The sequence below is a fragment of the Culicoides brevitarsis genome, chromosome 2, assembly GCF_036172545.1.
Source record: "Culicoides brevitarsis isolate CSIRO-B50_1 chromosome 2, AGI_CSIRO_Cbre_v1, whole genome shotgun sequence".
Classification (NCBI taxonomy): Eukaryota; Metazoa; Arthropoda; class Insecta; order Diptera; family Ceratopogonidae; genus Culicoides; species Culicoides brevitarsis.
Genome location: NC_087086.1, coordinates 28216326 through 28346006, shown reverse-complemented (window position 1 = coordinate 28346006; position 129681 = coordinate 28216326). Strand labels below are relative to the sequence as shown.

At 27.8% G+C, this 129681-nt stretch overlaps 13 protein-coding genes across 18 annotated transcripts; 5 read left to right on the top strand and 8 right to left on the bottom strand.

Moving 5' to 3' along the window:
- Positions 1–4968: 4968 nt before the first annotated feature.
- Positions 4969–5829, top strand: LOC134828888 (protein FAM133-like). Its single transcript, XM_063841878.1, has one exon. It carries the CDS (start codon positions 4969–4971, stop codon positions 5827–5829), a length of 861 nt encoding a protein of 286 aa, XP_063697948.1.
- Positions 5830–12801: 6972 nt separating this feature from the next.
- Positions 12802–24390, bottom strand: LOC134828886 (glutamate [NMDA] receptor subunit 1-like). Its single transcript, XM_063841877.1, has 10 exons — positions 24341–24390; positions 23754–23882; positions 23541–23694; positions 21789–22030; positions 17933–18475; positions 16347–16498; positions 13877–14032; positions 13613–13824; positions 13126–13521; positions 12802–13044 (listed from the first exon to the last, which is right to left on the bottom strand). The coding sequence occupies exons 1-10, from the start codon at positions 24388–24390 to the stop codon at positions 12919–12921; spliced, it is 2160 nt and encodes a 719-aa protein (XP_063697947.1). The 3' UTR covers positions 12802–12918.
- Positions 24335–25230, top strand: LOC134831468 (small ribosomal subunit protein eS17). The gene is made up of 3 exons (XM_063845200.1): positions 24335–24394; positions 24656–24807; positions 24871–25230. Exons 1-3 carry the CDS (start codon positions 24392–24394, stop codon positions 25118–25120), a joined length of 405 nt encoding a protein of 134 aa, XP_063701270.1. The 5' UTR covers positions 24335–24391; the 3' UTR covers positions 25121–25230.
- Positions 25231–25575: 345 nt separating this feature from the next.
- Positions 25576–41866, top strand: LOC134831465 (alpha-tubulin N-acetyltransferase). 3 transcript variants are annotated; one of them, XM_063845195.1, is made up of 9 exons: positions 25576–25728; positions 30430–30726; positions 32043–32075; positions 32705–32854; positions 37640–37884; positions 37981–38089; positions 38351–38543; positions 40143–40189; positions 40969–41866. In XM_063845195.1, exons 2-9 carry the CDS (start codon positions 30623–30625, stop codon positions 41555–41557), a joined length of 1470 nt encoding a protein of 489 aa, XP_063701265.1. In that variant the 5' UTR covers positions 25576–25728; positions 30430–30622; the 3' UTR covers positions 41558–41866. The 3 variants fall into 3 exon arrangements, with proteins under 3 accessions (XP_063701265.1, XP_063701266.1, XP_063701267.1); XM_063845196.1 differs by lacking the exon at positions 32043–32075; XM_063845197.1 differs by lacking the exons at positions 38351–38543; positions 40143–40189.
- LOC134831466 (uncharacterized) lies at positions 34484–36325 on the bottom strand. The gene is made up of 2 exons (XM_063845198.1): positions 36084–36325; positions 34484–35611 (listed from the first exon to the last, which is right to left on the bottom strand). The coding sequence occupies exons 1-2, from the start codon at positions 36277–36279 to the stop codon at positions 35328–35330; spliced, it is 480 nt and encodes a 159-aa protein (XP_063701268.1). The 5' UTR covers positions 36280–36325; the 3' UTR covers positions 34484–35327.
- Positions 41867–42515: 649 nt separating the features above from the next.
- On the bottom strand, positions 42516–43293 carry LOC134831968 (uncharacterized). Its single transcript, XM_063845822.1, has 3 exons — positions 42984–43293; positions 42834–42929; positions 42516–42769 (listed from the first exon to the last, which is right to left on the bottom strand). The coding sequence occupies exons 1-3, from the start codon at positions 43232–43234 to the stop codon at positions 42673–42675; spliced, it is 444 nt and encodes a 147-aa protein (XP_063701892.1). The 5' UTR covers positions 43235–43293; the 3' UTR covers positions 42516–42672.
- A 1066-nt stretch (positions 43294–44359) lies between these two features.
- Positions 44360–54721, bottom strand: LOC134831531 (transmembrane protein 53-like). Its single transcript, XM_063845276.1, has 3 exons — positions 54628–54721; positions 45023–45457; positions 44360–44966 (listed from the first exon to the last, which is right to left on the bottom strand). Exons 2-3 carry the CDS (start codon positions 45372–45374, stop codon positions 44524–44526), a joined length of 795 nt encoding a protein of 264 aa, XP_063701346.1. The 5' UTR covers positions 45375–45457; positions 54628–54721; the 3' UTR covers positions 44360–44523.
- LOC134829598 (uncharacterized) lies at positions 46706–47604 on the top strand. Its single transcript, XM_063842761.1, has 2 exons — positions 46706–46885; positions 46988–47604. The coding sequence occupies exons 1-2, from the start codon at positions 46729–46731 to the stop codon at positions 47602–47604; spliced, it is 774 nt and encodes a 257-aa protein (XP_063698831.1). The 5' UTR covers positions 46706–46728.
- LOC134829599 (COMM domain-containing protein 3) lies at positions 47619–48336 on the bottom strand. The gene is made up of 2 exons (XM_063842762.1): positions 48195–48336; positions 47619–48138 (listed from the first exon to the last, which is right to left on the bottom strand). Exons 1-2 carry the CDS (start codon positions 48316–48318, stop codon positions 47672–47674), a joined length of 591 nt encoding a protein of 196 aa, XP_063698832.1. The 5' UTR covers positions 48319–48336; the 3' UTR covers positions 47619–47671.
- On the bottom strand, positions 49957–52779 carry LOC134831354 (uncharacterized). 2 transcript variants are annotated; one of them, XM_063845071.1, is made up of 4 exons: positions 51931–52779; positions 50865–50949; positions 50390–50530; positions 49957–50298 (listed from the first exon to the last, which is right to left on the bottom strand). In XM_063845071.1, exons 1-4 carry the CDS (start codon positions 52000–52002, stop codon positions 50186–50188), a joined length of 411 nt encoding a protein of 136 aa, XP_063701141.1. In that variant the 5' UTR covers positions 52003–52779; the 3' UTR covers positions 49957–50185. The 2 variants fall into 2 exon arrangements, with proteins under 2 accessions (XP_063701141.1, XP_063701142.1); XM_063845072.1 differs by having other exon boundaries at positions 49957–50295; positions 51931–52740.
- Positions 54722–54845: 124 nt separating the features above from the next.
- On the top strand, positions 54846–56338 carry LOC134829531 (eukaryotic translation initiation factor 2 subunit 2). The gene is made up of 3 exons (XM_063842632.1): positions 54846–54970; positions 55118–55523; positions 55719–56338. The coding sequence occupies exons 1-3, from the start codon at positions 54956–54958 to the stop codon at positions 56240–56242; spliced, it is 945 nt and encodes a 314-aa protein (XP_063698702.1). The 5' UTR covers positions 54846–54955; the 3' UTR covers positions 56243–56338.
- LOC134829532 (inosine triphosphate pyrophosphatase) lies at positions 56313–56975 on the bottom strand. The gene is made up of 2 exons (XM_063842633.1): positions 56718–56975; positions 56313–56658 (listed from the first exon to the last, which is right to left on the bottom strand). The coding sequence occupies exons 1-2, from the start codon at positions 56956–56958 to the stop codon at positions 56336–56338; spliced, it is 564 nt and encodes a 187-aa protein (XP_063698703.1). The 5' UTR covers positions 56959–56975; the 3' UTR covers positions 56313–56335.
- A 2038-nt stretch (positions 56976–59013) lies between these two features.
- On the bottom strand, positions 59014–92710 carry LOC134829463 (spermatogenesis-associated protein 13-like). 3 transcript variants are annotated; one of them, XM_063842534.1, is made up of 8 exons: positions 92172–92710; positions 77628–77679; positions 64235–64373; positions 64019–64175; positions 62065–63045; positions 61839–62001; positions 60515–60621; positions 59014–60451 (listed from the first exon to the last, which is right to left on the bottom strand). In XM_063842534.1, the coding sequence occupies exons 1-8, from the start codon at positions 92384–92386 to the stop codon at positions 59254–59256; spliced, it is 3012 nt and encodes a 1003-aa protein (XP_063698604.1). In that variant the 5' UTR covers positions 92387–92710; the 3' UTR covers positions 59014–59253. The 3 variants fall into 3 exon arrangements, with proteins under 3 accessions (XP_063698604.1, XP_063698605.1, XP_063698606.1); XM_063842535.1 differs by lacking the exons at positions 77628–77679; positions 92172–92710 and adding an exon at positions 73518–73607; XM_063842536.1 differs by lacking the exons at positions 77628–77679; positions 92172–92710 and adding an exon at positions 64838–64910.
- Between the last annotated feature and the right edge of the window lie 36971 nt (positions 92711–129681).

Here is a 129681-nt window from a genome sequence, read left to right as displayed (position 1 = left end):
GTTTAAAGAATGAAAAAAAAAAACGGAAAAATTATATATATCTGTTTCTCACACAACCAATCGAGACGAAGAAAATTAAACCACGTATGACATCTTCTTCTTCTTTTCTCTTCTCTGTCTTTTTGTTTGAACTCAAGTTCCGTTCCCAATTTTCCTCTGCACGCTTTATTTGTTCATGTCCGTTCGCCACTTTCTTCTTTTTCGTTTCTTCAGATTAGAAAGAAAGAAAAAAATGTTGAATTTATTGTACCTGCAACTTAAATAACACAGCGAACTACTTCTTTCTTTGTACGTCGGGTCGGGAGCAATTCTCGAGATGGAAAGAACGTTGTTGTTGTTGCTGTATGCAAATTAAGTTGTGGATTTAACCTCAGGTGCCATGAAACTCTTATAAAGAACAATTAAACATCTAAATGTTTGTCTCTTGTTTTGCATTAGCCTCTTACAGCTTAAGAAAATGGAGAAAAAGAGAAAAGAAGAAAAAATTGAATCCCAAAGGAATATTTTATTTTCTATATTTTAAACAAACAAATTAAGTTGTATAAATAAATTGTAATAGTTGTAGTGTAGTAACAAATGCAAAGGGGGAAGGAGAAAAGTTACAGCAGCAACAAAAAAAGATAAATACAGTTAAATTTCTTTTTTTTTGTCTCAACTTGCCAAGACACGTCTGTTTGTTTGTTTTAAACGCGAAGAAGAAGAGAAAAAAAGTTAAGAAGATAATAATTGTAACTGAACTGAAGAACTTTGTTAACCAGGCTACCGGAGAGAAAAATGTCTTGGATGAGAATTGCATGTTAAAATGTCGCTTACTCAATTCGCGACGCAATCCAAACAGAAAATAGAAACGAAATGAAAACAAATTTTATTAATAACATAATATTAGCGTTTCTTCTGTGAATCTTTTTTTTTCTTATTTCTTAATCACTGAAACGTGAAATTTACTTTTCTACTCGCTTTATGCTTTTGTCCTTTTTGATAGAAAACTTTCTGCTTTTTTTCGTGCGTTCGTCATGAACAAGATTAAGCAATCAAAAAAATTGATAAAAGAAGATAAAACTTTTTCATTTTTCATACAAACAAAATTTTTCAAAGGAATTTCAGCCAAGTGTGATATTGAACAGAAATGGAGTGAGAAATTTTTTTTTGCTGTTAGCTGAATGGGTTTTTAGTTAAATTTTGTGAAAAGTTATGCTCATGTGAGAAAATTTTTTAAAGATCATTTTCAGTAGTTTTTCTGTTTTTTTTTATCAAAAATCTCTTATGGTATACAAATAAAAAAAATTAAAATACTTAAATATGAACAAAAATTATTTTAAAAAATTAATTTAAAATTTAAATCTTTTAAAAATCATTAATTATTTTTATTTATTAAATACATTTTTTTTATAGTAGATATAGCTACAATGAATTAAAATTAAATTAAAATTAAATTAAAATTAAATTAAAATTAAATTAAAATTAAATTAAAATTAAATTAAAATTAAATTAAAATTAAATTAAAATTAAATTAAAATTAAATTAAAATTAAATAAAAATTAAATTAAATTAAAAATTAAAAAATTAAATTAAATTAAGTTAGTTTAAATTAAATTAAAATTAAATTAAAATTAAATTAAAATTAAATTAAAATTAAATTAAAATTAAATAAATATTAAATAAAAATTTAAAAAAAATTAAATTAAAATTAAATTAAAATTAAATTAAAACTATATTAAAATTAAATTAAAATTAAATTAAAATTAAATTAAAATTAAATTAAATTAAATTAAAATTAAATTAAAATTTAAAATTAAAATTAAAATTTTAAAATTAAATTAAATTAAATTAAATTTAAATTAAAATTAAAATTAAAATTAAAATTAAATTAAAATTAAATTAAAATTAAATTAAAATTAAAATTAAAATTAAATTAAATTTAAAATTTTAAAATTTTAAAATTAAAAAATTAAATTATTATTTTAAAAATATTATTGATTTTTTACAAGAAAAATATAAATTTCTAGAACATTTTTTTGATTTTTAAAAAAATTCTATTTTTTCTTTTTTTATAAATTTTATTACTTTGACTTATTTTGTTATATTTTCCTTTTATTTCCATTTTCTATTAGTTTTTCTTTATGCAAAAAATTTCAATTAAATCATCCCTAATCCCAAACCGAAACCTAAGTCCTCATCATCAGTTGGAAAAATTATTTCATCTTTCTGTTCTTTATTCTTGATACGAAATATATCGATTAGATCCTCTTCAAGTCCCAAGCCTGAACCAGAAACTTCATATTCGCTTGGAAAGATTATTTCCTCTTTTTGTTCTGTATTTTCTTTTTCTTTGACTCGAAATATGTCAATTAATTCTCGTCCAATAACCAAACCTGAATCCAAGTCTTCAGATTTTCTTTCTTTATCTTGTTTACGTCTAGGATTGCAATGAACTGCATGAAGCGCAATTATGCAAGTTAACAAAAGTAATGCAATTTTTGCCATTTTTAAGTCAGTTTGCACTGAATTCAAGCTCACGATTTTAAGTTAACTGAATAAAAGTTGAGAGATGTTTGACTTTTATGTCCCATAATAAAATTGTTTTTATTTTATGAAAAATATTCTGTGCAAATATTTGAACAAACCGAAAATGTATATGGTTTAAAAAATTATTAAAAAAAAATATATTTTCAATATCACAATTTTGTTTTTGTCAATATCTGTCAATCAAAGTTGTCAATCATATATGTTCTACAAATGTTTTTTTTTTGTTTACAAATCTTTATTGCATCATATCTAAAATTCTATATTTGTATAAGGGAAAAATTTTAATTACTAAGCGTTAATTTAATTTATTTTTTGATTTATAGGATTTTTTAAAATTGAAAAAAAAATAATTAAATTATTTTATTTAAATTAAATTATTAAATTCAATTATTTAATTATTTTTTTATTAAATTAATTTAAATTAATTATTAATTAAATTAATTAATTTAATTTATTAATTTAAATCTATTAAATTTTTTTATTTTTTTTATTTATTTATTTTTTTAAATTTATTAATAATTAAAATTAATTAAATTTAAATTAATTATTTTTAATTATTTATTAATTATTTTATTTTATTTAATAAACATTTTAACAAATAATTTTTACCTTAAATGAAAGATGATCTAACAATATTAAATGTAATTTTTGATAATTAATTTTAATAATTGACCTTCACTACATTTTTTCTCATTGTACAAATTTTCTTGAAAAAAACTACATTTTTCCTGATAAATTTTAACAAAATTAAAACATAAATAAATAAATTACTCCCAGATTTCATCTTCTAAAAGAGAAAATATTGAAGAAAAATAATTACCTTCTTCCCGAAATGAACGAAAAAAAATATAAGAAAACTTTTTTCATGCGGGTAATATTATTTTAATGTTGCAATCTTCGTTATTTCACGAAGCAAAAAAAAAAGAACGGAAACTACGAAAAAATTAAGATACATGTTGCAGCATCTTGTTGCAAGTTTATTAAATCTGACTTAGAAAAATTGTATCTACGTGAAATCCTCATCAAGAACGAGAAAAAAAGAGGAAATTAAGTTCATTTAAAAATTTATATTTTGGGGATCTTCGTTGCTCCTCTCTCTCTCGAAATCAAATTAGAAAAAAACTCAGAAAAAAAACTATTTTGTGGCAAAAGAGAGAAAAAAAGGATAAAAAATAATAAAAGACACTTGATTGTGATTAATTACGTATTGCATTGTGGAACATCCGAAGATTTTTATTTTAAAATGAAAATAATTCCCAAAACCAGAAGCAAGACGAAGAATAAGGAAGGAAACTCACGATCGATATCTTATTTTACTAAAGTGCTCATTTATATTGCAATTCGTACATATGTTGTTGTTGTTGTTGTAGCAGAAGACGAGTGTTTGGTTATTATTGTTGTTCCATTTAACTTTTATTCTCGTTTTCGGTACAATTTCGAGAGAAAAGTATCCCAAAAGTAATGTTTGCTCCTTTTTTGTGTCTATCGCTGCAAATGCTGTTTATTTAAAACTTTTTTTTGTCTGCAAAGTTGAATTTACGATATTTGTGGTGATGGTCGTCGTCGTCGTGTGTTGCTGAGTAAAATTGCAACTTTTGTGGGTGAAAAATTGCATGCAAGTCAATTAACTTCCGATGGCTGTGTGTGAGGTTCAGTGATTCAAATTAGTCAAAATTTGTTTCGTTATTTTCAATAGCTTTTAAATTTTTAAGTTTTTTCTAAAAAAAAATAATAAAATGAGTTTTGAGTAAATTTCATGGTTTTTTGCTTCTAAAGTAGATTTTTTTTGAATAAATTTGTGAAATATTTAAAATAAATAAAATAATTTATTTAATTAATTAATAAATTTAAATTAAAAGGAATTTACTTTTATTTATCAAAATTAATATTGATTATTTTTTGATAGATTAAAATATTTTTTAAGTTTTTAATGTAATTTAAGCATTTTTGTATCATATTTATCAATCAAGTTATTCCTTGCTTTAAAAAAAAATAAGATAATTTATTTTAATTAAAAAAAAACAATTAAAAAAAAAAATTTAAAAAATTAAAAAAAATTTTAAATGGCATTATTTTTAGACATAATTTTTTTTTTTTTTTTTTTGATAATTAACTTAATTAAAAAATTTAAATTTTTATAATAAATTTAAATTTAAAAATTAAAAAAATAAAAAAAGAATTTAAATTAAAATTTTAAAATTTAATCAATTTGCTAAAAAATAAAATACCTAATATTTTGTTGACAAAAATTTTCGTCCTTGGAAATGTCTTTTTTATTAAAAAAAAAAAAAATAATATAACGTCATATAAAACACTTGTTAAAACAAAAATTTGCAAAAACATTAGATAAAAAAACATTTTTTTGCCAATATAAAAATCGCAAAATTTTTATTTAGTATTCAGTTTCTTTTAAGCCGCGAATCAGTGGCAACGGATTTAAAAATGGGCAAATTTGTACTAATTTTCTTAATTTGCTTCATTGCACTTCAAAAGGTTCAATGTGAGAATGATTCTGAAATTGAAGCTTCTAATAGTGTTGAAGTCGATAACAATCAAGACGATGAAGCAACTGATGACGAGGGAACTGGATATGAAACTACCGACGATGAAGGAACCGGAGATGAGGATGATGATGACGATGAAAGCGGAGATGGATCTGATGGTGGCTCCAATAATGGCTTTAATATGAACTTAGATGTGAACGTAGACTTGGACTTGGATCTTAATGATATGAAAGAAATGTTCAAACGCAAGAAAAAGCAAGAAGATTCAGATTCTTCAGAAACAGATCATCAAGACAAAAAGAAGCATAAAAAGTCGGATCACAAGAAAAAAGTGAATAAAGAAGACGAAGATTCTTCTGAAGAAGAACATCACGAACATAAAGACAAAGGAAAGAAAAAGAAGAATCATGAACACGATTCCGATAAAAAAGACTTAAAAAATAACAAGAAGAGAAAGACTGACCTCAAAGATGACAAAGACGACAAGGAAAGTCACAAAGAAGGTCACAAGAAGAAAAAGCTGAATTCGAAGGACCTTGATAACAAAGACAAAAAATCAGATTCTAACAAAAAAGACACCGAGAAAAAGAAAAATAGTTCAACTAACAAAGATTTAGGAAATAAAAAGAAAAGAACCGATTCTAAGGACAAGAACGACAAAAAAGACAAGGATAAGAAAAAGCATAGTTCAAAGCAAAAAGAGAGCAAAAAAGACAAAAATAAGTCGCTTAAGAGAAAAACTAAGCATAAGTCTACAAAAAAATGCAGCGGACTTCGAAAAATCATGAAAAGATGTTAATTGAAAAATTGTGACAGGAACAGAAAAAAATCTTAATTTTATCTTAATTTAAAAAATTAATTATTTGAAAAAAAAAATAAAATTAAGAATAAAATTATTAAAAAATTATTTTTAAACTAAAATTTAAAATTATTATTGATTTAATTTTAATTTTATTTAATTTAAAAATTTATTTATTTTAAAATTTTTTTATTTAATAGATTTTTATGAATTTTTTTAAAGATCTTAGTCTTAAATTATCTGAATTTTCATTAAAAAATTGTTCGAATTTTTTTTTTAAAGAATTTCAATGAATTACAATTTTTGAAAATGAAAAAGAGACAAAAAAAAACAAAGGCAACGCTTAATTTAAAAAAAAAATTACTTTAAAAATCATACATCACTGATTTTCAAAGTAATTTCCGTCAGTTCGAGTCCTTTCCGTCTCCCATCTCATTAACCTTTTCGCCAAAAGTTCAAGGCAACAAAAATTCTCCCTTTGGCACACTTTCTTCAACTTACGCACAAAACCCACATCGCCCCAAACAAACCATTTAACTTATAAACTTTCGTATAAATAGAAACAGATGTTTTCTATCAATTCACTTGTAATCTCATGAGATGCTAAATGCAATTTTGACTGCATAAATTTTAGATAACAAAACAAACACACAAATACCGAAGAGCATGAGGTGTGTGCATTCAATTGTTTGTTATTATTGCCCAAGCAATATGCAGCTTAACTCTTGATCGTAAATTTGTTGTAAGGAATAAGCCGGAGAAGGAGGAAGACAAACACTGACACACATTATTTTGAATACATAAACCAATTATTGCCGAAGATGGAGCAGAACACAAACACGCAGTAGTATTTGCTCTCAAATTTGTTTTCAAAATAAATTATTAAAAGCTTATGAGAGAAATTGTATTAAAAAGGTCAGTGGAGTTGAAATTTTAAGAGATTGCCATCACCTTTTAGGACATTGTTATATTTATTTTTTTACGTTTTTAAGAAAAAATTAGCATAAAAGCAAAATTTAATTTTTTTAATACAAATTAAATAAAAATTCAAAAATTAAAAAAAAATCAAAATTAAAAAAAGAAATTAAAAGTTGCAAAAAATTTTAAAATTTTAAATTGAGTTAAATAATATAAAATTTTTAATTTAAGCTTAATTTTTAAAAATTAAAATTTTAAAAATGTTAGTCAATAAATTTTAAACAATTAAAATTTCAAATTTTGGAAAACAATTATTTCTTAAATTTAGTTTTTTTTTTCAATTTTTTTGAATGACCTTCGCTTAAGTAAAAGTTCTAAAAAAAATTTTGAAATTTTTGTTTTAATTTAATTCATGAATTAAAATATTAATTTTAATTAATTAATTTAAAATTTAAAAATTATTTTTTTAATTAATTTTAATTTATTTAATTAAAATTTAATTTTATTTTATTTATTTTTTTTTATTTGTTAAAAAATTACTTGTCATTATATTTTTATTAAAAATTATAAAAAAATTAAATGGCAATTAGGAAAAAAATTAATTAATTTTTAAATAAACATTTGAAAAATTAATTTAAGAAGCCTTTAAGTCATATTTAAAAAGTAAAAAAAATAATTAAATTTATAAAAAAATTGACTTAAACTTTAAAATTAAAACTTAAATTTTCAAATTTCCCTAAATAACTGTTTTTCAAAAAAAGAAAAAATCGAAGAAAATTAATAATTAAACGAAAAAAAATTACTCAACAAGTCCAAAGCTAGACAATGAACAGTTATTGCGCTTCATGGAGGTCAAAGATCATTCGTTCAACTTGCGTGTTTGCGTCATTACAAAACTCTTTAGCGCCTCAAAAAGCAATAAAAGAAGCAACCACATGTTCGTTTGTAATTTAATTATTAATAATTTCCAAGTTTTCCCAGATACAACTTTATTAAATCGTTAAAATCGTTCGAAACACCGGATTAGGCAACCACAAGTCCGGTGTTGCGTCGCACATTGTCAGTGTATGCGAAAAACTAATCCAAGTGCAGTTAAAACCATTATTGTTATCATTATTGTGTAAAAAAGTAGGGAAAAGGGAACGTATAATGCGAGAAAATTAAATTGTTCGGTACTTTTGTGACGCAAAACGAACGAAATTCCATCAAAAAGCATTCAACATTGACGTCTTTCTTGTTCGAAGGGTAGCAAAGCACTAAAAAAACGTTTCTACACTCCTACGACGAAGCAACGTTACCCGAATGTGGAAAATGAAACAATCGGCATGAACTTTTCCGAACACGAAAAGTGGGGAAAATTCTTTTTCCGTTACGTTTTTTTGCATTTCTTCACAAGTGGCATAAATATTTTTCCAATTTCATGAATTAATTAATATTTTGAACCTAGAAGTCACATAAATAACCTTCGCTCGTGATATTTCCTTCCCGCTGGTCCTCGCCTGTTTTTCAATTAAAAATGCCAAACAAATCAAATCCATATTTATTACAGGTGGTGCGTCTCCGCCTCGGTGTCTTTCGTGTTACAGCATGCGAGTTTTATCTGCTAGTTGCAGCACACAATTTTACTAACGTCATGCATTTTGCGTATGCTTTGCCAGTAGGTACAGATGAAGAGAGACAAACACAGGAAGTTTGTACTTTTTTTTTCTACCCTTTCCTTGCTTTGCTTGCCTTGTACAAAACTTTTTCAATATATTACACCTAAAATCTCGTAGTTCTTTTGCACAAAATATATTTTATGCTTACCAAAGCAGCATTTAAAGGTATCTGAACCTAATATAGAGTGAGAGCTAAGTGAGTATGAAACGGGGATTGAAGTTGTTTGGTTATGAGGAAACTTTTTGAATTAGCATGAATGGAAATTTTTAAATTTAGGTGAAAATTTTATTTTTAATTTTTAAAAAAAATTCCAGAAATACTTTTCCAACTTTGTGACTGATTTTTAGAAAAAAAAATCTTTGCTTAAAAATAAATTAGTAGAAATTAATTAAAGTGCATTTTTACATTTTTTTTATATTTCTAAAAATTTTAAAAATTGCTTTAGTTTTTTTTTAATCAATTGCGGTGTATGATTTCCAAAATTTTAGCCAATTTATCATTTTCAGTAAATTTTTTTTTTAATAAATTTTAAGCCATTTTACGTAACATATTTTATTTTCTGAAAAAAAATTAACTTTTTAATATTTCTGATTTTTTTTATTGTAAAACGTTTAATTTTTTTTTAATCATTAAATTAATTTACAAAATTTGTATTCTGATGTTTTGACAGAAAAAAATAATCAAAAAATTTAAATTTTATAAAATTGTTCTAAAAAGTCTTCAAAAATTAAATTCTTTGATCTCTTAGGAAAACATTAAGCTCAAATTTTTCTTAGCTTTTCTTTAATTATTTTTCTTACTAATTAATAAAAATAAAAAAAACTTTAATTAATAAAAATAAATTGATAGAAATTAATTTCAAGTGCATTTTTACGTTTTTCTGATACAAAATTTTACATTTTATAATTTATTTTAGTCAATTTCGGTATAAAAAATTCAGCCGAATTTTTCATTTTCCGCCAATTTTTTTTTATTTTTTAAAAATAAATTTAAAGCTATTTTACGTAAAAAAGTTATTTTCTTCAAAAAAAAAAAATAAATTTTAAATTTTTTGGTTTTTTTCTTCGTAAAACGTTAAAATCTTAGAAAAGAAACCATTTTTGGCCTCCTTAAAATTTTTGAAAAAAAAAACTTTCAATTGTTCATACAAAAAACAAAAGTTTTAAGTTTCCTTTAAAAAGTGCAAAAAAAAAATTGACGTCAGAACAGAACAGAAACCGAAGAAGAAGCAACAAAATATTTTTCTAGGCATTATTGTGTCTCTTCGTACGTGAAAGTATTCGATTTACGGCCCACTTTTTATTATATTTTTCCACTTTTTTTCTATTCTCTTTGTCTGAAATCGAACTTCCTAGCCATACAAAACACTTTTCTGTGACAAAAAACAAAAAAAAAATCTTATATCCCTGGTTAATATGTCAGAAAATATTTAAAATTTTAAAATACAATAATCTTTATGGGATCAAGTCTTCAAGTGTCACATGCCATGTAGATTAAAGTGAATATGTGCGAGGCAAATAAAAACACTTTTATGGGGGATTTTCTATTGAATTTAGTTTTTTTTTCTCTCAGTTTAACGTTTTCGTCCTCTCGCGTCACTGTGACGTGCGAAATTAAGCGCAGGCACATCAAGTCATCAAGTTGAATTACGATCGTTCACCTGCCACACAGTTCGAACTCGCTCCTCGGAGCAAAGGTGTCTAAATTCCTTCTATCTATCATCCCGTCCTCGTATGACATGCAGCTAAATGATTGATTTAAAAGTGACGCTCGACGTATTTTTCATGTAAATAATGTTTTACGTCGTTTTTTTCGTCGTACTTTGAGAAACGTGATCAATCTTGTTTTGGACATTTTTATTACAAATATCATGTTTCAAATAAATATTTTTTTTTGTTGCTGTGTCATATACAAACTCTATCCAATCATGTTTTGTCACCTTGAATTGTCAATTGAATTTATCACACTTCATTTTTCGCAGTGCGTTTCTTTATCTCTCTGATCGCATGACAACGAAAGACGAAAAAGGGGAAGAAAGAGAGAGATACCTGTCTATTTAAATATCATCAATCAACTAATTGTTGCTTTATTTCGTGCGCTCGGTGTTTCGTTACATTTTCTATGTTTCATCGGCGGCAATGTGCGTTCCGAATCGAAAGTGAAGTGAAATGTTTAACACTCAATTGAATTTTCATCATGATGCGAGTTTCATGCGCTTGTTACCTCTTGTTTATCAGATTTAGATTGTAATGCCGAGCGATCCAGGTATATGCAGCCACCATAAATGCGTTCAATGAACTGAGAGAGCGAACGAGGATGTTTGTGACAGTAATGAGTAAATTAAATGTTGTGCTTAGAAAGGTGGATGGTAGGTGTTAAGTGTGTGAAAGAGGATTTTTGTCGAGTGACGGGGGTTTGGGAAGTGTGGAGAATTACATGTGAGAGGCGTTTCACGGGAAATTTGATAAAAGTTTGAGACTGTTGTGGGTTTTGTGAAGATCAATAAGTGGAGGAAAATGTTTCAAAGTTGCTGCTATTGACATTTTTCTGAATTTTGGTACTTTTGTACTCCTTGACTCACGTATCAAAGTTTGTCAACTTTAACTATCGTAGCTCTTTAATCGACACTCTGATGTTACTCTTTCATTTTTCAATTTCTGCTTATAGGATTTATTCGTCTCGAAGTTGCAGCGCGCTGAAGAATGATTCAGAGGAATTTACTACCATTAATTTATTTTATTCAACGCACAACAGGCGAAAGCCCTTCGCGAGGCTCATATACATAGTGTTTGGGGTACAAACCCCATCGATACAAGATCTCCGGCATATAAAACCCATCTTTTCAACTAAAATATTACATAAAATGATGAATTTTCAGCATCTCGATTGTCATTCTTCTTGGCCCAGATTGATGAGGTATTTTCCATTACAGTCGTCATGAGATAAAACATAAAAAGATACAAAAAAGAACAAAAATTCTCCAGAGTTTGGGCCAGTTATTAGCTGGAACAAGGGAAGAAGATCTCTTAGAAGTTAAAGCAACCCTTAAAGTAAATCTTTTGTGACAAATTAATCCCTCAAACATAATTTTAAAGGTTAATTTAACTCTTTAGAGATAAATCTGACTTCTAAGAGGTCCATATATATTTTTACAATCCATAGGAAACCTCTACTCTCTTACACAGATTCCTTCTTATATTTATTTATTTATTGCAACAACAGGTTTAAAACCCTTGGCTACATAAAAACTAATTTTCATTTGGGGCGAAAAAGCCATTGGAGAATCCGCCGGCAAAAAAAAACAATCTTTTCAAAAAACATTTATTCATAGTGTTTCGTCATCCTTCTCGGAGTAAAGGTCCTGCATCCTTCTTGCGACGGCCACCGGAAACATAAATACACAAAATTAACAAAGAGCAACATCAAGGCTTCGGCAAAACATATAAAACAAGATTCAGTTTTGACCTTGTCGACCAATGCCAGTTAATGTTGTCGTTGTTGTAGTTGTTGTCAGGTTCAGCTTTCGATGACTTGGACCAGGTATATTGCACTTTTAACATAATTCAAAGCGTTTCTTTTAAATTCTTCAACACTATCACAGTCTGTTTTATATTGTTTTGACATTTCATTAAACATTCTTACACCTCTGTACCACATTGATCCTTGTTCATTGTATGATATGTCTTGTCATAGTCTTAAATTTATTACAATACGTACCTAGTTCACATGAAAGATATCACCTATAATGGGTTTTATTAATTCCAATGATCCTTATACGGTGATTTGTCATCATATTGGAAAGCCTTAACTTTATCTTTCGTCTTCCTGAAAAAAAAAATTTTTATTATCAGTCGCATTTTAATATTACTTACCTGTCTCATTAAACTTCCGACAATTATTTGACTTGTAACTTCCTTTCATCACCTGATGCCTTACCTTGATGCAATTTGCCAGACAATTTTCCTGAAAAATTCATTGTGAAAGCTTTTCAACTTTTCATAATTAGACCACAATTAAAACTTTACGACCTCTTAAATGTACAACTTTTCCATGCAATTTTCAGTTACTTACAGTTGCAGTAAATGTAAAATGATGCGAAAAAGAGAAAGAAGAGTGTAATAAACTTTTGATAATAATTTGTTGAAACACAAATTAAAAAGTGTAATTTAAAACTCTTGAAATCTTTCGGAATAGTTTTCCGAAATCAAATTTATTTAACATAAGTTTTTGAATAATGTTCAATAATAACATCACTACAACATCATCATCATCGTCAATGTGTTTCTCTGTGTGTGTGTGTGTGACTCTTGTAGTGCTCTAAGTAGTGCTTTTAAAATTGATGCACTTTGATTTTAAATTCGTTTAGTCGTCGTCGTACCAAGCGACGTACCGACGACCAACTTCGAAATGTTGAACAAAATTTAAATTGCATCCTTTTGCCTCTTGAACAATGTTTAGTCATGTGTGTGTGTGCTGGAGTGAGGGAGACATAGCAGAGCAAGTACATTGGAATTACATGCGATGATGATTATTATTACAATATTTCACAAAATATATTTCCAGCAAAAGTATTGCACAACTTATAACGTAGCCAGCAGATAGAAATATGAGCACCGAGTAGATAAATTCCACACGAACCTACACGTGAAACGGAGAAAAAAAGAGAGACGAGACGATGCAAGAGTTTCTAAAATAATAATTAAAAGTTTGACAGATTACTTGAAAGTCTTCCTTGTGTATTTGCCGTACACATTTGGGCTTTGGCGATCTCCAAAATCTCCGTTCTCGTGCCATAATCCCGTGTTCCGTGATGCGACGATTACTGTAGGCCAAAATTTTGCGAAATGGCGAAACTTTTTGCACAATCATTTGCAACTTCTTGATATATTGTGGCATCAAATTTATCTCGATCAAGTCACAAATCTCCATTTCGGTGAATGTGTCCTTGATTACTTTGTATGCCTGGGCATCTTGTACGTGGAACGCTTTGCCTCGTCGTATCATGCGCATCCCTTCGTCGAAATCGACATAGTGAAATTCGTTTTGCATCGTGTTCTTATTAAAAACTACAACTTTTTTGTTGTACAATTCGATAGCCAGGGGATCTTTTGTATGCTGTCAGTTAAACAAAACAAAAAAAACGGAAAATAAATAAAATTGTCCTGCAAAAAACGAACAATTTCGATTATTTTATTGCCAAACAAACCTTGAAATGATTTTTCATATAGATGTTGTTATCAATGTACAGCTCTAACGGGCTATCAATCAAGTTACGGAGTGTTTTGATAGTTTTGGGTTTTTCCATTAATAATGCACTCACAATGCTGGCGGAGTAGAATTGATAAATGAGGAAACCAAAAACAAGCAAAAACAGGCCGAAACAACGACTTGCGCTTGATTTGACGGATTTTTCGAGACCTAAAAGATAAAATTATAAAAACTGTGTTTTTTTGTTTAAAAAGGGACGAACCTTGTTGACAAATTACTCCAGTGAGCAACAACAACGAATCGAACCAAAAATTTATCGCATGAGGTTTCGAGACATTTTCTGTTTTTCTAGCTTTTTGTTTTTTCTTTTGAGGACCTTTCACGAATTTTTTCAACCAGGCGTTTCCACTAGATGTAACTTCAAATAAAAAAGATAAAAATCCATTATTCATAATGAAAATAATAATAAAAATAAAATCATTTAAATATGAGAAGAAAAAAAGACACATTGAAGAAATTTCGCATCAATTCAATATATTTGAAAATATTTCTGTGATTCTCTCGTTTTTCATTTCTTTTCCTACAAAAGGCACAAATCCACCTATTATATATTTATTTTCTGCTCATGTATGCAAATATTAAAGGCAAAAGAACACTCAAACAGATGACGCTTATGAATATATTTTGAATATCAAATAAAACGATGTGTTATGAGACAATCGTAAAGGAGAGAATGCGGAGGAGAAAAGGTAAGCTTGATTGAATAAATATGTTTTGGAAAAAAGATTAAAAGAAGTGGTTTTTAATAGAAAATGATCTAGATATCGGTGATTTTGCATATTTTTTTAAAGATTTGTGATAAAAATAGGATTTTTTCGGGAAAAAAATTTCAATGAAAATAAAGTATTTAAAAGGAAGTTTAGCATTATTTAAAAATATTTTTTTTTTCTAAGAAATTTTTTTCGAGAAGAAATTTAAATTATAAAAATATAAAAATATTCTAATTTCACAATAAATAAAAAAATAATTAGAATAGCTTGTTCTTATAAGTTACAATAGAAAATATGTATTATAAAAAATATTTTTTTTTGTATAAATTTAAATTTTTGATTAATTCTTCAAAATTTTTTAATATTTTTTTTTGTTCAAAACAAAATTAAAAAAAAATATTTTAATTTAAAAAAATTTAAAAAATTTAAAATTATTAAAAAAAAAAAAAATTTTTAAAAAAAAATTTTTTTTAAATAAAAATAATTTATAAAAAAAATAATTTATAAGGAAAAATAGTTTATAATTGTTACAAAATTAAAAAAAAATTTTATTAAAAAAAATTTTAAATTTAAAAAATAATTTTTACAAAATTAAAAAATTTTAAAAATAAAAAAAAAATTAATTTTTTTAAAATTAAAAAAAAAATAATTTATAAGAAACCCTTAATTTGTTAAAAAATTAAAAAAAAATATTAAAAAAAATTGTATACCTATATTTTTTTTGAAATTATAAAAATAATTTGTTTATAAAAAAAAATTATTTAAATAAGAAAAAACCAAATTTAGAAAAAAATAATTTTAATTTAAAAAAATTTTAATTATTTTCTTGGTTTTTATCAGTTATTTTTTTTTTAAAAATAACACATTTTCTTGGTTTTTATCATATTTTAGTTCAACAAATAAAATAATTGCACGTCCAATTTTTGTTTTAAATAAAAATTATCAAATAAAATCATTTACAAAAGCCCAATCTCTGTAAAAAACCCTACATGACAAATTTTATAAAATTTTTTATTCAATTTTTTTTCGTTAAATATTTATCAATGGAATTCAACAGAAATTTTCTTTTGAACTCTAATCGAATATTTACAAAATACATTTGTTTAAAACTCACGCTGGACTAAATATCAGCGATTTGCATTCAAAATAGAGCTTTTAATGGCAGAAATGTGCTCTACAATTATTTCTGGATAAATGTAAAGCTTTATATTTAAAAAAAAATAAAATTTCCTTTGAAATTAATCCCTAATAAACCAATCTCTGTCAATTTTTCTTTAAATTATTATATAATTGATCATATCTCCAATAAATAATAAGACTTATATGATTGCAACACCGCATGAAAACCGTATTAATTCGAGGCATAATGATATATTTATCTACAAAAGACTGATGACGCTAATAACTGCATTGTTCTAAATATTAAAACAATCTTATTGTTTATTATGCTACGATTATTATTAAAGTAGACCTATATCGAACACACAGTTTTGGTCATTCAATTTGAGTTTGAGTTGCCGCCCGAGCCGAATGCCTTATATAACAACCTCCTAACTAATAATAATAAAACACACATGATAATATTATTATTAAGATTATGTTTGGTGGTGACATTGATTGTTTCAATTTGTGGACTCTCTCGAACGTCGACGTGTTCACATAATAATAATAATAAATATTTGCATTTATCGCAATATAATATAATGTAGAAGTGAACAATGTTCTTCTCGGAAAGTCCTGTCGTATTGTTATTTAATAATTATTAATTGGTACATAATTGTGTGTTTGCGATAATAAACTTCTGTTCATTGTTCGTTTTCGAAGCAGAGAGACTTAAGCTCGTATTGTTATGTAATAATGCGACAATCTTAATGGAAAATGGTTTCCATTGAAAAAAGTCTAATCTTCTATTTTGACAAAGACAAGTTGCAATCAGGAGACAGAAGCAGGACAACAACTCACCTTTGTGCTCGAAATCATAGAAGACGAACATGACGAAGATAAAGAGCACGCAGCACAATAGGATGCAAATCCAAACATTTGTGGAGAATGGCAGCAAGAAGATATTCCGTAATGCATTCGGATCGTATGGCTGCAGCAAGAAGAAACACGGCCTGATTATGTTTCATGATGAAAATGATGAGAAAAGAAATTGCAAAAAAAAAATTGAAAAGAAAGATTAAAAAGTATATTAAAAATTACACGGTTCGACAAAATATGCTGAATTATATTTCTTAAAAACTATTTTTTAGGTTTAACGAAATGATAGAGAGCCAAAAAAATATTTGACATTTTTTTCTGGTTGGTAAAGCTGATAACTAACTTTTTTAAAAAGGTTTTTCAATCTTATTCTAATTAATCCAATCCAAGCAAATAAAATTAACAAATTTAAAATTTTTGAAAGGCAATTTTTGAAAAGAATCTCGAATCCGCTACTGAATAAATATTAAAAAAAATAATATTTTTTAAAATTTTGAAATACATTTTTCATACAAAATGGCAAAATTTGAACAATTTTTGATATATTTTTAAAATTGTTCTGAGGATATCTCAAATTAAAATTTTAGAAAAAAATTTCACATCACATAGTGGGAATTTTGGCCTTTTTAGATCCTTAGGGGCTAAAATAAAAGCCTTTTAAAATTTTCTTACAGTTTACTAAAATTTTTTATTTTTTTCGAAAAAAAAATTTTTTAGAAAAAATAAAAATCGAGTAAATTTTATGATTTACAGTCAAAAATTTCTATATTTTCCATGGAAAAATATATTTATTGTAATAATTGTATGATTAATAGAATTTGGGCTCAAAAAAAATAATTTTTAAATAATTAACGAGTTAAATCGAACTAACTGATCGATAAAATATTCAATTTATTTAAATTTTCATTTTTGAAAAAAACTTTAAAATGCTTTTATATGTCCCCTGAGAGTCTAAAAAGGCTCAAATTTCTCACTGGGCATCGGATTTCATAAAAAAAAAAAAACAGAAAAAATGAGATTTTTTGATGGTTCTGAGTTAGTTAAACTTAAAGTAGTCAAAAAAACTTGAATTCAAAATTCTGTAATGAGCTTCGTTGTTTTTGTGCAATTTTAGTATGGTTGGGTATGCCAAAGAGGTACTTGAGTGCACTAAAAATGTCTAAAATATCAAAAGCTTATTCCAAGTTTCAAAATTTAGGCTTTTTCGATTACTTTAAGCATAACTAATTCAAAACCATCAAAAAATTTCATGTCATTTTTTATGTTTTTTTTTTTGGTGAAATGATGAAATCGGATGATGAGAAAATTTTTTCTAAAAGTTTAATTTGAGATATTTTTTATGAAATCAGGTCCAAAAAAAAAATAAAAAAAGGTCTTAATTTTATAAAAAGTAATTAAGAAAATTTATGTTGAAGGGGACTTCGAATTCAAAAATTACAAAAATTTTTAACTTTTTTTTTTAAATTTATTTTGTCCCATTGGACTTTCTACATGGGAATTTCATTAAAATTGCAGTAAAAGCCAGAAATTTGTCGCATCGTGATCAAATTTCAAAGAAAACTACTCACCGTTCAAGCGCTGTATAACCGACACCCGTAACTGCCTGCTGACGTGCTTTGTAGTAAAAAATGGGACTTCCCCCGAGATCTGCCTCATCTCGTAACAAACTTCCTACCATCCCGTCCCACGTATCGTTTACCGGATATCCCCAAGACTTGACGCGTCTCACGTGAAACGTCAAATTGTGCATCCACCGAAAATGCTCGAGAATTGCCATGTTCATGCGATGCATCGAATCGAGATGCAAGTTATAAGTGTGCTTCAAATAAAGCTCAAACGGCTCATGAATCCTTTGCTGAATCACAACCGTCACTCGCAACATTGTCCCTTCCATGTCACGACGCCGCTCGAGACGATTAGAAATTGCCGCGAATGGCGATGATTTTCTCTTCCTCTCGGCATTTCGTTCTTTTAGTGACATCGTCGTGACATCATTAAAATAAATTAAAGGTTTTTGCTTTGATGAGGTCGATGGTAATGATGGGAGAATTCCGTATCCGAGTAAATTGATATTTACTTTGCGTCGTGGATCATGACGATGACTTGGTTTCCTGCCAATGATTTATGAAGAAGGCACGCAAATGAGAAAATTGCGGGGAAATGTCAACGAGTGATCCACAAAAACAGCGTGACTCGATGGTGAGTTTTACATTTTGCAGGGTAATAAGTCAACATGTCGTCATGAAACTCGTTAGAGCAAACAAAAAATATTAATTGAGAGGACAAGCACATTACATTTACAGTTTTTTACGTGCGGTATTCATTTCACTTTTTAATGCAAGGAAAAAATTAATTAATGATGATGTTTGCAACATACAACTTTTTAACGTGCTTGGGTTGATTTTTTTGTTCTGAATTTACGGAAATTACTACATTCATTAAAGGCATGTGAAAAATTAGAAATTCTGACTAAAAATTGACTTCAAATAAGTCTAGCAATTACATTCTGTTTGGAAACATGAAGTTTTGTCTAAAAAATTCGTTTGAAAGGAAATTCATCCTAAAAAAAATTAAAATATATCAGAAAGTCATAGTTTGAAAACATATTTTAACATAAATTTGCTTTTGAGTCTGTCTGCAACTCATTTAAAACGTAAATTCTTGTTAAAAATGTTCCTTTCATAACATTTAGATATCTAAACTGTCTGGTTAGATATCAAATATGCCTTTGATAGTTCATGGAAGTTCAGTTTTGATATAAAACGTCGGTTAACATTGCTATTTAATATTAAAATTCTGGGTAGAAACTTGCATCTGATAGATTCTAGGAGAGCTAAAAATGGATCTTCTTGTTATTTTTAGTCAAGAATCCATTGAAAATATATTTTTAGATTATTTCTGTGAGTTTAATAAATCCAAATTTTCGGTAAAATGTCTTGTTTTTGATTTGCTAAGGTTTGTCTTGACAAATCTGACAAACGCTTCAAATCGCATTGTTTAGTTGCCACAGTTTGTTTCATATTGTACTGAAATTTCATTGAAAATTTGAACACGCTTTTACCACACAAATCAACCGATTTCGTCTTTTCATAGAAAAAAAAATGACATGACATTTTTTTATGGTTTTGTGTTATTTCAAGGCCTAAAGTAAAATTGTAAATTCTGGAATGAACATCAGTGTTTTTAGGTATTTTTAGTTTTCCAGTAGGACAAAATTACCTTTTTTTAAGGCCTGCTTGTATGATTTAAATCAAAGATTTGAAAATCAAATCTTGATCTGATTTTTTTTTCGAAAGGTAAATTTTGTAAAAATTAAAAAAAAATAAAAATTCGAATTGTAAAAATTTGTATTAGCAAATTTCAAAAATTTTTTGGAAAAAAAACATTTTGATTTGATTTTTTAAATCAGAATTAATTTTTTTCAAAAAAATTTAAAAATTTAAGGCGGAACTTTTCAATGAAATTTTTAAATTTTTTTTTTTTTTTTCAAAAAAATAAAAATTTCGGAATTTCTCCATGTAAAACTTTGAGAGCCTTATTTTCAAAACCCCACGGCCTTAAAAAAAGGTAATTTCGACCCACTGAAAATTGGTTGGGTATGTTAAAGAGATACTTGACAACCTCCAAATTAACTAGAAAATGTCTAAAATCTCAAAAGCTCATTCCAGGATTTTAAATTTAGGGTTTTTTCGAATACTTTAGGTCTAACTACCACAAAACCATCAAAAAATCTCATGCTATATTTTTTTCGATGAAATGATGAAGTTGTAGGATATCACAGATAATTTAGTCTCAATCTATTATTGCTTCTTAATTCATATGGTTGTAATTCTCCGAGTCTTTCGATGTTAATTGTCAAGTAGTTTGGAAACAGATTCATTGTTGCTTTGTAAATTATGACTAGAACGTTAAAACATATTCGTTGCCAGATACTGAGAGGTTCTGTTTTTCAAGATGTCACTTATCCTGTTGTATCTGTTGCCTTGTATTGCCTTTTTATCCAATTTTAACTGTAAAAAAATCTCAGAAATTTTATTTTTGAATAAATTCAGCGTTGTCTACAATCAAAATTTTACTTACCTTATTTTAAGGCTGGTATAGAAATAAAATTCTGGTTAAAATTTCTCACTGAGAGTTTTTAAATATCATAAATTTCCTCATAAAAGTGTCTAGCAAACGAGTTTCGACTAAAAAATTTCTTTATGAGTAAATGTTCCAGCTAAAAATCATCAACAATAGTGTCTGGAAACAAATTTCTGATGAAAACTCCATCTAAAAATATAAAATAATGCATTAAAATTTTAATTTTAAACCAAAAATTACCAAGCAGCTCATTCAGCAACTCCTTTCCTCTTTAAAATTCATTATGAACTCCAAACTTTTCCAATCGAAAACTTTTTGATTTCCTAAATTGATCAGAAAAGCGGCGGCGTTCCATTCACTCACATGGGAAATTAATTACTACGAGGAACCAAAAAAAAATATCTAACCAGTTATTTTACAATATTTTTCCTCTACTAATCCCGTCGCCGTCGTCATAAATTGTTAGATTTTTTTTTCGAAACGGAAAAATATTGTATTATCTTCGCATTTCAGTTGAACAGGGACACACACGCGTTGCCATATCTTATATGTTGGTCTGCTGCTTTTCACATCGCAATGCCAACAAAATATCAAAATATGAGTTGCACACAACTCACAACAGAGAAAAAAAGGAAAATAATACAATATAAAAGCATAAAACAGCAAATTTAATGCTATATGTATCATAAAAATTGAATAAAAACCACTTCACGTTCGTTTTTTTTTCGCTCGTTTGTGTGCCAGACATACACACAGATCTCTATTGTTTCCTCGTGGAATAAACATCAGAGTGGCATCAGAGTTTTTCACTAAATTTCCACATGCGGCACGGGAAAAAAATCTAAAATTGCTTCGGTATAACCTTTAAATGTAGCTTTGAGGAGATGCGAGTGAGTGGAGTTGAGTTAATTCGAAATGCATGCATGTGCCTTGTCCTTCATTCGTCGTCGCTTGCCATAAAACACTTATGATGTGAAACATTTTTATGTTGTGCAATATCCGCCGACTGAAATGATGCTCAAACGCGTACAGCTTGTTGCTTTCATTTTGTCCTCTTTTTCATTTTTTGATTTTTATTTCATTTTTGCCAACACTGCATTTTTATCTATTTGCCTCGAACACGACGACACACATAAAAAAAAACAATTTTTCAGACTAAATAAAATCGGGCAGTGTTATTTGAGATTCGCCAACACACACGAAAAAAAACGTTATAAAAAAATCATTATAAAAGCATCAAATTGTGTGTATTCGTGTGTGAATGAAATGAGCAAAAAAAAATAAAAATAAAAAAAATACAGAGAGACACATATCCTTTTTATAAAACAATAATAAACTTGCCATATATCATAGAGCGATACTTGTTGATGACCTTGTTTTGTTGTAGTTGTGCTGCTGTTGGTCGCCGTTTCGCGTGCATCGTTGTTGCTGCCGAGCAGGTTGACCACAGTTATTTTCGAATCAACGTGAATATTCAATTCATTGAACCAATTATTGATGGTGGCGACGACGAGTTGCTGTTGCGGAGAGGTGACGGTGAGGATCCAATGGAATGTCGCGTTGAAGAGATTTTTGGACGAAGCCTGAATGGATTAAAAAAGTAATAAGAATTTTAGATAAATTATTAAAAATTAAGATTTTTAAAAGTAGTAATTAATTAATTTTGTTTTTAATTTAAATTTAAAAAAAAAATAATAATAATAAATAAATTACTAGTCTTAATTTTTGATAAAACGAATTATTTAATTAACTTTTTATGAAAATTAAAATTTTTAGGAGTTTTATTTATATTTTTTTTTTATTTATTTTATACATAATTTATAAATAATTTATAAAAATTTTATAAATAAAACAATTTTATTTATTTTTAATATTTTTTTTTATCAAAACAGTTCAAAAAAATAACAAAATTTGATATTGAATTTACTAAAGAAAATTTTAGAATTTTTTTTTAAACTAGGCCGCTCCAAATGAAACTCAATAGTTTTGTCCGATGCCCCATTTTAAATTCGAAAATCCAATGGGGCAAAATAAAAAAAGTTAAAAATTTCATCAAAAATTACCTATTTTTGATGTATTTCCATAATTTTTCATAAAACTTTCAAGAAAATTTTTCAATTTTTAGTAATTTTGTATTCAAAATCATATTTCGTCAGAAAATTTTCTTTAAAAAAATAATTTTCATGAAAATTATTGAATGTTTTTTTTCAAAAAAAATTTTGACAGTTATTTTTACCATATTGATTTTTTTCAATTTTAATTAAAATATTCTTAAATCAATTTTTAATACACAAGTATCAATGTAAAAAAAAACTCAAAACAACAATAATATTGATTAACTATAAATTTTTTTTAAAAATTTAGCATTTTATATGAAAAAAAGTATTTCAAATTTCTTTATTTTTTTGCCACCCCCATTTTTATTTCAAAAATTTTGGACAAAACTATTGAGTTTTATTTGGAGCGGCCTTAAAGACTTAACACCAAAAAGTTAAAATTAATAGGTTTGAATATTTTTGACACAAATTAGTTAAAGGTTAAAATTCAAGTTTAAATTACATATTAAATAAATTTTTTTAGGAAAGTTAATAAAATATAAAATTTTTAATGAATAATGTGGAAAAATTCTAAATTTTATTATTTTTTTTTTTAATTACCTAAATTAAATTTTAAAAAAATTAAAATTTTAACTGAATTACGACATTTGCTAAAATTACTAAAAACTTTAAAAATTATAGCGAATGTTATAATTCAATAAAATTTTAGAAATTTTAACTCAATTTATGAATTTCGAAAAATAAAATGGCTAACATTAGTCTATAAATCGCTTAAAAATGTATATTTTTGAAAATTTTTGATTTTTTTATACTTTAAGTGATTTAATCATTTATTGATGGATATTTTGGTGAAAAATAATATTAAAAAAACGCAAAATTTTAAAAAATTAGAAATTTTTAAAAAAATATTTTTGATTAAAATAATTATTTTTTTTAAAAAAGAAATACTTTAAAAATTCTGAAAAAAATACATTAAAATCCATTAATCCAATGCTAAAAATTATGATTTTTACTTATTTTTTTGAAATTTCCTTACCATTTCAAGCACTTTAAAATTATCTTCGTAATCCATATCGACCAAAAACGCTTGAGGAGCTCCAAAATCATCAACGACAATTTCCTCAGAACCATCAGAAAATTTCAAATAAATCTTTTCCTCATAAAATGGCAAAGGATCAATATCTCCAAAGCTATTTCGAGAATATTTTAATGAGAAAAATACAAAGTTGGTCAGAAAATGTTGACTTACCTTTCAATTTGTTCCTCATCATGAGCAATAATCGTGCAAATACTCAGGTGAACTCGCTTTAAATATTCAATCACGAACTCATGCACCTGTTTCTTGCTGATTTGATGAGTTTCAGAAGCTTCTATTGATCTGAGAACCAGAAAAATTAAATAAAATTTTAAATTTATTGAGAAAATTAACATTTTGAGAACTTTTCTTCTCAAAAATTAAATGAAAAATGAATTAAATTATAAAAAAATGTTCGAATAAAGACATTATTTTCGTTAAATTGATGATTTTTGAGTGACAAGTTAATGATGATGTCACTAATTTTTCATTATTAAGCTTTCAACTCGTCAATTTTTAACAAATTTAATTCAAAATAGTCATTTCAAGGATTTTCGTCACAAAAAAATTATCAAAATAAAATTTTTAAATCATTTTTCATGAATTTTTTAAAGAAATTTCATCAAAAAATGACCGAGGAATACCAAATTTATCAAATAACGAACAAATTTTTAAATATTTTTCACTAAAATCAATTCCATACTCCTCAATTTTAGTTCCCACATCCGCCGCTGGTGCGCTTCCATCACATTTTGAGGTACCTTACCGCGAGCGCTGCATAAGTGCTTCCTTTTCTGTGTAAAGTTTTCATAATGGTGAGAGTTCGCTCCTGTTTTTTCCGGAATAAAACTGAAAAATGTGCATTTAGTGGCGAAATTTTTGCATAAATCCGCGTTCCAAGGGCTTTTCCACAGCCCGCTAATGGAGATTACCCGTGAAATGTGTTAAAAACTTGTGAATTTCACTAAAGTTTGGGTACACAATCCACGTGCACATTTGACAGCTAATTCTGTGTCTATAAATCCAACGAGCGGGTTAAAGAATTAATAAATTTTTAATTTTTCTCTATTTTGCAGGGTCGTGTCAGAACCAAGACAGTCAAAAAGGCCTCCAAGGTCATCATTGAGAAATACTACACCCGCCTTACGCTTGATTTCCACACAAACAAGCGTATTGTCGAGGAAGTCGCCATCATCCCGACCAAGCCACTCCGCAACAAGATTGCTGGGTAAGTCATTTTTTTTGCCTTAAAAAATAATTTTAAATTAATTTTTTCGAATTTTTTTCGCAGTTTCGTCACACATTTAATGAAGCGTCTCCGCCACTCACAGGTCCGCGGAATTTCCATCAAATTGCAAGAAGAGGAACGTGAACGTCGCGACAACTACGTGCCCGAAGTTTCCGCATTGGAGCAAGACATCATCGAAGTTGATCCCGAAACCAAGGAAATGTTGCGTATGCTTGACTTCACAAACATTACCGGACTCCAATTGACACAACCAACCACCGGTAACTTTGGCAACCGAGGAAACCGCAACTAAATTGTATCATTGAGTGCATCGGAGACCATCTGCCGACGGATAATTTTGTATCAATACAAAAAAATCAAGACTTCCTTGATGAAATAAATAATTTTGAAGACCATAAAAAATGCTTTTGAGCCAAAACTAACCTGATCAACCACCAGAAATGAGGTCCTTAATACCTCATTTGGGTTCATTTTGAATTCAGGAAGATTAAATTCTCGTTTACACTTCAATCTCCGAAGAAAATTTGGAAGATTGAGCACAAAACTTGAGACATTTGATGCCCAAAATGCGAATTTTTATGTTTTTCAGCCTTCTTTGAGCGAATTTTTCCCCTTTTTAGTCTTTTCAATGGAAGTCCCATATGACATAATCTTCCATTCCTCAACTTTCCACTTGTCATCGTAGCTACGGCTGCTGTTTATCCACTACAACTCTGTTGGGTGTGTGCAATAGTATCAAATATCTCAAAGAAACTTTTAAAAAAAATCTTAAAAAATTCCAAAAGTTGCCAAATTTTATGAATTAAGTGCTTGCCAATTTATTGAACCAATACTCAAACTACAGGATCAAGTTCTTGCCAATTACCATCAACTTTCAACACGAAAAACGAATTATTACAAGTAAGTCATTGCAATTCAGAGAGAAAATCAATATTACGGTACTTTTTCTGTGTCGGAAAATTTTTACCGGTTCATCGAGCAGAAATTATAAATTATTTAAATTAATTTTTGGTCTTGAAAAGTTTTTTTATAAGATTTTTATTCATGAAAATTCAAGTTTTGATTGAAACTTTTTAAAAAATCAGAACTTTCATATCAAAATATTTGATTCTAACGCCGTACAAGACGTATACACGGAACTTTTCATGTGTGAAAATCATCAGACGAGATTAAATTAAGGTCATAAGTGCCGTGAGCAATCATTGGAGATGAGTCTTTTTAAGAGGATGAGGGAGATTTTTGGAGGGGGAGACTGGAAAATGCTTGGAATGTTGGCTGGAATGTCAGATTTAAAATTTTTGAATGTTGTTAGCCGTTATTTTGGGGAGAATTATTTTTTGTGGGGTTTTTGTGAAAATTTTAAGTTTCGCGATTTGTAAAATATTTTTAAAAAAAAGTTTGGGAACAAAAATTAAATTAAGAATTTAAGTTTTTGGTGTTTTAGTTAATTAAAAATTCTTTAAAAATTAGAAAATTTGGTTAAAACTCGAAATTGATTTTTTTTAAAATTTTGTTTTTAAGCTGTAGAAAATTATTTTTTTCCTCATAAAACAATATTCGATACAAAATTTTGATTTTCATGGATTTTTTTTATTTAAATGTTGTTGAAAAGAGATTTTTATTCAATTTAAAATTATTTTTAATTTTTAAAAAAATATTTAATTGATTAAAAATTAATTAATTAAATTAAATGATGAATTTATTAATTAAATTAATTATAAAATAATTAAAAAATTTTTTTAAATTTAATTTTAAAATTTTTTTTAATTTTTTGCTTAGATATTTTTTTTTATATTTTGGTAATTTTTTTTTTATCCAAAATTATTTTCTGTTATTTTCTTTGTTTAAAAAAATTAAAAATCTTACATTTTTTGATCATTAAAAGTATTATTTAAAAAAAAAACCGACAACTAGCACTTAAAACCCCTCGCGAAACGTAAACTCCCCCCAAACTATACAAAATATGCGAAAAATCATGTTTGTTTGGAGTCGCAGCGGGCGTAGTTGAATGCTCATTTTGAGTTTAACTTTTGTCGTAACAACACGAAACAAGAATTTCGGTAATAATTTTTTTTATCGTGTTTATCAATCATCATTTTTATAAATAAACAATAAAAGTAGTGAATCAATTTGTGTAACAAAGAAAAACAAAAATAGAGACGTCATTAAAAAAATTAACGAAAAGGTGAAAAAAGTTTCATTATAAAATTATAAAGAAAAATTATTAAAAAAAAAAAAATGAAACGAATCACGTGAAATCTCGATTAAGACTTTGAAGGCGACACTTTTCTTTTTAAAACTGCATAAAATTGCGGCACATGCAATTTTCGCATGCAATCAAGATAAAAGTCTTAATTGTGCAATTAATTTTCCGTCGTCGACCACTTTTCCTTTTACTCCGTCGACCGCCTCCTTTCCACGTAACAATTTCCTCTTCTTTTTCCTCGATAAGCTCTAAACACGAAAAATGCTCATTTTCTTCGTTGCTGCTCCTTGCAATCAGAATGCAACAACATAATTGATTAATTTTTATGCAAAATGTTCGGCGAAACGAGCAATTAGGTCAGTAATGAAGAAAAAAAGGAGAGACCGGTCGTTGAATTCAATTCAAAACTGCGCGATTTTCATGCGAATGTCGAGCAAATATTGAAAGAAGCCTACGAAGCTAGCTTGGCAAAGAATGTGGGTGAACGACAAGTATGTTGTTTTAAAGTCGTGCTAAAAATACCTAATAATGTTATAAAATAACATGAGACAAGGGACTTGCTTGCAACGCGCGTAATGAAATGCAATGCAACCGTGTTTTTTTGTTAAATCAATAATAAAATGTGGAGTTTTTGTATTTTTTCGGAGGAGTATTCAAGTCAATTTTTTCGAGTTTGTATATTCCTCTGTGAATTCGGAATTAATTAACCTTGCATGCATGCAATTTTTAGTAGCAACGAGTTAGTCACTTCAGAAGTTGTGACAAAACGGAACGAAACGGAAGGTCAGAAATCCGCCAAAAAAGGAAAAACCAGTTGAGTGAGTCTGACAGATTAAATTTTGTAGTTGTAAAAGTTATGAATTTATCGATTATCAACAACATAAATTCACGTTAATTTTCTCTTGAAGCTCCCATAAAAGGGATAGTGAATGGAAAAATAAAGAGAAGGAAAATATTATTTAACTTCAAAGTTAAGAATATAAGTCAGTGGAAGGAGGAATTGGATAAGGACGACAACTCGTCACTTTTATGCTTCGTTAGTGATTTGAAAGGAGCGTAAATGAAGTAATTTTTATAAAATAATTGACATGAGTTGTAATATTTTAATATATGCTGTTTTAACATAGAATATTTACTTTCAATACAAATATTGTATATTTTTTGATAAATTTAAGAAAAAATCAATCCTCAGAATTCAAAAATATTTAAAATTGAATAAAATAAATAATATTTTGTATGAGAGGCAGTGGCGTTCCTATATAAGGGGAGCAAAAAAGTATTGCATAGATCGTATTTTGAGATAAAAAGAAATAATTAATGCTATTAAAATGACGATGATGTACGTATTTTTATATTATCCGCTGAAGTCGCATATAGGCGAAGACTTATGCCAATTCAGAAGATAATTTTTGGACCAATTTTAATTAATTATTGTGTATTTGTCTATTTTTGTAATTCAAAGAAGAAGATTTTGTCTTGTCAAATTTTCGGTTGTTGTTCTTTAATGTCCATTTTGTTCATTAATTTTCTCTTCTTGACAGGACGGGCAAAATTCTTCAAGATGCTTATACCACATATTAGCTTGTTTTCTAGATTTTGTTCGTTTGTAAGTTTCTGTACAAATCCTGACTTCTATTTAGCACGAACAAATTTTATGTAAGTTTTCGACCTTCCTATCCTTAAGATAAGACGGGCTCTTATTCTATTTTTTTCACAATTGAAAACATTTTTTTTTTAAACGAAGAGTTTGTATATTGTTTTTAACGGGTCATTCAAAAACCCATAGCTTGAATCCAGTTACATGAACATAATTTGTTCAGTTTTTATTTAAGCATCTGTAATTAAAGTTACAGTCAGTTTCATATTAAACTAATAATGATCAAATTTCTTGCTTTCTTCTAAATTAATCACTTATTTTGTACTAAATTACTCGTTTGACAATTTGGTTGTTGTAGCGACAGATTTACACTATTTCTGTTTCTAGGTCTAGGCCCAAGAAATTGGCTGCTTCTACGGGGTTTTTTTCATAAGTCCCTGGTCAGACAGTTCTGACAATTTGGTCAAATCAAACACATACTTGCCAGAATTGTTATCACCTCCTTTGCTGTTTTCAACTCAAGACATATAGGCTAGTTTCTGTTTAAAAGACTGACAAAAGTAAACTCTAAATGAACTTAAAAAACTTCAGCATTCAGTTTCAATTTAGTTAAAATTCGTTTAAAAAAAGTTAAAATAACATAACTTACTTGTGTTCCCCCAAAATTTTTTGTCCAACTACTCCACTGAAATAAAAAAAAATATTATACTAAACTAAACTAAACTATTATTCGTCTTTCAACTCAAAGCTCATTCTTAACAACTTTATCACTTACCACTTGACCCGTAATTCATTCATTGTAACGTAATTTCTTGCAAAAACTCCTCCACAGGTCATTTAACGTGCCTACTGCCTCTCATTAACTTACATTTTCTCTGCAACACTATAATTTTGAGGTCGTTGCCTTATTAACTTATCGACCTCCTATTTTCACACCTTTTTACCGCCTTTCACTGCATTTCCTGAGAAACTTCCAGAACTTACGTCACTTTAGTGCTTCATGTGTTAAAAATATATTATTCTCGCGACAAAAACAGCAACAAAACTTTCAAACCTTGAAAAATTTCTTATTATGTTACCGAAAATGGTCATGAACCGGCAAAAGCTACCCACGCGCCTCACTCGTTCGTTCGATTTATTTATGCTTATTTACCTCTCGGTTTATTGTCTAAATAAAAACAGAACTTGTAATTAAGCAACTGTTTCGTTGTCTGTTATTAGCTGTCTATTTAAGGCTTTCGTCCTACGAAAAAAATAAAAATTAGAAAAAAATAGTTTTTTTCCTTAAAAAAAATTAAATTTTTTGCTATAAAAAAGTCAACATGAGCTTAAGTCAATATCAATAACGAGTCACATATGTTAATTTTTTGTTGTTCAAACAGAACTGAAACTGAGACACTCCCGCGTGAGTGGTGAATGACTCGTTCTACTGCATGCCGTGCTATGTGAGTGAATGTATCAGATCTTCTTTTTCTGCTACATATTGAACGTTATTACCTCATCTAAATATTTGTTTGTGTGGCACGGCGGCGTTTAATTTGCTCTATGCATGACGACGAACCAGTCTTTATGTAACCTTATTCGCGGTCACACGTCGAACGTGAGTTTAGTTTTTATTATTAAATTTTTTGCTTGTCTAGTCTCTCGCGATTATTTAGTATTGTTTATTTTGTTAATTCACCACGATTGTCGTCCAAAAATAGCTAAAAATTAGTCATAATTTTAAGAAAATTGAAACAAGAAAAAAAACTTACCAACCATCTGTTCGTTTGTTTAATAATTTGTGTCTTTTTTCCAGATCGATTATCGAAAATTTATTTATTAACGTAATTCACGTGATTGTGTGAAAGAAGAAAAAATACCTAGAAAAAAAATTAGTGCTTGAAATTAATTACAAGGTCAATTGATTGCTCGCTCATTCGCTTGCAGCTCTCATCTATTCACACCTAAAACAACAAACAACATCATCAAGTACAACAAATCGCACTAGAATGGAGTTCCGATTCGATTTAAGTGACTTATTCCGACATCCAATTGTCAAAATCAACAATTCCATGCTCCCATCGGGCTTTGTTGGAGATCGCCGTACTGCGTTGTGAGTATTTTTTTGTTGTTTATTTTTTTAAGTAATTTGTTAATGACCGGGCAGATCCATTGAATTATTTGACAATATCATAAAAATAATTTATTGAATTTAAATGATTTTTAACATATTACAGATTAAAAGATTATTTAATATTTTTTTTTAAATAAAATAAATTTAATTTTTTTAAAAAAATTTTATTTTTGTTACAACTAAAATTTAATTTTTTTTTAACAATTTTAAATTTAAAAAAAAAAAAAATTATTTTTAAATTTTTATTAAAAATATTTTAAATTGTTTTCATGCAATATTTCAATAAAAATTGTAAAAAAAATAAATTACAATTTCTTTTATTTTTTTTTTAAATTAAATTTATTTTATTTTTTAAAAAAATTATAAAATAATCTTTTACTCTGTAATATGTTAAAATCATTTAAATTCAATAAATTTAAATTAAATTAAATTATTTTTAAAAAATTAAACCAAAATAAAATAATGTGTAATGTGTACTTAAAAATTTATTTTTTTTTTAATTTTAATGAAAAAATATTTTATTTTATTTAAAAAAAATAAATTAAAAATAATAATTTTTTAAATAAAATTCAGTTATTTTGGATTTAAAATAAAAAAAAAATTAAAAACGTTTAAAAAAATAATTTTCTATTAAAAAATTATTCTGTCCAATATTTTTTATTGTCAACATAATTTCAATGGACTTACCCGTTTTAAAAATTAATTTAAAATTAGTCGCTTCACGAGTTTTTTAGTTCAATAACTCCTAAAAAAAAATTGGTTATTGTCTTCATTTTTAACATATTTTTTCTTGAATAGTAAATAATTAATTTATTTTTTAAATTAGAAATTTATGGCAATCGTCTTTTGTTTGCCATTTTTGGTTTAATTTTCCTTTGTAGATAAAAAATTTAAATTTTTCATGATTTTTTTCGAAAGTTGAAGTGATAAACGATGCGCCACATAATCCAGTTCAATCCAAATTTAGACACGTTTCCGTAATTAATCCGAATTTTTATTCTTGATTTCTTAATAAATGTCAATTCAATGACAATTAACCTTGATTCTTGATTGTGGCTCGTATTTTATCACTCGTTAACTATCATGTCTTGTTGATTTTATGTTGAAACAAAAAAAATAATAAAAAAAAAATTTTAACTCACTAACTTTTTTTTATCTGTCTAACTCCCTTGTGTGTGTATCATCACCAACAATCTTTATAAATAAATAAAATCTCGCACAAAATCACCTTTTTGCCACTTTCTTGATGTTTTTCTGGTGTGTCCGTTTCTACGCTCGAACGAAAAAAAAAATAGCATCGACGAGGACGATAAAAAGCGATGGTATAAGTAAGATAACTTTTTGAATTGGATCAATGTTGTTAATGTTTTTTTTTCTTTTCAAATTTATTTTTATGACAAAATTTTTGTTTTTGATCATTTTTGTTCTTCTTCTTCTGTGTTACACTCAAAAAACACGAACTCGGGTGCAGATATTTAATACGACGGTAATTCTTTTTAAATAATTAATGGAAAATTTTGTGAATCGTCAAACTTTTTCCTTAGTTTAGAGTCCATTCCATGTCCATGATCACCTCAAATTTGATGAGGAAGGACTTTTTCGTAGCTTAAAACGGAAAATTCTGTAAATAAATAAAATTAGCTTACTCAGCATTGGCTGTAAATAAGCTAGAATCGAATTTTTAATCGGAAATTCAAGCCTTAAATGATAAAATTCACTAAAAATCACGAAAATTGGGAAAATGTCAAATAAAATACACAAAACACTCGATTAAATTGTAATTTATGTTCGATACTTACACTTGTATGAATTAAATTCACTCCAAAATTGCATTGTAATTACTCACATAACACACTTTTGTTCATAATTTTCAGTTTAAACTTTAGTTTAGTTACTTTTTGTCATAAATTATTCATTTTTTTCATGTTTACTAATAAATTTTTCAATAAATTTATAGAGAAGCCACTGCCAAAATTGCCGAAGTCGTCAACGACATTGGAGAGACGTCCGCCAAATCACAAGGCTTGAGTGTTCCCGTTACCAGTGGCGAAAAATTGCGTCGTTCGGATCACGTTATCTACTTGCTGAACGAGAAAAATGATAAAAAGTGAGTAAAATGATTATTTAATTCAAAAGTTAAATAATAGATTTCGTTGGAAATTGTAACACCCAAAAAATTTTCCGCTGAATGTTGCGTGATTCTAAGAAAAAAAAAACAAAAAAATTACATAGAGGCACATAATTAACATTTATAATGAAGCTCTTGTAAAAAAATGTTTGTGGAAAGACGGAATGTGGTCGTGTTGCTTTATTCAACAATTAAGTTTACGTCGTTGTTGTTCTTTTTGAAGGTTTTTATGTAAATTTTTGTGATTTTTTGTTGATTTTTTTCGTCTGTCTGGAGAATTTTTTTAATAGTCGACTGAAAAATAATTTTAAAAAATATTTTTTATTTAATTTTTGATTAATTTACCTTTTTTAAAAAATTAAACAAAAATTAAAAAAAAAATAAAAAAATAAAAAATCCAAAATGAAAATTTAAAATTAAATTTAAAAAATTTTAAAAAAAATTTAATTAAATTTTTTTTTTTTAAAAAAAAAATTTTTTTTATTTTTTAATTTTTAAATAAACTTTTTATTTTAATTAATTTCAAATTTTTAATTTAATTATTAATCTTAACGTAAATTTTTTAAATAAAATTAATTTAATGTTAAATTCACAAAAATTTACTCACAATTCAGTAAAAATCAAGAAGAAAATCGGAATTTAGGTCACAAAAAAATTTAACAAAAAAATATTTTATTTTAAAAAATTTTTATTTAAATTAATTAATTAAAAAAAAAATATTTAATTAAAATAAAATTTAATCTCAATTATTTAAGTTATCAAATTAAATTTAATTTTAATTAAAAAAAAAAATTAAAAAAAAATCAAAAATTTTTAAAAATTAAAAAAATTAAAATTTTGAAAATTTATAAAAATTTAATTTGAAAAAAAAATTTAATTTTTAATTAAAAATTTTGAAAATTAAAAAATTTTAAATATGTTTTAAATTTTTAATTAAAATTTAATTTTTTAAAAATTTTAAAAAATAAATTTAAAATAAAATTAAATAAATTTAGAATTAAATTAAATTCAAATGAAATTAATTAAAAATTAAATTACGAATAAAAAAAATTTTAAAATTAAAAAAAATTATTAAAAAAATATTTTTAAACTACAATTCATCGTTAAAAATCAAGAAAATTTTAGGTCACAAAAAATTTAAAAAATTTAAAAACTTTTATAAGCAAGAAGAAAAAGCTTTGGACACACTAATTAAAAAATATTTAATTTAAAATTATTAAAAAATTATTTTTTTAAATTTTTTCAAAAAAAATTAAGATTTTTTTGATAATGACTTTATTTGTCAAATAAATAAATAAATAATTTTTATAATTAACTTTCTCCAAAATAATTTAATTAAATTTTTAACAATTATTTTCATCTAACAATTTTTTTTTAAATTCTTCAAAAATTATTTTTTTTTAATTTCACCAAAAATGCGCTAATAGCTCTTATTTTTATTCACAATATTAACTTAGGTCGTCACACGTTTTTACAATTTCTTACAAAAATGTTTTTCCAAAAGGCGAAAATTGGCTAACAACACAAAAATAACAAAAGAAAAAAGTTGGGGAGCTAAAATGTGTGTAATTAGGTCGACTTATTATTTTATTTATACTTTAATGGCAACCACAGCTGTACAATCCAAAAGCACACTTACCCTAGACCAAACTAAAAATCATAACCAACCACTGACGATGACGCGCACAAATTTTTAATAACAACTTTTTGTTGTTGTTCCTGTTTTTCTTCTTCAAAAAAATTTTCCAGCCAAAACTTTATTATTATTATATTTTCGCTTCGTCCATTATAAAACGATTAAAAACATGAACTTGATTTCTATTTTGTGGCAAAGGTGATAAAAGAGCGTCTTGACACTGACTTTCGCATGTCCCTGAGACAATTTTTGGTTCAATGAACGAAGTTTTTTCTCTCAAAAATTAATTTTTCATTAAAAAATTCAACGAGAAACGGAAAATATCAAGTTGTTAATGACAATTCGTGGAAATTAACTGAATTTTTTCTCACATATGTCACTAAATAGCTTTGAATATTGAAAAAAATGACACAAAGGTGGTTTTGACATGCAATTCTCAGTACATTTCTAATAATATGTCATTAAAAATAGCCATTTAACATGTTAAATAATGAACTTTTATCAGTTTTTTCTGTAAATTTTTGATTAGATACGCACTTTTTTTATTTAACGATTACGAAACATCGTTTTTAATCACTTTTTATCTGATAACCCATCGTTTTTACGCTATTTTCTGTCAAATGTCGGAACGAAAATCCATTCTTCTCCAAATCGGCAAAAGTTACTTCCAGATATTCCGTGTATCCTGCTGTTTTTGCTGCTTTTTGTGATGAAAGGCATGTAAAAATTGTGCTTGTTGTCTTCAGACCAACAGCTTTCATGAGTTCTATTCGTGCTTCAAGCATTTTAGCAGCAATTCCGCGTCTTCGGTATTTTTTATTCACTGAAAGTCCGAAATCCTACAAGCACAAACTGATCTTTTGGCTCGAAATTTTCACTCAAGGACATGATGTGCTTGCCACAATTGAAAATTTCACTCAGGGGTGCGGTTTTTAACGGGAGTTGAAAATCCTGCTCGGATGTGTCAAGGGCAAAAAGGATGTTTAAGGCTACGATTTCGTCGGAACCTTCTTTGAAACAAACGATTGAGAGTTTTTCGTTTAGGAGAATTTGGTAGAGTTGAGAAAATTCTTCTACTGCTTCAGGATCTTCGAGGACGTCTGAAAAAAATTTAAAAAAAATAATTTAAATAATATTTTTTAGTTAAAAAAATGTTTTTTTAATTTTTTTAATAAAAAATTATTTTAAAAAAATAATTTTAATATTTTTTTAATTAAAATAATTTAATTTTTATAAAAATTTTTTTAATTTTTTAATATAAAATTTTAAAAAAAAAATTAAAAAAAATATTTTTTTTTATTTCAATTTAATTAAATTAAATTTATTTATTTTAATTTAAATTAAAAAAAAAATATTTTTTAAAATTTATTTTTAATTTAAAAAATATTTTTAAATTTTTTTTTTAAATAAAAAAATATTTTTATTTTTTTTTAAATAAAAAAAATTATTTTTATTTTTTTAATTCAAAAAAATTTTTTTTAATTTTTTTAAATTAAATTAATATTTTTTTAAACTAAAAAAAAAAAATATTTTTTTTAAAAAAAAAAAGTTAAAATTGATTTAAAAACGAACCTTTTCCCTTAGCGAACGTCTCTTCCCCCAAATACTGTTCATGCGTCATAAAAGCAATCGCATCCGCATATCTCTCCATCGGCAAATCCTGGATCCAGTACTCGACAAGATCCTCACTTTCCGAGTCCTTCGCTTGAAATCTCGCATAAACGCGCGGAAAAGAATCTTCCACATGTGGCCTCTTCCAACGAAACATTTTTTCTTAAATTTTTTTTTGTTCCAGTTCTCAAGCTATTGCAACGCTTGTCGTTCAATGACTGAGTTGTCTCAGTTTTTGTCTCGTAAGATAACGAGAGAGACCGAAATTCGTGCGTCAAGATAAGAAATGTTATCAAAAACAAATTTTTGTGCATGTAAATGTGACCTAAAGAACAACAACAAACGCCCGTTGATGTCCTAATTTCGTCGAATTACCACCTGAGCGCCCTACATTTTTAATGTTTTTCTTTTATTTCCTTCTAAATTTTCGCCGCATGCCATTGATGTCGAGCGATTTGTGACCGCAAACCCGGATTTTCTGTATTTACAGCGAAATGTAGTCGTTTTTATTAGAAAAGCAAAAAAAAAACAATAACATTCAAGTCAAAAGTCTGCATTGCTGCCTCTCCATATAATAATCGTTATTACTAGCATTTTCACTACGTTATTATTTTATGAAGTTAAAATTATTCTGTTATTGCGTGTTTACTCCATTTGAGGAATTTCTTTACTTTATTATTGCTACCCCTGTTGTTGACGTCTTGTCACAATCGATAAAAATCAACACTTTAAATTTTTTACCGCATTTCGAAGAAAAAATGCGGTTTTATCATGGGTTAATGGGAATATGTTAGGTCACGTGGTTGAAAATAATTAAACCACGTGGTTTAGAAAAATAATTAACCTATGTCATAGAATAAAATTGACCACGTGGTTAAAAAAATTCAATTAACCACGTGATTTTTTAAAAAATTGTCACGTGACTTTTTATTGAGGGTTAGAATAAATTTTTAACCACGTGGTTTCTGTAATTATTTTTACCCACGTGGTTTTATGAATTTTTTCAATAGGTTTGTTTAAAATTTTCTAAGCCACGTGCTTTAAAAAAATTAATTAACCACGTGGTTTAAAAAAAATTGTCACGTGACTTTTTTAAGGTTAGAATAAATTTTAAACCACGTGGTTTCTGTAATTATTTTTACCCACGTGGTTTCATGAAGTTTTTTACACTATAAGGTTTGTTTAAAATTTTCTAAACCACGTGGTTTAAAAAATTCAATGAGCCACGTGCCTTAAAAAATCAATGAACCACGTGGTTTAAAAAAATAATAAAACCATGTGGCTTAGAAAACTTTAAAATAACCTTATAATTTGAAAAAAATCATGTAACCACGTGGGTAAACATAATTACAGAAACCACGTGGTTAAAAAATTATTCAAATTTGTAAAAATGTCACGTGAATAAAAAACCACGTGGTTAAAATTGATCACGTGACTTAATTAAAATGCGATTTTATCGTCGAACTTTCTTCGAATGAAACTTTTTTAACAAATTTTTACTTTTTTAATTTTTTCAGAGGTTTAGTAACCGGCTTCTTAAAAATCGGCAAAAAGTCCCTTTACTTGTTCAACGAACAGGGTAAGACGGTTTACGTGAGTGCCATCTGTTTGCTTGACTTCTGGATCCACGAATCCCGTCAACGACAAGGCTGGGGCGGCAAACTCTTCCAATACATGTTGGAACAGGAAAATTTATTGCCGCAAGAGGTCGCTTACGATCGTCCATCGCCCAAATTGTTGAACTTCTTGAACAAATATTACGGTAAGTCTTGAACTGAGGTGTTACTTGTAATTAAATTCACTCGCCGGTCTACTAATTTTCTCTATTTTTATGTTAATCGTTGCTTTTTTGTTTTAGGTCTGTACACGAAAATCCAACAATTGAATAACTTTGTGATTTTCGATGGATTTTTCGATAATAAGGGTGATTTAGAAAACGTTGACCGTCGCATGCGCATCACCGCTAGGTAAGTTACCTGCTTTCTTGGCTTTAAAAAAGTCAACATTAACATAACTCTCACATGCGAACGAACCGGGGCACGATTTAAAAAAAATTACTTGAAGCGTGTCTCAGTTTTTCCTTAACCTTTGTGCCGTTCAGTCAAACAATTTTTCACTAACTCGTAACTTTTTTGTGCTTTCTGTCTTTTTTGTGTGCTTCAAACAAAATTTTTGTCACTAACAATTAACAAAAAAAAAAAATTAAAAATGTGGGTGTCGATTCAAAGTCCTAACTGTAATCTCTTTGGGCCGCAATTCGTCAAAGAGGATGAGGATCTAACACATCATCACGCTACTAACCAAAGACGCTCAAACTCACAAACGCGCGGTGCCGTCTCGAATCCGCTCTCGCCCTCGATGGTGCAACAACAACCGCTTGGCAGATATGCGGCACCGAAACCCATGTCGAGCATGAGTCAGGTAAATTTAAATTTTTTCGCGATTTGTTGAAAATTCTCAAAGCATGAAAAGATCAAGATAAAAAATTTTCAATTTTCTTTGAATAAAAAAAAAACTTGAACCGACCCCGTTTGACACAAACTATTCATAAATAATTGCCGGAAACATAATCGTAAATAAATCTCTTTTTATTGTGTAAAATTGCAGCGAGACATCGGAAAATGTTGGGAAAATTCAAGGTGTGTCGGCACAGACCAGAATGTCCCATTTTACTTAAATTTTGTAAATAAAAGTTTTGCTGCTGATTTAAAATTTTGATAACCGGTGAAAAAATTAAAGTTAAATTGAATTTATGGGGTTGAACAAGTAAATGAAGAATTTTTACGATGGAAATAATTTTATTAAAGAAAAATGTTTAAAAAAAATTTTTTATAAAAAAAAATGTAAAAATTAAAAGAAATAAAAATTTAATTTTTGTTCAATTTCTGGGTTTAAGTGCTCAAAGCTTTAAAAATTAATTAAAAAAGTTAATAAAAAATGTCTAAAAAATATTAAAAATAAATTTAAAAAAAAATTAAATATTTTAATAGAAAAATTAACAATTTAAAAAAATACGAATTTGACAAAAATGTCAAATAAGAAAATATTTTCTCAAAACTTAAAATATTAAGGATATTTTTATTTTTCTTTCGGAATTTTTTTATATTTTTGGTATCATTCTCAATTCTTAAAAATTTAATATTAAACAACAACATTATTTATTTTATTTTATTTAATTTATTGTTTAATTTTTGGCTATTTTGTTCTCAAGTTTTCAAAATTTCACAGTTTTTCATTTATTTTTAGCTAAAAATTTTATTCATTTTTTTTTAATTATTTATTTATTTTAATTTATTTTTTTATTTTTTTATTTTTGATAATTTTTAAGTTTTAAATTTAAAATTAAAAATTAATAATTTTTAATTTTTAATTTTTTTAATTATTTATTTTTTTTAATTTTTTTTTTTTTTATATTTAGAAAAAAATATATTTTTTTTTAAATAAAAAATGAGCTTAAATTAATTAAATAATTCATTAATACAAAAAAAAAATTAAAAAAAAATAAAAATAATATTTTTAATAATTTTTAATGAAACATTTTCGCTTAATTTCTTCAAAATAATATTAAACTTTAATTCAAACGTCGAAAAAAAATATAAAAACTCAATTAAAAAATTTTCGCTTATTTCCGACGAAAAATATCTAAATTCAGTTCAAATATTAAATTATTAAAAATCAACAAAAAAAAATCTGCTTGTTGATTCACCAAATAAACTCTGCGCCAAATTAAATTAAATGTCCAATAATTGCATGTCAACCATCAAAAAAAGCATGAAAAATCCATACAAATTAAATTATAACCGAAAATTATATTTTTTTTTTGTGTAAATTGAATGATCAAAGCACGATGTAACAAAAAATAATAATTAAATCTACTCAGACAAGTAAACCGCACGCTTTCACTAAATATTAAAAAAAAACGATTTAAAAAATTTTTTGATGCCAATTAACGTCAAAAAACGCTGATTAATCTAAAAAAAAAACAATTAATCAGAGAAAAAATCTTGACAATTTTTCCAGATAATTCATAATGCCCCGACAACCGTAACTTCTGAGTCACCGAATAGGTAAGCAGGTCGTAGATGATTTTTTTTTAGAGAGATTTTTTGAATGAAATTTCACACAAATCCACACAAAAAAAATATTCTTGCCAGCAATTTTGACTTGAAACATGAAAAAAGTAAGAATCAATTATGGAAAGGACAATGTTCCTTCTAAATTTAGACATGAAAACGAAGGAAATTGTCGTTTAATATTCAAGAAGGTCATCGAAGTTCACTAAAATTGTGTGGAAAAACAAACACATGTCCTTATTTATATTTAAAAGTGACGTTTTTTTAACTTGAATTTTGTTAAATATGGTCAAAATTGCATGACAAGTACACAAAAGTACACGAAACACAGTATTTTGAAATACAGCACACGATTTTTCTTGAGTTTGTTCAGTTTTTTGTTTGAGTTTTTTACATTTTTTTCTTATCATTGGTGTTTTTTCTCTATTATTTCTTTCATTTTTTCATTATTTTTACAGAACGTACTAATTATTTCAATCAGATCAAGACTTCCAACCTTCATCATCATCAATCCATGGGCTTCTCTAGCGTGTTTTCCTTTTGAATATTTTATTTTTTGTAACATTTTTTTTAAATATTTTTTATTTATACAAAAAAAAATCTATTTTATTTAACAAAAAAAAAATATTTATTTAATTATTTTTAAGATTTTATGAAAAAAAAATCCAGTATTAACAAATGAATTATGTTTTTATGCAATATGACTAATAATTTTTTGTAAATTTTGTGAATTGTAAAAAAAAAAAATTAATTTCCAATAAAAAACATTCCAGTACTAATGAACATTACTACCAAGAGTACAATTCTTTGCATTCGCCGTCGTCCCAAGCACCGGTCAATCACGAAGCCGCTGACGAAGACGACGACGACGAGCAACCCGAAGGCGACTACCAAAAAAGTGTCGAAGATCTCGTGGATGGCGTTGCGGAAATCGATTTCGCCGAACAGCAACGTCAAGCTTCGCGTCAATCGTCTCGTCCGCCAAGCGTTCCGCAATCCCCAATGCGTTCGCATGCGGTACCCGAATCGCCACGCAGCACCACAAATGGTCATCATACGCCCACAAAAACTGACGGCACCAACGGGTATCATCAGCAGTCGCCACGAAATCCCAAAATGCCCGTTTCCAAAATGCACACGGGCCAGAAAAATATTTCGTCGAATGTGTTTGCGGCCGTTTCGCCAGGACAAAAAATGGAATTTGATCAGGAAAAGAACGAGGGATTTGGCAGTGTGAAGATTAACAGGCCGATCCGGAATCCGAATGAGCGACATGAAACGGATAGTGTCATGTCGCACGATAGTCGGATGACGGAGCAAGGGCACTTTGACTTGAAATATTATCACAACCGGTTGTGGTAATTTTTTTTTTGGCGTGAATGAGAATTTTTTTTTGAAAGAAAATGAGGAGATGGATAGGAAAAAATAACTTTTTAATGTTAGAAGCGAGCTAAAATTACTAAAAAAAAACATTCCTTTGTGAAAAAATTTAATTTTTTTTTCATTTAAAATTTATTTTTTTTAATTTTTTCTTAATTTAAGATTTTTTTTTATTTTTTAAAAAGTCACGTTTTTGTAGACTTGTAGATCAATTTTTGCTAAAATTATTGATAAAAAGTACAAAAGACCTTCCTAGTCTTAAAATTTAATTATAAAATTAGTTTTTGTTAAAAAAAATCGCACCAGTTATCGTTTGAACCAAATTCGTTGCAAAATATAGTTCAAATTTTAATATCGTTAAGATTTCCTTTAAGGATTTTTTAAAATATAATTTTTGTTGTTTTAATTTTGATTGCAGCGCAGGATATAAGAAAGATTTCCAGGATTATATTATATAATGATCCAATATGAATATCTACGTTTTTGGGAATTTTGGAAAAAAAATATATTTAATAAAAAATACAACAGACAAAAAAAAATACTTTTAGATCTAGAAAACTTTCAAATTTTTAGCCTGCAGTAACTAACCAAACTAATTTTAACCAATAATATTTAATTAATTGATGATGAATAAAAATGAATATTTCAATGCAAAAGTTTTCGAGATTTTTTTTTTTTTTTTTTGATGAAATCGATTTTGAGGACTTTTAAGGTAAGTTTTTCTTTATTTTGAAATTTTTAAAAAATAATTTTCATGAAATTTTTCTCGAATTTGTGGAAGTATAAGAGAAATTTCAATATTTAAAGAGGAGTCTGTTAGAAAATTAATTTTTATAATTAAAAATTAAATTTTAAATTTTAATTAAATTATTAAAAATTAAATTAATTATTTTAATAAAAAAAAATTGTTTGCCAAAAAATATAAAAATATGGGCAAAAAATTTATGATTTAAAGTTTTTTTAAAACCAAAATATTTATACTAAATATATAACTCAGTAAAAAATTAATACACATATTTACTAAACTTATGAATTTCTTTTGAATTTTTTTTTTGTTTTATAATTTTGATGCTCATAAAATATAAAAACTAAGTTGGCTAATCTATAAAGATTACAGAAATTTGTAATACGAAATCAATCATTACGAAAGCAAGAATAAAACCAAGCATATACAAAATAGTGATTCTGGTTGTACTAAAAGAAAAAAAAATAGTTAAATCTATTTATTTTTTCCTTAAATTAAAAAAAAAACACTTACTTTAAAATTTCTTTTGCCACATATCCACAATTTTTGCATCTTCCTCGTTTAAATGCGCAATTTTGTAATACGTACGGTAGCCAAGAAATGATGCAACTAACAAAAAAATTATTATTTTTCAATTATTTTTTTTTTTTAAATAATTCATACCATGCAAAAAGCAAGCAAAAGAACCACGCATGTTGATTTGCGGAAGTCACTTCATCATATTCCAAAAAGGCAACTTGACACTTTGGACATCTATCAGCTTCATTAACGTAAATGTGAATAACAGTTGTAGGGGAAGTCCTCTCATTATTTGAGGTTGAAGGTTGACCCGAAATAACTGAATTATAAGGAGGAGGATCCGTTTCTGCAGTTTTTGCTTCTGTATCCATCAAAATTTCCTTTTCGTGACTCATTTTTAAAGTAACTTGTGGATTATTTCACAAACGAAAGTGAACTACGAGCTTATTTTAACTACAAGACTAATTTATTATCACTTATCTTTAATACTTATTTGATTTTTGATAAAATAGAGGAGAAATTTGTGTCTTTTTGCTAAAAAAAACAGCTTTGTAAACATTTGAAAGATAAAATATTCAAATTTCACGGAATTTATATTTTGTGCATTTTATATTTTTATAATCAAAAAAAAAATAAAAAAATATATAAAAAAAATATTAAAAAAATAAAAAAAAACATTTTTGAAGTTTTCAACTTCTAAAATCATTTTTATATTTTTCAAAAAAAAAAAAAAATAAATAAATAAAATAAAAAAATAAGAAAAAAACAAACTATAAAGTATGAAACAAGTCTGCCCCGAGGAGAACGGAAAAAAAATTTCATGCTTTATAGTTTGTTTTTTCCTTATTTTTTTTAATTTTTTTTATATTTTTTTTTGAAATATTTTTTTTTATATTTTTTTAAATTTTTTTTTAATATTTTTTTAATATTTTTTTTTATTTCATACTTTACAGTGTTAAAATTTATAGTTTTCCAATTACAGAACTTAACGATACTTTTCAAATATTTACTCCAAATACACTTTTATTTAAAGAAAGAGTTGAACCCAAGATTTTTATTAGTTAAAATTAAAATATTGATTAAACTAAAAAAGTTTCAGAGTGATAGGTATGGAAAGAAAAATTAATGTAATATTCCTGTGATTCGCAGGCGCCGATTTTTTCGCAAAATCAATATAAAAATGGTAATAAGAGGCTCTGAGTGAATTTTTTTTTTAAATTTCTTAAAATTTTTTTCGTGAACATTATGGGGGACGTCATAACTAACATTTTTCTCCTCGGAACATATGCTCTGAGACGTATATTTTTCTCAAACACCGATCGAATCCACATTTTTGAATGAAAATCAAATGAAAATACAGTATAAAAATGGTAATAAAAAAAATAATTTTAAATTTTAGAATGTTGTCTTATACAATTGAGTAAAAAAAGATCTTAATTTTTATTAAAAAAATTAATTTAATTAAAAATAATTCTTTAAAAAAATCATGTTAATAAAATTTCAAAATTTTAGATGCTAAAACGAATGAAAAATCATCTTGAACTGTGAAAATTGTCTTTTTATTTAATAAATAAATAAATTAATGTGAATGGATTTGATCCAATTTTGCTCGTTCACTTGAAAAATCAGCTTATGCCACAACCAAAGACTCTCAGAGTCCAACTTTAAACCACAAAATGTCAAATTAATTTTTCAAGCACTCTTCCATGAACTTGTCAATGCTATTTTTGTAAACTTCTGGATGTTTCATGAAGTGCCTCACATGCTCCGAGTCATCAAAACAGACTTTTGTCACTTTATTTCCCAACTTTTCACGGCAACTCGCGAAATGTTCAACATCTGGAGCCAATATTAAATTATCTTTCTTCGAATAGAACAACAAATGTGGGCAATTTATGGTCTTTTGTTCACATAAAGCTCTGAAAGGATCACTTCCTGGCGTGTAACCGACTAGAATTTCCTTCGTTTTGTAGTAAAACATTTGAAGAATGTACATACAAAATAGCAGGGAGAAGATAATAGCAGCTATCAAAGGTCCAATTGGAGTCATTTTTCCGAAAATTTCTTGCATGACATGAAATAAAGTTTTAACTCGCCGCTCACCGGGAGCAGAATCGTAAATTATTCCTACAAAAAAATTAAAATTTTAATTTTTTCTGTCAAAACCTTTTTAAAAAAAATACCTTTAAGAGTCATTCCTTCATTTTTCAGGCACATCGAAAGATGTTCGTTCAAAAAAGCTCCCCCATTGGAGAAAAGATGCAAAAATAACGGTCTCCCATCTAACCGCGAGTCATTTTTCAAATATTTGGCAATGTCACGTGCGGCTTTTACGAGTCCCGGCTTATCCCAGAAGACGTGTGACACAGGTCCACAATATCGAACGACGATAAGACCTTTGTCCTCGTAGATTTTTGAATATTTCTGCAAGTAACGATCTTGACAACCTGCCCAACCGAGCAGCAATACAACTGGAGTCGTCTTGGATACGTCAGACTCGGGGAAATGTAAATTAATTCCTAATGATTTTGTCATTTTGAGCGGAAAACACGACTTGAAATGATGCAAAAACTTAAAAAAGCCGATGATGGAAAATGAACGAGTTGATAGGGTTGCCACTTTAGAATATTTTATTGAATTGAAAAATGATAAATAAATTTTTAAAAAATATTTTCAATCAAATTTGACCAATATTTGTAGTTTTTTTAAAGATTTATTTAAATAAATTTTAATTTTAAAAAATTTTAATGATTTTTTTAAAACGAAATTTGTGAAACTTTTTTAAAAATAAGTAATTTTGAGCCAAGAAAAGTAAAAAAATGAATTTCCTTCCAAGTAAATAACTTATTCAAATTTTTTAAAGAGTAAATATTTCGGGAACAATATTAAAAATCGAATATTAAAAAAATGAATAAAAAATTAAAAAAAAAATAATTATTATTATAAACTTTTCAGAGCAACAATATTTAAAAATTATTTCAAATTGACTTTAAAAAACATTTCTTAATTTTTTCGGAAGTCAAATCAAAAATTTTTTAATTCAAAAATTTTTTGAAATTAAGAAAACTTTAGTTAAATTTAAGCCAAATCAAAAGGATCTTTGTAAGCCATCTATTCATTATTCATATTAAATAAATTAATTTCCATTGTTTTTAAACTAAAAAAATAATTTTTTTTTCTCTAAATTTTTGTTGTTTTGAGTTTTTTATATTGATACTTGTGTATTAAAAATTGATTTTAAAACATTTTAATTAAAATTGAAAAAATTAATTATATTAAAAATCGAAAGTCTTAAAAAATTTAATTTTTTAAATTTAAAAAAAAAAGCCATCTATTAATTATTCAAATTAAATAAATTAATTTCCAATTTGTTTTATTTTATAAAAAAAAAAATTATTTTCCTAAACTTAGTTGAAAATTCGACAAATATTATACTTTTGACTCATTTGAAAATTTTTTTGAAAAAATTAATTAATTTTAAATTCAATTAATGATCAATAGTGAAAAATGTTCAAATCTGAATAGAAAAATTAATAAATTTTTTGAAAAAATCTCCGATTCGTCAAATTTTTAGAACTTAAAAACATTTTTTTCTTTCCGAAGCTAAATTTTTGGTTTTGCGAATTTTGATTTTTTTTTTTTAAGATTTTACAGAACAAAATTTATTTAAAATTATTATTTTGGTAGAGATGCTAAAGTTTTAGCTTTTAAATGTAATTTAATTATTTTGATGACAAGACATTTTGATTAAAATTAATTTTTTTTTATTTATAAACGATAAAAATCTGGCAACCCTACCGAGATGTCCCGGAAAAATCTCACAAAATCCGTTCCACGTCGCGCAGCTGATTGTCAAAACGAATTTTGACATTTAGAATCAAAATAAGCAATGAGTATCTGCGTAAAAAATTTAGGTCTAATTGAGAAGCAATTGTTCAAAAGTTTTCAATTTCGAGCTGTTGCCTACTACTCACGCCGAAACAACTCCAAAAGCAGCGAATCGCCATACAAATATGTCCGCCGTTCCAAAGACTTGGGCGTAGAAGGTGAGAAAAACAACTTCAAGGTTACTCGTTGTGCCCTTTTATTGCATCATAAAAACTCTTTTTTTTTTTTGCGACGCATTAATGTAATTTTTTTATTTTTAGAGTCGCACGAACATGTCGAGGGTGGCGCCAACTGGGAACTTCTCGCACCCAAGAGCAACAGATTTTACCTGCCAAATCTCTGTGGACCCGCATACCAGTCAAATGCATCCATAATTCCTGCACCGAGAGACTGCCTCGCAGAATTGGTGGATTTCACCAATAAAGACCCCAAAAAGCTGCACATTAGTTCGACGACGTGTCCGGTTTTGCTGAAAAAATCTCTCGTCGAGCTATTTCCAGCGCCAGAAGTCGTGGGACCTGAACCTTTAACTTTGATTTCGCTGAAATCGACACAAGATACGGAAACGGCAGCGAGAAATTTCGTACTTGCTGCCAGGGAAATTTGTTCGCGCATTCGGATGAACGGATATTGGGCGGATTTCATGAATTGCTTCAGCGGGAAACCCTTTTATTCGTACTCAAACGGGAAATTATTCAAGGTCGATGAGCGTTTTCGCGGATTAGGCATGAAATTCGACAATTTGCATGGATGTGTGGTGATAACGGGCAACAAATCTGCCGACTTGGATGAGAATCCCGAGGAATTTCGGGGCGTAATTGTGTCGAATATCTTCCCAGACATTACGCAAATTCGCGGACTGATCGACGACGACTAATTTATTGATTGAAATCTGTTGTATTCTAGTGAAAAATATATATTGAATAAAAAAATTGTGAAAAATTTTAAATTTTGTTCGATGCCACGCGACGACAGCTTCTCTCGATCTCCTTCAACTTATTAATTAACGCTTGAAGCTCTTCTGGATTGCATGTGAACTCGGTTACAACTTCCTCCTTGCTACTGGAATTCGTTCCCAAGAACTGAATTTTGTAGTTAATGTCCCCGGGCTTCGACAAAGAACTACTGGCGACATCACAATCCAACCGCCAAGCCACATCATTCACGTAAGGCAGGAAATTCGGCGCAAAAGTTAAGGATTTTTGACGAAATTCGTCTTTGTGGAGTTTGTAAGTGACCACGAGCTCGTCAATTAATTCATTTTTTACTGATTTTCCTGTCAAATAACTCCGAACATCTTCAATACTGGCGGATTTGCGAACAGCTTGGAAGAAAAGTACGAGAACGCAGACTTCGGCTTGTTTGATGCGATCGGGACAGGAGGCGTATAGATCTTGTTTGTATGGAATGTCTAAAAGAAATTAATTTTAATTGAAGTTTTTTGTTGGAAAAATGTGAAAATCTTACAAGGTTTGGTGGTTAAAGCTTGTTTTACTGAGTTGTAAATGACTTTTTTGCTCACTTCAGGCGAAATTGTGGAATAAAGTTGCTGTAAACCGAGCAAAGCTTGTTCAGATATTTCCAAGTCCATTTTTGTGATGATTATTGCGGAAATATCGTTTGTTTGACAAGTCAGCTGATTTTTATCGATAACGTTCCGTTTACCGTTAGTTTCATTGTGATACGGATTTTTTGAAAAATATAACGGTAAGAAGCAGTATTTTAAGAATTAAAAAAAATTAAAAACTTTTAATTAATTTGTTCAATTCTTAAATAAAAATCAAAACAAAATATCAGAAATCAAAATTTTTTCATTAAAATTTGAAAAATTTAATTTTCTACTAAAATTTAAATGACAAATGAGAAAAAAATTAATAATTTTAAAATGCGAAAAAATTATTAATTTTTAATTTTTCTAATTTTAAGATTTAAATCAAATTTTTAAAATTTCAAAATAGAATTTTTTAAAATTTTCTTAATTTTTTTCAAAAAAAATATTTAAAAAACTTAAATAATTTCAAAAAAAGAATTAAAAAATTAAATTTATTTAAAATTCAAATATTTTTTTTTTAAAAGCTCAAAATTAGAAATTAGGGAAAAAATAAAACAAAATCTTACAAAATTAAAATTTTTGAAAAAAAAAATTATTTTGGTCACAAAATTTTTTCTCGTGTATTTTATACAAAACGTCTTTTTTAGGCAAATTTACCTATTCTTTGGTATATTCAATTACACTTTATGATTTTTTAATCAAAAAATTCCCAAAAATGTCAAAAATTTTTCAATTTTTAATTTATTTTTTGTAAATTACGGAATTTACGACAAAAATGGAAATATAAAATTGAAAATTTTAAAAATTAAAAAATAGGGCTAAAATTTTTAAATTAAGCTAAAAATCACGAAGTGGCTAAAATTGAAGCTTTTTGGAGTAAAAAAAAACTTTTTTTTTTATTTTTGAAACTTTAAAATGGGCTTGAACACTGGATTTTGAAAAATTTTCACAGGGTATGTGGGCCCTATAAATAATTATAAAATGAATAAATTAAATAAAATTTTAAATAAATAATTATAAATTAAAATTAAACAAATAATAATTAAAAATACTAAAATTTCCGAAAAATCTGGTTAAATTTTCAAAAGTTGAGCTGTTTTCAATTTTTTTAAATTTTTAACCAATACAATTTATGTTTCAAAAAATGTTTCAAATATTTTATCAAAACTATTTATAAGAAAATTTTTCAAAAACTTTTTTTAACCATAGATATACAAAAAATAAAATTATTGTATTTTATTCAGTCGTCTTAGGTGAATAAAATTAATTTTTAACCAATTTTCAGTCTATATCTTCGTTAATTTATATTTATTATTTTTCAATGATAACTTTATAATAAAAAAGGAGCCAATTTTAAAAATTTAAGTAAAATTAAATGAAAAACCGAAATATTTTTGATAAATTTTACAAACCTCATAAAAGTGAAAAATGAAAATCACTCTAAAAAAACAATTCTGATAAAAATTTCAAGAAATTAAAATAAAATAATTTAAAAAAAATACCTACCTAAGTAAATATAATAAAAACTTCATATTCTCAGTTCATTTAATAAACAAATAATAATTCCTTGTAAAATATGAAAACTTCCACAAACTGCAGAATGAAAAAAAAATAAAATTATCTAATCAAGTAAAAAGATATCAATAAACGATGAATAAATAAAACAGCACACTCCAATTAAATAATTAACAAAAATATTTATTTATTTATTCATAGAGGTGTTCCCTATCTGCTATCTCTACTAATTTTTATAAAAAGTATCTATAATAATACTCTCAAGTACAATATTTTTTTTTGTCTGTATCACATATCGATATGTAGGTAAATATTTTATCAGTTCTCTGGCAATAATTTTGATTGCCATTCTCGAGACAATTCAAATTAATCAATTTGTACGAAATTCCATTCATGCTACACATTTCTGACTATTTTGGCTGTTACAGTTTGCCGATTCCATGACGGGACACGTGGGAGTCATCATTATCCGCAACGCTTCTTCATATGTCGGGAGACCATCTGCTGAACAAAAAAAAAAAATGATAAAAAAAACATTCGTGACTGAATTTGATTTTGTTTCATATTTTTTTAAAAAAAAAAAATGTCTCATTACCTGACTTTTCCATGTTATTATTAGCACTATCAATATTTAAACTACTTCGACTTGTGAGTTCTCTGTTACTTGCGGTTGTCGATATCGTATCGATTGATGGCATCGTACGTGAGGAAATTGTGTAGACGGGCGATGTAAAATCTGCGCGACATTAATAAAAAATGAATTAAGTGCATTTATTACGGAAAAAACGTCGTAAAAGAGGAATAACGACTAATTGAAAGGCAAGGAAAAAAAAATCGATTCGGGGATGTTTTGAACGAGGAAGAATGGTAATCGATTTGAAGCGTGTAGCGTGAAATGAAGGAAATGGGTACTTGACACAGCTCGGTGTGAAGTGTTCTCTTGTTCAATGGAGACGCCTTGTCCTTGTTTTTTGAAGTAAAACTTGGCACTTGGCATCATATTTCATCGTGAAATGACAACCTTGTAACTTTTTTCAACGGTTTTGTGGCATGTAATGGGAAACGCTTACCTTCGCTGGCATTTACGTCGGGATTTGTGTCGGAAATAAGTCCTCGGGCTTTGGCAATTTTGGCGCAGTAACGGACTGTTTGGACCTTTATTTATAAAAAAAAATAATTTTTATTCCAACAGAGTCAAAAAGGTTTAAATTTTTTATTACTTAAGACTTTTGACTTAATGTAACTTAAGAAAACTTAAGCTAAATCATCTAAATTAAGTTGACTTAATCCTAATTAAAATCTATCTTACAAAATTAAGTCAAAAAAAGCATAAAAAAGTTAAAAATAATAAAATTTTTTCTAACAGATCAATTTTAATGAAAAATCTTAAATTTTAGAAAAATATAAATTTCAATCCAAGGCTAAAAAATTTTATGCGAAGTTAAAAAATTTAAATTAAATAAAAATTAAAATATTTTTTTGAATTTTCAAACAATTTCGGGGAAAATATAAATTAGGTCAATAAATTTTTACTTAAGTCTAACTTAATTGACTTTTGCTTAAGCTTACACTTAACTTTTGAATAAGGAGAGAAACTCAATTGAAAATTCTTTGAATGATTTTTATTTTCTGAAAATATATTTTTTGTGTTTTTTGATCATTTTTCAAATTTTTGGCGCCAATAGTTTGAAAAAAATTGGAAACATTGAGTAGATAAGAACCTTTTCCAAATTGTTCCAAATAAAAAATTTTATAAATCGTTGGAAAGGGAGTAAAATTTCTGACAAAGGATTTCTGTTAAAAAGATCTAATATTTGTCAAAAATTTTACCTCCTTTTCAAAACTCCTCCTAAAACTTTGTATTTGGAATGATTTCTTTTACATAACTTTGATTCCTAAAGCTCATTTTTCCTCAATAGTTCCAAATTTTTTTAAAACAAAATGATCAAGAAAAACAAAAAAAAAAAAATATTTTCAAAAAAATCCAAAAAAAAAATCATTTTTTTGTGAAAATTTGATTCAAGTGTCTTTCAATCTAAAAATCGAATTTAACTTGTTCTCAAATTAATTAAAACTGACTTTAAACTCAAAAGCCTTTTCGAACCCTGGAATTAAAACAAAAAACTCTTTTCTTACCAAAATGTAAAAAAGTAACGCCGATAACAAAGCACACCAAACAATCCACGCAACGTCCTCCAGATCATCCATAGTGACACATTAACCGCTAATTACTTGAAATTAATTATCATCTCTGCTGACGGCGACGACAACGACAACACTTTCGATTGATGTCTCTAACAAGTCTCTATAAAGCTTCAATAACAAAATGACAGCATGACTGCATCAATTTTATCTCTTGTTTACTTTTTCACAAATATCTACAGTTTATCTATTTCACACATTTTACAACGTGGGCAATAAATCACCTCCTAAATCCCTTCTTTAAATATTTCGAAATAAACAAAATTCCTTCGAGGGTTTTTTTTTTGAGCAAAAAATATCCTTCCAAATAATTTTTTGTTTGTCAATCACGGAAAAATTCACGGAAATTCCGAGACAAAAATCGAGCAACTGTCTTCAAGCACGACAAACATTACACTGACACAACAACAAAAGTGCTCGACGAACAAGAATTCCTTTTTACTGGTAGATATCATGTCAATACTCGATTAGGGTGGAACGTACATGAGCTTCGAATTCGAAATGCGTGAATTACGTGAATGTGGTTCCCATCTACCCTCTACCGTTTGCCGATTGTTGATTCAATATAGAACTTTGTTGTATACGGGAACTTTTTAGCTCGACAATTATAAATGTGTTGTGCTGTTATGCCTTCGCTGACTGCATTAAAATATGTCTCTAATAATAAATAACGCACGAAGCAAAAAAAAAATGTAATAGTGACGTTCGTATTGTGGTGCCGCGCCGCCGTAGGGCACACACTAAGTAGCAATAAAAGAATAACAAGTTCTGTCGAAGCGTACGTTGCTGCTCTGTAATGTTGACAGAACAAATACTAACTAACAACAAACAATAAATATTTTAATAAATGATATAATGGTGCAACTTGTAATATTCACCTCCACGGTTGTTGTTGGTGCTGCCTGTCTTTTATGGTGTGTCGTTGTGTGAAGCACGATAAATTTATTTGCATGGAAATGATATATGTAGAATAGATTCGTCGAGGCGAATGATGGGTTTCTGCTGAACTTTATTGTTTTTCTTTGCTGGAAAATTTTCCTTTTACGCTTTCATGACTTTCGTTTATAATAAATAGAATCCGGTTAGAAGTGACTTTTTGCAATGGTTTCTGATTAATTAATAAAGTTGTGAATTTCCAGAATAATTCAATTGGTAAAGTGAATGTTTTAGTTTCGTGTTGATCTAGCCTTGATCCTAAAATAAATTTATTTTAAGAGTTTCTTCTGAGAATTTTAAACAAGGCACCTGAAATGAAAATCTAAATTAAGATTTCAACCTATTTTTCATCAATTTTAGAGCTAAAAGTGAGTAGTTAGTCCTTTTTGACATCATTTCTGTTAATATTTGATCCATAACGGGTTTTTCTCATGACGATGTTTGTTTGGCGGGAAACGAAAACCGTTACGCCTCAGTGCCTCAGACAGAAAAGTAAAAATCATTTTTGGATTAACTCAATTCCTTTTTTGCCACATTCATAATATGGCATCCATATGATGCTACCGTAGTTCATTATCCATAAGAAGTGTATATTTCGAAAATCTTTCCTGAATTGTTTGATTATATTTGCCTTAGCAACGGTTACGTCGAGATGATGCTTAAACGATAGGTTCGATTAGGATAATGGATTAGAAAATGACAACAGATTTTCGAGAGAAGGAAATAATGTTGCATTTGTTGAGGTTTACCAGCAGCCCGTTGTTATAGCGGTAAGTCAAGCAGTTGACTCTTCCGATTCGAGTCCCAAGAATTTTGTCACTTCCAAAGGATTTTGCCATAGATCTATGACAAAGAGGTCCGTTGGCTTTCCTCGACAGTTGAACAGGTGGTGCACGTCATTTTGTATAGTCGCATTTGTCTTCAATACTGTCATCGATGCGGTGCAGATAGTTGTTGGTTAGTCTGCTGTATCCTGAGCAAAGTTGTGATAAGGCGGATCGTGTACTTCTTGGCAGCCTTTTTTCTTCGTTTGCGACTTCCGGAGGTTTATCGTTCAGGACCTTGTTCAATGATGCTGAATTGAGTGCTTCGGTTACTGAGTTGGTGTGGACAACAGCAGCCTGTTCCAAATGATCAGTGTCATCAATAAATTTTATCGCCTTATAAACTTTCAAATCATCGGCATATATGCAAAGTTCAACATCCTCCAGAAAAATAGCAGGTAGTTAATGAAGTGACGTTCAAACTTCTAGAAGTTACATCGCCATTTTGCCAACCATTTCAACGTGAATGGATTGATTCCAAGCCGTTCAAGCTTCAAGAGTAGGAGTTTGTGGTCCATCTTGTCGAATGCTTTTGAAAAATCAGTATATAGTGCATCAACTTTGTGCCCTTCTACATTAACCAACAAGGTTGGATCTTACTGATCTCTTTTTTACGACGCCATGTTGAATTGGGCTCAAAATAGATAATTATACTCAGTAAAAACTTTTGAGGTTTCTCAGCCCTGCTTTATTATGCCAAACTGATTTTTGCCAAGTTTTTCCAATTTTTAAATATTTTTAGAGTCTACTTAATTTCAAATTTTTTTAATCCACATTTTTTAAATCACTATTTAATGGATAGTTTGAATGACAAAATTTGTCTGAAATTGCAAAGTTTCATAATTTATTCAAATAATGATATTTTACTTACATTTTTGGACTTTTTAACTCCATTTTCAACTTGCTTTCTAATAAATTCATAAAATTTTATCAGTTTTCCGCTAAAACTGCTTGGAGCGAAAAACCCCAGAATGAAAAAAAAACCTGCCAATGCTAACTGGGGGCGACAGGATTTTTCACTCTCATTCGTCTCACTGAATCCCATGTAAAATTGCAACTCCATCCACTTTGACAGTCCCGTCAACTTTCTGTCATTAATCTGTCAAAACCTGTATGGAAGAAAAAGCTGATGCAATATTAATTTTTACGGATTTCTGATACAAATTTTAGCGAAAAACTAACAAATTATCCTCTAAACCATGACCGAGGAAGCGGTAAGTCTGTTTTTCATCAAAAATTGTCCAAAACTTGAAGAATATTTAGATTTTCAACCAAAATCTGTTCACCATGTTTTCCCTTCACTCACGTCGTACACCGCGACACGTACAGCCTTAATGGTTAATTTAATTTCTCTTTTTCAGATTTTCGATCCTTCGTTGATGAAGAAGAAGAAGAAAAAGAAGACAGCCTTCGATTTAGATGCTGCCCTCGCTGCGGAAAGCGGAACCACAGAAACGCAAGAACAAGAAGCTGCCGCGAACGAGGAATCGACAAAAGATGATTTGGGTGACTTGGATGCCGACTTAGATTTGGAAAATTTCGGTAAAAAGAAGAAAAAGAAGAAGAAGCCTTTCATCAACTTGGATGGCGACGAAGCTTCGGGCTCGACGGAACAAAAAGACGGCGATGGCGACGGAGAACAAGGCGATGCAGAAATCGGTGGCGCCGAAGGAAACGAATTTGACTTTGGCATGAAGAAGAAAAAGAAGAAGAAGAAGGACTTGAACGATATTTTGAAGGATGAGGAGGAAGCGGACAAAGAAAATGGTAAGAAAACGTAATTTTTAAGGGTTTTTCAGGGAAAAAAAAATAATTTTTACTAACATTACATGCTTAACCGATTTCGAACCTTGTGAAAATGTTGAGGAAATAGGTACTTTGCCCCTCTAACTATTCCTTTTTCGGATTTTTACCCCTTTTAAAGTCATTTTTTAATAAAAAATTTTAATTTTTTTCCTACAGTTGAAGAAAGCAGCACTACCTGGTCCGGCTCAGATCGCGATTACACGTACGACGAACTGCTAAAACGCGTTTTCGAGATAATTCTGGATAAAAATCCCGACATGGCGACTGGAACTAAGCCCAAATTCGTCATCAAACCTCCCCAGGTCCTCAAAATCGGCACAAAGAAAACTTCTTTCGCCAACTTTACCGAAATTTGTAAAACTTTGCATCGTCAACCGAAGCATTTATTGGACTTTTTGCTAGCTGAACTTGGAACAAGTGGCTCTGTCGACGGTAATTCGCAACTCATTATCAAGGGTCGCTTCCAGCCGAAACAAATTGAGAATGTGCTGCGTCGCTACATCAAGGAATACGTAACGTGTCACACCTGCCGTTCGCCCGAAACAATTTTGCAAAAGGACACGCGGTTGTTCTTCTTGCAGTGCGAAACGTGCGGCTCCCGGTGCTCCGTGGCGAGTATCAAGAGCGGTTTCCAGGCCGTTACGGGAAAACGTGCCGCGATTCGTGCAAAAACGGCTTAAAACCAGCGTCGATTGTAGGAAACTTCTTTTTTTTGTCATCAAGATTTGTATTAAAAATTAATAAAAAAGATCAATCTACTGAAAAATTTATTTTCATTGCTTCAAGAAATGATCCCGCAACTGATCTAGAGCCCGAAAACGATGAGAAATTTTATTTTTTTCCTCTTTTGGCAGTTCAGCATAAGTTTTTTCATAACCAGTTGGTTGAAAAATGGGATCCCAACCGAAATCCCGAGATCCTCGTGGGAACACAATTTTCCCCTGGGTCCTTCCTTGAAACAATTTCACTTCAGAATCGCCTCCTTCGCAATACGCAAAGGTACAAACTGCCTCCGCACTTTTGTCTTCCCATCCTTCGAGCATTTTATGTAAACCTTCGGGCCCTAATTTGTCCAAAAACCACTTAATATAAGGGCCTAAAAGGAAATTTTAAATAAAAATCTTCAATTTTTTTCGAAAATCTTTAAAAAATCACCTGGAAGTCCTTTCAACGCATTGAAACAAAGCGAAGTATCCTCAACAACAACCGGTCCATTCACATGCTTGGCAGCTTCCTGACATTTTTTGATGGAAATTTCGTCAATTTCTCCCTGCCATTCCGGCAAATCGATTTTAACGGAAGTGATATCGAGTGGAAAAGTTGTTCCCAGAATCGCTTTGATCTCTTCGAGCTTTTTAGCGTTGCCGGTTACGAAAGTTAAGACTTTGCGAGACATGTTTTGCTGTTTTTTTTTTGAGAGAAAAAATATCAAAAGAAATTCGCAGTAGGAAAATTAGGGTAACCACGTGACTTATTTTTGAATCAAAAAAAAAGGCGCATTTTTTATTTCTTAGATTTTAATAATTTTTCTTTATTTATTTTATTTTATTTATTTAATGATTACTTTTTTTGTTTAAATATAATTTTAATTCTTCTTCCTTTAAATAGTTTCTTTCTTTTATTTTAATATTTTTTTTAATAATTAATTCTTCAATTAACAAGTGTTAAATTATACAAAAATTCTTTATTTTTTTAATTAAATAACAGTTCCTTGTTTTTGTTCCATTTAATTTTTATCGCCTCAAAATTATTTTTTTTAATTCAATATTTTATTTTTTTAAACGATCAAAGAGCTCAGAACGCATTTACAGATTTTTTTAGTGTTTTTCCGACCAAAAGTAGGATTTTTTGGGAATTCTATGCAAATAACGATTTTGACCATTTTCAGGTTTCAAAGGAGTTTTCAGGGAAATTTCTGACATTTCCTACAAACTACACAACTTTAATTCTAATTTTTTTCTTGTAAGTATATGAAAAACCTATAACAGACACTCAGTTTCGATTGCTATAATTTTAAATAGTTTTTAGTCATTTTTTTTTAAGATTTAACTTTTTTTAAGAGTATTTCAAATGATTCTTACTACCGACAATCATTCAGATTTTTTTTTTCTTAGACATCAATAATTTTTTTGCTTTCATTTCACAAAATAAATTCATTCGAGCTTATTTAATTGGTGCGTTGTTGATTCGTTCTCTACTATGATTTGATTGCAAATTAAGGTAAATTCGTCTGAAGCCGTTATTTTTATATATTTGGAACTAAATTAATGTTTTTTTTAGAGCTAAAAGTAATTCAGAATTTTTTATTAACTAATTTTTAAGCTCTTTTTAATGGTTATTTTTCTTGTTAAACCGATTGTTTTAGATTTTTTTATGATTTTTAATTGATTTTAATAGCTTTTCATTTTTTTATTAAAGATTTACTGGCTTACCATTCATTCATTTGGAGCAATTTTTTGAATATTTTTTAAATTTGACACAAATTTGCAGGAAGATTTTGTGTGGGATATTTTACTGTCTATTAATAAGTTGCTGAATTGAAATAAAATTCGCTGAATATACAAAAACTCAATAAAAAAAATTTTAAAGTAAATAAAAACAAATAAAAATTTGCTGAATATTAATTGGATTGCTGAATTAAACTCAGCATAATTTAAATACCCAATATTTGCTGAATAAAACGTTTTCAAATTTTGCTGAATTTCAATTGTATTTTTATGGTTTTTAAATTAAATTCAGCAAAATTTGTAAACTCAATATTTGCTGAATAAAAGTTTTAAAATTAAAATTGCTGAATTTGAATTTATTTGTTTTTTTTTGTCGTTAAATTGAATTCAGCAAAATTTTTAAACTCGAAGCTGAAATGAGCTAATATTTGCTGAAGTAAATAATAATTTCAAAAGTTGCTGAACTTAATTTTTTTATTTTAAATTGTCGTGAAAAAAAATTTCTGAATGTAAATATGTAGATTGTACTTGCTGAATAAAATTTTGCTGAACTGAAATTAATTTTTTTAAATTATATTTTTATGAATTAAATTCAGCAAAATTAGTATAAGCTTTAAGCTGAATTAAAATAATATTTGCTGAATAAATATTTTTAAAAGCTGCTGAATTTTTTTTATTTTTAAATTGTTGTGAATGAAATTCAGCATAATTTCAATACTTAAAATTCGCTGAATCAAAGTTTTCAAATTTTGCTGAATTTGAATTGATTTTGAGTTGAATTTTTTTTGTTAATTTGAATTCAGCAAAGCTGAAGTTGAAACTAAAGTTGAAATTCTTTTTTAATATTTTTTTAGTTGCTGAATAAAGTTCAGCAAAATTTGTAAACTTTTATTCAGCACATATTCAGCAAATTTAAAAAACTGTTAAAAATTAAGAAAAATAGGAAAAATTAAAAAAAGTATTTTTTAATGTTTTAAAGAATAATAATAAATTTATTTCCACTTAAAATTGTCTCATATAAATAAAATAATAATTAATAATACGATAAATTATAAAATTAAGTTGTCTCAAAAATTAAAACGTACTAATAATAAAAGGTTGTCTATTTTGTTTCTTGGTTATTTAAAGGTTAAGCCTGTCACAAATTCTCTTACAGTTTTCTAAGCTTTTAGGATAAATTATAACGATTTGCATGTCTAACTGTCTAGTTGCAACAATTATAAGAAAGTACCGTCCTTTGTGTCTCAAGACGACATCAAAGGCGATGTTTGCTCTTTGCCGCCATTTTTCACCGCCTTCCCATTCGTAATCTGCCCGAGCGGCAAACTATTTGACTGTTTCAAATTCAGACTTGAGTTACTTTGCGACGACGAATCGCCGCTCGTGAGAAGCGTTTGTTGCGCCAATTGCGGCACCGGAGGTCCCGTCGCATGCGTCGGACTGTGCGATGGCGTGCTATTCGTACTTTTCGACTTGCGGAACCAATTTCCGATGCGCCGACGTCCCAACGAGTTGCTATGGTAGTCCTGATGGTAATTCACGGGAACATTTTCTTTGGACAATTTACGGGATTTCTTCGGGAGCGTATCACTATTGAGGCTATTTGGCTTACTGGGAGACGAGTCGCTGCCCTTATCGTTACTTTCAGACGTACTTTCGACATCCACGGGGCGTTCATTGCGATGATGATACCCATCCGTGACATCTTCATTGTTATCCGAAATGTATTCGCGATCGGAAAAATTGTCTTCATCCATGCCCGCAAGTTCCGACACGAACAAACTCTCGCCGCAAAATTGCCGTTCCGCCGAAAGGGTGTTGAGGAAACGCAATTTACTGCTATTGCTGCGGAAACAAAAGTCAAACCACTTGTTTCGGGAATCACAGTACACGCGAAGGGCATTTTTCAAGGTCACGCCGAACATTTTTCCGTCGGGTAAGTTCAAAATTCGACAATTATCGAGGAAAATCCGACCTTTGTAGATGTAATTCGTGCGTTTCAGCAAATCTTTTTTGCAGTAAATTAATTGACGGTCAAACAGGAACAAGGTGTACGTGTTATTCCACAAATTTGGCGTCATGCGAATGGCATCCGTTTGCAGGAACAATCGCGTACTGTGAACATTAATACTGGGTCCCTGGAAATTCTCGAAGCGCGCTTGGATGCGTGACAAGTACTCGCTGTGACGCTTGCCCTCGTTCACCATTTCCGTGACTTTTTTCATGGCGTTCAGGGCCATTTCGAAAATTTCGCGACAATCGATTGTCTCAATTTCGGATTTGGTCATGTTGCGATAATCCATGGAGAGGATGACCTCGCGGCGCGATGGCGTGTACTTGACTAATTCGCACAAGTGCAGGGGGTAACGACAAATTCGCTGGATTGGAGCTAATAAGTGGGCGGACAGAGGTAATTCTGGTAAGTTGGTCGATAAGCGACAACTGAAAATGATAAAATTTTTGTTAAAAAAATTATTTTTAAGAGAAAATAAATGAAATTCTTACTTTTCTAGCAATTGTAACGCCTCTTTGTTCCCTGTGTAGGTTTCTAGTTCCATTAATGCACGAGGGTAAGAATTACAGTAAGTGGAATAGACCATGAAGGCAGATTGCTGTAATGGAAAATAAAATTTTTTAATTAGTTTTCCAGCAAATATGAAGTGAATTTAAAGTTGTTTTTAATTTTCGTACATTTTTTTTTTTCAAACTTTTTGTCTTATTTTTTTTTTCATTCAAATTGACAGAAGTTGAAAGTTTTTTATTTTATCAATTTTTAATTAATTTTGACGTGATTTCATACATTTTCACAAAAAAAAATTTTGAAAAAAATTTTCATGAGCTTTTATTCGAGTTTTCTAATTTTAAATTATTTTGAAAAAAAATAAATATTTATTAAAAATTAAACAAAATTTCTAACAAATTGAAAATTTTTGAACGAATTTCCTGTTCTAATTATTAATTATTTTGAAAAACAATTCCCATAAAACTTTTCCAAATTTAAAATATTTTTTTATTCAAAAGAAATTCAATAAATTTTTATTAAAAAACTTTTAAGTTATGAAAAAAAAAAATTTTTTTTTCAATTTTTTGTAATTATTTATTTTTTTTACAGTTTTGAAAATTATTTTTAAAGAAATCTAATAACTTTCCATAAAAATTTCTAAATTTTTTCATTTTTTTTACAGATTTTTTTTCATTTTAGAACATCTCTAAGGAAGTTTTTAATTTTCAAATAAATTTTTACAATTATTTTTTTTACAAAAATATTTTAATTTTTAACTTAAAAAATTTGAAAAAAATACTTTTAATAAAAATTAATAAAAATTGAATAATAAATGAATTTTGAAATAAATTTTGTCGAAAAAATTCAGGGGGAAAAATAAAAATTAAATATAAAATACAAATATTTTTGACATATTTTGGAATTTTTATATTAAAAAATCATGAAAAATTACTGAAAAAAACTAAAGAAATTTGCTTAATTACGACATTTTCTATAGAAATGTTGAAAAACATTTTTTTGAAAGTCACGTGACCAAAATTATTTTTTTTCAAAAATTTTTATTTTAGGAGATTTTCAAAAAATTCAAAAATATTTATTTTTTTTATTTATTTTAAAAAATGAAAATATTAAATTTATTCGCCTTAAAAAAAAAAAAAAATAAAAAAAAAAAAAAAAAAAATTAATAAAAATTTAATTTTAAACTTATTTTACTACCAATAAGGAAAATTTTAATTTTTCTCGTCAAAATTTTACATATAGGATAAAGGATAAAAAATTTGAAATAAATTTAAAGCAACTTGAAAAAATTTAGAAAATGAAACTTACATATTCAAGGAAGACTTCACCAATGCGATTATTTGGTACGGACTGTTTCAGGGCTTGCAGGAAGGTTTGTTGGAAACTCCATAACTTTTCGACGTTCGAAAAGATTGTGTTGATGCTTTCGTTGGAGAAGATCTCCGGGTGTTCACGCATGTTTTTAATGAATCTACAACAAAAAATCATTTAAAATTAAATTTTTTTCTGAGAAAAAGTCAAGAAAATTTCTTACCCAATACATAATGACTCAAGTAAATTGACATAAACCGTTTCGGCGTTGATCAGTTCCTTAATGGCATTCGTTCGCATCATTTCGTGCGTTTGTTGACTAGTTCGTTCCTCGTCTCCTGCATTCGTTTGCAACTCAGTCTCGCTATCGTCGTCCTCCGATTCCGTCACGTGAACCGCTTGCGGATCCTGACTTCGACTCCGTCGATGGTGATTGTGATGATGATGATGTCGTCGCGATTGGTGTCGATTCGGCGTTCGTGGTTTAACAAAATTCGGTAAAATTCGCACAAAATCCTTCGGGAACCATCCGTAGGGCGCTTGTTGTCCTCCGGGCATTGATGCTGCAACGACGGCGTCTAATTTGATCTGTCCCCACCACCAGGGGCCCGTGTCTTTTTTAATTACTTCAACGAGATCTCCTTTTTGCAACGGAAGTTCCTCCGGACCGCCCGGCTTGAAATTGTACAAAACTTCGGCGTAACACGGTTGCTCGCCATGTTCGCCGGCAGTACGGGTGTGCGACGATTCCGTGTCGTTTGTCGTCGACGAGATGCTATCGGTGTCACTGGCAGCTTCCTCGTCGGTGGTGCGATGATGTCGATGCGATGGCGACGACGAAATTCGGTCCAATCCAGTTGGTTGGCTTAAGGAACGCATACTGAGAGTTGTGGTTGTCGCAATTTCTTCTTCTTTGTTGCCGCCGCCGTTGCCGCGTACTTTGATGGGAGCGCGACTCGGAACGGGCGACGCATTGCTGGATTTTGTCGAGCCGCTGCGCACGACACGCGATGGCGTTGATGCAGTCACTTCCATGTTGTGGTTGTCCATAGGCACATAGTTTGCAGTTGATGTCGTTGTCACGGTCAATTCGTCGTTTTCCAGCTCAACTTGGATGCCGGAGTCGCCGCTGTTGCATTTGTCGCGTCGATGGATTTTTGTCTTTTTGCGCTCCTTGCTTGTGCGCCACACTAAGGGACCGAATCTGAAAATAAAAAATTGAGGTGAGTTAAAATTTTCTCATTTTTAAGATTTATTAGATTTTTAAAAAAATTTAAATTAAATAACAAAAAAAAAGTTTTTAAGGAGAAATTTCGATAAATATTCTCAATTTTATTTTAAAAAATAATTTTCTAATTAAAATTAAAGAAAAAATTCATTTTGAACCTTAAAGCAAAAAATTTTGAAAAAAATTAATTATCAGCATTAGATGAATTAAATTAGTTTAAAATAATTAATTTGATAAATTTAATTAATTAATTTAAATAAAATTTTTAATTATTTTTTTTATTAAACATAAATTTATTTTAAATTAATTATTGTATTATTTAACTATATATAACTTTAAATAAATTTAAATTAATTATTAAAAAAAATAAAAAATTTTAAATAATATTTTTCATAAAAAATTAATTAAATTGATTTGAGACCAAAATTTAAAAAAATAATTTTAAATTAATTTTAATTTTAAAAAAAATCGATTCACGTGATATTTTTTTCATATTAATTTAAAAAATATAATATTTTTATTTAAAATTTAAAAAAATCTAGTTAAATTAAATAAATTAATTAATTTTAATTTAAAAAATCGATTAGAGTCACGTGAATTTTTTTTCATTTTAATTTAAAAAACATTTTCAATAAAAGCAAATTTAGTTCATTTTTTAAATTGATAAATAATTTAAAATTAAAAATTAATTAATTAAATAAAAATTTAAAAAAAAGTGTTGATTTTTAAAGGATTTTTTCAATAAAAAATATTTTTTTAAATAATTTTTAAACTGATATTTTTTTATGAAAAAATTATAATTAATTGTTAAAAAAAATAATTTGGTGAATTAAAAAAAAATTATTAAAATCTTAGGATTTTTTTTACTTAAAATTTTAGAAATTTTTTTTAATTTATTATTTTTTTTCAAAAAATAAATAAAATTCAAACAAAATTAAAAAAAAATTACCTGTGCTTCGTTTCCAGATCGTCACCATTATCGCTCATCATGGGAACCCATAACGACGTCTTCGTATTACTACCATTAACGTTCCCACTATTTTTGTGTTGTGAAAAATGTGAAAATGTCTTTTTAAATTTTTGCAAAACGCTGCCACTTGGAGTACCTTAACAAATACGAAAATTAAAATCAAGACTAAAAATGAAAAAAAAAATTAAATCTCACCACTTTTAGCTTCTATTTCCTTCCGATGCCCATTACTACTTGAATGCCTATGTTGTTGCTGTTGCGAAACTTGAACAATTGGCTCATCCAGGGGTCCCTCAGTCAGTGCAGGACTCGAAACCGCTCGCATGGAAAGTGGCTGCAATTGGAAAAAAATTCAAAAATTAATCACGTGGCTCGATTTCACATTTTCGTCAAAAAACAAAAAAAAAGTTTCTTTGATATGCACGACACACTCCATATTTTTATCCGAAAAAAAAATCGGAGTAAATTCAGAGAGTTCAATGTCTCTCTTTGCTATCCGAGAAATAATAACGAGACGTGTTTCTATGCACTTGTGGCTGGCGTGTGTATTGAATAACAATTAATAGTATTTTAATTTCTTTCTTTTTTTTTCGTTTCTTCATTTCTTTTAATGTAATTAGCTGCGTTTTTATGGAAGATATTAGACGCCGGTGTAATTTATGCCTGTAAGCAATAATTTTTAACATCAACTTCCCAAATATGGCGTTCCCGATCAGGTTGTAACGAATATTAAGTACAATTTAATTTTTTTTTCTCGATAATCTGCCCTTTTAGGACGGTGCATGCAACGGAACTTACAACGAATCGATGAATTTCGACGAATTTTGGTGACAAAACTTTCTTGCATAACCAAATTTCGAGCTGAATTGAAGAAATTAATATCCGGGTAGTGGGCAGGGACTCCCAAGTGACCGTCGCGACAACAACACTCCAACTACCAGATATTTTTTGATTGTGGATAATCGTTCTTCATTCCATAGATAAGGGCTTTGTCGCGATTTGGACCGTTATCAATGCCAGATAAGGTTACATGACATTCCGTAAGCGGGAACCAGGTAGGGGATTTACAACAAAAAATCGACATAAAAATCGGTCGTTAAATTTTTTTAAAGGAAAATTTTATTTTTAGAGGCTTTTAAAATGTTTTCGTGCTGAAGAAAAATTTTATTGCTAATAAATTTGTTTATTTTTGGGATTAGCATTAAATTACAACAGGGCTACCCTTCATAGTAACGACGCGACGTGAATTGCATAAAAAAATTTTTTTTATCTAAGCCAGGTGATAAGATATCAATATTATTGAGGACACCGATGTAAAAATCTCACGCTCTATATTTTTTATTGACACTTTTTTAAATCCCGTCATTAAAAAAGTAATTAACAAACTTCCGTATTTTTGTTGCGATGGGGAAGAAATTGAAAAAAAAAAGTAATTGTTCTGAAATCTCAAACACACGCAAAAAAAAATCAGGAAAATACGTGCAGTTTATTGAGTTTTTTATCGTTCACGAGTGTTTTTCATTAAAAAAAGAGACTTAGTGTTGTCAAGCCATGTCTCGTCTAGCTAGCCACGGAAGAGAAAAAAAAAAGTACTTCAAAGCTTTGAATAATGAAAGAAAAATTAATTAAAGTCTAATAATTGCATTACATCAGACGACAATAAGAAGGCCTTAACCTTACGTGCAAGGAAGGCAGTCAAGTATGAAAGGTTTGTGCGAAAGTGAATCTAAAACTTGGATATTGAATTACCGAAAAACCACAAGTTAGTTATGAGTTAATAGACAAGACAAGAGTTTCTCAAGAAATATGCGCGCGATGGTGTGACAGGAGAAAATGCGGAATTTTTATGGTTGCTTAGAAAGAGAAACATGAAAACTTGTTTGAAAAATTTGATGGAATGTGTGAGGTTTGGTGGTATTTTTTTCATTGAGGTTGAATTGATTTTCAAAATTTTCTTATTCAGCAAATGTCATTTTTGTGAGTTTTAGGTGTATTTTTAATTAAAATTGAAGAAAAATTGAATTTAAAGGGATTTGGAAGTTTGCTGAATAGTTGCTGAATTGATTTTCAAATTTTTTATTCAGCAAATGTCATTTTTGTGAGTTTTAGGTGTATTTTTTGATTAAGATTGAAGAAAAATTGAATTTAAAGGGATTTGGAAGTTTGCTGAATAGTTGCTGAATTGATTTTCAAATTTTTTTATTCAGCAAATGTCATTTTAGTGAGTTTCAGGTGTATTTTTTGATTAAGATTGAAAGAAAATTGAATTTAAAGGGATTTGGAAGTTTGCTGAATAGTTGCTGAATTGATTTTCAAATTTTTTTATTCAGCAAATGTCATTTTTGTGAGTTCTAGGTGTATTTTTTAATTAAAATTGAAGAAAAATTAAATTTAAAGGTATTTGAGAGTTTGCTGAATAGTTGCTGAATTAATTTTCAAATTTTTTTATTCAGCAAATGTCATTTTTGTGAGTTTCGGGTGTATTTTTTGATTAATATTGAAGAAAAATTGAATTTAAAGGGATTTGGAAGTTTGCTGAATAGTTGCTGAATTGATTTTCAAATTTTTTTATTCAGCAAATGTCATTTTTGTGAGTTTTAGGAATATTTTTCAATTAAGATTGAAGAAAAATTGAATTTAAAGGGATTTGGAAGTTTGCTGAATAGTTGCTGAATTGATTTTCAAAATTTTGTTACTCAGCAAATATGAATTTTTAATAAAAATTTATTTTAAAACTTAATAAAACTGTTAAGGAAAACATTTCCAATATAATTGCTCTAAAAAAATTTGCTGAATATCTGCTGAATTGATACTTTTTCTCTTATTTCTTCAGCAAAAATATCAAAATTCGCTGAATTAAAAAATAAATCAATTCAGCACTTGACCTTTCATGGCTCCACGCTGCTGCAAGTGTCGCTTTACATCTCCATAATTTTCAATAAACAAGGCACGACAAAGTAGCATTTAGAAAACAAATGATCCCATTCATCATAAAGTACACAATTAACTTCACCGTTTAACACAAAATGAAGAAAGAAAAATTTACATTTAAACAGCTTTATTAAATAAATACATTTCGAAAAAAAAAATATTTTTATGATAAACAAAGCAAAGAGAATCAAAGGAACGGAATGCGATGCACGGAATACATAAATAATAAATGCGGAGAAAAAAAAAGTATTTAAATTCCATTCGAAAAAAATGCCCCCGACAATCGTCGTCATCGCATGCATGCACTTAACAAACAAGCTAACACAGATAATAGACATCTGTCTGACTTCTCGTTTGGCTTTTATTCATCTTTTGTTCAACCTTCGTGCTTTTTATCATTTTTACGTTTTGTTTTGTTTTGTAGAATTCTTCTTATCATTCATTCCTCTTCTTTTTTTTTTGCGAAGATTGGCCGACAATTGACCGACAAGACACAAAAGGGGCGTCAAAGTGATCAGCGTAATGACGTGCCGTTACAAAATATTTTTCGTAAACAATCATCGTCGTTATTATTACGAAAATAAAAAAAAATGATTGGCATTTGTTCGAGTTTCATTGAAATTTTTTCCTCTTTCGTTCTGAAACGAGTATTTGTTCCGTTCTCCGCTGTTCGTTGTAATGAAGTTGAAGAGATATTGATGTTATTTATTGTTTTATTGATTATTATTAGCAAACAATTACCCGGCAAAAGTTGTTATCAACAACAATGCGAGCGGCGACTCGATCATCAAGGTGAGGCTTTGACAAACAAATTTGATCATCGAAAAATTGTGGAGACGACTTGCAACAAAATTCGCCAACGATTGTCAATCAAGTCCATTTTGTCTGGCTCTAATTAGAATACACTTCTTCCGTGTGCAATTATCTCTTTGCATGCGCTTAATAAAAAATACGAAACAGATGATGGACTTTGTTTTGTTTTGTTTGTGCGGCAATTGCGATAAAATTGTGTGCTTTGTGAGTGATATCATCGTTTGGAACATATTAAATTCGAGTGTATTCGGTGAAATAATAATTGACATGACATGGAATGACATAAACAGGTCAAGTTTATACGCTTGAATTTTTTAAAAGGTAAGAATGGCGCCACAGAATGACAGAAAAATGTTTTTTGGTCAATTTTACATGAAAAAAAATTCTGCTGAATTTGAAAAAAAAATATTTTTCAATTCAGCAAATTTATGACTGATCGAATTCTATTCAGCGTCTTTTGAACAAAAAATTTCTTTGCTGAAAATGGATAAATTTTATCAAATTTTGACGAATAAAAATGTGAAATTCTAATTCAGCAAATTTCACAAAATCTATTCAGCAAGTATTCAGCTAAAAATTCTGCTAATTTTTTTTAAAATCACAAGTTTTTATGTTTTTAAATCAAAATTTATTGAATTTTAATTCAGAAACAATTTTTTTTATTCATTCAGCTCGTATTCAGCAAATTTTTTGTAGTAAAAATTTGATTTAGTTTAATTCAGCAACTTTGAAATTTTTATAAATCTATTCAGCAAAAATTAATGTATGCCATGTACATTATATTTTGCTAAAGTTTTCTTGAAAACTATTTAAATGACGAATGTTAATTCCAAAATTCGTTAAAATTTAATTCAGCAACTGAAAAATTACTCAAAATTTATTCAGCACGTATTCAGCAATTTTTTTTTTTGTTAAAATAGTTAAATTGCGCTTAATTTAACGAGTTAAAACCAATACCTTAAAGAAATTTTATTCAGCAACTTTTAAAATTTGTGAAAAATTTATTCAGCAAGTATTCAGCAACCTTTTAAACCCATTTTGAAAACAAAATTTCAAAAATCTTATCACTCATTAGTCATCACAGCAACAAAAATCACTTCTCAGAACACTTTCATGTCAAACGTGACTCAAATAAAGATTCTTCAATTGATTAATCGATAACTTCCGTAGTTCCCCGTCATCCACACACTCACATAAAATAAAGTTGACTCACACAAGTCCCCCTTTTCGCATGATAATCTTCGCAGTTGCCAAGAAACATTCAAAATTACATTAGCTCAACACATTAGCAAGCTAGAGCAGATAGCTATCAAGGGATATATCGAAAAGCCAACCAGGACAAGCGTAGATTCAATTTATCTTTTTGCTATATGTAAGTCTCTGTGTTATGAGCATCAACTATCAGCAGCTGTGCCTTCTTCTTCTTCATCCACTTAATATTTTCGCTTCGTTTCATCTTTTCATGTTCAAAACACAACACAACAAAAAACGGACCACCGTCTATCTCAAAGAGGTTAATGTACTTTCTTGTAAAGGATATGCTTCGTTAGTACAAAAGACGACGACGAATCCTTACAACGAGAAAAGAAAACACAAACAAAAATCAATAAACATGTCGGTTGTTTAGAGCACGATTCACACGTCTCTGCTAATAGAGCAACATGGCTTTGGTTAGATGGATGTTTTTCTTGTAAATATTTGATGTTTTAATATTGTGGCTTCTTTTGTCTTATCGGGCAACATTAACGCCAACTGCGAGATAAATAGATAAAAGACTTCTAATGAGTTCTGCTGAATTACACATAAAATCATGAAATGAAACGAAAAAAGTCTAAAATGTAGTTTTTCACAAATTTGCTGAATATTTAGCGTATTCAGCTCTATTCAGCGTATATTCAGCGTAGCTTTTAAAAGATATGTAAAGTAAAAAATTTCAGAAAATGATAAAAATTTTGCTGAATTGATATTTTTCTTTTCTTATTCAGCAAATTTTACGAAATTCTACAAAATTTTACGAAATTGAATTCAGAACTTTTTAAAAATTTTGCTGAATATCTGCTGAATTGATATTTTTCTCTTCTTATTCAGCAAATTTTACAAAATTCTACGAAAACGAATTCAGAACTTTTTAAAAATTTTGCTGAATATCTGCTGAATTGATATTTTTTTCTTCTTATTCAGCAAATTTTTCGAAATTCTACGAAATTGAATTCAGAACTTTTTAAAAATTTTGCTGAATATCTGCTAAATTGATATTTGTCTCTTCTTATTCAGCAAATTTTACGAAATTCGCTGAATTAAGAAATAAATCAATTCAGCACTTGACTTTTCTGGCTCCACGTTGCTCGAAATGTCGTTTTACATCTTTATCGCTGAACTAAACATTAACGCCAACTGCGAGATAAATAGATCGAGATAAAAGACTTCTAATGAGTTCTGCTGGATTACATGAAAGCATGAAATTAAACGAAAAAAAAACCAAAAACAAACAAAAAATAAACGAAGTTCATTAACATCTAAACTAAAACGAGTGAACTTTTTCCGTGTAAATGATTCATACGGACGTTTATGCTTCAATATTATGTTTAACAAGATTTTATTACCTTAACACATATCATAAATTTAAAAGCTATTCATGCATCATCGTGACGTTACTTTAACTACAAAATCGTAATAAATAACTGAAGACGACCGAGAAAGAAAGAAGAAAGAGAGGAAAAAAAATCATCGTATTAAATTACATAATTTTCACTTTGGGCCGGTAATCTGCATTTTTTACTAGAAAAGCACTTGTAAAGCAAATAGTCGAGAGGAATACCGTTGCACGACGATGCAAGTAGTTCATGCTTGAACACCACAAATAATAATCCGTTCATGAAACCGGCTCAAATATGTGGGCAACACGTTTGAAGATCGACGACGACGAAGTTGATGATGATGAAAAATGAAGAAGAGACAAGCAAGTAAGTAAGAGGAAGTGCGATGCGATGCGACACTGATTTAATTTTATTTTTAGTACGGAATTTTGTTCGTATTTCGAGAGACAAAAGTGAAGTGGAATGCACAAATAATGATAATAATAACATCTCTCGAAAGTGTGGCAGCCGTCGCATTTGCGTCTTTTGTAATGCAATGGAGACAAAACATTGTTATTACAGCAGCAGTGACGCGATGATGATGATGATAATGATGGGTGTTCGTGGATGTTATGAAATTTTTTCTTGTGACACAAAAAGCCCTTTTATGGATTGGGAAAGAAAATTTTTTGAGATTTTTTTAAAATTCATTTTTTTTAAATGCATAAAATTTTATTAAAAAAAATAATAAAAAATTTATTAATTAAAAAAAATCATGAATTAAAATAATTTACTAATTATAAAAAAAATAAATAAATTTGGTAATTTATTAAAATAAAAATTAATAAATTAATTTAAAAAAAAATTAATTTCTTAATTAAATATAATCTTTTATTTTTATTGTTTTATTTTTAAGAAATTTTATTTTTTTTATTAAAAAATTTTTTAAAAACTATTAATAATTTTTTAAGCAATTTTTTTTTTAAATTAAATTTTAATTTTTTTTTAATATTAATAATTTAAAATATAAAAAAAAATATGATTTATTAGAGAAAATATTAAAAAAAATATTTTTTTTAAATTTAATTTTTAATTAATTAAAAATATATTTTTTATTTAATAAATTCGTCAAAAAACTGCCGGAACTTCATCAAAAGAACCGCGCTCCACTTTCCCATATTCTTTCCTATTTATTTATTTATAAATACACAAAAAGCTAATCTTGAACTCATAAACTTCACCTGACCCGCGATTTCATTTTGTTTAAACATTCGCGTGACGTGCGCCGCACTAAAGTTTTTGTTTATTTGAAATGCAATTCACATTCACGTCTTTATTGAAGATTTTTTTATTTTATTTTATTTTGATGAGTTTCGTTAAAAAATTTATTCGTACGGAAGACCGGATGAAAAAAAGGTATTTTATTGTTTGTTTACATTTTTTGCCGTGTGTTGTGGGAAGACGACAACCACTAAAAACATTTGACCGAGAAATTGTGTAAAAAATTTCGACGAACAGAATAAGGTTAATTTTTAATTAATTTTTGTGTAATGTGAGCCGTAATGAAATTCACGTTAGAAATTAAAACAAGATTAACACGGAACTTTATTCACGGGTCGTAACCTTTGGTTGGAAGAAAGGCGGTACAGGGAACGTTGCGGTAAATTTTGGGACTAAAAGATTTTTATAAAAAAAAATATTTTATGATAATTTGAAGGTTAAATTATGAGTTTTTATGATTTAAGGAAAATTCAGGAAATACTTTGTGGTGAATTTTTGACAATTTTTTTAAAAATAAATTTATTTAAAGTGTCACATGGACCAAAAATTTGACAAAAATTCTCATTTTTATTAGTGCATGAAGTTAAATTTAGACTAAAAAGCGTTTTTTTTTTTCAAACAAAAAAATTCTTGAATGGTTTCTTGATCTCGTGAACTATAAATTTATTCTTTGAGACTGCTTTGATGACATGTTTTATCTAAAAAATTTTCATTTTTCGCTTAAAAATTCTCTTAACCGGCATTTTTTACTGAATTATAAATTATCTTGAACGTGCCACAAACATTTCTTGACACTCATAAAATTTTATTAGAGATAATATTTTATGCAAAACTTTAAATAAATAAAAACTCATATGCAAACATCACTTAGAAAACTTTGTTTTTATTGCTTTATGAGCCACAATTAAAATGTTGAAAGCATTTTTTAAAAATTTCAGAAAAAATGGAATAAAGTTGAATGAAAATATTTAAATTTTCTTGCTCTTAATAATTTTTCTTGGATTTATTTTTTCTTAAAAAATTATTAAATTTATTTTTAAAAAATTATTTAATTTTATTATTTTTTATTTAACTTTATTATTTTTGATAGATTTTAAAAATTTTATTTATTTTATTTCATTTTATTAAATTTATTTAAAAATTATTTAAAATAAAATTTATTTATTTATTTATTTTTTAAAAATTTGTTTATCATAAAAAAATTAATTAAAAAAATAAAAATAATGAATAATAAAAAAAATAATAAATAATGATAAAAAATAATGAAATTATTAAATATTTTAAAAAAAGTTTTTTTTTATCTAAATTAAATCAATGAAAAAGTTTTTTACGATAAAATTTATAGTTTTTTAATTAATTTTTGTATGATAAACAAAATTTTAAAAAATAAATTTTATGAATTTTATTTTGAATTATTTAAAAAAAAATAAGTAAATTTAATTATAAATAATTTTTAAATAAAATAATTAAAATTTTCAAAATTAAATAAAAATAATAAAATTAAATAATTTTTTTAAAAATAAATTTAATAATTTTTTAAGAAAAAATAAATCAAAAAAATTATTAAGAACATAAAAATTATTAATAATTCATAATTTTTAAATTTTTTGAACATCTTTAAATTTATTTTCACTCAAAATTTAAGCAAAAAATTCCTCAAAAAATATTTTTTCCCAAATAATTTATTATAAAAACAACAAAACTACCCAAATTAATCAAAAATCCCTCATCTCACTGAACAAACAATGCCCTAAAACCTCCATGCCATCATTTTTTTCTCACAAAACAAATCAAAACACGTTGCCAAACACTTCATTCCTTTTCACCACATTTCAACAGCAGCAGCTACGACACTTTCAACACATTTCAACACTAACCTTTAGCATTTTGTTGCATTAGTGACCTGCTTCCGCCTTTCAATGCAGTATTTTATCACCTACTTTCCTCGTGTTTTGTTTCAACTGAAATCCGTTGCCAAACTTCTTCATCAAAACCTATTGTTTTCGAATAATTTTCTACGTTGGTTGTTGACCAAAAAACACGTAGAACAACAACTTTGGGCTTAAGTACTAAATAAAATATTGGTCATTGCTTATTGCTTCGTCGTGTGTGTGTTTGTATAAATATTTGTCACATTAATTATTATCATTTGCCAACTTTAGTCTCGGTTTGGTGTAAAATGTTCTTATAAACGCTACAATTTTTTTTTTATTATGTGGGAAGGCAGTGAATGTCTTTTTCTTATAATTTATTGTTGGATTGGATTATTGGTGACTTTCTTCCTTATTCGAAACTACTTTAACTGTCGTCGCATCCATTCTCGATGTTCTTGATGACTTCACTCTTAACTTTTTTAGTTTAAATTTAGCACATTTATCTAGCATCTAAACTGTGTAAAGGTTAATGTATCGATCTAATTCGTTTTTTTTTTTTGTTATTTTGAATTAAACGACGTCAGTCAACGCGATTTCAATTAACAAGTCTATATAAAAAATTTTAATCTTTTTTTGTTTATTTTTTTTTGTACGTACACGATGCAATGATATGCAAAAGCTGTTATCTAACACATCCACACTGATATTTTTTTTTAATTTTTTATTGATATGCAAATCGGCGAGTCAGTAGAGCGTCGTTGTCGAGTACTGAGACACGAAAAATCCGTTCTAATAATACTTTTGTCACTAAATTTATAAATTTTTCATTGAATAATCACTCTCGTTATATTTTTGCTGTACGTCTCATGCACGCATAGGCCCAAAATGCTTGGGGGAAATTTTTCTGACACTTTCGAGACGAAAAATCACAAAAAATCAATGAAAATTTGTGGATTCTTGAATAAAATCGGTGGTTCAAGCCATTCGCTGATATGTTTAACGACAATTTTGCACTTTTAATTCACTTTTCTGTCTGGTTTTTAATTTTTTTTTCAATATTTTTTTTGATATGTAATTTTTCGTGTGTTCTTAGATACGCGCAGTTGCAGTGTACGAAGGTAACTAACTTTTGCATTGGTAACGCGACTCAAGCCAAGTGTTGTGTGTGTTGCGTAGGTTGGTGTTCTCTCTCAATTTCAGTACTATTTTTTTCGTCGTTCGTACGATGATGGAGAGTAGAATTTTTGTTTTTCCCCAAAATGACATGCGCGCTCATTTTCTCGTGTTTGAGGCAGACGACTGGTACTTTTGAGTGGATTTTTTGGGAAGTTCGTGCAAAATCACGTAGAAAATTAGTGATAACGTAACGGGATACCAGGCGTCGCATTACGTGATTGTTGATGATGATGATGAGTGTTGAATGGTGGGGAACAAAGGAACAACAGGCGAGTTTTTTTTTATTGTTTTGAATAAATTTTAAGATATAAATATTTTTTTATGGAAATTTTTGAGTTTTTAGAAATTTTTGATTAACTTTTGACTTCATTTTGAAAGAAAATTGACTTTTTTGAATTTACAAAATGAAAAAAAAAATTAAATTGAATTTTTTTTAAATTTTCATAGATTTTTGCTCAAAATTCTTTATGAAAATAAAAACATAAAATTTTTTATTTATAAAAGTTTTAAAATTTAATTTTACTTAAAAAAAAAGTCAAATAATTTATTTTTTGCAGATTTTTATCAAATTTTGTTTAAAATTTCGAAAATTTTTAATTTTTTTAATTAAAATTTTTAATTTATTTTCAAATTTAAAAAATTTTTTTATTTTTTAATTTAAAAAAAATAATTTAATTTAATTTTAATTTAAAAAAAAATCAAAAAAATTAATTAAAGTCAGTTTTGTTTAATTTTGTCTCTAATTATTTTAATTTTATTTTTTAATTTAATTAAAATTTTATTTAATTTTTAATTTTAATCTCGATTTTAATTAAATTAAAATTAATTAATTGAAAAAATTAGTTAACTGGTGACAAAAATTGAAAAAACTCAATAAAATCTACAAGTTTAATTTAATTTAATTTTTTAACTTTAATTTAATGTTAAAAAAAATAATATTTGTAGATTTAAAAAATTAAAAGAGTTTAAAAATTATTTTATTAATGAAAATTTATATTTAATTATTAAATTAATTATTTTTATTTTTAAATTTAATAATTTTTTAAAGCTTTTGCAATTTTAATGCTTAAAATTCATTTAAAAAAAAAATCACCAAACTCATCAAATCGAAATGTAAGTTGAAATTGATTGATTTTCTAATGTCAAAAATATTTTATGGATCTATTCGTTATCACGTTTCGCCTATTTTTTTTTATCAATTCACTAAAATATCGTCAATAATTCCATAAATGTATAATGGCTCTATTATTGAGTCTATATGATAAAATTTAATCATCTTACAGCATTTTGAATAAATTTTTCCTCGAAATTCGCTCGTTTAACATTCACAAAACATTTCTACTTCCAAAATTTCCATTCCTCGAAACTTGTTAAATTTATTCAAAAAATTAAACTCAATGAAAACACAAATTTCCGTACAATTTAACCATTCGCACGTAAATAAAATACCCAAAAACTGACAACTCAACTAATTATGAGATGGACTCTTCCAACATTTTTCGGACCACCATCGTACAACTTTTGATTGCCAAAGGTTGTTTTTAAATTTCTTCGTGGAAACTGAAATTAAAATTTTTTACGCTCTGAAGGTCGATTTTTTTTTTTGCCAAAAAAAAAAATTATTTTTGCTCAAATTTACTGCAACTATTAGTAGTTGAAGAGAAAAAGAGAGAATTATCAACAATTCTCGTAAATATTTTTTTTTTGTTGTTAAAAAATAAAATATTTAATTGAATCAATTAAAATAAAGTTTTAAATTTCCAATGTAAAAAGTTTGCCTTCGAGCATTTTATGTCTCGAAACATTCCCATTTCGACAAACAGCAATAAAGGGTGTAGATTTAATTATTATTTTGTGCTTTTGAGGCATTTGAGCGTTCGAAAGTCGGGAAAATTCCCCTTTATTGAGTGTTCTTCATTAAATTTTGATAGACGATAAGGGAAAAGGCGATGATGATGATTAAAATGAATCGAATCTCGCCTAATTTTTTGGTTCAATGAATTTTTCCCATTAGCACTAATCAATGTTTGTTCACTTATTTAGGGAAAGTGGCAAAATAATCATTAAATGAGCAAAAAAGGATTGAATTTTTCCCCAAAAAAAGAGCAAGGATGGAAAAAGGTCGTGATTTTATTGGCAAAAAAGGATTGGAAAAAGAGCAAAAATCATTACTTTTTACGAAGACAGGTGAGTGTAGAACAGAAATTGAATGAAAAAATCTACGATAAAATGACAAAAATTTAATTTAAAGTATTTTTTTTTTTCAGATTTATCCTAAAATTCATAAGAAGGAAGATCCAAAAATTCTTTAAAAAAAGGTAAATTTATTTCAATTAATTCAAACCAAGCAATAAAAATTAACGAACTCAGAATTCAGCTCTAAATGATAAAAACGTAAAATTTTCTAAAAATTTATTTTTAAAAATTTAATTTATTTAATTAAATTTTAATTAAAATAAATAAATTAAAATAAAAAAATAAAATTAAATTAAATTAAAATTAAATTCAAATTAAAATAAATAAATTAATTTAATTAAAAAATAACATTTTATTTTTTATTTAATTAATCAATTATTTTAATTAATTCAATTTAATTAATTTAATTTAATTTAATTTAATTTAATTTAATTTAATTAATTTAATTAATTTAATTTAAATTAAAAATCGTTCTTCAGTTAAAATCAATAAAAAAATACTTTGAAAAATTTTTTCTACTTCAAACGTCTCGAATTAAAATTAAATCTCGTCAAATCTCATTAAAATCAATGAAATAAATGGCAAGAAAAAGATTCCAATTACAAATTAGATTCAAATTAGCGCGTTGTTGTCATCATCCTCGTCATTAAATCATTTTCTCTTTTCATCTCCGATCACTTGGGCAACAATCCACGAGGAAAAGTTACGAATGAATGAAAAGTTAAAGATTACGTTACTTACCGAATTATGAGCTAATATTGACGACAATTCAACATCATCTGCAGTAAGAGCACTGAAAAGAGAAACAAAAAAAAAGACGAGAAAAATTAAATATTATTATCCGAAGAATAAGAAAGAGAAATTAAGCAATCAAATAATTAGATCAACATTTCAATTAGACCTGTTCAGTTTTCTTTCGTTTTCTTGCTTGTTTGGCTTGTTTAAGTTGCATTTAAAAGGCATCATTTGCTTTTTCTGCTCGTTTTGCCACACACAGAAGAATTGCATAGACACACTGCTCGACTGAGACTCAATTAATAAATTTCTTTTTCTCTCTCTCGCTCGTGTACTGTGTGGATTTACCGGCAAATCGACATAGTTTTCAAGGAATTTTAAATGGATTATCGTTTATTTGTGTTTTCTTGTAGGTTAGTAGGTTCTCGATATTTTTCTTCGTTTTTTTCTATTTTTTTTTTTATAGAAACAATAACAAGAATTTGTAAGAAAAATAAAGAAAAAATGAGGTGACTTCGATATTTAATCCAAGTTATTTCAGGAAGTTAATCTTCTTCTCCTCTATAAATAGTTAAAAACTTTTTTTTTTATAAAAAAAATCACAAATTGTATCAAAAAATGAGGAAATCATTTATTTATTGGATTTCCAATGAATTCAATGCCAGTTTTGCTCATCGGTCACGAGAAAAGAAAAACTTTAGAATTCCATTGAGACCAAAAATCAATTTTCATTTGAGATGACGAGTCAATGTTTTGTGTGAAAATGATAACAAAAGTCCATCATTGTTTGTAGTAGCACGAACTTTCAGTCACGAGGCAAAAAATTTCCTCAAGAAATTATTATTCAAAAGTTTTTTATACAATTTTTCTTCGTCTTGCGTTTTTTGTCGCATTTTTAAGAATTATTTGAAAAAAAATATGGGGTTTTGATGGATTTGATGTCCATCCGTTCCAATTTTATTTTTTATGGTGAGGAGTATGAAAATGATTTTTTTTATAAAAATAACAAATTGGGAGTCATTTTAGAAAAAAAAAATCATGTTAAAAACTTTAATAACTTAATTTTTTAAATTTGTGAGTAAAAATAGCAAAAAAAAAAATAAATTTTGCTTGTTGAGGAGTATTAAAAAGAGTAAAATCGTCGCCATATTTAATTTAAAATTAAATTAGAATTCATTAAAAATATTTTTAAAATTGAAATTCAAAAAAAAAAATAATAAAAAAGTTTGGAGTTTTTTTTAAATACTTGATCGCATTTTTAGTTTAAAAAAAATTAATTCACGAATTTTGCAAATTTTAATACTCCTCAGTGAGAAAATTTAAAATTTTTGTAAAATCTTCTATTGAATTAATTTTTCAGGCCAGTTTTTGCTCAAAATATAGAACTTTGGTTATTATCTATATTTCTTAAGATAAAAAAAATCTAAAAAAAAAAATATTTTGCTCATTGAGGAGTATTAAAAGAATAAAATTGTCGCCATATTGAATTTTAAAAATATTTTTTAATTTTATATTAATTTGTTAATTTTTTTTAAATTTATAATATTAATTTATTAATTAAATTAAATTTTAAAAAAAATATTTTTAATTAATTTTAAATCATTTAAAATTCAATATGGCGGCAATTTTCATCTTTTTAATACTCCTCAATAAGCAAAAAAATTTTTTTTTTTGGTTTTTTTATCTTAAGAAAAATAAATAATAACCAAAGTTCTTTATTTCGAACGAAAACTCGCATAGAAAAATTAATTAAATAGAAAATATCACAAAAATTTTAATTTTTCTCATTGAGGAGTATAAAAATGTGCAAAATTCGTAAATTAAATTTTCTTCAAAAACTAAAAAATGCGATCAAGAATTAAAAAAAAAGTCCAAACTTTCTTATTATTCATGAACTTGTCTTCCACTAAAATGCAAGTCTTTCAAAGAAAGAAAGAAGGGATGGAAAAAATGGAGAAAAAGACCAACTTTTAACTAAAACGATGATGACTTCTTGTTTGTTTGTTAATTGTGTGCGGGCACGTGCTCCTACATTTTTTTCCTCTCTTTCGTTTTCCGCACAACAAACTTTCCCATATATAAGATTGACATTTTTTTTAGCTGCAAAACTTTTGTGCCAGAATTTAGGTCTCTGCTTCGGGTTAACCAGACAGGGTTTAGACGACGAAAAGCAAATACGACGACAAAAAAAAGGAACATAAATCATAAGTTCTTGCGAAAAACATACAACGAACGAAAAAAGGTACGACAGAAAATTATAAACAGCTTTCAGTAAACATTAAATTTCCTCTTTTTTCCCTCACCTTTCTTCCGATTTTATTTTTTTTTTTGTGTGTGCCATTAGAGGTGCTCGAGTGCTCCATAACTCAAACATTAACTCATAAATCATCTTGTCCGCAATTCGTTTTTCGTGAGCTAACAAGTGTGTTGTGTTGCGTATGAGGGAAAATCACTTATTTCTCCATTATCATTTCAGATTGGATTTAATTTGAATCAAGGACATTTTTGCCCCATTTTATCGCATTAACCACGCATTAATTCGAGTCAGATCTCACACATAAATTAGGAATTAATTTGGTGAATTTGCGAAAAAAAGGAAGATTATCGAACAAGCTGCTTACTGTCGCTCGGTGTGTCTCTTAATGGACTTCTGATCTTATTTCGCTTCACATGTCAAGGAAAAAATCTGCCTTTTTTAATTAGCTTCTTCGCATCAATTCTTGAAGCTTCGTTAAAATTAAACGTAATAAATCTTTGAGAACATTATTTTATTTTTTTCCGCTTATGTCAGCTGTTTTTATTATTTATACAAGAAAGAAGAATTTTGTCACACATGCTCTTTAAAAATTTTATTTATACGAGACAAACACGAAACGCGCGGTAGACAAAACAGAGTGAAAGTTAATTAAATTAAAACAAAACAAAAAATAATTAGAAATATTTCTGTTGGATTTTTGTTAATTCCCGGGGAAATATTTACGACGACCACGCAATTGATCGAAGAAAAAAAATGCGTCGGAGTAAAACAATCAAAAAAATTTGTTAGAAAAAAAAAATCGGAAGCGAAACGCCCTTTATGTGACAAATTTTTGTGTCACACCTGATTACCGGAAATTTTTGCTGATTCTTTCGAAAGTTTGTTACATTTTTTATGAATCCAATCGATAGTTCTTTTATTTTTTATATCCTCTGGACATGTTTTTTGTATAGGAAGTTTTGTCAATTTTCTCCTTTTTCGAGAGTCCTTGACACGAAAATGAATTATTTTGGTTGGTAATGTGAGTCAAGAGATGTTTGATGAATGAAAATATGTACAAAAGATGAGAAAGTGGGTCGTTTCATGGTTCATTAATAAGATTTTTTTCGTAAAGAGGATTAGATGTTCTTTGATGAATTTGAGTGTTTTTTGTCATTGATGGCTTGAATTTGGACAAAAGTTCTCTTTAGACAAATATTTTGACTTAAAATCGACTTAAATTATAGTTTTAAGGCGATTTTAATTAAAATTAAATAATTAATTAAATTATATTAAATTAAATTAAGCCGCTTCAAATTTTTTTTAAACTTTTAGACCCATGCTTCATTTCAAAAGTCGAAAATCCAATGATGTAAAATAAAAAAAAAGGTTAAAAATTTCATCAAAATTGACCTTTAATTGGACTTTTTTCAAGAAATTTTAAAAAAATTTTAAAAACTTTTTTCAATTTTCAAGAATTTTTGTACTGAAAATTGTATTTTTACAATAATTTTCTTCCCTAAAAATTTTTTAAAAAAAAATATTTTTCAAAATTTTATGAAATTTTTTGGTTTGAATTTTTACCTTGAGATCAATTTTTTAATTATTTATTTAATTGTTTTTTATTATTTATTTTCGATCAATTATATTTAATTAATCAAATTTAAAACTAAATTTCTATAAAAATTTCTATAAAAAAACAAAATTAAAACTCAAAATTCGTATAAATTTGTAACGCAATAACTTAATTTTTAATTCATGAATTTTTCCGGGAATTTTTATATTTTGTCAGCTTTAACTAATAGAAGGTTTTGGAAAAAAATTGAGAAAATACGTGAAAATCGATTAATTTTAGTAAAGAGAAATTCTGTAATTTTTATTTATTTATTTTTTTTTTGTAAAATTCATTGCATACCCAATTAAACATCATTTAAGTGGAAGAAAATTATGTTAATTGCATACTTTCGAGACCATTTTTCTATTTTGAAATACAAAAAAAAAATCTACGGATAGAACGAATCTACGGGTCCGTCATTAAAATTTAAAAATAAATCAAATAAAACTTTTCATACTATTTTAAGCTTTTAACACAAATTCCATCAACAAAATTCTCCCAAAAACAATTTTCTCGAGCAACATGACACGCCAAAACTTGAACACATGAATAATTTCCCGGTCCTTCATACACGAACAAACACCTGTTTGCTAATATTTTATCACTCCAACTGCTTCAAATCATCTTTAAACTGAAATTCCTTACTCAAAATATATGTCAAGGACCAACAAAGACAACATTAATTCCTCTCTTTATCAAAATTCCGGAGAAAAAGTTTTCGATCGAGCAACCACAATCGGAGTGACAAATAAATATCTGGGTTAAAGTTCTTAATTTTGGTAATTAATTCATTCATTTCATTCCATTTGATTTATTTGTGCCCAAAATATTTTCCGATAAAATTCCTGCCTGGTTAAAAATAGATGAAATTCAATTTGCTGACAAAAAAAATGAAATAAATTCAGGTGAGAAAAAAATTTGTATAAAATTTAATTAAATTGAGTGGTTTTTTTTTGGAATTTAATTCAAGATGCATCGGAGCTAATGCCGGATCACAATAAATTTTTATTGAGCCACCACAAATATTTTCATTACTTAATTTTATTCGGTGTTTTTTAATGCTTTTTCCCATATTTAGTGGATACGAAAAAACGAAGCGACTCTCATTAAAAATGATAATTTATGCTGGTCTGCTCGTGTCGCGTTCCTCATTTGTCGCGGGGAGGTATAAAATATTAATTATTTTCATGAAAGTAAGTGGATTATAATAGGAATGTCTCGTTCGCTTGCATTCTGCACTTAATTAACGTGCATTCCGTTTCCGTGTCATCAACAGTCGCCATGAAGAGTTGAAAGCGAAAAAAAAAATAGGAGAGCCTCTAATTTGATACATTATCAAATAATCCACCGAGTGCACATATGTTGCGTTTGTTTCAACTCGCAAGAGACTCTCTCTTGTCTCGCATGTCGCTTCTTCACTGTCACTTTAATTTATGATTATTCGTTTGTTGTTGTCGTTGTTGTTGTCTAATTTCATGTTGGATGCATTTTATTGCTGAGCCGCTTAAAACAAAACGAAAAAAAATTAATGAAAAGACATCAAAAATGCACTCGGAGTGTTTTGGTTGTCGTACAACGTTGTTTGACGAGCGGAAAATCTGTTTTAGAAATTATAATTGATTGTTGTCACAGACAAATAGCGTTTTATGAGATGAGCGGTCGGCAAAATGCGATGAAAGGCGATGCCAAACAATGCCGAAGTGGCATGAGAAGGTAATTAAACAAAGAAAGTCCGGTAATTGTTGCTCGTTTGTGTGGGCGATTGACTAATTTTCGATCGTTCCTTCGAGCGATTAACATAAATTAATGGTTTTGTCGAGGTTTTGGTAATGAAAGCGGTGGAAATGTGTGATCTGAGGGCGGTTTTAGGCAATTACGGTAATTTTTGCGGAATTTCCTTTGTAAAAGTGAATGTTAGGGTTTGGAATGAGAGGAGAAAATTCGTACCATTGATTTTGAGGTTTCATTAATTGATTAAAGAAATTTTTCAATTACTTTTACTTGTAAAATTCTTTAAATATTTAAAAAAAAAATTTTAATTTTTGACTCAAGGTGGATATTTCATAAAATTTTTTGAATAAATTAAGAATTTTTTAAATTTTTGGTTAAAAACTAGAAATTTTTTTAAATTATAAATTTTTTACTAAAAAATTATTAATATTTAATTTAAAAATTTTTTTAAATTTCTATCATTTTATATTAAATTTTAAATTATTTTTATATTTTTGTAAAAAATAAAAATTCGTATTTTAAATTTTTTAATTTTTTTTAAAAAATTTTTTTTAAATACAAATTATTATTTAAAAATTTTAAAATTGTTTTTAATGAAAAATTAAAAATTAAGGAAATGAATTTAATTTATTTTTTTAACTTAAAAATTAAAATTATTATTTCTTTTAAATATTTTTAAGAGTCAAAAAAATTAACAATAAATAGTCTCACTATTAAATTAAATTAATTAATTTTGAATAAATTTTTAAAAAATTATAAATAAATAAATAAAAATTAAAAAATTAATTAAATGAATTAATTTATTCAATTAAATTAAATAAAATATATTAATTGGATTTTAATAAATTTATTTCCCTTTTTTAATTTTTCTGAAAATTAATTTTATCTCCGGAGATACTAAATCAACTTTTTGAGTAATAAAATTTACATTTCTAGCGATTAAAATCAAAATTAATCCATTTAAGAATAAAATTCATATTTTCCGTCTAATTCCGTGTTCAAAAACATCTTTCATCACCGCTTAATTCTCAACTTTGTTTACGTTGAGGAAGAAAACAACATCAATGAAAACATTACAGATGTAAGACGACCAGATTAGTGCTTTAACTTTACAACTTCTTTGAACAGAAATCTCGACGTTCATTCGTCTCACTTATTTCCTAGAACCGTTTTTACGAAATAAATATGAAATTATTATTATTGTAGAAACAATTCTAAAGAAAAAAAGTGACTTGAACTGTGTAAAGATAGAAAACGTTGACACAAGTTGTTTATTTATTTGCATATTTATCGTATTTATTATGAAGACGCAGCAAGTGCAGTTTTCATTTCGTTTTATTTTCTTTAAATATTTATTGTTAAAAAAAGAGACATGCAAGAAGAGAAAAAGACTTACGTAATATTTTTATTTCTTATTATGATTATTTTGTTTTTTTTTTTGAAATTGTAAATAAGATGGCTTTCTTGCCTTTTTTATATTCGTTCTTATTTCTTCTCGTCTTTGCACGTCGGTCGTCTACTTTTTCTAATGAAATTGAGAGATGGCTGTGCAAAAGTGCTTGCAGGACAATTTATTTCGTGTCTGTTGTGCAAGCACCGTTGAAGATTGCAGTAAAGTGTAGGGTTGAATGGGATTTTATTATGACAATCGACATGAGATTTGAGATTGTGTGGGAAGAAAGTGACAGTGAAAGCGTATTTTTGTTTAAAATTGCTAAATATGAAATTAACGAAAATTGAAGAATACCTTTTTAGGTCAAAATTAATTTTTTATAATTGTTTGTTTTTGGTTTATGATGAAATTTTTAAATTAATTTTTTTAAAAGTAAATTATGTTCAAAAATAATTAAATTATTTAAATAAAAAATATTTTAATTTTTTAAAAATTATTTAAAAATTTTTTAAATATTTAAATATTATTTTAATAATAAATTGCAATAAAATAATTTAAATAAAAAATATATAAATTTGGTAATAATTTTTTATTAAATTTTTAATAATTTTTTAATCATTCAATTTCAATAAATTAAATTTTAATTTAATTTTTAATTTTAATTAAATTATATTTTACAATGAAATAAATTAAAAACTTTATTCTTTTAAATTAAAACTTAATTTTTTTGCTCTTAATTTAATTTAATAAATAATTATTTCTTAATTGTTATTGTTTTTCATTTTTTTTTTTAATTTTTCAACAAAAAATAATTTTTTTAAATTAAAAAAAAAAAAAATTATTATCCACAGACCTCAGATCAAAAACCACATTTGAGTCAAAATTTCCTCTCAAAAACCCATAAAAACTATTTTTGTTCACAAGAAATCGAATCCTTATCAAAATTTTACTATCGAAACTTTTACTGCAGCTTATTGCATTTTATACATTCGTGCCAGGGACACAAAAAAAAAAGATTCGAAAAAAGTCGTAAAATGTCTCAAAAAGTGACAAATACAAAGCCCTCGAGACAACAACACGAATTATCTCTCTCGAAACTTCCTCTTCAGACATCGTCGTCGTGCATCCTTCATCATCATCATCATCTCTCGTTGCATCGCAATTTTATGATGTAACGCAATTTCTGTTGAATTTTTCGTCTACTTTCGCTCCAGGGTCGGACGATAGTGTAATACAATAAATTTTTTACATTGTTCTCGTCAATTTGTGCTCCGACAAAATTCATCTCAATTTAGTGCAGATTGCAAGAAACCCGACAAACAACTTTTTTTTTTGTGTATGGGGGACCGTACACACTCCCAAATAGTTTTTGTTATTATTTATTTATTTTTATGGAAAAAAAAGTATCGAGAACAGACGTACGTCAATGTATCTTGTCGAAAAATCGGAAACAGCTGCTCGCTCCTGTTACGATCGTCTCATATTCTCTCATTTAAAAATAAATATATTTTTAGGTTCGTCCATCATCGACATGCAACTCCATCGAATGCAATGTGATGATGATAAAAATTTTTACATCAGCCCGGCATGGAACGACGACGCGTCACGTCGATAAGTTAAATAATATTTCGAAATTAAAATTGCCATTTATTTGTTTTGTCATTAAAAAAAGGGCACGGAGGATGGGAAACAGGAAACAAAATTTTATCAATATTTATCGCAGCCAACCACTGAACTACCGACCGACACACACGAATCACGAAAAAGGCACCGAAAATATTTTTAAAAGCATTCAAAGTAATGCAACTGCACCCATTTACAGTTTTCTACCTGTCCAGATCCCCTTTTTCGATGCAACGCAGTTTTTTTGTTGTTGTTTTAAAAAATACCAAATGCTCGATTGTGTGACGTTTCTATGGTTATGCACAAAATTCCGCACCAAACAAAAACTAAAAATGTGAACAAATCGGTCAACTATTCAGAAAATAAAAGTTGAACATAAAATTGAATGATTTTTTATTTGCAATTATTTTAATTTGCTAATTCATTGAATTTGTTTGCAATTTGCCATTTTGGAGGTTCCACGAGAGTGATGTAACAACAATCGATGTGAATCTAAATGAAGTAGCCTTGATCGCTGTTACATTGGTGGATACGTGCATGTGAGATTTGAACATTTGAATATGGGAATTGGAGTAATGGGGTACTGTGACAAATATGGTCAAGCATGAGAAGATATGATGAGATGATTAGCGATTTTTTGTTATTTTTGACGAGGAAATGTTGTAATTTCTTGCTATTTGAAGATATTTTTTGGCCATGTTGATTAATTTTTTGATCAAGTTTTGATCGTAATTTGGTTAGGATTTTGCTTTATATTGAAGAAAAATCAAGGGCGGATCCAGAGGGGGGGGCAATTGCACCCCCCTTTGAAGCCTAAAAAGCACTAAAAATCACAAAAATGACACAAAATTTAACAAAAAAGGTGATTTTATATACATTTGCACCCCCCTTCGTGGTCCGCTGATAGCCCCCTGGATCCGCCCCTGAGAAAAATTGAATTTTAGTTAAAAAAAAGAACTTTTATGTACAAAAAATAAAATTCGATGTCCCTCAATTATTTAAAAATGAACATTATCATAAAATTTTTCGGCCTTGAATATCAGTTTTTTGTGTAAATTATTTTTGTCTAATAAAGACTACTTTTATTCAGTCAAAATGTTTAAAGGAAAAAGCCTCAAACAACAAAACTCATCTTTTCTTACTTATACTTGATTCGAACATTTTTTTTTAATTCATTCTTAATTTCTATTCTTTTTTGAAGCACGTTAAAGTGATAAGGTTGGAAAAGTCTTTATAAAATCTGATGCATCGAGGAATGGGTTCGAGGAAAGTCATATTGATGGTTCCTTTCGACAAGTTTATTTCTAATGATGCTCTAAACAAAGAAAAAATATTAATTATTAGAATGCCAATTTTTTAAATTATTATCAAAAAAAAAAAATCATAAATTGATTTTTAAACCAAAACTATAAGATAAAAATCTATTTAAATCACCATTTTACATCATCCAATAATATCAATCACTGGAACGATTTCATTCAATTGATCCTAAAACTCAATAAATCCCACAAAAACAAAGAATTCTCATAAAAATCAAAACAACAACATAAACCTGCCCTATCACAACTCACGCACTCACACAAATTCCGATGCGGGTGTGATTTCCAATTCCACATGCATGCCAAAAGAGCATATACAAACAAACGCACGCACCAGAGAAAAAAAAAACATAAAAGGACAATAGAACGAGAACGAGAGACGGAAGAAAAGGAAACAGAATGTGTTACATCCTGTGATGTGTTCATGTGCAATGCAAATTCACTCTCTGCGTGTACGACAACATCTGCTGTGACTGATCAATCGGATTTTTTTCTCTTTTGAATATAGGAAATTGAATTCGCTTGTTTTTATAACATCATCACTACTGAGAAGCAGAACAAAAGCACAACGAATACACACACATCAGGGACTCGTCTCTTTTTTTTTTGTTTCATATGTAAATTTTAATTCTGTCGAATGACTTTTTGATTGTTTTATGTGAACTGCACTGCTTGCCGAGACAGGTAGAAATATCGATTAAAATTACATTGAGAAGAAAAGACGTACCATGCACCATGAATGAAGATGAAAAACCTTGGAAACACGCTTCATTGTTTCATGGACCAAAAAATTCAACGACCCACATTTAATTTCAATTTTTAAAAATTAACAAAGTTTTTTTTTCTGTAGAAAGTTAAAAACAAAAAATCGAGGGGTGGAAATGTGCATGATTTAATGTAATTAAACGAAGAACGTTGAATCATCGAAATTTAATTAATAGAGAGAATGTCATGCTGGTACGAAAATGATGATGGCGGGTGTCGATGGTGATAACGATCGATTTTACTTGTTTTTTTGTTCTTTCTTCATAATCCTTATCCTTGAACTATTTTATTGCCCTAGTCGGTGATTGGAACAAAAGACGACGCAATTTGATCAAAAACACACGTTTCATATCTTGAACACGTTGCACACGCAAAGCAAAACTCTTCGAGCATCTATCCAAATCCCACCTTCGAGTCAGTCCCATTGTTGTTGCTATTACAAGTAAATCTCTTTTTTTTCTGTGCCGTGCCGATCTAAATTTCTTTTTAATACGTCTTTTCTTCTTCTTTTTCCAATTTCTAATAAACTTCATTCGTTTCTATTGTATTTGTTTGATTAATCGGTCATCAGGGACCTGTGCATCATTTTTACCTGGGCCGGATCGATCATCTGGTAAGTCGTTACTGACCTCCAATACAAGAGGGCTTAATGAGATAAGTCGCACAAATGCTCAAAAGTAGATTTTTTTCTTAACTGTTTGCTCAGAAAGTCAATTAAAATCAAAAGCTTTCTTCCTTTTTATTAATTTAAGGCTTAGAGACCTTTTGGTCTTCAAGTTTTGTTTGATTGTATAGTAGATTACAGAAAGAAAGTGACATCATTAGAAAGAGTCGTTAAGCCGCGGTTGCCATGCTGCCTAAGGAGTAGTTTGATAAGTAGTGTAGATGCTTAATTTAGATGATTGGTTTTAGAGCAGATTATTCCTTCTTGTAGTTTTCGTTTAAATATGTTGAAGTTTGGTTCGTCATTGATGCAATCTGAGCAATTTCGTGAAGTTCGTTAATAATGACTTGTGAGAACGTAACTGGATCTTGGCTGAGGTTGAATGTAGTTGAAAGATTCAGGGCTTAAACTGCTTTCGACTTTTGCTTTTGCTTGCCATATTTTTTGCCCAATTTTTGTGTATAATATCCTTAAATGTGAATAAAGTAAATTATTTTAGATTATTTTTTTCATTTTTTATATAAAAAACCATAAAAACTTTTAGAAAATAATGTGCTTCTATTTTGCTTTTTTTTGCTTTTGCTATTGCTTTTGCTTTAGTTTAAGCCCTGGAAAGATTATGTTTTGGGTTGCTGTTTAATTGATCACTTATTGTCCAAAATAAGCTCATAATGTTCAGATAGGAAGCTTTTTTGCATATAAATTATTTTGATAGAGTGATTCTTTAAATTTAATAGCTAGAAAATAAAAAAAAATAAAAGTTAAGAAAACCATTTTTATAGATCGAAAGTATTGAATACTCAAATTTCTCGGTTAATAGAATAACTGCATATATGCGATTTACCCTATTGACCCTTCAACTAAATAAAAACGGAAATTGATGAGTTATTGACTAAAATTTCATTCCGCTCCCATAATGACGCATAATATTTGTCCTTGACGTCTTTGGGGTTAGAAACGGAAAACTGCGTCTCAGAAAAATAAATAAATAAAAGGGAAAGTCTCTTTGTTCAAAACGTTTCATCTAGTATTAATCAACTAAAACCAAACTATTGAAACACGTGTCACGAATGGGATTAACACGCCTTGAAGGAAATTTCCTTCCAAAAATTTTAATATCAAAATGAGGTTTTGTGGATTTCGGTTGTTTTCGTGACAGCCAAGTGGTTTACTTTCAATTAGATTTAAATAAATAAATAAAATAAGATTGATTGCCAAAATATTTTGCTTTTTCTCACAATAATTTCCAAAATGAAATTTATTCAAGAATTTTGTGATCTACCTACATCTAATTTAATGAGAAAATCTTCGAGTGTGGGAGAAAGAAGTCCCGCTGTGGTCAAACAATCTCCTTTTAATTTATTTCCTCACAATATAGACACGTAACACATTAAAAACGAAGAATACGAAAAAAAGGTAAATTACTTTACCTTACAAATATTTATTTTGTTTGATTTTTTTCGGTGTCCTTTTTGTTTTGTTGACATTACCTACTAAGGCTTTCCTTCTCGTTAGAAAAAAAATGTTTTTTTCGAAAATATCTTCATTTGTTGAATGAGAATTTCGGACAAAAGCCCAACTTGGGTGTTTTTTTATTTTCATTTTTTTGTGAGAAAAGCCGCTGATGCCGCAAGAAGGTGTCGGCTATTTATTTATGTTTTGAACGTAAAGACCTTAAAAAGGCAATAATTGAACACAATAATTGATTCGATGAAAAATGTCTCAATATTGACAATGGGGGACACCCTGAAACAGAAGTTGAGTCATCAATTAAGTACGCAGAATTTTTCGGTCTTGTTTAAAATTAAGATATTTTGGGAGAAACTATGGTGTGAGGTCAGTTTTCACAATTTAATTAAATTTGAAAAAAATTATAGAAAAAAAAAAAATATTTTACTTTTTGAAAAAAAATTTTTTCAAAGAGCCAAAATAATTTCTTTTTAGATTTTTTTACAATTTATTTAAAAATTGAAAATTAACGAATCGATTAAAAAAAAAATTTTTAAAAAATTTTTTTTTTTACATTTTTTTTTTAAATATTTAAATAATTTAATTAAAATTTTAATAATTAATTAAAATATAATTTTATTTAATTTAATTTGGTTAATTAAAATTTTAATAATTAATTCTCAAATTTACTGAGTTTTTATTTTTTTTTATGCATCTTTGAAAGTTTATTAAAGAATTTTGCAGTAAAAATAATGACAGGTGTTAGAAATTTTGTTCAAATTTCCTTTTTGAGGTAAAATCTTATTATTTCAAGGCAAAATAAAGTGCATTGAACCTTAAAAAATTTGTAAGAAATAAGATTAAAACAATTAATTTAACACCTGCCAAACAAACTTTAATTGGCTTTTTGCTTAAAATTTCAATTTTCAGCTCAAAAATAATTAAATAAAATTAATTTACAATTTTCTAGACAAATTTCAGTTGCGAGACGCAAATCCCTCACACCAAATTGAAAGTCTATAAAATTTATTGGCAACATTTTTCTTTATGACTTTATATGTGACTCTTTCATACACCGAACTCGTGCCACACATATGAAGCACTATCATGTCCTTTTGTGTTGCTCGTCGTCGTTTAGTAATAAAGAGATTTGTTGCTTGAGATTAAGAGCTTTACACAAAGAACGCACAAAACACAGCAAGAAAAAAAAAGGATTTTGCTCTGGATTTGATATTAAAGAGCGACATGAACGACGTTAAAGACTTTTATCACAAAAATGTTTTGTCTGCGCCTAAAAGTCGTCTTCATCATCGTCGTACGTAGTTTGAGTCATCAAAAACTTTAACAATGAGAAAATCCCTTCATTATTGTCATTATTTTTAACGAGACTCGTTTTTTAACATATTTAACAAAAATTTATTTTTTCCCTTTTACAAGAAAAAAAGAAACGTCAGATTATGTCTTGTTCCACGCAAAAAAAAAATGTTAATCCGGCTCCAAAAAGATGTAAAATAATTCTGTGTGGGAAATGGGAGAAATTTAACAAAAATTTCAGCTTAAAAGCTACTTTGTAGTCATTAGCTAAAAATGTAACTGCTACAAAACTGCGGATAAAGTCTCAATTTACTTGTAAATTGAGCTTCATCAAGGCCACATATCACATTATACCACCGCACGAAAGTGACAAGCCACACACATATCGATCACATTTCAAGCTAGATAACTCTCTAAGAAACCGGGGGAGGATCAACTTACATTTCTGTCGTCGTCGTCACTTGATTATCATCGATTTCAACGCCACAATCGCCTTTGAGTGTCTCATCGGCGTGCCAGCTGTGTCGCGTCGCAGTTATATTTAAGATTGTTTCTTCGGACGACGATTCGCTGCTGCAACTCATATCACTTTCATTCATGGAACTTGCCTCCGCGACATTGTTGCTCTCGATTTTTGATACATTTTCGTCCTCCATATTTTTCGGATGATTTTTTTTGATGCTTTATTTTTATTATTTAGATTTTCATGCTTTTTTGCATTTAGAAATCGTTTTTACGCGTGTTATCTCGTTGTTAATTTCAATTTTTATGCTTAATGCTTGATAAGATTTTCATATTTTTAATTTTTTGTTTACTGCATGACTGACTGCACTTTTGATTTTTTCGATTTCTAACACCTTTCAAGCTTCCAAGAATTTTTGTTTTGTTTTTTCTTCCTTTTTAATACTTTTTTTAAATTAAATTTTAACAAACTTCCTTTTTTCACACGTTTTTTGGTCAAAATGAAAGACTTATTCCGAATAAATAAAAGTATAATTACACAAAAGACCGCTAATTTTTAATTCAAATAAATAAAAATACGAGAAATTATTAACACAGAGCTCTTGTTTGAATGACGGTTAAAGTTGTTTTGAAGATTTTCAAGTTCCCTCTTTGTGTCGCCTTGCAGTGTCTATGAACTCGTACGTTCTGTACGTATTGGCGACTGCATCATCTGTATTACGTACGGAGTGTCTATGGAGCTCGTACACATACGTAAGTTATATGGCGCGAATTGTGGTTTGGGATCTTTTTCACAATTTGTTACTCCTCTGATCGTGATTTTTGTGCACGATCAATTTTTGAATGAAACGATATTTTAAGTCGTTAGAGATCGATTTTTTTTTTGTAATTAAGTGAAAAATTTGAGATAATTTGAATGAAATTATTCGAAAATTATTACAATTTTTATTTTTGTTTTGATGAAAAAAAGTTTTTTATGCTATTTAATTAATATTTCTCTTATTCGAAACCGAAATTTAGAAAAAAAAATTCGAATCCTGAAGGAGATAGTCTATTATGAAAGTATTGAGATTTGAGAAAATTTTTATCTCAAAAAAAAATTTGATAAAAAATTCCAAATAAAATAAATTCAATTTCTGCAAGGAATAAAAATATTTTTAAATTTTTATTAAATTTTTTTTTTAAATTATTTTTAAAATTTTTTGATAACTTTTAAAGGGAAATGTTTGATAAATTTGATAAAAATGTAAAATGAGTGTCGTTAAAAAGTTTCTGACAAAATTTTAATTAGCAAAAAATTTTTACAAAAATCTTACAAAAAAAAAATTACTAACTCCTCAATGATTTTGATTTTTTTTCGTCAAATTTGGTCAAAAATTAACAAAATTGCGTTAAAATAAGTTTTTACCGATACAAAATTATTTTTGTGACATTTTTAGTCGATTCTCTCGAAATTTCATAGTTTAAAAAAAGGTCATTCACTGTCAACTGTGGTCCCCTTAGGCAATTTTAAACAATTTTCTATTCGTCCTCTTGTCATTTTTCAACACAAAACGTGCCTAAAATGCTAAATAAATAGTCACTTTTATACTTTTTGCTTGCTACCACTGACCGACTATGACGACGTAGAAAAAAAAACTATCACTCAAATGTTTAAACATTCAGAAATTAACAATCATTCCTCTTAGCTCGCTCTTAGCAAAACGAATCAAAAACAAAATTTTATTCACCAGAATTTTTTTCTGTACAAAAATTTACATTGAAAATCCATAAAAAGAATCCTCATTTTTTTTTCGAGCAGTAAAAAATAATATTTATGTAAGAATTTTATTGCGCGGCAAAAAAAAACTCACTCACCTGTATCGCATGAATGACTTTGGCAGCGATCTGCTCTTCCAACGACTGAAATTTCCCGTTGAATTTTCACCTTTGTTTTTCCGCTTTCCGTTCATCATGTACTTGGACTTGAAGATGTTTGATCTGGAAATTTTGGGAAAAGAGAGCTTTTTTAGCATTCTGCTGCTGCTTTTGATGTTCATCGTTGACTAACTGACGAGCATCTCGTGCTTCGCGTCAATCACTCGTTACATTTGTGGTCGTTAAAATTTATTTTCTTGTCCCATAAAGACAGAAAAGGGATAACGATCGACATTAATCTTGATTGATAATTAGGCCAATGAAAGTATAGAAAATGTTTTTTTTTTTTCTTTAAGGGAATTTTTAAAGAGGGATTTTTGTATGAATTTTTCAAAGAAAAAATTAAAAATTTTGTAAAAATCAGTACAAATGTCAATATTTTTTTTAATTTTTCATATTTTAAGTGAAAAATGGAGGATTTCGTTAAAAAAATTTTTTTTTTTTGATCTTGTTAAGAAAATATTATTTTTTCTTAATTTTCAAAACTTATTTCAAAATATTGTAAAATTTTACAAAATTTTCGAAAAATTATATAAAATTATTTAAAGTACCTAATGTAAAAAAAAACTTTTAAGTCAAAAATGAAAAAAAAAAAATTATTTAATTTAACTTAAAAGTAGACATAGCGGTACGGGAATTCCCGACGGGAAATCCCGGCGGGAATGGCCTATTTCCCGATCCCGATTTCCCGACAAAAAATTAGTCGGGATCGGGAATCGAAAGGGAAGATATTTTAGCTTACCTCGGATTGATGCTTCAAATATTTTTGGCTCTACAAATACTATTTTTAATTTTTGTGTTTTTTTTATATTCTTAAAATGTTCTTCTTTTAAAAAGTTTTTCAAATGTCGTAAAACGAAGCCAATTTTTAAGTCTTAATTGTCAGTTTTGTAAGCTTGGATACATTTATTTTTCTTTAAACAAAAAAGTATGATGAAAATTTTGAGAAAGCATTTTCGACTCAAAATTTGAAAAAGTAAAAAAGTTTTCTTATAAAACTGATTTTAATAAAAATATACTTAAATTTCAAAATCTATTCTTTCTATTAGATTGGTACTTTCTTTAAATTATTAGAATAGAGGATATCTTAGTAATAATAAATAACATTATTTAAGCGTTTTTCATAAATTCAGTAAATAATTTCATAAATAACAGTAAATAAGAGTTCAAAATTGCATCTTCTTCAGTTAATCGGTTATTTTTTAGTAATTGTTATTAGAAAAATACTGTAAAAAAAAACTATTTTTTTCAAAACAGAAAAAATAAAATGCTTCCTAAAAAGCACTTTCGAGAAACTATTAAAAATTTTTTGAAACTCAAAAATCATTGAACATAAGAGAAAATTATATTAAGTCAAGCATTTAAAAACTTAATTTGCTTTATTTTTAATAAAAAAAAATTTTTTTTCTGAAAATTAATTTAAAAATCAAATTCTAACTGACTTTTTACCTATTCTTAAACTGTAACTTGAAATATTTTAATCAAGCTTAAGTTTACGTTTCGTAATTTTTTTAATTTTTAAGCTTAACTTTAGGCTTAAAAGACTTAAAAAATCTTTGATAGCAGCTTAAAAATGAGTGTCAGACTAAAATCGAAACTATTTGATTAAAGTGGCACTTAAGTTTCACTTAAATTTTCTTAAGTTTCACTTAAATTTTTTTAAGTATCACTTGAACTTTCTTAAGTTTTCTTAAGTTTAACTTAAGTTTTAAGTCAGGAAAATCAGGGCTGAAAAACTTTTTAAGTTAAAAGTCAAAAATAAATGACTTAAGCTTAAGTATAGCTTTCTTAAGTTTGGCTTAAGTTAAGTTAACTGACTTAATAGTCTCTTAAGTTTGACTTAAGTTAAAGTAATTGACTTAATTTGCATTTTTAAATTGAAAAAAAAAAATTTTGAATTTTTAACCAAAATTTTTTTAAAACTTCAAAAAAATATTTCAAATTTTTCTAAAACTTTAAGCTTAAGTCAAAAATTTATTAATTCAAAATATTCTTTTGACTTAAAAATAAGTTAAAGTTTAAGTCATAATTTTTTTCATCCCTAATTAAGTCAAGTTCTTCCCTAAAAATCCTTAAAATCCAAAACCATTCCAAATGTTCTATCACCCTTACCTGCTTTTATTCTCTCTTGACGACACATAAAACCTCGTTGCATCACCGCTCGTCGTCGTACCTCCTTTATTCGTTGCTCCTCCACTACTGCTGCTATTATGCCCGCTATCGCCGTTTATCGTAATTCGCGTGGCTCCATTCGACCGTTCCCGCGTAATCGGCATTTCGCGTTCCCCGAGGAAAATTATCGAATTACTCGCGACCTTGACCGGATTCAAGGGCGGCTTCGTGGAAAGTTTAATCGGTGGCGACGACCGCGAATTTTTACGTGGCGACGGCGAATCGTGCGACCGAACGTAAATTTTGCTCGGATTTTTATCGGATTGACAGTTTGACTGGCAATGGAAGCTGTGAAGAAAAGTTTTTTAACAATAATTGAAAATTTTTGTGAAATTTTTGTGTGTTTTTTGTGGGATGTGTATGTGACTAAAGTTAAAAAGTGGTGAAAAGCGTGTGTTAATTTTTAATTTTTGGCGGATTGCTAGGTAAGTAGCTTGTGCTATTTTTTTATTAAGCAGGATTTCTATTTTTTGGGGACTTGATCACAAATTGGCACTCTATTTTTTTCAGATTAATACCTTCCTGCTCCTGCGTTCGATCCGTTATTTGTGGGATTGCGATAAGAAGTTGCGTCGTAGTCAATGACGCTGTAATGGTCGGTTTTGCGATCGTAATCCGAGTTTGGCGATGAAGGACTCAAGTACATTTGATCGCCGCGCGAGCGATAAACGTCAGCGGATCTTCTGTACATTTCCTGCTGCTGCTGCGCTTGTTGCTGCAAAACGTACGGACTCGATCTTTGGTACTGATTCGGCGATCGTTCCCGACTGATGGCTCTACCTTGCTGGTAATTCATCATCGGGGATCGCGGTGCCCGTAATTTCGGGACGTCGTACGTGTCGTAATTGACATTTTCCGGCTGCTTTCGCGGAAGTGAATTGTAATCAATTTGGGCGTAAACGCGTTCGTGGCTGTACGAGCGTTGATCGAACGCCGCCGCATTCGGGAGTCGTTCGTAATTATTATAATATTCGTCGTCGAAAGACTTGCTTTTGTCGAATTCTTGCTCGTAGTCGAGCGGGCGTTCGTAGTCGATGACATCGAAAGATCGAGGTTTCTTCCCTTCGATCTCTAAGCGAATTTGACTTGGGCGCGCATAGTCCGGATTGTTATTGGTGCGATATTGAACATTCGTTTGAGTCGGCGGCGGTTGTTTCCGGACTTGCGCATAAATCGGTTGTGTTACTTTTGGTGCATTTCCCACGCGAACCACGACTTTGTGTGCGTTTTGACGATTTGGAGACCTTTCCGACAGCTGCAACGATCGAGATCGTCGAATGCGATAATTGCCACTGCCTCGGGTGCTGCTGCCACGTCGATACATTTGGTTTTCGGGATCGCCGCCGCTGTAACTGGAGCTCGTGGAACTGCTCCGTGATGAGTTTCGGGCATCTTCGTAGCGACGATGACGATCCAAGGTGCTGTTACGCGAGCCAGAACTCAATTTGGATGAAAGCAGGGAAGATTGCGAGCTGTTGAGGTCGTTTCTGCTGCGTTGGCGGGATCCGCTGCGAGCTCGGTGCTCGGGAGTGAGAGAACGTTTGTCGGGTGTTAGAGAACGTTGTTTGCGGAGTGATGCCATGGAGTCGCCGTCGCTGTATTTTTTGTCGGGTGTCAGTGAACGTTGCTTTTTGATCGCTCCGTGGGATAATTTGTCGTCAGAGGCGAGAGAAGCCATGAAGGAATTTGTGGATTTGTAGCTCAGAGCAAGGGATGACGACAAATCTTCGTCGTCCTCGGGCTCGTCTTCTAAATCGTCGTTGGAAATGTCTGAAAATAAAGGAGAAAATTAACATTTTTGAAGGTAAGAAGGTGTTTTTTTTTCAAACTTTTTATCCTTTTAAGATTTTAAAAAATGTAAAAAAAAATTTTTTAATTTTATTAAATTTTAACTTGAATTAATAATTTTTTAATTCAAAAAGAAATTAAAGATTTTCAAAAAAAATTCATAAAAATTGACTTTTATATAAAAATTTAGAAAAAAATTGATAAAAAAAATGTTCATTGGAACGGATTTTCATTAATTTTTAACCTAGAAGTTAATCAAAAAATTATTTTTAAAAATTTGTAATTTTTTTTATACAAAATAATTAAAATTTCAAAAGAAATGATCTTAACGTATTATCGCAAAATAATTTAACAAATTTAAAAGACTTTTTTTCTAAAAAAAAAAAAACAAATTTCACATTTTCGTACTCCTCATTTCACAAATTTGTACTCCTCAAACTATTTTGTGAAAAATTTTCGCGCCAAAAAATTATTAAATTTTTATTTTATTGAAAATTGTCAAAATTTCAGTAGAAATGATTTTTCGAGTAACAGAAATTAATTTAAAAAAATTTTTTTGAACTCAAAATCGTTGAAATTTCATCAGAAATAATATTTAAAGTGTCAAAAATTTATTTGAAAAAATAATTAAATTTCTTCTCTACTCAAAATCCTTAAAATTTAATTTTTTAAAAATCTTTTAAATTTCTAGATCTTTGATTTTTGGCTAGAAAATTGTTTTTAGTTTTAATTTTTCAAAATATTTCACACAAAATTGTCGAAATACGAATTTTTATTTTCTATATTTAGATTTTAAAATTTACACAAAAAATTGGATTTTGGAAAGAATTATCTTAAAAAATTTTTTTGGTCATAAATCGCTTGAATTTCAAAAGAAATAATCTCTTAAGTTGCTATTTATCGATTTTTGAGCTTAAAATATTTTTTTTAGGACAAAAAGTTTGAAATGTCTACAAAAACCATAAAAATTACCTGATCTCGCTCCACTATCACACGAATTCAGTCTCTGATTAATTCCCTTTGCACTCGGCTCCCCGAAATTCCTAAAACCACTCATCGGAGCTGTTGTTTGCGTTCGCGTAAATTGACCTCGTCGTGACCTTGCAACGCCCTCTACATCCAGCGACTTATATTGCCCCAAAATCTGAACTTGTTGCCCGGCTCCATTGTTACTCACAAGCTTACTTGTGAAATTATTATTGACACTATTCCCCGGAATGGCTTTCGGAAAAATGGGACTTTTATCCGGCGTTGGTCTTTTCGTCAAATAACTCGGTGAGATTCCCGTCAAAGTGGAAAATATCGGACTTTTATCCCGTCGCGTCATCATATTCCTCACGGACAAGCTATTTGGTGTCGATGTAACTGCAGCGGATGCTGGAGCTTGTAAATCATAATCGAAACTTTTCGACGTCAGAGATTCCTTGTAATCGACTTTATTGCGACTGTCGTACTCGAAACTACGGGAAAAGACCATCCCTTTGCCGCCGATGGGTTTTTCGCTTGCCGAAGTGACTGCCAAGTGTTTTGCCTTGTTGCGGGCTTTGTTGTCCTGAAATGCTGGAGGCGGCGAGAGAATTGGCGTTACCGGCGGAGGAGATGCTTGAACAGTTTTCTTTACGGGTAAGTACAAATTGCGATCTCCCGTGACATTTGGATCAGCAGTTGCGGGTGGGTCAATTGCTAAAACTGTCACATTATCCTGCGATTGGAGTTTTTGCACCGTAGTTGCTCGACGAACCTCATTTCGGTTAATTAACTCTTCGATTTTCGTGTTTGTTCGTTTTTTCTTCGTGATTGCGTCAGAAGCGGGTTGTTCCCCGAAGAGATACGTGGGTTTCGTATCTGCTGGAGCTGGTCCACGATAATGCATGTTCTTGGAAATGTCTTCGACTTCTTCGTCTTCCTTGCTGCGGGATTTTTTTATCGTTAGGGGTCGACTGTGATCGCGCTCCGAAATCTCACTTATGCCGTCTGTGGTGTCATCGTTCGTGAAATTCTTCGTTTCTTCCTCTTTTAGACTTTCTTGTGTCGTTGTGTCACTTTTGGCATGTTCCTTCGATTTGCTACGTTTTTTCGTGGGAAGCGCCGGTAGCGGCAGGTCGCTTATGTCATCACAGGAATCGATATTTAGAATTGGGGGATCACACGGATTGTACTCTGGTTGTTTCTTCTCTTTGTTGGATTTTTTCTTTGACTTGCTTTCCGTTGCGGCTTCGTCGACGACGGAATGATCGGATGATTGTACAGGTTGTTGTTGTTTAGTTTGGTCCCTAGAAGGAAAAAAAAAGAAAAATTTTGTTAATTAAGAAATTTCATTAAATACAAAATTCTAGACAGACAGCAAAATCTCTCTCAAAAAAATAAAAGGAAATGGAGAAAATGAGAAAAACACACAAAAATAAAAGAAAATTCATGAATGGCACTCGGATGGATGGATGGATGTGCTCCATGCTTTTCACTAAAATTAAATTTTCCATCAACTTTTTTAAACAAAGAAAAAATAACATCAAAACAAACCACTTCACTGCAGTTCATTTTCTCAACTTTCAGCCTCAAACACGAAAATAACATTTTAATTAACTAAAAATTTAATTTTTTAAATTTTTCTGTAAAAAAAATCTTAAGACTTTAATTCTCACTACGGAAGTAAAATCACACCTGTTCCCTGAAAAAAAAATCATTTTCCAAGCAAAAAATGATTAACGGGATGAGCTGTGTTTGTTTTCCATTTAAAAGTTTTTTTTTCTCGGTAAAATCGTTGCGGAGGACATTTTTAATCTTTTTTCACATTCAAGCAACATTCAAGCGATTTACAGAAAAGGATGAACCTTATTTGCATTTATCCTTATCAAAAACGTATTCCGGATGAATTTAATTATCGTGAGATTTTCCCTTTTTTTATGCCTCTTTTCTGTCGTTTTCTTGGAAACCGACATTAAATTACGTTTTCGATTTTTGACTTCGAATGTCATTCACTCTCTCCGAAAAAAAATTTGTTTTTCTCTGAAAATTGGTTACACAAAATTACTTTCCCAGAATGAATGAACAAGAGATCAAGTTTAATCAGGAATTTTGTGAGAAAAACAGATGTGATGGTATTTATTTAAAGGTATGGGAAGATATGAAAATGTTAAATTTTTGATTCAGTTTGAATAATATAGAATAGAGAAGACATGAAAAGTTTTGTAGTTACAAGGAAAGTTTATGTTTCAATCACGTGACTAATAAATTTATAACGGAAAGTTTTTGAAGTGACAGTTGATTGACGTTTCATGAATTTTAATGGTTTTATCAAATTTGGTCATGAAAATTAAAGTTTAGTGGGAAATTCTCATAAAATACGGGTTTTTGAGAGTAAATCGTAGTTTTTAGGTCACGTGACCTACGATGATTAATTTCAATTTAAAACTTTTATTTTTTTAAGATTTTCCACAAATAATTTTATTTTTTGTTGTATTTAAAAATTAAAAAATTTTTTTTTTAAATCTGAATTGATTTCTTTTGAAAAAACTCTAAGCTTACTTCTTTAGGTCACGTGACCTATAAGCTTTTTAATACAAAAGTTAACGTTTATTATATTTTTTTTTTGAATGAATTTAAATTTCTTAAAATTTTTTAACGTTTTTTAATAAGAAATTTAAGTTCATTGAAAAAAAAATCATAAAAGTTAAGTTTTGTGTTAAAAATCAAAGCTTATAGGTCACGTGACCTAAAACAATAAACTATGAGGTTTTTGAAAAGAAAATCAATTTAGATTTAAAAATTTATTTTTTTTTAATTTTTAAATAAAACAAAAAATAAAATTATTTGTGGAAAATCTTAAAAAATAAAGTTTTAAATTGAAATTAATCATCGTAGGTCACGTGACCAAAAATAAAGATCTATGGCCGATTAAAAGTGATTTTAAGTGAAATTTAAACCTTTTTTTCAATTATTTTGAACAAAAATCAAGGATTTTTTGTTGAATATAAAAATTTAATGAAGAGGAGCTTCAAAATAATACAAAATTAGAGTCTTAGTCACGTGACCAACATTTCAAATTTAGTCAATTTAAAAAAATTCTTTTTCATTTCTCAATATATTTACTGAAAAATAATTAATTTTGAGAAAATTTCAAGTTTTAAATTTAGTCCTAAACTCATAATATTATTAAAAAATTCCACAGAAAAAAGTACTTAAAATATTTATTTAAGCACAACAAAATTTGTTTAAAAACTCGTCCTTGACTTGCAATTCCAACCGATAAAGGAAATTGAATTTTCCCCAAATGGTAACTTTACAAATGTTATTTATTTCTAAATTTGTGGCTGGTGTCTGTTTTTCTTCTTCTTCTATATTTTGTAAATATTTAGATATGAAAACCTCTCAAAAACTATGCAATGCACATCACACACACTCTGCTTGTTTGTTTGCTCTGTAAATAGTAATGCCAAGTTCTTGTCTTCCTTCACTCAAACATTTTCTTCTTCTTCTTCGTTCGTTCTTTTTTTTATAAATTTCATTTCATGGAATAATTTATTCCTTCCATATCTGGATAGATAACATCTCGACGACGATGACTGCAATTTACTGATCCATCCCATTCGTTAGCTAGCTAGAAAACTGGACATCATCATTCTTCACAATAAATCAAGTGGAATATAGGTGAACCGGAGAGAAATAGAAAAAATATTGACTTGCTGTTATTATGGGTTAGGAGTAACGAACGGACAAACGGTACAAACTCGCGCATTTAAGTGAACAGCACAACAGGGAAAACAGGCTTTAGAATAAAAATAAAATATAGGTGAATGACGTTCGTCGTTGTTTCGTGCTGGAATGGGAATGTTTGTAATAAATTAGAATAATATGTTGTAAATTGGTAGCGGTTCTTCCTTTTCTTGTTATTTTTTTTTTCTCTTTTTCAGCTGAACAACATGTTTCGTAATGTTAATGTTGTTTTTCGCGCAAAACACACGTTGCTCGTCTAACAAGACAATTATTATGTAATGGCAACATTTTTAAGAATAAACATGTGAAGAGAGAACGAAGACGAAAACAGGAAAAAAGCAGGTCAGTCAGTTAGAAATTGCGATTTAATCAGCATTCTTGTTCGTTGGTGCCATGGAGAGTAATTTAATTCTAGATAAAATATAAACAAATATTATGCAATAAGTTGTAACAACTGGTTTACGACACCGGACTAATTGGTGGTGCGATGTATAATTAGACGAGATGTGAAATTATGACGAAAAAGATGGGAGCGATGACATTTTCCACGTTCTGTTGATTGGAGTGGAAGACATACAAATATAGGTCGGTTGTTGACTTTTCAAACGTGTTATGGAGGATTTTTCGCGCAAAAATGTGAGTTTTAATATTTTTTCATAATTTTTTCATTGAGGCAGGAAAATCAAATAATTTAATTTATCAGGTAAGTTCATAAAATTACTCTTAAAAAATTTTAATAATTTTATTTCAAAATTTCAAGTCTTTAAAATTCATTTTAATAAGAGTTAATTTTTATTAAAAATTTGCGAGTTGTGGACTAATTTTAAACTTGCATAAAAAATTTAAATATAAAATTGCTGTTGAATTAATAATAAATTTTAGAATTATATTATTTTTGATTTTATCAACTAAGCTTTTGGTTTTTCAAATTTTTGGGTAAAAAATATTTTTTTTTATTTTTTTATATATTTTTTTTATTTGGCTAAATGTTACTTAATTAAATTTTTTATTTTGAATTATTCTTAAATTTACTAAAAAAATCTATTATTTGTTTATTTTTTAATTTTAATTTATTTAATTTTAATTAATATTAAAAAGATTAAAATTTTAATTATTTTTTTTATTAAAAATTTAATTTAACTTAAAAAACTGTCAATATAAACTTTTAAGTAAAATTTTTATTAAAAATTAATTCACGACCTCAAAAATTCTCAAAATAAACTCACACAATTCTTAAACCAAAAATTTGTGGTTCAAAGTTTCAAGAACAAGCGACAAATGTGAAGAATTCCCCATGAAATTAACTTTTCCAACCAAAATCGAGTCACAAATCTAATTTACTGCGGTTTTTCCGTATCATTTCATTAAAAAACGAAGCAAAAGAATTTCCCTACAATGCCACACCATTCACCCATTTCCCTAAGGAAACAACTAATTTTCTCATAAAACATCCAACTTCATTGCTCTCTTCTCGACTTTCGTAACATTAACGCAGAAACATATAAAAATAAAGTTCTCCAAAGTAATTAAAATATTCCTTTAATCCACCAACCTTCATGCAACTACAGCAAAATTGCAACACAGTAATGCAGTGCAAGGTCATCCCGATCCCGTTTAATTGCATTAAAATTACGGAATCATACAACATATTTCATTCTGAGTGAGGCAGAGAGATCGTATCTCCCTCCTTTAAGCCAACATATATGAATATGAAAATAACTAAGAACAAATTTTTGTATTTGTATCTCAAACTGGGTTTTACCGGTTCTGTTCTTCAAATACGAACAGCGAGGAATTGGGTCATCATCCTGTTCTTTTCGTTTCTTTACGTTTTTTTGAGCAAAACATGTAAAATTTGCGACCCATGTTAAAAGTGTCAATAAGAAAAAATAGACAAGAGAGGAGACAAGTCATTAAAAAGTTAATCACCTTCACATTCCGCACACACATGCTCCGACGATAACACGAAATGCTACCGTGTGACCAGAAATTATGCAAATTTCTTAATTCAATTGCAGGTTATTTGAATGTTTTTTCGATTATCCGACATATTATTATGTGATAATTTGACACAACAAGTGTTCTCTTTCATCTGACGTGTTGACGTCACACAATTAGCAAGTGAACAAGTTGCCGCAGCGACAACAACAAGAAATAAAAAAAATGTCCAAAATTAATAAAACATTATGCGAATTGTGTGAGATAAGAGTTAAAGAAGTTGTGGTCTTGTTACTTAATAAAAAATAAGTAATTAAAACATTTTAAATTATTTTGTTGAAAAAAAGTTTCTTGTTTATATGAATGTTGTCATGTAGGGTGAACATTTGCCAAGCTGAATTATTGGACTCGAATTTTTTGTATAAAAAATCATGAAAAAAAAATTAAAAATTTTATTTTTGAAGTTAATTACTATTCATTCTTTATTTTCAGGTACATTGTTCAAAAATTACTGGAAAAATATCTCGTATTGATAACCCAAAAACTGGGGTAACAATTAATATCACTTCCGTGACAAAAGGCGAAACATCGATATCGACAAACGTTGACGACCCATGGCTGACGATACGAACATGCCGTGTACAAACAAAGCGTGTTTCAATTCGATAAACAGCAAAGACTAAAGTCTCTGAATTTCCGATTGAAGAAAAATGTTCGACGACTATGTGCGTAACAATTCATCATTCTTTTAGGCCTATCTTAAAAGAGTATTTGTTTGGGTTAATTTATTGAATCAAGTAATAAACTTTGATCAGGTACCACGTTATAAGCCCAAAACGAAAGGAACAATGAAATTAATAACGCGTTGATGAAAACCAACTAACATATAAGTCAGCTTTAAATGCATAAGGAAACAAAATATCAAAAATAGTAGTGAGCCAGAATGCGAATATGATGCAGAAAATTTCTTCAGGAAGCATCGTCGATAGATGGAAAGGCTCTATCGATAATTTAAAATTAATTTTGGTTTCTATGGAAACTCTTAAAATTGATTAACTTAACGTTGACAGTAGTTTTTTCATTTATTTTTTTATGATTTCAATTGATATAGATTGAAATTAATTTAGAAATTAAAAACCACTTAAAACTGCATTTTAGAGACACCCTAATACATTCCCACAACACCATTTTTGGTAACTTGAAATTATGTATATGAAACATTTTTTTTTCTTCTTTTTGCTTTATATTTTTCTGATTTTATTTATTTGCTTACTTGTGTTTTCAAAAGCAAAGTTTTTTTTTGCGAGAGGTGATAGACATAGAGGTGTTTGTTGTTATTTTGTTGCCTCTGCCCACTAAAAGTTTGTCTCACTTAATTTTATGATTTATTTAATTCGTCTCGTATACCGCGTAGACTTAATAGTATTAGTGTGCACGCGCTTTCGGAAATTCACAACCCTTGGCAACCCAAATATGAGCATTTAATGACAACTTGAGATAATATCCGAACACAAAAGCGCGCAAATATTGGTCAAGCAAAGCCAGTTGTCGACACGAGATCGATATTTGTTATATACACCACGAATTGTTGGCAAGAGTGACGATGATAAAATTCACTCAAAAAAGAGGATTTAATGTACCATGAGTGGAGTTTAATGATTTTTCTGTGAGCTGTGCCTTCGCATAAATAACATCGCATCGCGTGTTGACAAAAATAACGCCGATGCGACCAATTTTCCATGGCACACAGCATGTCCATGAGCAAAGCAACAACAACCGATATTTGCCATTATCTGATATGAATAATTTATTGATTGTGGCGTCGTATATTGACTTGCTATTGACAGAAACTTGGTCTAATTAGATTTTATCCAGTAAATAGCATCCGAATAACTCTTTTTTACAAATGACAGGACAGCAGCAACAGTTTAAATAAGTTGGTGAATAATGTCATTAGAACGCAGTGAAGAGGAAATATCAGTCACAAACAGAAGTTTCTCGAGTTCATCAACTTCTGAACTGAACGAGAGAGAGAGAAAAAGAAACAAAAACAACAAAACAAAGCGACTAGACGTTTAATAATTACAAATTAAAATTTTTATCATAATAATGACACTTTCTCGCATTGCCATGGTCGTCTTAGTCGCATCTTGGAATCGAACAAAAGGTAAATACCAGCACGTTTCTCATTGAAATTGAAATTGCATTCGACGGTAAAGCGCTGGTGCTGCTGCTGCCATGCCAGCGGACAAGTGAAGCGATGTGAACCTAACGTTCGTACAAACAATAATTCATTCATGCATTCAATGAATTTTTCTTTAATTTCATCTTTCCGATTAAATATTTCTTCTTTTCTCTCGTCGTCGTTATGATGTTAAAGATGATGAACAAGACGCACAACAACATCACAACGCACGACGGGAAATGTTTTGTTTTTGTATCTTTGTAAAGTAAAAATAATGAAATTCATGTTAATTATGATATGCATGTGATTTTTTTTTTATTATTTTCTATGTATAGGCGACTTGGATTGTTGGTTAGTAAGAGAAAAGTAAAATCATACAAGCATTATCGTAATTTAATTTTTTTACCAGATTTTTTTTTGTGAGGTTTTTTTGTGAAATTAAAAGATAATTTACTGGTAAGACAAGACGAGAGAAGGTAAAGTTGTGGGTATGGAAAGGGAGGGAAAGGTAATGAGACAAGTAAAAGTTGAGTGTGAAAGGGTTGAAGTGACCAAGAAGCACGTGTTAAATTGATTTTTTTTCCAAAAGTTCAAAAAATCAATTCTCAGTCATAATTTCGATTAAAACTTCTATTGAAATATTTTTTCAAAGATTTAAAAAATTGTCAGGAACGTTTTGAGTCCCAAAAATATGACATTTCAATGTTATACAATAACTTTGATAAACAAAAACTTTTATTCAAAATTCCATTTCTTAAAAAACAAGGAAGTTTTACATCATTTAGACTTATCGCCAAAGGCATATTTAGTCTGTGATATTGAAATGGCTATTTTCAATATCACAGACTAAATATCCCATTGGCGATAAAAAAATATATTTTTAAAAGCTTCTCAGAAGATATTTTTTTTTGTTCAGTAAAAGATGGAATATTAAAGAATATTTTTCAAAAATTTCTTCTTTTGAATGATTGTTCGATTTGTTTAAGAAAAACACTCAAACTTTGACAATAGACCAACATCTAGTCATAAAAACTTGTCAAAGCCTCTTAGAGGCGTAACTCGCTACAAACGACCTTTTAAAACCCATTTGACAGCGTTATATATTTTCTTCACTTACCACCGCACCATGTTCACTTGTACAGACCAACAAGTTATTTTATTACGCAGCATCGATAAATTACGACTTTCATTTTGTACTAAAGACACACAATTCCTTCCTCATCTCATCAATAAAACATATTCATGCATGTGATCTCCAATAACTTATCCAATTTTTTTCGCATTTTCACATTATTATCATTATAAAACTCGCTAACATTTTTTTCTTTTCTAGCTCTTTACTTCATCAAGTCTCATAAAATATTGAAAATAATTTGTAGGTTTTTTTTATTATCGATGATCAACGTCATAAACGAGTTTTTTTTTGCTTCAAAAGGAGACTCGTGCGTTTGTTATCACAACAATAACAAAGTAATGAAAACAATTTCCATCTTTTCATCATCTTTTATCGGTCGCGTCTTCATCAAAGCCATTATTTACCGAAATAAAATAAAATAAAAAAAAATGTATAAATAAACTTCGCTTTTTTTACGCGATTTTTCATCATTTTTCTCATCGTTCATCACCGCATCACATAATTTGATTGATATCAATTTTCCTTCAATTTCCATTGTTCCGCAAACGCGCACACAAAACTCAACAAAACATCTCGCAAACAGACAAATATTTGCACTTGTTCATAAAAAGCAAAAAAAAAAATAAAAAGCTCGTTTTTTTATTTACTTTGTGTGTCAAATATAAGAAGAGAGTCGTCCGACGAGCTGCGACAAGCACAACAAGTGACGAACGATCGAAGGATGAGAGAAGAGTCGTGACACTGAATCTCACTCAGCGCAAGCAAAAGTAAAACCCACACATCATCGTTTGTTTGTCATACTTTTTTTTTTGGTTTGAAAAATTAATTTACAGCACGAGTACCCAGTTAAAAATTTTTGGTATTAAAAAGACGTTTGTTAAAAAATTTTTAATGAAAAGATATTTCAGTTATTATTTTTATTATTTTTTGAAAAAATGATTTCATGATTTTTTTATTACTTTATTATGAAATTTGACAATAAATAATTTTGAGAATTAATGAATTTTCAAATTTTTAAAAATAAATAATTTTGCCAAAAAAATAGAGTTAATTAGTAGGTTAGATTTTTTAAAATTTGGTAAAAAAAATTGAACTAAAATTTGAAATTTTTTATTTTTTTTTGTGAAATTTGAACATTTTCTTATGAGATTTGGATTTTTCTCGTTAACACAGAAGAAATAATAGAAAAACAAAAGGTATACTTAATTTAAATTTTAAATCGATTAAATTAAAAACGTATTTAGAGATTAACTAAATATTAATGTTAATATATAAGGAACCATTTGTAACTTTTAAACCTTGGTCCAAATACTTCATTGCAGTTTCTAGCGATGGTTTCGATGACAATAAAGAAGAAGATGACTAAAACAAAAGTTGGCCCGTCGATTTCTGGATTTGTTTGAACAAAAATACTGCAAGTCATGCATTTTTGCAAAAGGTTATCAATTCAAAATATTTTACTGTGACAATCGATAATTTGTAAGACTTGAACGAATATCGATGGCTTAGAAAGTTCATTCCTATGTTTTCTAGTAAACTTCATTTTAGTAGTTTCTTCAATTCTAGTTTTGCTTTTAATTTGTCTGTTGTACAAAATACGAAGGCAGTATTAGAGCTACTTTAAATTATTCTCAGGGCACTTCTGGAATTTCCTAATGAATTTGGACAACGCTCATGCAAGGCTAATTTGTTTCGTCGTTTCATTCTAACAATTTTGGTTTGGCAGAAATTTTGTCAAATTGGTTTCTTAACTGCTTCAAAGTATTTATACATCCATGAGATAGCTAGGGCTCAGATCACAACTTTTATGATTTTTAGCAAATTGAACATAAAATTAATTTTGAGTTAAGAATCTAAAAATTTAAAGGTTACAAAAATTACAAGAAGAACTTTAATAAAAATATTTTTTTTTAACACATACCTGTTTTGTTTGAAAATGTTAAACTTTTTTACCACAAATTTTTTAACTGGGTAGAAAAAATTCATGTCTGGACCAAATATTGAAACATTTTGAAAGTCATTCTTTTTGATTTGACAGAATTTGCGGGAGAGAGAAAGTCTCGCAGTTAACGATGTCCAGAACGTATTAACCTCAAAACGGTCCAAAAATCAATCAATAGAACAACTTTTTTTTTTGGCAATTCAAGTTTGTAGCTACTTGTTACAAGTTGCTCTAATTGCTTCTTACAATCTACCTTCGTAACTCTGTAGCAACAAAGAAACATTATACTGACAAAGAAAGGTAACCGCAAGAATCATGCGTGGGTGATCATTGCCATTGTTAATGTCTTCGAGTCAATGTCTTGAGCGTCGTTCCATTAGAGTGCTGATTTAAATATTAAAATATTCTCGAGCAGAGAAAAAACCTCATAACTGGTCACTCTTCTAATTTTTGCGCCAATTAACTGTAAAAACGTGGTTTGTGGAATACAAGAAAAGTCACTATTTTAGCTAATTAAATTGCAGTGTATCACCTTTTAGCGAAATGTAAGCGACCCGAGTCTCGCTAAATGACGATCCATTAGTAAAATTACTCCAAAAGACGACTCTTTTTAACCTTAATTACTTTTATCTTCGCAACATCGAAGTAATAACAAGTAAAAGAATTAAATGTGATGCTCCAGTTGCGGAACAGCGGCTCGTCAAGTGTCTATCACGTCACCGCTACTGAAGATTTCACGATAATTACAACATTTCTCTATCTCTTTAGAATTGTTCCGGTACAGTTTTTATATTCTTTTATGTGATTCGGATTGAAATTTTTTGACCAAAAATTTTAAATTTCATTTTTTTTCTTTAATGATACATTCGCCACAAATTTAACTGTTTTTTGCTCATTTTAAAGTCATTTTCGTAATAAAATGAGAGACAAACAAAAAGACGGAAGATAAAATTCTTGTACGAAATGGTTTTTGGATGGAGAGCTAAATATTAAACGAAATGATTTGCATGAATATTTGTTGTTTGTTTCGAGTCGCTTTATATGGAATTAAGGTATTTACCCGTGTAGGCGTCTTCTTCGTCTCTTGTACACAGGAATTAACTAGTTTTGGCTTCGGTTGATTATTTTATTTTTTATTTTTGCGTACCGCACTTTAAAGAAATCGAAATTTCGATAATTTAATTTGTTTAGTGGCTTCTAATTTTTGTTTATTAAATAAGGTGACGCCCTAATTTCGACTCTTACCTCGTAATGTTTTTAATTTTCTTTTATAAAATACGAAGCCAATCAACCTTGTGTTTAAATATTGCCAAACGATGAATTATGATGATGAGGTGAGGAAGTACCAGACCACGCATGGAATATATCTTCAAATATTACAGATCGATCACACTTTCGCCCACATGACCTTTAAGACCATTTTTTTCATACATTTTGTTTGCGATATTTACATAAATTTACCAATTTTTGTATAAAAAATATTAAAAATGGTAAAAAATTGTGAAATTCAGAAAAAATTGATGGGTTTTGTCGGATAAGCGCAGCCAATGTGTGTCGAGTTACAGTTAAAATAATATAATAAAAACGTATCGATCGGCAGAATTTGACGGAATGCGATTAAAAATGACGTGAATGAGGAGATAAAAAGGTTTGAAAATTGAAATGTTTTGACAGATGACTGAGCAAGTGGAACAAAAGAGGAATGGGCGAGTGTAATAAGGAAGCTTTTTGACAAGAAATTGACAATGGAGCGTGGTGTGAGCGAAATTTTTAACCAAATATTGAAAGGTGAAGGTCTAGATGTGATTTTTTTTTGTATGAAGAATTGTCTAGAAAATGTCCACAAAAATGTCAAATATTTTAGTAAAATGACAATTTTTTCCTGATTTAAATAATTGAATTAAAATTTGAAATAAATTCCTAAAAAATTACTCTGACTAAGTTTAAATTTTTAAATAGAACTATTCCTTCAGAACAAAATATTTTCAAATTTTAATCTAAAACTTAAAAATTTTAACTAGGTATAAAATTAACAAAAAAAAACTTTTCTTTAAAAATTAAAAAAAAATAAAAAAAAGATAAAATTTTTAATTAAAAATTAAATTTGTTTTAAAATAATTTTCTGAAAAAATTTAATTAAAAATTATTTTCTGAAAAAATTAATTCAAAATTATTTTCTGTAAAAATTTATTTAAAAATTATTTTCTGAAAAAATTTAATTAAAAATTATTTTCTGAAAAAATTTAATTAAAAATTATTTTCTAAAAAAATTTAATTAAAAATTATTTTCTGAAAAAATTTAATTAAAAATTATTTTCTGAAAAAATTTAATTAAAAATTATTTTCTGAAAAAAATTAATTAAAAATTATTTTCTGTAAAAATTTAATTAAAAATTATTTTCTGGGAAAAATTACTTTTTCCAAAAAATATTTTTTTCCATGTAACAATTTTGACTGTAAGCCTGAAAGTGTTCAAAAAATTTTCATTTCAATTTTCAAAAAAAAAATCATTATCATATATTTTTAAATTTTGAACCAACAATTAGCGTCAATTGTGAGATTTTAAATTAAAACTACCAAAAATCCTCTTTAATTGAAAACTTTTCATAAAAAATAATTATTTCTGATAAATTTGACACAAAGAATAATTTTGTTAAACAAAAAACACGCAGCAAAAACTGTTATGTACAATAAAATTCTCATAAAAAATCATCATTTAAAATAAAACTCATGTAAAAACTTCGAACAAAAGTAATAATTTGTCACAAAAAAATTGTCCAAAAATATCTCGCATGAACAAATTATACTTTTAAAATAACTCTCAATTACATGGCTTCAGTTGAAATTTTTAATGAACCATTTGCATGGAAAAATTCTGATTATAGAGCATTATTAGTGCGACAAAATTCTGACCAACTTGTCAACATATCGAGTTCTTTAATTATAAAATTTCCACTGAAAATCGCCTTTTATTGTGAATTTTATGGGAAATTTCTCTAATTGCAATTTACCTTCAAACGTCATTTTGAACTTTGATATTAATTTCGCTCGCACCAAAAATTCTCCTCATGTCAATAATCATCTGACAATCAAAAACTCGAAATTTACAAGCTAATATTTTAACACAACGAATTTCCTATTTTGCTGCTATTTTATTAATTGAATGTCAGATCGTTTTTTGTGTGAATTTTCGTCCATGAATGATGTATCAAACTTTTCCGCCTGAATTTCTATGTGATTCAGATTGATAGACAAAAAAGGTCAAGTGTTGACAATTTTTTGGTGTGAAATTCGGTCAGTGACTTAGAAATGTCTCTCGTCTGTCAGAAGCATATCTTGTTTCCTTTTTCCTCTGCTTTCATTGCATTTTGCTGTGAAATGTGTCGAAACTTCATGTCCATCACAAAAATTTCTTGCTGCAACAATAGTTACTAAATTTCAAACCGAATATGTCGAGATTACACTTTTTTTTATGGGATGTGTCGTCGTCTGGTCATTATGTTCACATGACACGAAAATCCAAGCATTAAGAACGATAAAGTAGGCGTACGTGACGTCATGAATTATGCTGAAATTGCTCTGATTCAAAAAAAAAAAAAATTTTTTTGTAGCAACCTTGGAATTTTTGATTGTCAAAGAAAAAATTTCGTTGTCTCTAAGTACCTACGCTCGCTCATTTTTTTTTTTCAAAAAATAAAAAAAAATATTTTTAATTAATTAAATCGGTAAATTTAGCAAAAAATTCACCGTTATCATGGGAATCGATCAATCCGATGAAATTTTACGCGTTTGGGTCGATGGATGTTTCGACATGGGACACTTTGGTCACGTGAATCTCCTGCGACAAGCGAAGGAAGCCGTTATCGTGCCAGGGAGGAGAAATCAGCTCGTTGTTGGAGTCCATTCCGACGCTGAAATCGCTCGTCATAAGCGTTTACCGATTTTTACGGAGGCAGAACGCTTGGAAATGGTCAAAAGTTGCAAATATGTCGACGAAGTGGTGCCAAATGCGCCTTATTTGACAAAAATTGAGACCTTGGAGAAGTACGGATGTGAATTCACAGTTCATGGAAATGATTTATCGACAAGTGCAAGTGGCGCCGACACCTATGAAGAAGTAAAACTTGCAGGAAAATACTTTGAAGTTGACCGAACTGAAGGAATTTCGACCACAAATCTCATTAAACGTGTCTTGAACGAAGGTAAAAATGTCATTGGAAAAGGCTACACTGGCGCCAGAATCAAAAACGAAGCAAAATATTACGCGGATTTGATGAAAAAGTGTAAAAATGTCGCAATAACTCGAAATACAGACACTTCCAAGGTCATTTATGTTCAAGGATCCTTCGATTTGTACCATCCAGGTCACGTGCGATTTTTGAAGGAAGCAAAATCAAAAGGTTCGTATTTGATAGTGAACGTTTTAGATGACGCCACGGTGCGGGAAATGTCCGAACATGAGCCTTTCATGAAATTACACGAACGAGCTTTAACTGTCATGGGATGTCGTTATGTTGATGAAGTAATTATTGGAGGAGAATACGATAAAATTCCCAAAGAAATCGAGAAATTGTATGAAGACATCGAATTTTATCACGGATTAGAGGCTGTTGAAATTGGACTGCCCTTGGGAGAGGCAACAACAGATTCAATAATTGCAAGGATCCTGAAACGACGGGACGAGTTAATGTCAGTAAATGCCAAAAAAGAGGAGAAAGAAGAGGAATTGGCAAAGAATTTGATTGAAAATCTCAAAATTGATTAAATTTGTGTAATTTTTCATTAAAAGAAATAAATAAAAAAAAATTCTAGAATTTTTTTTCAACTTTTTAAAAATTAATTAAATTAAATTTAATTATTATATTAAAGATTATTAAATTAAATTAAATTTTTAAATTACTATTAAATTTAATTTTTAAAAATATTTTTTAAATTTATTTAAAATTATTTTTTGTTTATTTAATTTATGTTAAAAAAAATCAAAATTTAATTTATAAATTATATTTTTTTATTTAATATTTATTTTTAAATTAAAATTAAAATTAAAAAAATTTTCGGCAAATTGGAAATAAAAAAAAAATTATTTTCATATTTTTTATTTTTTTTTATATTTATTTTTTATAATTTTTTTTAATTACTTTTTTTATATAATTTAAAATAGTTATAAATATTTTATGAAAAAAAAATTTAAATGTCAAAAAAATTTTAAAAATAAATTTAATTTTAAAAAATTTAAATTTATTTAAATTACGACTTTTTAAACAAATTAAAAAAAAACTTTTTAAAAAAATTTAAAATCTTGAAATATTATGAAAATATTCTAAAATTTTTAAATTTAAAATTAAATAAATAAATAATTAAAGAGAAAATATTTATTAAAAAAAAAATTAAAATATTATTTTTGTAATTAAATTGTCCTTTTAAATCAATTTTTTTACTGTCTCAGAAAGAGCTAAATTAAAAAATTAGAATAAATATTTTATAAAAAATTTTTTTAAATACATAAAATTTTAAAATCAATTAAAAAAAAATTAAATTCAAAATTTTCAAAAAAAAAAAAAAAAAAAAAAAAAAAACCAAAAAATTAAAAAAATAAATTTTAAAAACAAAAAAATTAATTTAAAAAAATTAAAATTAAATTTTTTAAAAAAAAATCACAAAATTGCCTTTATTTTTTTTTCTTCATTAAAACCCCAAAAAAAAAAAAAAATTAAACAAATTTTTTTTTCTACCACAAAGTAGGTCAAAGTTTTTTTTTAAATTTAATGATACATTACATTTTATTTACGCCATCAGTCATAAGAAATGCAAATTAACATTTCCACCGTCGTACACGGTTGTCTAGAACGTTTAATTGATGCCTCAAAGAAGAAATTTTCTCTCCCGAGAACTGTGCGGCATGACGGCACGCGAGGAGGCTCCATTTCATGAATATGCGATTATTTTAATCAACTTTTCTCGCCTTTTTTGCATTTACTTTAATTTTCTCGCAAATAATGAATTTTCATGTGTCTACGTCGTCATCGTCGTCGCAGTAAACGACCTTCGGTAGAATCTTCCTCAGATTTAAATTCATTAGGAATGATATAAAAAGTTCAAGGCGCAAAAAAAAATTAAATAATGATGCGACGAAGGAAAAATAAGAGAGGAAAATGAGCAACAGTAACACAATGCACGGTCACAAGAGACCATCCTAAAATTTATGGATCACTTAAAATTTATTATTATTGTAATAATAATAAACTTTTCTGGCGATAACCGACAAAACGAGCTATCGATGACGTTACATGGAAACAGGAGAAACGGGAAAATCGATTTCATTTAATAACATATTTACGCAGATATGACAGTTACAGAACAATTTTCTCCGAGAAAACGTCATTAATTACACTTTCGGCCCACACCACTCGACTCGTCTCGCATATTTCCTCCGCCCTGTCAGACTGTTGCATTGTACAGCTCACACATTACAACAATTCCATTCATTTCTAACGAATTATTGATAAAATATGCTTAAATATTTTACTTTTGTTCGGAATAAATAACTGTGGAACGTGCGGCTGTCATGCCCATTGTTTCAATTTTATTTATATAAATTATTGCCATTTTCAATTTCCTTGCATTTTGCTCGAGATTTTTCGAGGAACAAAAAATAACGGAGATGATCGTTCAAGCAAATAATCAAAAACTATTAAAAATTTGTGACTTCCATCAACTTTTTTGCTGTGCTCTAGATTTTTTTTCCGATACTTTTTGTGACATAAAAAATGCACAAGAAAAGTCATAAAAAATAGTCTTAGAAGTTTTGGGCTGTTAAAAAAGTTGCAAAAAAATGTTTAATGTAGAAAAGTTGTTAAAATATTTAAAACATTGTAACAAATATAGGAAAAAATAAAAAAGTTTCTTCCGTTCGTGCGATGCTAACAAAAATATAGGCAAGTAGAAGCATTTCTTTTCAATTATTGTAATTAGCATCATTCATTGTTTATATTTTGAACAGTTTGAGTGGAAGGAACAACTTTTAAAGTGACCTCATTTTTTTGCTTGTTGTGCTTTTTTTGAAAGTGAATTTTTTTTAAAGGAAAGAAGAGGAATGCAAGGAGCTATTAGCATAAATTTACAAAAAAAAAATGTTTCGAGTTCGATAAAAATATTTTTTGCCTTTTTGTGCTATTTATTGGCTTTTAACAAGAAATATTAAGTTTATATAATTTTTCCGTTAGAATTTCGATAAAAAAATAAATAAATTATAAAAGAAAGAGTTTATGAATTTTTTCAAAAGAATTTTATAAAGAACCTTTTATCTTTTTAAAAATAAATTTAATTAAAAATTTTAAATAACACAAAAATTAAGAAGAAGTTTCAATGATTTTTTTTTGTTTTTGCAAAAAAGGCAATTTACTGGATTTTAAGTATTATTTGCCAAATTAAGCAAAAACAGGCAATTATAAAAGTATTTAAATGTAGGACGACAATGAATCTTAATTACTCTAAAGTTTCTTAAAAGACTTAATTATTCGTTTAAACTTTTTTTTTTTGTTGATCAATTGAACAATTATATTTAAATCAATGTCAGGTTACAAAATGTAGCCACTTCCAAAATTTTGTAAAGATTTTTTTTATTGACGTTTTTAATCCACAATTTGCAAATAAATGTTCGAGTATTAAATTTATCAGTCTCATAACAAAAAAAAATAATAATTATATTTTATTAATGATTTTAATTTTTAATTTTATTAATTTTAAATTAATTTTTAACTTTTATTTATAAAAAATTTAAAAATATAAAAAATTGTAAAAAATTATTTAAAAAAAATGCGAGTTAATTTTTAAAAAATATAAAGAGTTAAAAAATTATTAAAAAATTATCATTTATTTAATTTATTTTGACATGCTTAAAAATCACAGATTAATTTTTTTTAAATTATAAAATTTAATAAAATTAAAAAGTTTAATTACAAATTATAATAATTAAATATTTTATTAATTTTAATATTTAATTAATAAATTTAATAAAATAATTTAATGAAATTATATTAAATAAAATGAAAAAAAATTTTTTTAGAGGAACTTTCACACTTTCATTAAATTACTTGAAAAAGATTAAAAAATCTTATTTTTTGGGCTCAAAAATTTATTTCGAATATTTAAAATTTATTTTAATAATTTCGAATATTATAATATCCTAAGTTTTATTATTGAAACAAATAATTTTTTGTAAAAATATTCAAAAAAATTTAGTATAATAAACTGCCAAATCATAAATTTTTATCAAATTTATTTAAATTTAAATTTATTTAATAAAAAATATTTTTTTTATTCATTACTTTTTTTTAAAATATTTAATTAATTATTTTATTTATTTATTTCATAATAAAATTAATTTAAATGAAAATTATCAAAAATAAAAATTAATTTAAATCAATTCAAATAATTATTTCTAAAAGAAATTCTCACTGAAAATGAGTCAAATGAATTTTCCCTAAATAAAACATTTTAATTTTCTGATAATTTTTAATCTAAAACCATTTAAACCTCTTCTTATATTGAAAATTTTTCCAACATCATCCCACCTCATGTATATCAATTTCCATCTATTCCTCCTACAAGACTTCATTAAAACCCCCTTATGAATATCATTTTAAATTCTCACATATATCTCAGAAATGCACAAAGAACCGTAATAAGCGTCATAAAAAATGCATAAAAATATTGGCATTCTATCTGAGCGTCACATGCATTTTGTTTGCTTTCGTCTGGATGTGTTGCCATTTCCATTGCTTGAGATAGAGAAGGCAAAAAATCTACCGGAGCGAGTTGATATCGCATTATTATTATATTATGAACTACTTTCCATCTATATTAGTCGAGAATTGTGATAAGGAGTGTCTGGAAACGACTGATAACTCTACTTGACGACTAGAGAATCTATAGAAAAAATATTGAAGAGGGTTGTCTCTCATGTAGATTTTTTTTGAAGCTTTAATGGACGTCACTGCGAAAGTAATGCGATTAAAACCTCAGAAAGAGACTAAAGTAGACCCTTTTTTGTTTGTCTTTCGGATCGATTGATGGATTTTACCCCGAAACAGATAAACAGTGGAAAATTTAATGAACCGAAAATCTCTCCAGTGTCTCCATCTGAGGCCAAAAGACGAACTTTGTGATGATAGTTGAACAAAAAAAAAAAAAATAAAAACACCTTGAGCACATTTTCGCATGAAGCAGAAAAAGATGATGATGATCCTTTTTTGTTGTTATTTTATTATTATTATTATATAAAAGTGCATTATCTCTACCGAAAATATTGCTGGGAAAAACAGAAATTCAATTAAACTTTTATTATCAACAAACATGAAAGTCACACAAAAACTTTTCGTCTGTATCTCTGCGGTTTCCGCTTGGAATGAGGTGAAATTTTGCAAATAAGTGCCAAGTTTTTATCTTTATTTGTCATAGTTTTGGGACTTTTTCCGCCCGAAACACAAAAAAAAACTTCGTCTGGATCCAAATACGAGAGTCACAGGTGTTCTTCCGCAAAATTTCTTATGTAACGAATTTTTAAACATGTTCAACTCTTTTCAATGTCTCGCACATGACACCAATTTTTTTCTTTCGTGGAGTACAGAAGCCCACGCGCGAATTCTCCCTATGGTGTGATTAATGATTGCTGAAGCATGTCAAGCATCGCGCGCATTAAAGGATTTATTTTGAGGAAGTTTTATTTTTTTCTTCTTTGTCTTGAACAAGTCAACGCGAGATTTATTTTATTTTTAACGTGATGTTCATTAAATTAAGGGATGATGAAGAGTCGTTTTATTCAACGAGTGAAATAGAAGAATTTTATTAATTTATTTTTTTTTTTTTCAAGGAAAATGTCACATGAGTTTATGAGGAAGAATTTTTTTTATTGTGAAAAAATTTAAGGAAATTATGGGAAAATATTTATTTTTTTGGGTACAAATCTTAGCTTAAGGCGAAAAAATTTTACATGTAAAAAATTTGCTTGTAAAAAATTTTAACAAATCGCTTCAGAGGTTTAATTTTATTTTTATTTAATCTTAATATTTGAGTATTAATGCCTCTCAAAATTGGTCGAATTTAAGATAAATTAAGTGATAAGACGTATTTTTCATAAAATTGAATTTTAAAGCTTCAACATTATTGAAAAAAATAGTAAATTTACTCTAAAAGCTGATTTTTTAAATAAAAATACTAAAAATGAAAGTTCAAATTAATAAAAAAAAAATTTAAAACTTAATTTCCTTGGTTAAAAATTTATTAGAAGCTTTCTAAAATTTTTTTAAGAATTTATTTTTTTACCACAATTTTTTTTTTTTTTTGAATTGATTTAAGCCAAAATTTTTTATTTTTTTTAAATTCTTTAAAAAAGTTGTACTTAGTTAAGAGATAAAAAATTATGAAAATAGACTATGAGAAATAATTTTTTAAAAATAAATTCTTTAGTAAATTAAATTCAATAAAACATTAAAATTTAAATTTTAAATTAATATTCATTGAAATTTTAAAAATGAAAAAAAGTTTTAAATTAAAAAAATATTTAGGTATATTATTTATAAAAAAAAAATAAATAAATCTAAAAAATTAACAAAAAATTGAATTTCAAGAGCTAGAAAATAAAATATTTTTACATTAATTAAATAAATTTTATTTAAATATTTTTTTAAAATTTATTTATTAAAATTTGTTTTTTTTAATTAATTTTTATTAAAATTTAATTAATTTTAAAAATTTAAAAAAAATGATTATAAAAGCCTTCAATGAACTCTCGATAAAAATCTTGATTACATAAATGAATAAAATATTAAAATTTATTAAATGATTTTTTATTTAAAAATAAAACTAGCAGAAAAAAATTATTTTAAGTGATTTTCAATTAAAAATATTTTAGTTAAAATTAAATTTTTTTTAAAGTAAATAAAATAAACTTCAAGAAATTTAAACTTAGAAAAACGAAATTTTTAAAATAAATAAAAAATAATTTTTAAAATTAAATTAACAATTAAACAAAATTTAATTTAAAAATGAAAAATTGCTTATAAAAGCCTTTAAAAAATTTTTAAGCAAAAAATATTCATAAGAATCTTAAAAATTAGTTCACGAAAAATACTTCCTCAACATTTTAATCAAAATAAAAATGTCACATTGTTCCCGAAACTTTGAATAGCATCCCAAATTCATCAAAAGACGTAATCAACCAGGCGCCTGCTTTTCATTCATTTCCATATCCTTAACATTTTGACATCACTTTTCGCTCTTCTTACGTAAAACTCTGGAAAACATAAAAGAGGGAATGACGAAAAAGCGACGACGACGAATCATAATAATAATAACAATTGTTCCATGTTTTTTTTGTCATTGTTTCGCATATTGTTTCTTATTATTTTTTATTTTGAAACATATTTTTTATTTTTGATGAAATGTTTCGTGAATTTTCATTGTTCTCCACTTTTTTCTGATGTTTCTTGCCACTTGTGAAAAAAAACATCAAGACAAGAAGGGAGAGACGCGACGACTTTCTTTCTCGGAAATCGATCGAGAAGAAGTTTCGTTACACAATTCATGCGACAATACGCGATTTTGAATAAAATAACCGTAAATCATGAAAAAAAAAAAACGTAATAAAATGCGATTCGCCATTTGAACATCTCTCAGTCGTAATTCAAGTTCATTATTATTTACGCCAACTTTGTAATCGAACCAAACCACGTTAACCAGTTATTACTTTTACTTTTCTATCATTGCCATACAGAAACAACAACAACATCTCAAGAGTTTGGTAATCGCCGCAATATTTGTGAAAAAAATACAGCATTTATTGTCATTACGTGCATCTCGTTTGTCTGCTAGATGGATGGAGGTATGCACATAGAGAGACAGAAAAAAAGTTGTAAAATGCTCGTAAACGTTCATCGTAAAGCGTGTGGATAGAGAAGTAATAATAATAGTTGTAATGTATATAATGATAATATACGTTTGTAACATTTTGATTTTCTTTCCGCTTTTATTTTCTCCCATCGTCATGATCATCGTGGCATCGCACATCATCGGTCGTCGTGTAACTTTGTAGCATTTTTTTTTTTTTTGCAGAGGTACGAGAAATTCAACATCATCAAATACATTACGCTCTATGGAGAGAAATATTTTCCGGTTTCTTGAATGGTACACGTGCGACTGACTAAGCCTTTTTTACACAGCTGTGAAAGATTTGAAGATCGCAGGTCAAAAATTTGTTCATGATCGACATATCGAGATTAGGTGAAATTAAAAATTGAATTTATTTGATCGTTATTTTGCTTGTTTTTTATTTCAAAATTATTTTTCAATAATTATTTTATTTATTTTTTAATTTAATTTATTTATTAATAAATTAATTAATTAATTTTAAATAATAATTTATTTATTTTTTAATCAATTAAATTACTAACTAAAATTAATTTTTAATAAAAAAGTGTATTTTAATAAATTTTGAATTTTTTATGTTCAAATTTATTATTTAATTATTTAAAAACAATTTTAGTTTAATTTATTTTTTTAAACATTTTTTTTAAATCGAGTTTTTTTTTTCGAAATTTTTATTGATTAAATTAATTAAATTAAATTAAATTAATTTTAATTAATTAATTAATTAATTAATTTTATTTAATTTTAATTTTATTTAATTTTTTAAATTTAATAAAATTTAATTAATTGTTAATAAAATTTAAAAAATAATTTTTTTATAAAAATTTAAAAAAAAAAATTATTTTTACATTTTTTTTATTTTTGAAAGCAATCTCAATTTTAGAAAAAATTAATATAGTTTAAATTTGAAATAAATTAAATTATAAAATTAATTAACGATTTTTAAATGTTGAAAAAATTTAAAGACCAAATTTTTGAGACCAAGTAGCAAATTATTAAAAAAATTTAATTAATAATTTTTCAAAAAAAAATTTTTAAAATTAATTTTTTTTCTAAAATCATTCAAAAATTGAACAATTTTAAACATTATCCAGAATTTTTTTTGATTGCGATACATCAATTTTTCACAACTTATCAAACAACCAAACAAACAAATAAAAAGAAGAAGACACAAAACTTTATAAACTCACCCAACGGTAATCTAATGGAAGTAAGAAAAATTCTGGGATAAAACAGGTGTTTGTATTCCCAAAGGTCCCAAAAACTTTCTACGAAAAAAAATTTATTGTAAAAAATTCACTTTGGAGCAATCTTGCTTCCCAATAGATATTTATGCGCCTTCATAAAAATGTAAACAAAGGCGAACATTTTTTTATTGATTTTCGCTCGTTTCAATGCTTCGATTTCAATAAAATCTTGCGGTTAAGTTCAAAACCACAAAATATCAAATATTGGCAAAAAATAAAGAGATGAAAAGATATTTGAAGCAAAAGAGAGAGATGTAATGTAAATATTAATGAGATAAAAAGAAAACAAGCCACACGGTATGTATGCGATGTTATTACCATAAATGTTGCTTGTTTCTAATGTTATTGCTGTATTTTTTATTATAACAATTTTTTTTCGGTTTGTTTGGCTTTTGATTCGTGTTGCAAGCCTTGTAGAGACAAAGACACTCCCTGTGTCGAAGAAAATTCATTCAAAGTCGGGTTTTAAATTGATTCCTTTTACGAAAAAAAAAGAGAAAAATTCGATTTAAGGTCCGTAATCGCTGTTAAGAGGATGACAACCCACAATGTTACATTTCAATCAATTATTTTACATCACAAGACATTGACTCGGAACTCAAAAAATTTTGAAAGTAAACATGATCAAAAAATTAGTCTGGGGTATGTTGATTGATAAAAATCTTTGAATAATCCCTCAGGGTATGTCAACAGTTTTAAAAAAAAAACAATCAATTTTTGATAGGAAGTTGCTGATTTTTTTTCTACGAATTTTTTTCTAACAAATTTTTAAAATTTGCTTTAAAATTAAATTTTTCAATAGAAAATTATGCGTAAAAAATCTTCTTATAGATCCAGTTTTATTTATGACTTTTATAAATTAGCAAATAATTGGTTAACAAGCTATAAAAGTTAATCAAAACATGGACGGAAATTATTTTTAAAATTAATCGGTAATTAGATTTACGATCAAAAACAGCGAAATGAGTTCAAGTATTGATTTGAAAAAACTGTTACTTAATTTCATTATCCTCAGGAAAAATCGATAACTTTTTATTGGAAAACGAACAAAAAAATTATTTCCGATTATTTAATGATTAAAAATATTAATTAAAAATTTAAAAATATAAAATTAAAAAAAATTGTAAAAAAAATAAATTTTGAGCAATTTTTATTATAATTTTTTAAATTTAATTAAATTCTTAAATTCTTTAATTAATTAAATAATAATAATAATTTTTAAATAAAATTATAAAAATTGAGAAAAATTAAATTAATTTTCTAATTCTACCATTTTTAATTAAAATTTAAAAAAAATTAATAATTAAAAAATTTTTGATTTTCTTTAAATTTAAAAATTATTAAATTATTTTTTTTTTATTTTAAAATTTATTTAAATTTTTAATTTAATTTAATTTTTTTAAATTTATAATTTTTTTTAAATTTTAAAGCCTCAATTTTAAAAATAATTTATTTAAAAATTTATTATTATTATTTAATTGTTAAAAAAATAAAATTATTTTTTCTGCAATATAAAAAATTTTAAAAATTAATAAACGTAAATATTTATTTTTAATTTAATAATTTTTGAATTTTTAAAATTCTTCAAACAAATTATTTTTATTTTTTTTTAAATAAATTTAATATTAATTCTACAAAACTGAATTGAATTAAATTAACAATAATTGACAACCATATCTCCTTCTTGTTCCTTTCAACTTTTTCCAGGTGACATTTCAATTCAAAGTAAGCAGAAATCCACCTTTGTTGTTCATTTTGTGCTTTGAACATCATTTTCTAATTCCTTGAAATGCCATTCAAAGCAAACTATTCATTCCGCTTCACGACATCCATTCCTTATATATTTCTTGCTACTTCACTTGCTCACTATGACGACACTTTCTTTGTCAAATTTCCGAGAAATTCAGCACAAAATTTGCACAAAAAACGGATAAAAGTTGATCGAAACACTAAAAAAAAAACTCTTCTCCCTCTTGAAAAGTTCTTTTTTGTCTTTTTTTATTTCGTTTTAAAATGATTATGAGACTAGTTACTTTTATATTCATAAGATACAAGTTTTTTCTTGTTTTATTTCATTTTTTTCGCAGATGAACGACGAAGCAAGAAGACGATGAAGGAGAAGGATTGTTACAGATTTTTACACCAAAAACAAAGAAAATCTTTCGAGAGTCGTTTGTTTCGTCTTTTATTTTTTACTTTTTTTTTGCAAGATAAGGACAAACTTTTTAAAGGTGAAATTGTTCTCGTGTCTCAAACTTGATGGAGGACAATTACGATGTAACAGAGTCACGTATTTTTTTTAACTGACATATTTAGTCCAATTTTTTTACTTTTTTTTGGTTCAAACCACGAATAAGGACAATTAATAGAGGCAAACTTGTAATTATTTGTCGCTCAAGTGGAAGTTTTGGGTCGTTAAGAAGGAGAAATGCTGTCAAAAACGGATGAACGGGTTAAGATTCAATCACAAGTGAACTGAAAATCATCTTGAAGCGAGTATTTTGATCCAATTATGCGTTCAATGTTGCTAAAATGCTCATAAAGGCATCATTTTTTCCAGTAAATACTTGAAATTCCTCAAAAAAATATTTTTATGAAACATTTTTTCATGTCATCCAATCCATGAGATGATCGATTATTTGTCGACCCTCAGACTTTTTTGTATTTTTTTTAAGAAAAAAAAAAATAAAATCACGAGACACGAAGAGCAATAAGGCACCTGCTTATGGATCATCTGGCTCATATGGCTTCCAACGCTTGTTACGTTATTATTATTAAATTTTTATACACTTCAAGTGAATAAAATGTGCAAAAGACGAGTTAGAGAGTACACCGCATGTCAAAGTGAAGTGGATAGATTTATGGTTTTAATAAAACATGAGGTTGTGTTCTATTTTTTTCCTTCTGCGTCTTACTTAGGAGGAGCAAACGGATGAGTAAGTAAGATATTGAACGAAAAATGACTCGAAAAAAATCCACAAAATAAGCAACATGTATTTATGGAGCACATAAAAAACGGTAAAAGAGTGTTTTTTTAATGAAATAAAAATCTTACGGAACGAAGAAGATTAATTTAGCTTTTAATGAAAAGACTTCCGATATCATGCCGTCCATTTACAAACAATTTTTATTGAAAACTAACGGCATAGAATTTGTTTTTATGGCATTTTGTAGAAAAAAATGTTTTTTGCTGGATTTGACGTCTGTCTGTTTGAGCTAATAGGTCACGTGGTTAAAAAATATTTAAAATTTGCACTGGGATCGAAAGCTCAACTTTCAACTGGGTCGAAATCTTATCAAAAATTACAATTTGCATGGGGTAAAAAATTTTAAAATATGCACTGGGTCAAGATTGCTTGGTAGAATATTCTAAAATTTGCATTGGGGTAAAATTCAAAATAAGAACTGGGTCAAAAATTGCTAATGATATCTCCGTACTGGGATAAAAATTTAAAAATTTGCATTGGGCTAAGTTTTATGGTTCAATTTATCTCGTGGTTAAATTTTTAAAATTTTTGGGTCAAATTGCTTGGTAAAAAATTCTTTAAATTTGTATTGGGGTGAAAATTCAAAATTGAAACTGGGTCAAAAATTATTTATGATGTCTACTTACTGGGATGAACATTTAAAAATGTGCAATTAAATATGGCTCTGGGCCAAAAATGTTAAATTGTGCACTGAGTTAAGCAATTGTCATATATTCTTAAAATTCACATTGGGATTAATATTTAAAATTTAATTAATGCAGATTTGGTGATTAAAAACACTTAAATATGCACTGGGATAGAAAGTTCAACTTTCAACTGGGTCAAAATCTAATCAAAAATTAAATCGGGTAAACATTTCAAAGTATGCACTGGGTCAAGTTACATGATTGTTTGGTAAAAAGTTCTTTAAATTTGCATTGGGGTGAAAATTTAAAATTGAAACTGGGTCAAAAATTATTTATTTATTTAATTTATTAAATTATTTAACATTTAAAATGTGCATTGGGTTAAGTTGTATGGTTAAAATTTTCTAAAATTTGTACTGGGACAAATATTTTAAATAAAAAATACCTTAACAATTTATAATGTGCACTGGGCTGAAAACATTTAGAATGCGTATTGAGCTAAAATTTTCACTGAGTTACTTTACTAAATAAAATTGACCACGTGGTTTAAAGACAAAATGCGTTACTTTCTATCATTTAACGACAACTTTCAATAGTTTTCATCTGAAAGGAAAAACTTTTTTTCACAAAAAGCCCATTTTGTGCTTTATCAAAAATTAAAAACATCAAACTTTGTAAGGTAGTATCAGGAAATGGCACTTTTTACATTCACTTTGATTGATCCAGAACTGTAATTTGTAGATACCTACCCCACATATGTGTTTGTGTGGGAGCAGCAACTTGACGCCATTCATGAATTCGTTAAATTACTCACTCACTAGGTAATTGGAACACTCACTCTTTTATTTTTAAACGCCATTTGATCTGAAACATTTCAATTTCTGGTATAATTTGTGTTTTTTTTTCACTTTTGCTGTGATGATTTCTTCGAAAAAAAAATTGTTAAATGTGAAGAAGCGTGAGAATTATGTCTTAAATGAAAAAATAATGATGGATGTTCGCATTGAAATTTATTCAGCAATGTTGATTTCAAACTCTCAACACAGACATCACATCGCAGAAACATATTTTTAATTAAAATTAATTTTGATGGAATTTTTTTTTGCGAAAAATTTTGTGGAAAAAACGATTTTTGTCAAGCACATGAATGAGTTGGATCGAGAGATAGGGAACGTTGCTCGTCCCAAATCCTTGAATAATGACGATAATTAACGACATTAATCATTATGTTCTTATCTTTTATCGATTTTTTTTGCTCGTTTTTATTTTGCTAGCAATAAAAAAAGTTTTTCTATATTTAATTTATACTGAGATAAAAAAGTTTGATGGTGGGAAATGGCGTTGAAAGTCGACGAGGAAGTGATGAAGGTGCTTTTTTTAATCATTAATTAATTATCATATTTGAATTTATTTTATTTTTTAATTATCGATTATTGAACAAAAATGTCTTAAAATTCTTAAAGTTTTTAATTATTTAATTGATTTTTTTTTTGATAATTTATTTTATTCAATTATTTAAAAAAAAATATTTAAATTTCAGATTAAATTTTTTCTCAATAAAGATTTAAGATTTAAAATTTTATGAGAAAAAAAATTAATCTAAAATTTAAAAAATTTTTCAAAAATCATTTAATAAATAAATTAATTTAAAAAATAAAAATTAATTAATTAAAAAAAATAATTAAATTAAATTAAAAACAAAAATTAATTTAAAATTAAACAAATAAAATTTTTAAAAATAAATTCTTTAAAATTTGTCAGAATATTAATTATTTTATTTATTTATTTTTTTTTTTAATTTTTTATTTATTTACATTAATTTATTTTTTTATTTTTTTTTTTTATTTTTATTTTTTTTTTTTTTTTGATAAAAATGGTTAATAAAAATTTGAATTTATTATTTAAATTTTTTATTGTAATTTTTTTTAAATGAAAAATGCTTTTTTAACCACTTGGGAGCTTTTTTGCCCCAAAAAATAAATTACATAAGCCGACAAGTGAAACAATTGAAGCCAAAATTAAATCAAAAACTCCGAAGAGAGATAGAGAGCGAGTGAAGAAAAAAAAAACAATGAAGCGTAAAATTGTTTAAAATTCAATTTTAAAACACTAGCTGTCGAAAAATGAAACACAAAATAAAATCAGACACAGACTACAAAACCACACAGGTTGCAATTGAGCAGTTGTTGTGTTTGGGTTTTTAGACTGAACATGAAAGAGATAATAATAAAATAAAAATTATTTATTAACATGATTATTATTTTATTTTTTTAATGCTGTTTGGGCGATGCGATCGGTAACGTACATTCCATCGAAAAATTTTTGCTAGACAAATTCGGAATTAATTTTTGAAACTCCTGTTTGTGACTTTTTCGACAGCAGCAACAACTTTTCAATTACAGCTTTCTATCAGACACGATTTTATCGACAAAAGTACGCGAGTAATGCGATTAATTGTGCAGAAAATATAAATTTTATGCAACAATTTTGGGTCAAAAGGTGGCTCGTCGTTGCATAACTCTCTCTCTAACATTATAAATCACTTATGCCCGTTTTTTGTGCATTTATTATGCATTTGCGCTACTTGTATTGAATTGAACGGGTCAGCGGAAAATGACGACTTAATGAGCATAGTTTTTTTTTCGGTTTGAGCAAAAATAAAAAAAATCGCTCGAAGCTAGAAAAACAAGTCAAAGACAGCACCTGTCGGACATTAAAAAGCAGTAAATCATCGCTGCACAAAACTACTGAGGAGCACAAAAAAAGTATAAATAGCAATAAAAAATATTTAATATTCGTTTAGAGAGCTGTCTGTGGAGTGGCTGCGTGCGAAAAAAAGTGCATTGTGCAGGTAAAAGCATGTCTTTCTTCGTCGTCGTTGTCGGTGTTGTTGTTATTGTTGAAGCGAAGGTAT

Bases quoted from the DNA above. Each gene is read 5' to 3' on its own strand.
- LOC134828888 (XM_063841878.1), top strand. From the start codon at position 4,969: ATGGGCAAATTTGTACTAATTTTCTTAATTTGCTTCATTGCACTTCAA.
- LOC134828886 (XM_063841877.1), bottom strand. From the start codon at position 24,390: ATGAAAACTTTACACAGAAAAGGAAGCACTTATGCAGCGCTCGCGGTA. The intron at 13,522-13,612 runs GTTTGTTTGGCA...TTTAACTGACAG, and splicing joins ATATGAAAAATCATTTCAAG to CATACAAAAGATCCCCTGGC. The intron at 13,045-13,125 runs GTAATCTGTCAA...TTTCACGTGTAG, and splicing joins TACACAAGGAAGACTTTCAA to GTTCGTGTGGAATTTATCTA.
- LOC134831468 (XM_063845200.1), top strand. The intron at 24,808-24,870 runs GTAAGTCATTTT...TTTTTTTCGCAG, and splicing joins CTCCGCAACAAGATTGCTGG to TTTCGTCACACATTTAATGA.
- LOC134831465 (XM_063845195.1), top strand. From the start codon at position 30,623: ATGGAGTTCCGATTCGATTTAAGTGACTTATTCCGACATCCAATTGTC. The intron at 32,076-32,704 runs GTAAGATAACTT...ATAAATTTATAG, and splicing joins GATAAAAAGCGATGGTATAA to AGAAGCCACTGCCAAAATTG. The intron at 38,090-38,350 runs GTAAGTTACCTG...GTCGATTCAAAG, and splicing joins CGCATGCGCATCACCGCTAG to TCCTAACTGTAATCTCTTTG.
- LOC134831466 (XM_063845198.1), bottom strand. From the start codon at position 36,279: ATGTTTCGTTGGAAGAGGCCACATGTGGAAGATTCTTTTCCGCGCGTT. The intron at 35,612-36,083 runs GTTCGTTTTTAA...AATTTTTTTCAG, and splicing joins GACGTTCGCTAAGGGAAAAG to ACGTCCTCGAAGATCCTGAA.
- LOC134831968 (XM_063845822.1), bottom strand. From the start codon at position 43,234: ATGAGTCACGAAAAGGAAATTTTGATGGATACAGAAGCAAAAACTGCA. The intron at 42,930-42,983 runs GTATGAATTATT...TTTTTTTGTTAG, and splicing joins TTTTGCTTGCTTTTTGCATG to TTGCATCATTTCTTGGCTAC. The intron at 42,770-42,833 runs GTAAGTGTTTTT...TTTTTCTTTTAG, and splicing joins GTGGCAAAAGAAATTTTAAA to TACAACCAGAATCACTATTT.
- LOC134831531 (XM_063845276.1), bottom strand. From the start codon at position 45,374: ATGACAAAATCATTAGGAATTAATTTACATTTCCCCGAGTCTGACGTA. The intron at 44,967-45,022 runs GTATTTTTTTTA...ATTTTTTTGTAG, and splicing joins TGAAGGAATGACTCTTAAAG to GAATAATTTACGATTCTGCT.
- LOC134829598 (XM_063842761.1), top strand. From the start codon at position 46,729: ATGAGTATCTGCGTAAAAAATTTAGGTCTAATTGAGAAGCAATTGTTC. The intron at 46,886-46,987 runs GTGAGAAAAACA...TTTTATTTTTAG, and splicing joins CAAAGACTTGGGCGTAGAAG to AGTCGCACGAACATGTCGAG.
- LOC134829599 (XM_063842762.1), bottom strand. From the start codon at position 48,318: ATGGACTTGGAAATATCTGAACAAGCTTTGCTCGGTTTACAGCAACTT. The intron at 48,139-48,194 runs GTAAGATTTTCA...AATTTCTTTTAG, and splicing joins AGCTTTAACCACCAAACCTT to ACATTCCATACAAACAAGAT.
- LOC134831354 (XM_063845071.1), bottom strand. From the start codon at position 52,002: ATGGATGATCTGGAGGACGTTGCGTGGATTGTTTGGTGTGCTTTGTTA. The intron at 50,950-51,930 runs GTAAGAAAAGAG...TTATAAATAAAG, and splicing joins CGTTACTTTTTTACATTTTG to GTCCAAACAGTCCGTTACTG. The intron at 50,299-50,389 runs GTAATGAGACAT...TTTTTTGTTCAG, and splicing joins TAATAACATGGAAAAGTCAG to CAGATGGTCTCCCGACATAT.
- LOC134829531 (XM_063842632.1), top strand. The intron at 55,524-55,718 runs GTAAGAAAACGT...TTTTTCCTACAG, and splicing joins GGAAGCGGACAAAGAAAATG to TTGAAGAAAGCAGCACTACC.
- LOC134829532 (XM_063842633.1), bottom strand. From the start codon at position 56,958: ATGTCTCGCAAAGTCTTAACTTTCGTAACCGGCAACGCTAAAAAGCTC. The intron at 56,659-56,717 runs GTGATTTTTTAA...ATTTCCTTTTAG, and splicing joins TGCGTTGAAAGGACTTCCAG to GCCCTTATATTAAGTGGTTT.
- LOC134829463 (XM_063842534.1), bottom strand. From the start codon at position 92,386: ATGGAGGACGAAAATGTATCAAAAATCGAGAGCAACAATGTCGCGGAG. The intron at 64,374-77,627 runs GTAAGTAACGTA...TTCCAATTGCAG, and splicing joins CAATATTAGCTCATAATTCG to CCACTTTCCATGCGAGCGGT. The intron at 60,452-60,514 runs GTAAGAATTTCA...TATCATTTTCAG, and splicing joins GCGTTACAATTGCTAGAAAA to TTGTCGCTTATCGACCAACT.